The sequence below is a fragment of the Balaenoptera borealis genome, assembly GCF_965194805.1.
Source record: "Balaenoptera borealis genome assembly, chromosome: 2".
Taxonomy (NCBI): Eukaryota; Metazoa; Chordata; class Mammalia; order Artiodactyla; family Balaenopteridae; genus Balaenoptera; species Balaenoptera borealis.
The window spans coordinates 168,081,971-168,190,589 of record NC_138867.1 but is presented as its reverse complement, the minus strand read 5'-3'; the positions used below and the strand labels follow the sequence as shown (position 1 = coordinate 168,190,589).

At 45.5% G+C, this 108,619-nt stretch overlaps 2 protein-coding genes across 9 annotated transcripts; one reads left to right on the top strand and one right to left on the bottom strand.

Annotated features, from left to right (window-relative positions):
• Nucleotides 1–20,266: 20,266 nt before the first annotated feature.
• SNAP47 (synaptosome associated protein 47) lies at nt 20,267–101,394 on the bottom strand. Of its 6 annotated transcripts, none has more exons than XR_014241221.1 (6): nt 101,237–101,394; nt 90,399–90,942; nt 66,145–66,635; nt 41,501–41,667; nt 29,302–29,399; nt 20,267–21,684 (listed from the first exon to the last, which is right to left on the bottom strand). XR_014241221.1 is itself a non-coding variant. In XM_082379465.1 (6 exons), the coding sequence occupies exons 2-5, from the start codon at nt 90,896–90,898 to the stop codon at nt 41,521–41,523; spliced, it is 1,263 nt and encodes a 420-aa protein (XP_082235591.1). In that variant the 5' UTR covers nt 90,899–90,942; nt 101,237–101,394; the 3' UTR covers nt 21,691–29,399; nt 41,501–41,520. The 6 variants fall into 6 exon arrangements, 5 of the variants coding, with proteins under 5 accessions (XP_082235591.1, XP_082235592.1, XP_082235590.1 ...); XM_082379465.1 differs by lacking the exon at nt 20,267–21,684 and adding an exon at nt 58,804–58,928 and having other exon boundaries at nt 21,691–29,399; XM_082379466.1 differs by lacking the exons at nt 20,267–21,684; nt 29,302–29,399 and adding exons at nt 21,691–24,541; nt 58,804–58,928.
• A 208-nt stretch (nt 101,395–101,602) lies between these two features.
• On the top strand, nt 101,603–106,965 carry JMJD4 (jumonji domain containing 4). 3 transcript variants are annotated; one of them, XM_082379461.1, is made up of 6 exons: nt 101,603–102,118; nt 102,377–102,542; nt 104,620–104,745; nt 105,141–105,372; nt 105,952–106,098; nt 106,547–106,965. In XM_082379461.1, the coding sequence occupies exons 1-6, from the start codon at nt 101,854–101,856 to the stop codon at nt 106,847–106,849; spliced, it is 1,239 nt and encodes a 412-aa protein (XP_082235587.1). In that variant the 5' UTR covers nt 101,603–101,853; the 3' UTR covers nt 106,850–106,965. The 3 variants fall into 3 exon arrangements, with proteins under 3 accessions (XP_082235587.1, XP_082235588.1, XP_082235586.1); XM_082379460.1 differs by having other exon boundaries at nt 101,604–102,118; nt 105,105–105,372; XM_082379462.1 differs by lacking the exon at nt 104,620–104,745.
• The last annotated feature ends 1,654 nt before the right edge of the window (nt 106,966–108,619 follow it).

Below are 108,619 nucleotides of genomic sequence, written 5' to 3'. Positions count from 1 at the left end.
TGGAAATGGAAGTGAACGCACTTAACATGCATGTAACCAACACATCCCTTCACAGATGTTAACTATCTCAATAACCCCCTAGTAAAACTCACAGTTTTCCAGTCTTACAGATAATGCCACATTCTTGCACTCTCAACATGTATTCCTGTGGGATGGATTTTCTTTTAAATGCAATTGCTGGTTGGAAGGTCAGCATATTTAAAAGTTGGTGGGCACCATCAAATTCCCCTGAAAAGACTGTACTAGCTTAAACTCCCACCAATACAGTGCCAAGGAGTTTCCTAGGAGAATCTGGGCTGCTTGGCAGCGTTTACCAGCAGTGCACACAGTTGCCCATCTCCACGGCCGGCTGAGTATTGCATATTATTGTGTTTTCATGTTATTATTCTTAAAAGCTTTGCCGTTCTAGCTCAAGTTAACACTCTGGTTTACACCTGCTTTGGGATTGCCTGCCATCTAAGAGTGATTTTATGTTTTTAAATGAATGGGAAAAAAAAGTAAAATATATCATGGCGTGAAAATTATACAAAATTCAAATTTCAGTGTGCATGAATAAGGTCTTATTGAAACCTAGTCATTCTCAATCATTTATGCGTCATCCTGGCTGCTTTTCTGAGACAGCCACAGAGGTAAGGGATGTGACTGTAGGGCCCAGGCCTCTGGCCCTTCAGAGAAAATGTTTGCTGACCCCTGACACAGCTCATGAAAACCATGGGAATTCACTGTTGTTTGTGAGTGTGGGTCCCCACGTAAAGGCTGCTCCTGCCATCCCCCATGTCCCCTACTGCAGCTCCTGACTGTCCTTCCCACAGGCCTGCTTTCCCACCCCTCATGTCTTCTCTTTCCCTTCCCACTAACTGTTCCCCACAGGCCTATTCCTCCCCACCACCCCAAGTCCCCTCCTGCATCCTTCATGTCTCCTTCTGTCCTCCTGGGGCTGTCCTCCCACAGACCTGCTCCTTCTACCCTCATGTCCCCCTCTATACCTCCGACTGTCCCCCACAGGCCTACTCCTTCCATCTTCCGTGTTCCCTCCTGCCCCACCCACTTGTCCCCCATAGACCTGCTCCTTCCACCCCAGGCTGTCCGCTACTAGTACTTCCCACCCCTGCGTTATGGCTCTTCCTCTGTTCATCTTGACCCAGGAGTCCGCTGTGGCCCCACAGATCCTCCTGACTGCGCTTTCCACTTCATGGGCCTGTTTCTGCAGAGCCACGCTGGCCTCCAGCTGGCATGGATGATGCCCCTGGGTGGGAGGACTCAGGCCACCCCTGGGAACCTGCCCTTGTGGGGGGCTTTCTGCTGGGCGACCTCTCCCAGGATCAGTTCTGAGGATTCCCTGCCCCACATGCTGGGCCTCATGGGCCTTAGTCAGAGTCAGTCGGGTGGATGAGCTGCAAGATGGGCTCAGACCAGGCTGCCTCTGATCCCCTGGAGTCGCTATCTGAGGCCAGCGTAGCAGGAAAATACCAGGAACAATACTGGGCTCCTGTCCGGGGACCAGCCCACCCACACCTTGCTTCATGCCCTCAGTGTTCTCTATCCACTCTTCGCCCCCATGAACTCCATGCCAGACAGACCCAGGACATACCTAGGAGGCCAGGAGGGCGAGGCCTGGCCCTGCAATAGGTCCTAAGTGACTGCGAGTGGCATGACGTCCTGGGTCCAGGCATCAGCCCCAGGTGTGGTCATCATTTATCCTCAGGCCTGACATAGGTCTGATCCATGTCCCTGTGCTCAGAGCCTAGACCCAGGGGCTGGGCCAAGTAGCTCCCACCTGCCTCCTGCCTGGGAGCCTCTGCCAGGCCTAAACCAGGCCAGGGGCATCCTCACTCTACCTCTCACCCCACTGCAGTTCCCCACCCCTGTCCCTAGCCCTTTCCAGGAGGGCTCAGCCAAACTGGAAGCCCCAATGAGCTGTAACTCCAGTGCCATCCAGCCTCTGACCCCTGTGGCCCTCCAGACACCTGTGTGAAGACATCATAACCCTCAGCTCCAGCCAGCCACCTGGGAAGCCCATAGAATCATGAGAAATGAGACATATTTGTTGTCCTAAGCCATCAAGTTTGGGAACGGTCTGTTATGCAGCAAAAACAAACTGATACATAGTTAGTAAGAGGTAGTAAGAGCTGAATTTGAGGATGTCTAGGGCTGAAGATCATGTGGTGGGGTAAGATCAGGCAGCTGGGATAAGCCTGGATTCTCCTACTGCCAATGGCAGGCTGCTGGGGTTACACTCCCCACACCATGGCTATCACCCTTCCCAGAAACAACCCTAAGCTGACGGACCTGTGAATTATTCCCAATGTACAAAGCCTGTGTGCTCCCAAGACCTGGTGTGGGAAGAAACGCTCCTCACTCCTGAGTGCCCTAACCTGAGGGGAAGCTGTGAGGGTACTAAAGAGAAGGAAAGCAAACAAGGGCAAGCCAGAACATCCAAGTCTCACCCTGGGGAGCATGGAAACCAGACAGGCAGGTTCTGGTCAAGGAGGGCTGGGTGAGAGGCACACAGACCAGGACCCGGGCCAACCCCTGTTGGGAAGCTTTGCCTGGGCCTGAGGACAGTCCCCCTGGGCAGTGACCTCAAGGAGAAGCCATTTGGAGGCCTGGCTCAAGGATCCCCAGCTGCAGTCTGTGTGGAGGAGCCCTGGACATGGGTCTACTGTGGCCCACCTCCCTGGGCCTCAGTTTCCCCAGCTGCAAAAGAAGGGTTACACCAAGTCTTCCTTGGGAGATGACTTGAGCAGGGTGTACGTGGCCTGTGCTCCTTCCAGACACAGCTTCCCCCTCCCACAGCTGGTTCCCATTAGAACAGGGCTCAGATCCCACTGGTTAAGTGAACTTGTCAAGCAAATGAGGAAACCTGATCCTTCTCTCATTCCACATTCCAGCCTTGGGAGCAGGCGGAGCAGCATGCCCCTGTCTCCTCAACCCTGCCCTCCTGGACCTTTATTCTCAACCGGCTACAGAGGGCAGGCAGGGACTCCCAGGAAGAGGAGCCCTGGATGTGGCCCATTCCAACAAGAGAGCTATTTGGAGAGCCCCCTTCTCGTGGCCTAGCTTCTGGGGCCACTGGCTTTTGGCTTGAGTCCTGTTGACCTAAAACAAATAGACTGCCAGCTATTTCTCCAGCGAATATGGGTTTATTCGGGATCAGCAGAGAATTGAAATTCAGGGTCAGCCACCGTGGCGAGCCATGTGCAAGCTCTTGCACAGCAAGGAAAGGAGGACTCTTTTATAGAGGGGAAAAGAAAGTTGGGAGGGCTACAGTAAACAAGGAGTCTATGGCTTTTCATTGGCTGAGTCCTTGCCAGAAAAAAAGAGGAGTCTTTCTTCTTCCCATTGGGCTGTGTTATTGACACAGGGAGTGAGAGCTCCCCTTTCTAGTGTCCCAACTCTATTTAATTGAGGTTTCTGTTTATTAGTTTTTTACATTTCTCCCTTTTTGATCTCTGAAAGTGTTGCAGATCAAGAGTCAGGTTTTCCGGTTTCAGCAGCTTTTTTTCTCTCAGAGCCAAGAAGGACCTTTCCTGGGTGTAGTGTCCTATGTCGGAGGGTTAGTACACAGATTGGAAACCTACTGAGGTTACATTTGAGTAAAAAGGAGGGGTAGGAGGGAGAACTCTCAGGCACTTTTTATCTAAAGTCCATATGTTATCAAGATCATATCAAGGCTTGGTCTGGATATCTTAGGAAAGTTGTCTCATCAGATGTCATCTGCTTTAATTCTAGGAAATCTTTACTTTCAGGTCACCAGATGATGTGCAGGTCCAGTCAGAGTTTGGTGCTTTCTTTAGGTGTGTCATGTGAATCCAAAGGTTTATTCCCTGGAGATTGGTGGCACAACAGTTGGTTAGAAGTATTTGATGGACACTTTTTAGTGAGGTTGAAGAGAGTCTTTCTGTAGGTATCTTTTCCAATATACAAAGTATCCAGGTTTTAAGGTATGATGTTTAAGGTCTTCATCTCTTGAGAGTGCACTGTGAAAAGATTGTTCTACCAAAACATGGTAATTTTAAATAGAAGCAATTAGGTCTTTGCAATATTGGAGTATCTCTCCTTTTATCAGTAGTGGGTAAAAAGAGACAGGAGGTAAGTACATTGGGCATCCTCTGACTATCTCAGTGGGTGAGAGTTTATGAGTTCTGAAATGCTTTTGGTCAAGATATTTGGAGTCTCTATGAATTTTGCCAATTGAGTGTTAATAGTGCCATTAGTGCATTCGACTAACCAGAGTATTGAGGGTGGTAAGTGCAGTAAAAGAGTCGTAAAACCAGCCAACCTGTAGAGACGTGTTGAAGTACCTGACCAATAAAATGGGTTCCTTGGTCACTATGAATTCAAGAGGAATTCCGCAGATAGGGATAATTTTTTCCAAAAGGGCTTTAGCCGCAAAAGAGGCAGTAGCCTGTCTGCAAGGGAAAGCTTCAGTCTAGTGTGAAAACATGCATACCATGACTAAAACATATTTATATCCACTAGACAGAGAAAGTTGTATGAAATCCATTTGCCAGAACTCAAATGGTCCATTAGGCAGTTTAAAATGTCCAGGAGCAGTACAAGTAGGCCTCCTTGGGTTGTGATTTGGACCAGCAAGGCAAGTGAGGTAGGAACTTTCTGTAGCCTTGTTAATGTTTCCCCATCAATATTGATTCATGAAGGCTATCTTTTTTCAGTAGACCACTGGATTAAGGCATGTACAGTGGTGAGGAGTGGGAATTTTAGAGTCTCCAGTAGGACTGGGCTGTTATTTGGTCTGAACCAAATTATTTGGTCTGAACCAGAGCTTTCTCTTTTTATGGAACCAACAATTCTTGGATTTCCGATCTTATTTTTCCTTTTCTGAGGACAGTTGTTGGGCTTCTCTAGCCAGTTTTTCTAAGTTATCCTTTGGGGGAAATATTCCTTTGGACCACGACAGAGGTTTGGCTGCTGTTGGTTCCTTTAAAGGAAGCATTCCTTGCAGAAATGTCAGCAAGGTGATTTCCCTTAGCTTCCAGAAAGTCAAGTATAGGATGTCCCAGAATCTTAATAATAGCTAAAGCTCAGGTAAAATATCGTATCCAATAATTCCTGAACATAGGGGCCATTTAAAATTTTATTTCTGCTGTAAGTAAGGAAGACATATTGCTTCCACCATATCCCCAAATCATGGGCTATCTGAAAGCATATTTACTATCAACATAAATATTGGTGGTTTTGTCCGTGGCTAAAGGGTAAGCCTATGTAAGAATGTATCAGGCTGAGGTAGCCACAGGTAAAGATGCTGCCTCAACAACATCAAAAGGGGTTGCAATAGCATTCCCAGCACAATATTTACCATTGTTACCTTTTATTTATTTTCTTATAAAAGGCTGCTACATTTTAATCCTGAATTATGTGATTATCCCTAGAAAGGTAAAAGAAAAATACATAAACATGATGACTATCTGGATTATAATATGGTGATATTATTTCTAAGGTGATATTAAACCTAATTTTTTAAATTTTTTAAATTAATTTTTATTGGTGTATAGTTGCTTTACAACGTTGTGTTAGTTTCTGCTGTACAGCAAAGTGAATCAGCTATATGTAAACATATATCCCCTCTTTTCTGAATTTCCTTCAATCTCACTCCTGGACATATACCAGGAGAAAACCATAATTCAAAAAGATACATGTACCCCAATGTTAATTGCAGCACTATTTACAATAGCCAGGACATGGAAGCAACCCCTAAATGTCCATCATCAGAGGAATGGATAAAGAAGATGCAGTACATATATACAATGGAATATTACTCAGCCATAAAAAGGAAAGAAATTGTGCCATTTGCAGAGATGTGGATGGACCTAGAGACTGTCATACAGAGTGAAGTAAATCAGAAAGAGAAAAACAAATATCGTATAATATTGCTTATATGTGGAATCTAGAAAAATGGTACAGGTGAACTTATTTGCAAAGCAGAAATAGAGACACAGATGTAGAGAACAAACGTATGTACACCGGGGGTCGGGGGGGGGGGGTGGGATGAATTGGGAGATTGGGATTGGCATATATACACTACTATGTATAAAATAGATAACTAATGAGAACCTACTCTATAGCACAGGGAACTCTACTCAATGCTCTGTGGTGACCATTGTTACCTTTTAAATAAGAACCATCTGTGAACCATGAGACTCAGCATTACGCAGAGGAGCTTCATCGCAAGGAGTCAGGAGGTGGTCCATCAGCATTAAGCAGTTGAAGAAGAGTAACAGGGTTAAAGTTACCACAATGCAAAAGCATTACATGAGGAACAGTTAACAAAAGGACTTCACAGGAGGTGAGGCAGCTGACTGAGAAATATTGGGTGGGATGAAAGTTCAGGAGAGCTTCTACTGTATGAGGTACAAAAATAGTTAAAGAAGATCCCGTGATTTTCTCGGTGACCTTCACCAAAAAGACAGTGGCACTAATGGCCCTAAGGCAAAGTGGGTTATCCGCATGCCACAGGGCCCAGCTTCTGGTTATAATACTCTGTGGATTGATGGTGGTTCCCTTGTTTTTGGGTGAGTACCCCAAGGGCATTCCCTTTCTTTTCACATACAAAAAAACAAAAATGGAATCTGATAATTATGATGCCCAAGGGCAGGTGAGTTCATCACACTCTCCTTTAAGGCCTTAAAAGTTATATTATTTGGTTCTTCCCATAAAATTGGGTTGGGGTTGTTATTCTTCAGTAAAAAAATACAGAGATTTGGCCATAAGACATAAATTTGGAATCCAATTTCACCAATAACTGACTAACCCAAGAAAACCTTGCAGTTGGCACTTATTCTTGGGTTTTGGGAAACTTGGGTCACAATGAAGCATATCTGGATCTAGATATAGCCCTTGTTCTGATATCAGATGCCCTAAATATCAAACCTGGGTTTGGTCAAACTGCAGTTTTTCTTTAGTGACCTTATATCCCTTTAAGGCTATAAGTTTTAGCAAGAGGAAGGTGCCTTCCTGTGAGGAGGTTTGAGAAGGAGAGCAAAGAAGCAAATTATCCACATACTGCAATAGAGTAGACCCTCTAGGGAACCTAATGTCATCCATATCAGCCTTCAGGATTTGTGAGACTCCCAGTAAAACCCTGAGGCAATACTGTCCAGGTGAATTGTTTTTCTTCCCAAGTGAGGGCAAAAGGTATCGGCTAGCTCTATCAACTGGAGTATGAAGAATGCACTGCACAAATCAATTCCGGTGGGAATGAATGTTAGTACAAGGGTTAGGAACAACAGGGTGTACAATGTTGTTTATTGCTTGGGGGTCCTGGACAAACCTCCACCCTAGGCCCTTAGGTTTTATCACTGATAAAATGGGAGTGCTACAGGGGCTAGTCCAAGGGATAATAAGATCTTGAACTTTGTAATCTTCTATTATGGGCTTTGTGCCTTAAAGGGCTTCTTTACTTATATTACTATATATATACATTCTGGGAAGAGGCTTTGAAGGATATATTTGAATCTTGATGAGAGGTACATGTGAATTTTGCCAAAATCAGTTGGAGATTTTGCCCAAAGGAGGATGGTAGCTAATTCAATATGGACAAATTATCAGTGTTTCCAGAATCAGCTCTGTTATCAGAGACAGAGCAAATAAAAGGTGTCAAAAGGTTATTTAATTCACCTGATTGGTTACTTTGATGACTACTGTCAAATTCTAGAATTATTTCCTCTTTTTTGGAGAAAATTCCAGCATAATACTTCTTTAAGAAATCTTGGCCTAATAAATGGATAGGGGCAGAGGAACTAAAGAGAAAAGGGCATGGATCTCTCAGAGGGCCTAAGAAAGAGGGAATAGGTTCAGAAACAGGAACCTGTTGAGGTTCATTAGAGATCCCCACTATTTAAACGTTTTGGTACTAGAGTGTGGCTCTCTTGTCAGTTAGTACTGGAAGAGACCCATCCCTAATCTGGAGAAGTGTTTCTCCAAGCTGATTAAGAGGGAATATTGGGAAGAGCCTCTGTTGTTCCTTCGAGCCTCGTCATTGAGAACTGGACGGACATTGGAAAAGTTGGTCAAAGGGCTGCAGGTGCCTAAAGCACTTAAATTTGTAACAATCTCTTTTCCAATATCATTGCTTTGCAATAACAGCAGAAACAAGAAGAGTTTTGGTTTCCCTTAGGGGCCTTCATTTGCTGGAGTAGAAGATTAAGCATTTTAGCAGTATTCCTTTTAGGTGACTCATTTAGAAAGTTTGTTTGCCAGATTAACTAAATGTGGAGTAGACACAGTTTCTCATTCTATCCTGGTCCTTTTTACTAGAAAGGTAAGGCCCTGATTCAGTCCATTAATAGGCATAGAGTTAAAAGCTACCTTGGTGGAATCAACATCTGAAGGAAGACCAGAATTTTCTTTAAAAATAATCTGAAGTCAATTATAATAGTCATGAACATGTTCTTCAGATTTTTGTGTGCAAGTCTGACTTTTGTCCCAATCAACAAGCTTTGGAAAAGCCCTAGGAATTGTCCAATGAAGTTGTGTAGTGATTGCCTGAACCTAATCATATAATAAGTTAGCAGGCTGATCTCCTGGTTGTAATACTAGAGACCTTTCAAGGTTTTCCCAGTTATCGGTTTTCATCCAATGCTGGGCCTGGCCTTCAGTGACAAGCATATGAACTAGCTGATGTAAGTCAGAGAAACCAGGTTGATAAGTTTGAATAACTGTATTAAATTCCTCAGAAAATATCTGAGGATCTTTGGTTATTTTGGGAAATTCCTTGACTATGACTCACAGTTCAGCTTTAGTGTAGGGCATATAAGAAATTAAGGATATAGCCTCTGGATCCTTAGAAGACTTAATTTTTTTTTTTTAATTATTTATTTATTTATCTATGGCTGTGTTGGGTCTTCGTTTCTGTGCGAGGGCTTTCTCTAGCTGCGGCAAGCGGGGGCCACTCCTCATCGCGGTGCGCGGGCCTCCCGCCATCGCGGCCTCTCTTGTTGCAGAGCACAGGCTCCAGACGCGCAGGCTCAGCAATTGTGGCTCACGGGCCCAGCCGCTCCGCGGCACGCGGGATCCTCCCAGACCAGGGCCCGAACCCGTGTCCCCTGCATCGGCAGGCAGACTCTCAACCACTGCGCCACCAGGGAAGCCCAGAAGACTTAATTTTAAAGGAACAGATTCTAACAAATTCAGAGGAAAGGGGAGTGGAGAGAGTTTCAGAAAAAAGGGAAATTTGGTGACAGAAATAAGATAGGGGAATTGAGAGTATAGCCTCAAAATACCAATCAAAATAGACATTCCATTCAGTTTGGGAAATTTTAGAGCTATGGTAGTCTAATTTGGTTTTAAGAAAATTAAGTTGGGGGATTTCAAGTTTTCCCATAATGGTAATTAATGTTCTAAATTGCCTTTGGTTAGGTTGGTCCATTTAGTTAGAATTGTGCATGAGGAAGGACTGTGGTTTTTAAACATAAAATCAGCCAAAGTCCCTGTGTCGGGGGGTAACCTCAAAATATTTAGGTAACTAGGATCCCATTTATCAGGGTTTCTTCTCTAGAGTGGAAGAATAATTTTCAAATGGCCTAAACACCTTACAGCTCAAACAGTTTACAGTTTAAACAGTTTAAAGAGCTCAGATAGCTCTGGAGGCCTGCAACTCAAACAGCCTGCAGGCCTAATAGCAGCCAGTTCTAAGGAAACAGCTTGGTCCTGGAGGAGCCAGGCCGAAGGCTCAGCCCAGTTCCCATAGAACAACCCCTATTTCGAAGGAATGGGCCAAAGGCTGAACTGGCACAGCTCCAATAAACCAGCCTCCCCCTCACCCCCCTACCCCATTCCCAAAGGAATGGGTTGAAGACTAGCCACTTCCAGGAGAAAAAGCCCCTGTTCCAAAGGGAATTTGCTGAAGGCTAACACAGAATGCCATATGAGTACTCACATACAGAACAAGGCCTTAACCAGAAAGGATGAAACTTTAAATTGATCCCAAGTAAAACCTGGAGAGCTTCAAAATGCAAAGAGAACATGAGCTCAGATCCAGGAGAAAGATGTACCTTCAAACCCCAGGGTCAGCAAGAAAAGCAGTGAGCGACAGTGGGGTCCCACACCTGTTTGCTTACTAGCTCTGGAGCCTTCTCTGACCCCCATATGGGCCACCAAAATGTTGACCTGAAACAGACTGCCAGTTATTTCTCCAGCAAAAATGTGAAATAACTGGAGACTGCCAGTTATTACTCCAGCAGAGAATTGCATTTTGGGGTTTGCAACCATGGTGAGCCACAGGCAAGTCCCTGTGTGGCTAGGGTAGGAGAACACTTTTATAGAGGGGAAAAGGAAGTTGGGGGGGCTACAGTAAACAAAGAGTCTATGACCTTTCATTGGCTGAGTCCTTGCCAGGAAAGAAGAGGAGTTGCAGGGTGTGAGAGCTCCCCCTTCTGGTCTCCTGACTCCATTTAACCGGGGTTTCTGTTCATTAAATTTTTTTTACAGCCCTGAGAGAGGCTGGGCTGCTTGCCCCACTTCCAGGACCAAACACCACCCTGTCCTCTGATGTGAGAGAGATCCCCTTACCCTGCGAGGGCCTACCCAGTGAGAAGGAAGGAAAGAAGCTGCCCCAGGACCCCCAGAAGCCCACCCTGCTTGTGCCTGTGGAGTCATAACTCTGAGCACTGCACACGTTGTGCTGTGGCCCCACATCTCCACCTGCCCCAGCCTGTCTTCTTTCCCCATTCTGTTCGCCTGGCCTGTGTCTGCCCCCAGCCAGGCCAAGCCACGGGGCATCGTCCCTTGTCCAGGAGACCCAAGCTGGAATGACCAGGGTCCAGTGTCCTTGCTTGCTGCAGAGCTCCCTGCACCACCTGCCTGGAGGTTGCTACGTCCTCCCCACACCACTGCGGGGGCTCCTTGGCCTTGTACAGACGAAGGTTAAAGGGACGGGGAAAGACTGACCCCAGGGAAGCTGGTCCTCAGGACATGCCATGCACGCACAACAGGGACTGCGGCCTTGCTGTGCACATGTGTGGAGCTGTGTGTGGGCGCCATGTGTGGGAACAGGGGTTGTGTCCTGTGCACTTTTCTTGGGGGCACCATGAAGGGGCCATTGGTGCCCCTGGTTCTTAGCTCCCAGCCTGGCCCTGGTGACAGGGGAGATTCACACTGGCATGTCCCTCCAGAGAGCAGAGGCCTCAGCCACTGTCCCTGAGGCCCACGAGGGAAGCTGCCATGAGTCTTCATTCTCTAGAACAGGAAATGAAGCTTGCCCCTGGCCAAACATGCTGCCCCTCTTCTCAGACCTGGTCTTATTCCTGACCCTGTGGCCTCTTGGTGGGGCCTGCTGGGAGAAGGGCAGGTGGAGCAGGGGGCACTGAGCTCCTGTTCTAGGCTGGGCCTCATGCCCAGTGTCCACTTCTCCTTATTCCCCACCTGCCCTGGGGCACATTCCCCTAGGGCTTCTTGACCCCAGGGGCCTCCTGGGGTTGCACTGGTTCTCACTGAGGAGAAAGCTAGAGACTGTTCTAGGTCCTGGGACCCTTTGCCTTCAGGTACCAGGGCTCTTACAGCTGTAGGGGAGGCCCTGAGGCAGCACAGGTTGGGTGGCTGGTGGCCCTGGGAGATCCTGGTCATGGGGCTCAGGACCCTGGGGACAAGTGCCAGCCAGGCTGGGCTGGAGGATGGTCCAAACCTTAGCTGAGACCAACAGGGACTCAGGAGGTGGGGCTGACCCTGCTCCACAGTCTGGGAGCCAGCCAGGACCCGTCCTTGAGAGGGACACTTCAGGCCCATGTCCAACCCGGCCATGGGGTTCTGTGATTCCAGATTACCTGGAATCTGGCAGGACAGGGTCTCTTGCTCCCAAGTCCTGAGACCTCTTGACTCTCAACTGAGGGTCACCACTTCCCTTGGGTACCCACCTATCTGTCCATTTCACTTGTGCTCTGGGCTTATCCCTCTTACTGTTTGGACCATAGCTCTCAGCCTCCATCTGACCCTGGTCCTCACCACCTGGGTTCTAGGAGCCTGTCTGCACCAATCTATAGCAATTCTGCTCCACACCCTAGGAGGCCTCACTGATGCTGCAGGATGTCCACCTGGAGGGTGTTGCTGGAGCCCCTGCCCTTTATCAACCATCTAGGGCATTGGTCCATACTGGACACACAAGCAGGTACTCTGGAATGCACACATGCACACACATACTCATACATATGCACTGTGCACACACACACACACTTGTACTCACACACGGGCAAACATACAAATGAACAGTTGCATATGCATACACATGCACTTGTAGGTGCACTTGCACAACACACTCACACACTTGTATTCACACATGCATGCACTCACACTAGTACACTTGCATGCACGAGCACACTGGCATACATGCAGTCATGTTCACACAATATACACGTACACACATGAGCATTTTCAGACATGCATTCACGTACATGAACACATTGCACACACTCTGGCATGCTTGCACACATGCAATTACATGTATACATTACACCCACACGCATGCAGTCACACACACAAACACTTGCATGTATGCACACTTGTACATATATGCACATATTTGCACATGCACAGGTACACTTGCACACATGTGATGACACTCATAAGAACTCATAAGAATTCAGGTTCACATGTGCTCTGGTCACACCAGCTGTGCCCGCCTTCATACATACAAGCCATCCTCTTCTCTGGACTTTGAGTTTCAGTTGCCCCCCACACCCTCCCTGTCCCCTCTATCGGGTCAGCTTGCGGTCTGCCCTCAGGGTCCAGTTCCTACAGGCTTCCACTCTGCAATGCCAAGCCTCTCAGGTGGTTATCTATAACCCTATACCTGAGCAGTGGTTATCTGTCCCCACATGCCTCTTGAGGGCAGGACTGTTCCAGGAACATAACCCCACCCAGGAAATTCCTGCCTAGTTTAATCAGCAGTGACTCACCCTGGCTGCAGTCTTCCCAGGGGCTCTGAAGGCTCAGGCCCAAGCAGGGGTAGAAAAGATGGGCTCAGCCCCTCACGGCACTAGGTCACTGTCTACTACAGGGTGGGCAGCCAGTCCAGGGTCAGACCATGGATGTGGTCGAGCTGGGAGCTGAGCCCATGGGCGTGGGTGTCAGAACTGGGCCTTTACATGTACATACACAGGCTCACCAACAAGTCCTGAATTCCCAGATCTGGGGCTTCCCCATAGCCCTAGGGTTTTGATGGGACCACACTCCCGACCAGGATGGCTCATGGATGAGGGGTGCTGGACCTCTGCTCTGAGACTTGAACATGGAGCAGGGACCCAGGCCCAGCCCCGCTCAGGAAAGGGCCAACTGCATGGAGGTGGAAGGAGGGGAGGAGGGTGAGAAGTGGGTGAGAAGGACCCACTGCCCTCCTCATTAGTGGGGCACTACCCAGGATGGACACAGGTAACAGTGGTGGAGAAGGGCCAGCACAGATACCCACAGGCCACAGCTGGAGTAGACTTAGTGTGAAGCATGTCTAACCCCCCTTCAGGCAGGGACAGTAAATCAGAGGTAAAGCTGGGAAGAGGCTCAGGACCCAGGTACCCAGGAAGAATGTGAGTCCTGGTGAAGCTGAGGGAACGGTGGTGGTTCAAATGCAAGGCAGGTTGTTGCATAGGGATAGACACAGGACCAATGGGATGGAGCTGGGAGTACAGGGACACATCAAGCATCTATGGCCAGTGGATTTCACCAGGAGTACAAAGACCATTTGGGGAAAGAAGAATCTCATCAACAAATGATGCTGGGACAACTGGATAGCCACACACAAAAGATGGAGTTGGACCCCTACCTCAAATTAACCCCCCACCTCAATTAATCAAAATGGGTCCGAGATGTAAAACTATAAAACTCATAGAAGAAAACACAGGGACAAATCATGATCTGGGATTTGGCAATGAATTCTTAGATATGACACTACAAGCAATAAAAGAAAAATAGACTTCATCAAAATTAAAAACTTTTGTGTATCAGAGGACATTATTAATAAAGTGAAAGACAATGTACAGAAGAAAAATTTTGCAAATCATATATCTGAAAAGAGTTTAGTATACAGAATATATAAGGAATTCTTTCAACTCACCAACAAAAGGACAAACAACCCAGTTAAAATGGGCAAAGGACTAATAGACATTTTAAAGACGATATACAAATGGTCAGCAAGCACATAATAAGATGTTCATTATTATCAGTCATTAGGGTCGTGCAAATTAAAACCACAACAAAATACTACTTTACACATGCTGAGATACAAGAAAAAGGGTGTGTGTGGGGGGAATAACAACTGTCAGCAAGGATGTGTAGAAATTGGAATCTGTGTACACTGCTGGTGAGAATGTAAAGTAGTACATCCACTGTGGAAAACAGAATGATGGTTTCTCAAAAAGTTAAATATAGAATTACCATATGACCCAGCAAGTTCACTGCTAGGTGATGGAGTCCCTAGGACTGAAAACAGGGACTCGAGCAAATACAGGTACACCCATGTTCACAGCAGCACTATTCACAATAGCCAAAAAATGAAAACAGCCCAATATCCACCAATGGATCATTCAGCCATAAAAAGGAATGAAGTACTGACACATGCCACAACATGGATGAATCTCAAGAATATTGTGCTAAGTTAAAGAAGCCAGACACAAAAGACCACATTTTGATTCCATTTATATGAAATGTCCAGAGTAGGCAAATTCACAGAGACAGAAAGCAAGTTGGCGGTTGCTAGGGGCCAGGGGGAAAGGAATGGGGAGAAACTGTTTATTGGCATTTTATTTGGGGGTAACAAAATGTTCTGGAACTAGATAAAGATGGTGGCTTCACAACATTGTGAACGCACCAAACACCACTGAACTTAAAATGGTTACTTAAAAATGGTTACTTGCATGTTATGCAAATTTCACCTCAATAAAAAGTATAAGGGCAGGTGGGGTAGTTGGGGGTGACCAGGACAGGGTGCACAGAGAGAGAGTGCAGTAGGACAGGAGCAGAGACTCTGTCCTGTAGGGATGAGGGGACCACCAGTGGTGTCTTCTCAGAGACTGTTGACAGCCCGCTCAGTGTGGACCGGGGAGTCCCAGGAAGGGTGGGACCTCCCCCATAGCACCTCAGCCTCATCAACACCTCTGCACCTGTGCTGACTCAAGACAGGCGAGGAGCAGGAGGAGAGTCAGACAGGGCCAAGCCACACCTGCCTAGGGTAGATGGCCATGGGGGGTCAGCAAACCTGCCTGTAGTGTTGGCTTCCCCCAGTGGACACCAGATTGCTGCCTGAGGGTGGCGCCCAGGACTTGGAAGCCCCTGGCCCATGTACCCAGCATCATAGCCCACCCTGGGCTGGCAGGGAGCCATCTCCCACCCCAGGCAGGCCAGCTGGTCCATACAAGTTCAGTGATACCTGTCTTAGTGCCTCTGGACCACCCCTCAGGGAAAGCTCAGCGGTGTCCACACTGAGGCTCCCTCCCCTACCAGGGCCCTGGCCACCCTGCGGCCTTCTCAGCAGTCTCCCTTGGCCCCTGTACTGCACCCACAGGCCCTGGGCCACACCCTCCAGACCCTACCACAGGTGAGTCCTCTAGCCTACTCTACCCTAACCCCAGTCATGGAGCCCACGGCCAGGGCACACTGCCATGATGGGTGACCACTCCCTGGTTGTGTGGGTCATGTGGAACAAGGAGTACTTCCGTCGGACATTTTTCAGGGGAAGGGGTCTTAGTAACTGGGTACTATCGCTTCTGGAGAAAGGGGTTCACACGCCACAGGCTTCAGAGTCATTAGGCTGCAAATACAGATCTCTGGGCTCCCTAGGGTTCTGGTCCTGGTCTGTTGTGGGGCCCAGGAATCTGTATTTGTACCTTGAAACCCAGGTGAGGCAGGGAGGGGTCAGAGCCGTACAGACCCTGAAGGAGTGAGCCTCAGGTGCTGGAGGGTGTCACCCCTTCCCCTGCCTCACCTGCATCCCTGAAGCCCCTCCCCTCGGTGACCCAGCAACTCCACTGATGTGCTGGGTGCTACAGCTGAGGCTCCTCCTTCAACTGGCTCTTTGAGGGGAGGACACCCAGAAAACCAACACGGCCCTCAAGAAGCCCACACTCTGGATGCTAAGACAGGCTAACTCCAGAGAAGGAAGCAGAGATCCCAGCCACTCCTGTTTTTGAAGTCTGTCGAGGATGTGTGAAATCAGATGCTCTGAGTACCTCACCGTTCAGGACTTTCCAAAAACTTTCAAGAGACAATGCAGGGCCAGAGGCAGCAGCACTGGGTGAGACCCTGGGCAGCAGCCCACCTCTTTTAGCCCTTCTGAGGGATGAAGCCCTGGGGTCCAGTGGGCCAGGAGGCTAGGTGGAGGAACAGCCTCTGCTGAGCTCTGAGAGAAGGAACTATCCCAGTTCCTTGGGGGTCTTGGCCAAGCTCGTGCAGCAGGAGAGGGCAGGAGCAGGGTGCCGGGAACCGCTGGCAGAGAGAGGTAAGGCCCCTGCCTGGGAGGGAGGGGTCTCTGGGGAGTTGGGGCAGGGCCAGGAGGGGACTGATGAGCTTAGCATCCTTGGTGTGGGGAGTTCAGGCAAGAGTGGGGGGGCAGGGTCTGGATGGGACACGGTGGCCAAGCTGGGGCCGCAAGACCCACTTGGCCTGAGGACCAGCTGCTGAGGGTACCTGGGAGATCCCAGCTCCTAGCCGCCCAGGGCAAGTTCGGGCCTCTCTCCTGCCTGTACAGCTCTCTTTCATGCACCACCCTCTCATTCTTTCAGGAGGTCCATCCCTACTCAGAGAGTGCAGCCAGCCTGGGGTATAGGGACCCCTCCAAGGGCCATAGGGGGCAGGTTAAAGGAGGTGACGTGTATGTCAGTCCCAGCCAACCCAGGGGTTGCCTAAGCACAAGGAAAACCCTGACTGCAGAGCCCAGGCCTGATTGCCCAGGAGAGAGCATATACCTGTGGGCCTAAGACACCAGAAACTCAAGGCTGGGATTGGCTGTGGGCCTTTGGCCCTCCTGTGAGTCATCTTGGTGGCCCCACTGGTCCTGGCCTACCCCAGGGGACAAGAGGGCAGTTCCACCCTTCCTGGAAGCAGCAGGCCAGTCTAGTTCCGGGGATGCCATGAGGATTTTCTAAATTACGTTTCCGGTCCATCACATGGGTCAGAGGCAGCCTTGAGGGATAGGCCAGGAGCTGGTCCCTTCCCTCTCTCCTCCAGACTGCAGCCCAGACATCCCACCCCTACTGTTCTGCCCCACAGAGCCCACCAAGTGCCTCTCCAGCGTCTGGGGACCTGAGTCTAGATTCTGCCAAGAGGAACTGGGATTCAGAGCGGCTTCCTGGACCCTGGGCCTGGCCTCCCCTGCTGTCTCTGACTAGGGAAGTTCCAGCATGTCCTCCTGAGCCAAGGCCCCTCTGCCACCCACTGCAAACCCCGTTACATCCCAGCAGTTTGTCAACACTCCATGGGCACCCAGGGCTGCACGATTTGTGAATCAGAGCACCCCTTGGTCAGCACCCAGAGTCCCACTCTGGTCAGGAGACCCCAGGTGTCCCCTTCCCCACTGCAAAAAACCTGACTGTGAGTGTACACGGAGCTCCCACTCACTGTGGGCCTCTCTACAGTGGTGGGCCCATCCTGTATCCCGTTGTTCAGTCGCCTCCCAGGACATCACAGATAGAATTCATAGGTGGTACCCTCCAAGCACCGCACAGGTAGATGTTAAGTGTCAGTGAGTGGCGGGGACAGGAGCCTGTCTAGAGGGGGAGATTCCTGGCGGGTGGCTGGGGGGCAAGCACAGGGAAGCATTTGGAGTCTCTTGGAGGAGCAGTAAGTGGAGAGGACTGCGGGGATGTGGGGAGGGTGTCTGTTTTAAGATGGTCTTAGAGCGTGAGTGTAAACTGATGAGATGATCTAGGACGGGTTGGTAAACTATGGCCCGTGGGCCAAGTCTGGCTGCCACCTGTTTTATAAGTGAAGTTTTATTGGAACAGCCACACCCTTTTGTTTCTGTATTGTCGCTGGCTGCTTCTACTCTACAATGGCAGAGTTAAGTACCTAGTTGTAACAGAGACCATAATCAGCTAGATTAAAGCCACTGGGGGCCACTGGGGAGGATGGGAAAGATTTACACGATGTGCTCCTGTCCTCATTAAAGGAAACCGCATGGTTGATGAGGCTTGGACAGAAACAACCAAGTATGACAGCTGAGCACCCTTCAAACTGTCCCTTGGGGGGCTATAGCTGTGACTCAACTCCAGCATGCTGTTGCTCAGAGAGTGAAGTACACATGTGCAGGCCTTGGACCGTCTCCTCTCTTGAGGCCTCTGTCTCACTACCTGCTCCACTTCGCCTGGGCTGCTCCACCTCACCCAGGCTGCTCTCTCTCACTCATGCTGCTCCCTCTCATTTGGGCTGCTCCACCTCACCCAGGTTGCTCCCTCTCATTTGGGCTGCTCCACCTCACCCAGGTTGCTCCCTCTCATTTGGGCTGCTCCACCTCACCCAGGCTGCTCCCTCTCACTCATGCTGCTCCCTCTCATTTGGGCTGCTCCACCTCACTCAGGCTGCTCCCTCTCACTCATGCTGCTCCCTCTCATTTGGGCTGCTCCACCTCACCCAGGCTGCTCCCTCTCACTCATGCTGCTCCCTCTCATTTGGGCTGCTCCACCTCACCCAGGCTGCTCCCTCTCACTCATGCTGCTCCCTCTCATTTGGGTTGCTCCACCTCACTCAGGCTGCTCCCTCTCACTCATGCTGTTCCCTCTCATTTGGGCTGCTCCACCTCACCCAGGCTGCTCCCTCTCAATCATGCTGCTCCCTCTCACTCATGCTGCTCCCTCTCATTTGGGATGCTCCACCTCACCCAGGCTGCTCCCTCTCACTCATGCTGCTCCCTCTCATTTGGGCTGCTCCACCTCACTCAGGCTGCTCCCTCTCACTCAGGCTGCTCCCTCTCATTTGGGCTGCTCCCTCTCACTCAGGCTGCTCCCTCTCACTCAGGCTGCTCCCTCTCATTTGGGCTGCTCCACCTCACTCAGGCTGCTCCCTCTCACTGATGCTGCTCCCTCTCATTTGGGCTGCTCCACCTCACCCAGGCTGCTCCCTCTCACTCATGCTGCTCCCTCTCACTCATGCTGCTCCACCTCACCCAGGCTGCTCTCTCTCACTCATGCTGCTCCACCTCACTCAGGCTGCTCCCTCTCACTCATGCTGTTCCCTCTCATTTGGGCTGCTCCACCTCACCCAGGCTGCTCCCTCTCACTCATGCTGCTCCCTCTCATTTGGGCTGCTCCACCTCACCCAGGCTGCTCCCTCTCACTCATGCTGCTCCCTCTCACTCATGCTGCTCCCTCTCATTTGGGCTGCTCCACCTCACTCAGGCTGCCCCCTCTCACTCAGGCTGCTCCCTCTCATTTGGGCTGCTCCACCTCACCCAGGCTGCTCCCTCTCACTCATGCTGCTCCCTCTCATTTGGGTTGCTCCACCTCACTCAGGCTGCTCCCTCTCACTCATGCTGTTCCCTCTCATTTGGGCTGCTCCACCTCACCCAGGCTGCTCCCTCTCAATCATGCTGCTCCCTCTCACTCATGCTGCTCCCTCTCATTTGGGCTGCTCCACCTCACCCAGGCTGCTCCCTCTCACTCATGCTGCTCCCTCTCATTTGGGCTGCTCCACCTCACTCAGGCTGCTCCCTCTCACTCATGCTGCTCCCTCTCATTTGGGCTGCTCCACCTCACCCAGGCTGCTCCCTCTCACTCATGCTGCTCCCTCTCATTTGGGCTGCTCCACCTCACCCAGGCTGCTCCCTCTCACTCATGCTGCTCCCTTTCATTTGGGCTGCTCCACCTCACTCAGGCTGCTCCCTCTCACTCAGGCTGCTCCCTCTCATTTGGGCTGCTCCACCTCACTCAGGCTGCTCCCTCTCACTCATGCTGCTCCCTCTCATTTGGGCTGCTCCACCTCACCCAGGCTGCTCCCTCTCACTCATGCTGCTCCCTTTCATTTGGGCTGCTCCACCTCACTCAGGCTGCTCCCTCTCACTCAGGCTGCTCCCTCTCATTTGGGCTGCTCCACCTCACTCAGGCTGCCAATGAGGCCCGATGGGCACCTGAGATGGAACCTCCAACTCACTCATCAATAATTTTGGATAAAGTCCCAGGTCTTATGGGTCTTACACCGCAGTTGTTGGGTGGGGACCGATAAGGATTTAAGCAAACAGGAGAGCTTCAGACAGTATGAGTGCTGCAAAGACTCTGGCAGGATCCTGATCATGCACCTGCCCCATGAGGATCCTGTTCACTTGGTGGGGTTTTACCTGAGTTCTTGCTTCTCTTCCACTCTAGCTTTTCCAGGCTGCCAGGTGGCATCTATCAGTTGAGGATTTGCACCTGTTTTGTTCTGAGGTCCCGCCTGTGGTTTCTATTCCCATCATGTGAGTGCGGAGTCTAGTCTGACCAGAAAAACAAGTTCATTTAAAGGGCCCGAAGATGGTTTTTCAGAGACACTAGTCTGCCATTTCTCGATCTACCAGCTTTCCAAATAAAGTCGTATTCCTTGCCTCAAAAAATAAATAAAGGGCCCAAGAAGCAGCAGGCCCTTACTGACCAGGTGGCCAAGCTGGAAAGTCCTGGAGAGGGAAGAAAATGCCTGGGACCACATGGCCGCACAGCTGGGACAGGTCTCTTGGCTGCCAATCATTCCTCTGAACAAAAAGGACAGAGATGGTGACACAGGGGGTGTCCAAACATGAGCCACCCCCCACCCCTCCTTAAAATATCTTCTCTGACTCCAAACCGTATTTGGGCCCAAGAGAACAGCCCACAATGCTCCAGCAATGGCCTTTGTAAATGCCAAAGCCACAGCATTCATCTGGGGCATGAGAGATGCCAGACACAGGCTGCGGGAGCAGAGCACACACACAGAGACCTCAGGAGGGAATCCCGTTCTGTCACCAAGAGGCACCGACCTGTGCGAGGCATTGCCTGGTGCTGGTCACAAACGTGGCTCAGAGGGGTTCCTGATGGAGGGTTCCGTGCTTCACATGATGACACCATCAAAAGATGCCCGAAGAGGTGGCTGGACATGCAGCTTCTCACCTGGGAAATGCAGGATAATCACACATGCCTCAGCCCAGGCACATGGTGAGTAATGTAGGAGAGCTAGCTGTCACTGCATTAGCATCGTTATGCTTTCTGTTAGCTTTTATTCCTACCTCCATCTGAAGTCACTATCCTTTTCCCAAATTTTCTTTTTTGTAACTAATCTATTTTCTGAGATATTTTATGCATCCTTTAGAAGCTGCTCTAAAAACTTTTGGAACAAGGTACATTGAGTATATGCTGTGTGTGTGCCTGTCTGCATGTGCCTGCACGTTTCCATGTGTCTGTGTGTCTGCATGTTTCTGTGTGGGACTGCAGGTCTCCTCATATCTGTGTGTCTCCATGAGCATCATGTGCCTGAGTCTGTCTGCACATATGTGTCTGTGTGTGTGTATGCCTCTGTGTGTGCACACACATGCACATATGAATAAATAACTGCATAATTACCTCTGAGTTGGTGAGGGATGAAGTCCCAGAACAGCTCTCCCACATTGGTTTTAGTGGATTAGCACATGCTCCAGGAGCCCATGTGATGGAAGGCTTGCTTCCATGGAGTGGCCACCAAAGGTGATGGAGACACAACCTCCTCCTTCTGGGCCCAGTTCCATGGGAAGGAAGTTTGTGTGACAAAATCCTGAATGTATAGAAACATTGCGTAACATTACAAATGTACCTGACATCATAGGAAGACGTGAAACTTGACAGCAGCTCCTGGTTGGCATTGCTCCTCAGGGCATGCGTGGCCAGAAAGTTCTTCTGATGGCCCTTGGAGCATGGGCTTCCAGAGTCAAACACTCTAGCTGTGTCTGCAAGTCAGAGTTTTACCTGAAAATAACCTCCTTTTCCTTATGTAGATTAAAAAGTAACTAGGGAAGAAAACTATTTTTCCAGCATAAATTTCCCCTCTTCTTTCCTTTCACAAAGAATATCTGCTAAAATAGTTTTGAGTATATCACCACAAGGTGTACTAAAAGGCAAACATCAGTTCTGGAGGGGACGTGCACAGGCTCCCACCCTGCAGGGCACCTGGTGAGAATGTGTCTGCACAGTTACTACTGCAAACAGTTCTTCAGGACCAGTTATTATCATAGGAATTAATGTTTAATGGTCAATCCGTAAATAAGATGAGAATTGCAACTGAAGAACAATCCCAGAGAGGAGATCATGGATTTAAAGCTTGATTTCAAAGCAGTCTAATGATATACTTACTACTACGTGTTTAAACTGTGACTTTTACCATGGTAGTCAAGGAAGAGGCTGTTTTATGGTCAGTCTCAGCTACAATTTATTTTGTTGGTTTTACAGGAAATTTAATGTCTTGTTTTAAGTTTGCCTTGCAATATCAAGACACTGATCCAGAAGCTCCAGGGAAGGAAAACTTGTGTTGCAAAGCTCCACACAGCTGCTTGCATTTTTAATTATAAATTAGAAAAGTCAGTAAAGAAGCACCCAACACTTGCAAGGACCCTGGAGCCATCCCTAATCTATGCAGACATTTAGTTCCAATGTTTGTGGGTCACGGAAGAACCAGGAGGGTTCCAGAACTGCAGCATGCAGTTAGTACCTTAAAGAAGGACCCCAGACAGCTCTGCATGGAAGGTGGTGTGTGGGAAAAACCTATTTCTGCCGTGAACTCTTCAGCTTGCCCACATTCATCCAGAGATATGACAAAAGTAGGTATTCACATGCCCGTTTGGCCTTGGCCTAGCCTCCCGAGGTGACTCCACCCAGTATCCTGGTTTGTTTCCTCCTCCACAAGCCAGAGTTTCCTAAGCTTTTTTCCAGATTTAAGCATTCCATATACATGTTTTTATTTTAAGCCAGCATGATCCTTCCTGAGAGAAAGTAAACACAAACCATTAATTAGTTGACCCTCATTATTTGCAGATTCTGTATTTGTGAATTTTTCTACTTTTTAATTTTGATTTCCTTAAACCTTTTGAAACTCATTTGGCCTCTTTCAGTGAAGACCTGAAAATACAGGACTACAGTTGGGGAGAAACGCCTGACCTCCTGGGCAGGATGGTTCTGCCCAGAGGGTGAACTCAGAGGTTGTCTGCCCTATGCTCCTTCTCAGGGTAAGACTGTTTTTGGCTCTCACCACAGCGGGGCCCTGGGCGGCCTAGGGGATGGTTCACTCTCCTTCTGCAGAGCCTCAGCTTCCCTTCCCTTTGTCAGAGGGTGGGGATTAAACCGGGAGCCTCTCTTCCTCCTAAACCCTCCTCAGCTGCCTCTCCTTGAGCTCTGTGCCGTATCATCCATCACTCAAGGAGAAGATGAGCCAGGCTTAGGAAGGGAGGACGGACAGCAGCCTCCCTTTCCTCAGTGGAAAGTTGGTCCAAAGGCTTCCTTTGGCTGTAACAAGGCACTGCGTATACTGCAGTGGGGAGTGGGACCAACAGCAATTGGGGAGGAACTGACAGCACTCAGGGAGGACGGGGTCCAAGAGATGAGGCCATGAGGGTCCTACTGCCCCTTGGAGTGAGGAGCTGGGTGTGGGCCCACCCGCGGGAGTCACCATCCCTGTCTGGAGCCTGGGCCTAGGTGAGCTGGCGTAGCTGTCTCACTGCACATTTCCTTCTCCCATCCTTGGCTCTCAGCCGGCCAGGAGCCAAAGCCTGGCCAGCTAGGAGTGGCACCCCGCCCTGGGGGGCAGGAGGAGGGGGTGATAGCGGGGAAGATGGTGATAACCATTCTCTGCTGGTCTGCAGAGAACTTGGGGTGCCACAACTCCTGTCCTTCCAAGAGAAATTCTATGTCTGACCCAGCTTCCTCAGCCTTCCCAGAGTCCAGAGCTCGACCCAAGTTTTCCTGGGTGGTGCATTAAGAACAGGGCCCCTGGTGTCCGGTGGGGCATTGGGCCGCTCAAAGCCAGCAGCAGATGGGCCGAAGGGAGCCCCGTGGCTGTGCACATCCTGTGCCCTTCCCAGCTAGTCCTTGGAGTGCTCTGATGAGCATGTGGTCCCTCTCCCATGGAGGGAGGAAGCAGTGGAGGTGGAGATGGGAGAACACAGGAAACTAGTGTAGTATGCCCCCACAAAGGATGTGTGTGCCTTGCTTATTTGAGAAACACACATGGGAGGTTTTAGCGCTGTGAAGCCACTTTGGCTAATGAATTTCTTTACCGCTGTGCCTTTTCAGAGGGACCATGTGGACCCTGCATTCACTAGGGTTCCTCAGGTCCCAGGACAGGGAAGTGACATCCTAGTGTTCATGCCAAAGTCCCACATCCTGGGAAACTCCTCCCTGGGGTGTGAAAGGTCCAGGGTCTGTGACTGAAGCAGAAGACTGGGAGAAGAGTAAAAAGTTCGTATGGTGGCCCCAAAACTTGATGAAAGCAGTACTGTTTGGTGTCCACTGGATAGGGCACAGATTGCTGGTCTTCCGTAGTTACTGGGCACTGTGACCTGTGACTCACACTGGCGGGCCACTCAGATGGAGTGATGTAGTCCAAGGACTGCTGTGCTCTGTGCTGAGGTGGTACTAGTCAACTGTTGCATGGGGAGTGCACAGAGTATGAAAAAGAGAATGATGGTTACTAGTGCCAGTACAACCTGGCTGTCACCAATAGGAAGGCTTCAACGTCAGACGGAAGGACCACACACCTGGATGGGAAGCCAGAGCCCACACAGAGCACGTGTATCACACGCTGGATCTGGAGTGGGCAAGGAGCAAGAGTTGACCACACACATGGAGACCAAACTCAAGTCCCTCTGAGACGACAACACTTCTGCCCCAGACACAGGTTTCCATCTCCCTAAGGGACACCAATGTGCAGCTGACAGTAGTGGCTGCTGAGTATCTTGGGCACGCCACCCAAACGAGCACCATTCCCTCCACCGCCGTGGCTGAGAATACTCACATTTCCTAATTCAGATGTTGCAACTAATGTACTGTGGGTGGTAGAGGGGAAAGTCTGGAGCAGACAGCCTCAGATCCACCCTTGCCCAGGGCTGCACAGCTTCTTTGGGAGCCACTGCCCGACGACAGAACAGAGCATGGCTGACCTCGGTTATTAGGAGGCAGAACTCCTTGTCCTGCCACAGGGCACCCTGGTCCAGGCTCCCAACCCACCCAGACCCTCTCACACACCCATGCACACACACTCACACCCCAAACCCTTCATATGCACATAGGTCCCACACCCAAATCCATGTACATACTCATGCACACATTCATTCATCCACACACTCACACAAATCCTAAAACCACATGCGCACACACTGACACACACCCAAACCCTTGCACACACCATGCACACACACATATACACACACCCATGCACATACACACTAATGCACACTGAAACCCACACACATACCCATGCACACACACCTCTAAATCCACCCACATACCCTCCATCGCACACACCTGACCCCACACCCAATACACACATGCACACACACACACTCACGTACACACACCATTGTCCTGTGATGTGTCTTCACCCAGGCTCAGGAACACACAGCAACAGCACCAAGAGAGCCTGGTGGGCTACAGGTCAGAACACTCTCTCCCACTGGCTCCTCTGCCCTAGAGCCAGGCTAGCCCCCTCTCTTCCACCCCACAAGGCTGTTCCTGCTGCACCCTTGGACACCCCAGGCATGCCTCCCCTGACCAAACCCAGCTCTGGAATCGGGAGGGAGAGAGGCCGGCCCTGGGCAGGGCTCCTGGTTAGTATCCTGTGCAAATCCTGGTGACCAAGGCCTGAGGAGCTGAAGGTTAGGGTTTGAGGAGGCCATGGGTCTGCTCAGAAAGTGGGACCCTAAGGATCTATTGTATAGCACAGGGAATTCTGCTCAATGTTATGTGGCAGCCTGGATGGGAGGGGAGTTTGGGGGAGAATGGATACATGTATACGTGTGGCTGACCTGCCTGGCTGTGCACCTGAAACTATCACAACGCTGTTAATCGGCTATACTCCAATATAAAATAAAAAGTTAAAAAAAAAAAAAAGAAGGTGGGACCCTCATCAAGGAGCAGGGAGCCTCCCGTGGTCTGCTGATGTCTGCCCAAGCTGAGGGTGGCCTACATGCAGACACACTTGTCCGGAAGGCTCCACGGTGTACCACCGTGCAGGTAACACTGTGTCACCTCAGTTACTGTTTTCAGAACACCTGTCAGGGTTTCACCCTGTCTGCCTGTCTAGGCGTGGTGCCTGGAGGGTGTGGGTCCTTTGCTTCCCCCACCCTGATGCTTACCAAAGACCTCCCTCATAAAGAAAAGCAGCTCACAGCCCACCCCTTCCCACCGTCCACACACTCCAGATTCCAGCTGCTGGGAGATGCCACCTGAGCTCTGCACCAGCTGCACCCTGCCCCCTCCGTCGCCTGTCCCCTCCACTTGGATGCCCTCCCCCTGCCCATGTCCAAATTCCCTGCCATCTGACCACTGCCCAGCCCACTTCTGCCTCGCTGTGGCTATAAGCTCACTCTCACATCTTCCCAGGGGTCCGGAGGCGGGGGTCCAGGCAAGCCCACACTCAGAGGTGAGTGTGCTCAACAAATGAATGAGCAAAATACTTCCCGCACAAAATTTTATCTTGATCCTTTAGCACTATACAGATAGCAGGACTGTATTAAAATAGGCCTCAATCTGTATCTCATTTTTATCAGACTCTGAACATAAGGAAAGAATTAAGCTTGAAGGAGGTATCATTTCCAAATCCAAGCAGACTTTTGTTTTGGAACTTTCTCCCTTGAAAATTACTGAAAGCCAATACTGACAGGCATGCTTTACTTCTGAAATTGCAGAGTAATTTATTTATTTATTCAGGCCATGTGCTCGCTGGGATGGCATCTGGAGATAAACATCTGCTTTTGGTGAGAGTCTGCGATTTAGTCATGCCAAGCACACAGCAACTTCAGTCGTACAAATGCACAAAATGTCCGGCCCTCTTTCTAAAATAAGAGACTGGTCAGAGGCGGGTGCCAAGTGTGGAGTCCTTCCACAGGGACCGCCGACACCCTCCTGCAGGACTGTGCTTGTCCCAAGCAATGGGGCCTTCTTCTTTACAGGAAGGGGCCTTAGGAACACCCACCCCTCCCTCTCCCCAGGACACTGCCCAGGCCTTCTGCTTTCTGCTTCCTCACTCCCACCACGCCATGCTCACCACTCCCCTGCTCAGAGACACACCCAAGCTGGAGGCTTGAGGTTTAGGGCAATAAAAATAGCTTTTCCCAGTGGCATCCCCCCTCAGGAGCCCTCCCCCATGCCATCCAACTGGACTTCATGTAGCCATGACCCTAAATGGGGTTTGATGCCAACTGTGTGCCAGGCATGCCCTTATGGGTATAAATGTGCCCACTTCACCCCTGGCAGGCCCCACTGGAAGGGTGGAGGAACCCAGCTGCACGTGGGTATAGCTGATGCACCTAGACCCTAATGGGGGCTCCAGTATCACCTCTGGGCCTGCTTAGGGCTCACCCTGAATACCAGCATGCTGCAGCCACCTGCCCTATCTCCCCAGGGGGAGTGGGGGCCAAAACCAGAGAACACAGACTGGGGCCTTGTCTCTGCTTCCTCTGCCAAGCACCCTCCTACAGGTGGGCCCCTCCCCACGGGGTTCCTGCAGCCCTGGTGCAAAGAGGAGAGAGAAGACGGTAGTCCCGAGGGCCTGCCACCTTGAGAATCTGCATCTCTGTCTCCCAGAGACTCACTCCATGGCAATTTCCAGAAAGGTTCCCAGGCACTGGACAGGTGAGCTTTGCTCCATGCAGTCAGTTGATTCATCACAAGATGTGTCAACGGCACTGAGAACTTCACCCAGAACTTCAGACGCCCTGGCTTGTTCTCCCCGTCCTGTTTCAATCAGAGGGCGCCTCCTAGTGCTCTGGGTGCTATCAGAAGATCTCTGCCCCGTTTTGGGCCTCGGCCCCTCTCTCCATGGATGCTGAGCCCTTCCAAGGCAGGGACTGCCTCTCTTCCCTCCCAGAAGCTGAGGGGTGTTTGTTGAACAAAGTGATGATCTCAGTGCTGGCCGGAAGGGCCAGACTTGTCTCAGGCCCAAACACGAGCAGTTTGAGTTAGGGACCCTCTTGTAACAAGCAGGTAGGAAGGCGGGTTTTTGAACCACAGCATTACCTGATGTTACATGATGGACAGGTCCCTATGGCAGTTTCTCCAAAAAAAGCACAGTCACTGTTTGAGAGTGCCCTGGTTCCTGGAACACCTCCAGTGATAGGAGCTCACCACCTGTGCTCGATGACTGTCAGAAATGCTTGATGTCTACTGCACTGAAATGCTGTGGGAAGGAACTAAACTCAAGGGGATCCTGCTTTCAAACAGACAAGATTCAAGCCCCAGAGGGCAGGGTGCTCTGGACTTGCTCTCCAATCAGGCAGAGCCAGCTCCCCATCAGAAACACTGTCTCGCCAATCCATCCACAGCATGCAGAGCGCTGAGGGACCCCACATGGAGCAGAGTGAGCTCCAAAGAGGCCTCACCCCTCAGGTCTGCATCTCTTCCTGCTGTCCTCTCCCTTTGCACTGCCCCTCTGTTGGCGTGAGCTGCACCCACAAACAGCAGCAAACCATGATGTCCCCTCTCAGACCCTTACTCACACCCCTGATCACTGGCAACTGGGCAGTGCCCTACTCGCTATGTGGGGATCCTGGGCCCACAGTTACCTCCTGTCTGCCCTGACTTTACTGCTGGAAACACTGCACCACAATAGAAACCATTAAACTAAAAACACGCCGAACATGTGGAACAAATAGGAACATTTCTGTGGATGGGGCTGGTGTCCAGCTGGCCATTTTCATTGGAAGTCCCCAGCTGTACCTCCCTGGCCCGCTGCAGGTTCTGGTCTGGCTGTCACCCTGAAAATAGCCTGCTGGAACCATAGCAAGAGGTTCTTTTTGACATGACAAAGGCACCTGGTCACCTCGCTCGCCAGGCCAAGAGGGTGAGGGGGTTTCTTCCCCACAGCTGCAGCCCTCAAGATTGGCTTCACTGTGCTCCTTCCATCTCCTCAAACGTGTGAAAGAGAGGAAGGGGACTTCTCCCAGGCCCTCAGCACTAACAGCCTCCTGGAACAGGAGTGGCTTCATAAAGCCCTTTCTTCACTCTCTCCTAGCTCCTGAAGCCAGTGTGAGGACATCTCACAGCCATCAGGGGTGGGGGTGTCTCACAGATAAACAGAGAGGAAGTAAGCCTGGGCCAGGGGCTCTGCCTGGTTGTGACAGTGGATCTTCAGAATCCACATGTTATAGGTGCAGAAATGAATCTTCAAAGGTGGGAAGTAACTTACTGAAGTCCTACAGACAGCAAGGAGAGCCAGAACTGTGGGTCGATGCGTCTACTCCTTGTGGGTGAGGAGTGAGGGCCGGGCCACAGCTTTCCTGGATGCTGGAAAGAGAGGGGCAGATCCTAAGATACCCTCAAAATTCCTGCCCTGGTGTACACACAGCCTCTCCCAGTTATTTGATCAAACACTAATAAGGTGCTGTTGCAAAGGGATTTTGCAGATATATAGAATCAAAGTCCCAGATCAGTGGACCTTAAGATAGGAAGATATCCAGGTGGGCCTGACCTAATCACATGACTTCCTTTAAAAGTAGTTTTCTCCAACTGGTTGCAAAGGGAGAGTCCTAGGTTCACAGCATGAGAAGGATTTGGCCTCTGCTGCTAGTGTGAAGATGGAGGGGCCATGTGGCAAGGAACATGGGTGACCTCCAGGGGCTCAGAGCAGCCCAGCTGACAGCCAGAAAGGAAATGAGGACCTCAGTCTCACTGCTGCAAGGAGCTGAATTCTGCCAACAACCTGGATGAGCTTGGAGCCCCAGATGAGCCCATATGAGGACGCAGCCCGGCCAACACCCTGATTTCAGAATTCTGGCCTCCGAAACTATGAGAGTAACTTTCTGTTGTTTCAAGCCACCCAGTTCGTAGTACTTTGTTATGGTCCCGGGAAACAAATACAGATTCTATTACCCAGGAGTGGGGTGCCACTGCAACAAATACCTAAAAATAAGGAAGTGGCTTCAGAATTAGGTAATGCCTTGAAAAGTTTTGAGACACGTGATAGAAAAAGCCTAAACTGCCTTGAATAGACTATTAGTAGAAATATGGATGTTAAAAACTCTGCCAGTGAGTGCTCAGAAGGAAATGAGTAACATGTTATTGGAAACTGGAGGAAATTTATTATAAAGTGGCAGAGAACTCAGCTGAACTGTATTCTACTGTTGGGTGGAAAGCATAACTTGTAAATGAACATGAAGAGATAGATTTCTAAGCAAAGTTTTGAAGGTGTAGCCTGGTACCTCCTGGCTGTTTACAGTAACATTTGAGAGGGAAGAGACAAATTGAGGAAGGAACTGTTAAACAGAAATGATGAGCACCTGATGATCTGGGAAATTCTCAGCCTGTTCAGATAGCAAAAGAGGCTAAAATTAGGAGATTCATGGTTGGGAAAGTGTGCACTGGTGAGAAAGCCAACAGTGTGGCTGAAGAGATTAAGGGTGTGACCTCATGGATGCACTCAACCATCTCAGCAGAAGCCAGGAATAGAGATGGGGTTACCCAGGAAGGATCTATGGAGGATCTTCTTGTCTATGGTGTGGATCCCCATGACAAACACGGGAGACCCACAAGTTTTTTGAGAATGTTAATCAGCAGAAACACTGACAGCTTAAACTGAAAGGGATGGAGCGGAAAAAGGGCTGTTGGACTTCTGAAATTCTACAGGCAGGCAACAGGCTGATAGAGCTACTGAGCTGTTGACATGCTCTATCCTTCAAGAAAAAGGAAGAATGACTCCAAGAGTGGAGCTGGGCCCAGAGGGCAAAGCCTTGAATCACAGAGGATTATTCTCAGGTCTTGAAACTGAAGGGACTTTGCTGGATTTTAGTATTGCTTGGGACTGGAGACTGCTTTCATTCCTTCCTTTACCTCCCTCTCTCCTTCCCTCCATTTCCTTTTTTTTTTTTTAAGTAGTCTTTCTTTCTTAGAGCAGTTTTACACAGCAAAATTGAGTGCAAGGTATAGAGAAGGTACTCCTTGTCCCTACATACACAGAGTGTCTCCCACTACCAAAATCCCACAACAGAGGGGTACATGTTATTATCGATAAGCTTACACTGACACATCATTATCACCCGAAGTCCATAGCTTACATTAGGGTTCACTCTTGGTGTTATATTCTATGGGTTTTGACAAATATAACCATTATTATATTTGTATCAAACAGAGTAGTTTCACTGCCCTAAAAACCCTCTGTGCTCTGCCTATCCATCCCTTTCTCCCTGCAATCCCTGGAAACCATTGGTCTTCTTACTGTCTCCATGGTCTTGCCTTTTCCAGAACATCATATAGTTGGAATCGTATAGTATGTAGCCTTCTCATATTGTTTTCTTTCACTTAGTAATACACATTTAAGGTTCTTCCATGTCTTTTCATGACTTGATAGCTCATTTCTTTTTAGTGCTGAGTAACATTCCATTGTCTAGATGCTCCGCAGTTTATTTGTTCATTCAGTCCTTTGGATAACAGTCCTTATCAGGTATGTCTTTTGCAAACATTTTCTCCCATTCTGTGGCTTGACTTATCATTCTCTTGACAGTATCTTTCACAGAGCAGACAATTTAAATTTTAATGAAGTCCAACTTATCAGTTACTTCTTCCATGGATCATGACTTTGGTGTTGTATCTAAAAGGCAACACTATACCCAAGGTCATCTAGGTTTTCTCCTATGTTATCTTCTAGGTATAGTTTCATGTTTTACATTTAGGCCTATGATCCATTTTGAGTTAATTTTTGTGAAGGATGTAAGGTCTGTGTCTAGACTCATATTTTTTATTTTTTGCATGTGGATGTCCAGTTGTTCCAGCACCATTTGTTGAAAAGACTATATTTGCTCCATTGTATTGCCTTTGCGCTTTTGTCAAAGATCCATTGACTATATTCATGTGAGTCTACTTCTGGGCTCTCTATTCTGTTTCACTTATTTATTTGTCTAGTTTTTCACCAATACCACACTGTCTTGATTACTATAGCATTACAGTAATCTTGAAGTCAGGTTATGCTCTGACTCTGTTCTTCTCATTCAATATCAAGTCACCTATTCTGAGTCTTTTGCCTCTCCAGATAAACTTTAGAATCAGTTTGTTGATATCCACACAATGATTTACCGGGATTTTGATTGGAATTGCATTGAATTTATAGATCTAGTTGGGAAATACTGACATCTTGACAATATTGAGTCTTCCTATCCATGAACATAGAATATCTATTTAGCTCTTCTTTGATTTCTTTCATTAGTATTTTGTAGTTTTTCTCATAGAGATCTTGTACATATTTTGTTAGATTTCTACCTAAATATTTCATTTGGAGGGGTGCTAACGTAAATGACATTGTTTTTAATTTCAAATTACACATGTTCATCAACGGAAAGTGACTATATAGGAAATAGGAAAGTGACTTTTGTATATTAACATTGTATCCTACAGATTTGCTATAATTGTTTATCAGTTCCAGCAGGTTGTTTGGGTTTTTTTGGTCAATTGTATCAGATTTTCTACATAGACAATCATATTCTCTGCAAACATAAACAGTTCTATTTTTTCCTTCCCAATCAGTATACTTTTCTTTTTCTTATCTTATTGCATTAGCTTTCAGTACAATGTTGAAAAGGAATGGTGAGAAGGAACACCCTTGTCTTGTTCCTGATCTAGCAGGAAAACTTCTAGTTTTTCACCATTATATTTGCTGTAGATTTTTTTGTAGATGTTCCTTATGAAGTTGAGAAAGCTCCCCTCTGTTCCTAGTTTGCTGTTTTTATCATGAATGAGTATTGGATTTTATCATATGCTTTTTCTACATCTATTGATATGATCATGTGATTTTCCTTCTTTATTCTGTTGATGTGATGGATTATATTGATTGATTTTTGAATGTTGAACTAGCCTTACAAACATGGGATAAATCCCACTTGGTCATTGTGTGTAATCATTTTATGCATTGTTGATTTGGTTTGCTAATATTTTGTTGAGGATTTTTGCATCTATGGTCATGAGAAATATTGGTCTGTAGTTTTCTTGTAATGCCTTTGTCTGGTTTTGTATTAAGGAAATGCTGGTCTCATAGAATGAGTTAGGAAGTTTGCCCTGTGAATTCACTTCTTTAATGGATCCAAGAAGGGTTGTTGATTTTCAGTTTGTTCAGCTTTTAAATTGTTGTTAGGATGGAGTAGCGACTTCCCAGCTCCTCACATGCCAGACAGGAAACAGGAACTCTGGTGACCCTTCCTAACTTCCATTCCCCCTCCCCTCCCCCAACCTTTTGGAGTAGGAACAGTCTATCATGTATCACATGCTTGTCCCACCACTGTATTTTGGAAGCAGATAATTTGTTTTCTGGTTTCACAGATCAGAGATGGAGAGGAATTTTGCCCCAGATGGACCATACCAAGAGTCTCACCAATACTGGATTTAGATGATTCAGATGATGAGATCAGAGCTGATGATATTTAGATGAGATTTTGGATGAAGAGCTGTTATGTAATGGGTTGAGACTTTTGGATATTTGGGATGGAGTGAGTGTATTTTGTATGTGGGATGAATGTGAATTTAGGAGGAACAGCAGGCAGACTATAATAGGCTGAATTGTTGCCCTCAAAAGATATGTCCAATCCTAATTCCAGGAACCTGTAAATATGACCTACTTGGAAAAAGTGTCTCTACATACGCAGTTAAGAATCTTGAGATGAGCAGATCATGCGGGATTACCCGGTGGATGCTAAATCCACTGACAAGTGTCCTTATAGGAAAGAGGCAGTGGGAATTTTGAGACAGACACACAGAAGAGGAAGAGGCAATGCGAAGATGCAGTGGAAATGGAGAGACGTAGCCTCAGAAGGTGGAAAGGCAAAAGAATTCTCCCCTAGAGCCTCTGAGGAGAGCAGGGCCCTGCCGACACCTTGATTTCAGAATTCTGACCTCCAGAATTGTGAGAGCTTAAATTCTGGTGTTTCAAGACACCCAGTTTGTGGTATTTTGTTACAGCAGCCCCAGGAAGATCATACACCTCCATCTGCTCTTTTGTACAGTTTGCAGCCAGGCCAGGTGATGGGGAGACCCTACTCCATGCTGTAAGGTCTGGTAAGAGTGAAGGGCTGGGTGATGGGGAGACCCCACCCATGCTGAGGTCTGTGGACCCTGAGGGCAGAGTAACAGGGAGACCCCACCCATGATGATGTTCCTGTGCTGGGCAGTGTGACAAGGGAGAGCTGAGCAAGCAGGAGTGGGTGGAGCTGTGAGCAGCCTCAGGCTAGCTTATGATGCCAAGAGGGCAGAGGACCCATAGATCAGAGTGGGCTTGAACAAGATGCCATGGTGTCTTTCCTCATGACCGCACACTCCAGCAAGCACACAGAGCGTGTGAGGCTCCAGGTTCAGGCACCTCCTGATTTCGGGTTAAGCTGGAGGGATCAGGACAGTGAGTGTCCCAGAGGGCATCTCACCACCTCCCCAGCTATTGCTTCAACGCCCCCTCTGTGACCCTCCTGCACCAAGGCAATGTCCTACATGAACAAGCGAATTGGTAAGAGAGGTGGTCTGAAAGTTTAGCAGGCGGCTACTGCTTCCGAAAAGAAACCAGTTTTCTATGAGATGGGCCATAAATGGGTGGGTTTGGATCTGTAAGTAACCCTGGCTCATCCAGACCACACCCACGACCTGGGACACTTTCCCTTCTCCCCACAGTCCTTCCTGTGGGTTTGTTCCTGTTGGGCAGTCAGGATCTCAGCAGCCCCCAGAGGATTGAGTGCCGACCCTGGGTGGGAGTTAGGTGTTTGTTTCCTTGCCCATAAGAAAGGTAAACAGAGCTCCCCTCTGGGGAGCTTCTGTAAGCACTCAGAGCAAGGCCAGCACACATGAGCAGACTTGAGTGTTTGATTCACAGATGACCCACGTACTGGGCACTTGGGAATGGGATCCCTGGCCTTGCCCTCTGACCCATCCCTATCATCTTCATTCCCATGCTGTGCATCTCAACGCTGCCATCACATTAGGAAACAAACTGCCCTCTAGAGCGTCATTTCCATTGGAAAATGCAGTGCAAGGTCAAAACAACTACACCCAAGGGACTTCACAAGGCTGTGCATTCTCTGCTTGTCCTCACCTTCCATGGTGTGGGAGCCCAATGGCTGCACCCCACCTCCCACCCCTTTCCAAGGCATCTGCCCTGAGCCTCTAAAAAAGGGCCAGCCTCATTAATCTCTCAGCACCAGCTCCATGGGCCAGGCGTGGGAACAGAACAGCCACTGCTGATGGGTGGAAGCAGCCTAAGAGTGTGGAGGAAGAGGCATCCTGGGACACCTGTGAGGCCCTGACCCTCCTTCATGTACAGCTGGGTTTCTGCACCCTGCCCTTTACTCATTCTAGGAAACATGCCCTAGACCTCCCTAACCCTCCGACCTCCAGAAGGGATAGATGGGGGAAGTAAGTTGCCCATTCCCTAGCTCACACTTGCCTCCCCAGGGTGAGACAAAGGGGCAGAGGTTGTGATACGTGATAAGAGTAAAATCCAGAGGGCTCTGAGGAACAAGTGCTGCTTCACACCTGGTGGGAGAACATGTTGGACAGTTAGTGCGGCACCAGTGTCCCCCAGGACAGTAGCCACTCATGATGGGATGGCCTGGACATGGTTGCCTAACCATCGAGAGCCCAGGACATGAGTCAGGCCCACAGAACACAGCCTTGACCATGGTCCTGCTCATAGCTCCCCACCCCTGCAGCCTGGGTCTCTTCACCTGGACACTGCATGTGGCCCCTGAATGGCTCTCCTGGGCTGGCGAGCAGCTCCTGCTGTCTCTGCATCTATGCCTTCCCCACTCTGCCCACGCCAGTCTGCTTCTCACTGAGGAAGCTGAGGGATGAGACTGAGCAGTCCTTCTGGGAAGCAGGACCACCCTAGCTGAAGGACCAACCCTGTGACTTTTCACTTTCAAAATGAATCAGGGAAAATTACCTCCTGGGCAAACACACTGCTGTTCTAAGTTTCCAGATGGGTGCCAAAAGCTTGAGATATTACGTGGCTGTAGAAATCAGTTGCAAATGTGAAAACTGATTACAATTTTCAAGTGTTTCAAGTTTTATTCAAACCCATAGCTAATAATTAAACTGGGAGCAGTGAGAGGGGAGGGGGCTCCTCACAGGTGAGGCCTGTGGGTCCTTGGAGGCACCTGCTTGTCGTGTGGTCTAATGCCAGGGTTGATGCCCCAATCAATACAACTGTCTCCAAGAGGCCATTTCATCAAACCCAAAACCAAAGCTCCCACCCCAACTGACTGCATATAGTTGAGTTTCCTGTGTTATTTGAAAATGTCTCAAGGATTGACTTTTGTTTTTTCCTCTCTCCTAAAATTTGTGTGTGTGCTGATTTTGGGCCTCCAGAGAAGATCACTTGTGGAAACCAGTACCTGCCATTTCCCATCTCACTCCCCTCTCTCTACTGTTCCCCGTTTCTGCCTTTAAAAGGAACAGGACTGACTTTGTGCCATCAGCGCAGGCTTTGAGGCTCTGAACAGCTGAGCACAGTCAGGAAACAAGGTGGTAGGGGTCTCCCAGCCTATGAACGGTATGTTTGCTGTGAGCATCTTTGCTGCAAGCAGTTTGGTCACACAACTAATTGGCTGTATGGCAATTTTGCCATAAAAGATAAAGTAACTAATTCACAACAGTCTTTGAGAGCATTAATTATCAATTCTTTAGCTAATTTAGATATGGCAGCTTGTTCTCTAACGCTTTCTTTACCAAACTTATGCAATATTAGAAGTCGGAGGGAAAAGAAGAATCTAGGACCTCCTATCCCCCACAAAAATAAATGGTTATGTGATTCCTGATGAGCATAAGTTTCTTGAAAATAGTGAAACTTTTTTGCTATTCGATAGCGGAGTACATGATGTAACCAGAATTTTGGCATTTGGCACAGATCTTGCTTAGATAATTTGGTTAAATGTAAGAACTGGACATGTGATGGAACATTTAAATGTAGTCCAGATATGTACTACCAGTTACACACAAGAAATACATTGATAAGAAATAGCATCCTTCATCTGTTCATTTTACTTCCAGAAAAACCTGAAGAGACAAAAGATTTTTTTATATCGTAAAGAACTTACAACTGACATTAGATCCTGAATCCTTAATGACTGACTTTGAGAAAGGAAGTATCATCACTTCCTCTAAGTTATACCCAAATCCAACTATAACCATGAATCTACACACATTTTAATTGTATTAAAATATTTTTAGTATTTTCATTTTTCCACAATAAAATCTCTGAAAGATTTTGTCATTAATTTTTCATGTTTCATTATGTCATTTTTGTCTTTTTCATTATGCCCTTTTTATCTTTTATGGCAAAGATACCCAGAACCCTCCCAGCCGCAACCCTAGACTCAGCTTTGGCCACCAGCAGCAGTGCCATGTGAAAAGCTAAGGCCATGCTTGAGTTTGGGGCTGAGGAGGGAAGTAAGCTGCCCTCCAGGACAGACAATGCTGGACAACTTTATGTGAAACCTCAAAAGGAACACACCTACCTGGGCAGGTGACTACAAAGCCCTGCCGTCTGTTCTCCTATGGCCTGCAAGCTAAGGACATGTCTGAACTTTCAAATGGTTGAACGAAGAAAATCAAAACAAGAATAACATTTCAGGACACATGACATATATGAAATTCTAATCTCACAGGTAGTCTTACTGGAACATAGCACGGCCATTTGTTCACAACAGACACCATATGGCTTGAAAGATGAAGTATTTTCTACCTGGCCCTTTATAGAAAAAGTCTGCTGACTTCTGCCCTAAACAAACAAAAGGATCAGCCATTTTTGATGAATGTCAAAGCAGTTTCATTTCAGCTCAATATTGGTCTCACAGCTGCATTAGATGTGGGTCTTGTATTCTGCCCACCTTTACAGAGGGTAAAACTGAGCTCAAAGTGTTATATGTTTTAGGAAGTACAAACACCTTACGGGGTGACAACAAACTAACATAATCCCCTCATAATTCCCTCAGTCACAGGCTAAACAGCGGCAAATAGATTTTGGTACTCATGTGGGTGAGCCTGACCCCACACACAAACCCAATGTCAGTGTCAGAGGACACACTCCACATCAGGAAAGTAAAAAACAAAACAGGAGACACAAAAGGCCCTGATCCAAACACCAGCGATGATGATGCCAACAGGCTCAGTGTGCCCTTCCTGCCACTCTCCGGAGGGTCTACTCAGCTGATGGGATCCACTTGGCTCTAGCCATCACGGCACTTACCACCTGGGCTGCCTGAGGATGGCAGGAGAGATCACCAGCCTACCTGCTCATCTCCTTCCCCTGGTACTGCTTCTAGGAGCATCACAACATCTGTCCCCCCTCGTGTCCTTCCCATGTCTAAAGTGTGGAGGCAGAGTCAGTGCACCATAAGTTGAGGGAGCAATGGGAGGTGGAATTAGTGCACCTGGGGTGGGGAATCAGTGTGCTGTGGGAATCAGTGCCTGGTTTTATACGGTTCCTGGCAATTTTGTTTCAGCCTTGGGGGCTAACAGTTTGGCACATGGATTTTCTGCTACTGGAAGGGGTTAAGGTTAAAATAGTTAACTCTGGGGCCAAGGTTAAAAAAAAAAATAGCATAAAATGGCTCTTGATGGCCTTTTTTTTTTTTTTTTTTTTACACTCTAAGTCTCCACATAAACAGACCATAGTCTCTATCAATTTAACTATTCATGCCCAGAGTGTCTGGGCTTTATGCATCCCCAGGTGATGGATTAGGACAGCGTGAGGCCCAGAGAGCTCAGGGCTTGCTCCTGGCGAGGGATCACCAACAGAGTCCTGGCCCCCTGCTTTCCAGAGGCCTGTTAGCAGCCGAGGTGTGTACGGCCCTGATGCCACATGAGTGCTGGGTGGTATGTTTTCAGGACAAGCAGAGGCTGGCTGGCCACTGGAGGCTGCACTGGGAACTCTTGAGCAGTGCCCACCTGGATTCAGAACAGCATCATGAGTGGGACAGATTCGTTTTCATTTCAGCTGTTCAGGGCTCTCTAGAGCTAGTTGTAGAGAGAGAGCAGGTCTGGTGGCAGTAAGTCACCTGGCCTGTGGATCTTCCCCTTCTGCTCATTAGAAACATTTGGGTAATGTATATACCCTCAGAGATTCTGACTGAGGGGCCTGGGGTCAGTGCACGCATGTGTGCGTGTGTGTTTGTATCTTCTGAGTCCCTGGCATGAGCCCAGTGTGTGGCCACGGTGAGAACCACATACTCTACCTCAGGGGAACTCACTCTTCATGGGCTGCTGTGAGAAGCTACAGTATTTGGGCACAGCCTGCACACCTGCACTTGCCCTGTGCCCAGGGCACGAGCTGCCTTTCCTCCAGCGTTCCTCCAAGTTCCCTAGGGACGTGATCCAGCTGCCGCTGCCTCTAGGCATGAGCTCTCAATAACTGTCCTTGTTGACACATCTTCACATCTGCCGTGTCCTCCCCGACCTCCCTGTCATCAAGCACTAGAAGGGGCTGCATGGGGCTCAGACCCCCTGGAATGAGCATGAGCTCCAAGAGCTCCACCACTTGATGTGCCAGGAAAGGTCAAGAGCAACTGCTCACATGCCTGCATTAGCGTGAGAAACCTTGAAAGAACAGGTCCACTTCTCATTTTGGAGGTTAGTAAGTACAAACCAAGTAAGACAAACAGAGACTAGGAATATAATTTACCAAATTGCAAAACAGATAAGAATTGAAAGACCCTTATGAACATTACCTTCTGAAAGTGCTACTTTCCATGTCTTTTTGGAATGGGTCAGCTACGACAAGGCTGGGCATCCCTAGGTGACCCAAAATTCATACTCACTGGGAATCTCAGAATGTGACCTTATCTGGAAATGGGGTCTCTGTAGATGTCATCAAGGTAAGGATCTCAAGATAAGATGACCTTGGATTAGGATGGATCCTTATAAGAGAGAGGAGAGGGAGGTTTGAGACACAAAAACACAGGAAGATGGCCACATGACAATGGAGGCAGAGATTGGGGTGATGTGGCCACAAGCTCAGGGATACATGGAGGTACCAGCAACTAGAAGTGGCAGGAATGATCCTCTCCTAGAGTCTCCAGAAGGAGCACAGCCTGCCTACACCTCGATCCTGGACTTCTGGCCTCCGGAAGTGCATTCCTATTGTTGTAAGCCTCCTGTTTGTGGTACTTTGTTGGGGCAGCCCCAGAAAACTAACGCTGCATCTGTGAATTAATTCTTAAAACGATCCAGGACTTAGTAGGCAAGTGGAGTGGTGCAGCAGGGCAGCACAGGGCTTGCGGGCGCCATCCCAGGAGGGGTGTAGGAAAGGCGCTTCAAAGTAACATCTTTACAAGGTCTAAATGAGCCTCTCCGTGCAAGGTTCTTTGGGATGTTATTTCAAAGCAGTCTGGAGGTGGCTTGTTGTGAGAATGGGAGGAGGTCACCCACTTCTCTACTTTCCTCTTGTCTCCCCATGAGGGGCTCTCCCAGGGACACACTAAGATACCCAAAACCAAGCAAAAAGCAGCATCAATGCACAGCTTCAAAAAATATTCTAAAGCTAGCATTTCTCTTTTGTTTCCGGGTAGAAATGGGGCAAAAAAGCAAAAATTAACACTTCTTAAAATAGGTGCAGTATGTACTATTTTCATGTTTGACTAAAAACTGAGCAGTGAAAGAATATTTCAGATGCTTATAGGATGACCTCGAAGTATACTAGACTCAGCTTTGGTTAGAAATTACAATACAACCAGAAAGAAACTGACCTGTCCCCCAAAGAAAATTGGAACAAAGTGAAGGCAGTGGGGTCTGTGCTGAGGAGCCCATGTAGGAGAGGCAGGCTCAGACCTGAATGTGATCCTGGAGAAGAGATTTTGCTGACATAGGATATGCCTGCAGTGTTCAGATAGGCAGAGGGTTAGAAATAAGTAGATTTCTTTCACAGAGACTTAAACCATCCTTTCTATGCTTATCAAGAATGGAAAAAGGATGAAAATGCAGCTAGTTGTGCCACTGGAGACCTGGGATTGTGGCCAAGCAAAGTGGTCCCTGAGTGCTGGGTGCAGCCCACCCTCAGAATGAAGAGTCGCCTCGCTGTCGTGGCCACCTCAATAGGGCTCAGCCCATGTTTGAATGCGTGTGTGCTCCTGACTCCACAGGCAGCCTGAGAGGGCCTTGGAAGGAAGTGGCTCGCTGTACTTGCAGGCAGAACTCCCCTCCTCCAGCTGCACTTTCAGCTCCCTGCAAGGGAATCCCTTGGTGGCAGCCACAATCACCCCAAGCTAAGCTGCTCACAGCCGTCAACAGCAGCCCTTCAACCTGGGGCAGCTGTGCACCTCCTGGGGCAGGGTGCTTGGAATGACTTCCTGGGGTCTTCATCTCAAAGGAAGCATGCAGGAGTTGAGAACAACGTACTCAGAGAAGTGATTCTCAACAAAAGCAGTCACCTCTATGCTTTCTTGTCCTTCTAGGTCAGTTTTTTCACTCGTCGATTATGCTTGTCAATGGTTAAGGTTGTCCGGTCCACAGCTGCAGTGATGCCATCCAAGGCTTCATCCTGTCTCTCCAGCTCTGTTTCGGCATCCAACGCGAGATCTTTTAGTTTCCTCAGGATCTGCAAGAGAAGCACAAATGATAGGAGGGGTGCCTTTTCTTATACTCTCAAAAACAGACAATATTTCTTTCCCTTATTTTTACAGTACTTAAGAAAATTTGTAAGTCAATGGGAATGAACACTCTGAGCACAGAGCCAGAGCTTGCAGCTCTGACCCTGGGTTTGGGTCTCAGCTCTGCCACTTTCTGGCACTGACCTTCAGCGAGGTAGAGCTGCTGGAACATGACGTATTTGCTCTCTGGCCCTGCTCCAGGCCATAGCAAGGAGACTGACCACACAGCCCCAGGAGATGCACCCCTGCGGCACTGCTGTTCCCAACCCACGGTTTGCTGTTTCACCAACCCTGACAGCCTTGCTGGGAATGTTACCACATCCACGTGGAATTCCTGCAAACAGTAGCGGCACAGGGCAGAACCAGGGATCTGGATCCTACAACTCAGATCTGAGTTCCAGCTCTCACCCAATCATTGTTTTCATTACTTTTCTGCATCCAAGTGCCTAACTGCAGACTGAAGCTGGAAAAACAAAATTTAAGAAGGCAAAACACTTTTTTGTCTATATGTTTGAAATATTTCACATATAAATACAAAAGGCACAGCACAAATAACCCAAGGTGATGAAGCGGTTACACGACATAACCCCGTGGGCCTACTGAGAAAAACTGGGAGACAGCGGGGTTCTGTGGAGAGGCGAAAAAGATATCTGTGGGCGCAGACACGTGGAGGACACTCAGAAATACCATAAACACACAGTGATGCCACAGGGGAGGATGGCGCCCACAGCGTGGAGGGCTGCTCCAGCATGGCTAGACCAAGGGAGCCGACCAGGCTCGATGGCAGCCTCTCGTCCCCATTTCTGTGACTCATGTCATACTTCATATAGTTTCGTAAACTAGTTAAGAGCAGCATTGTATTACAATTCTATTGGGACTAGTTGCATTGTGAAACGTACTTTAATTACATACTTACCGAACCTGGGTTTAAAAATTTAATATCCCCAAGCCGACACAAAAAGAAATGATTTTTAAGAGAAATCTTAATGACCAACTACTTGCAATAAATGTTAATACCTCTCCTCTTTTAGGGGAAGTTTCAGATCATTGGTTAGGTCAAGAAAAAGAACTGCAGAATCTGAATTATTAAGATGAGCCTGTGGTGCCCTGCTTACTAACTCCCAGTGGATTAACCTGCCTACAGATCCATTCAAAGTCCTTTATCACACAGGGATGGATGTCACTAGTGAACAGCCTGGGTGACCACCTCAGAGGACCCCAAGTGCAATCTATTGATAATATATCATACTCCACACTGAAATCCCACCCCCTACCCCCAGAGGTCCCACCAGGTGACACAGGCAAGAAAGCTCTAGGTTCCACAGGTGGCCTGGGGCAATCCTGAGCAGTGCTACTGCCGGGAAAGGAGGTCACACCTCAAGGAGAGTAAACTGTACCCGTGTGGTGTCTCAGAAGGCATAATAGTACCCATGAGGTCAAATGGAAGCAGCTCTGTGCTTAGAATCAAAAGGAATGCCTGACCACCTGGCCCAGCACCCACTGCCTGGGAGAACTGCTTCATCTGATTAACAAGAAACAGAATAAAGGCAGGGAGATGGCCAGGAGGATAATAAGATCAACTCCTGCCCTAAGAATGGTGAGGCTCAAATGAGATCACAAATGTGAACAAGCTGTGAAAACCATAAAGTGCTATGTAAGGTGCCGCCGCCAAGTCTTAGAATGCTCAGACTGAAGGAGCCCAGCAAAGCACCCCAACTTTTGGAGGGGGATGTGGAGTTGAGGCGAGCTGGGGTCATCCGCAGTCATCCGCAAGTTAGTGACAGAGGTGGGATTCACCCCCACATCTCTCTTCAAACATAGCATCATCGCTGGGATCTTCGTCATGAGAAAGAGGAATAAATCCAGATCCAAGTTAGCCGTCTCAGACACCACCTTTCTGCACCTTCTGGGAGCTGGTGGAAACTCCATCAGTTGAGTCACTTGAAAAACTGGACGGAGCTCTGGAAAGTACACTGTGGGGTCAGTCAGCTCTGGAGGGGATGGGCTGGATGACCTAATACAGGAGGTCTTTTCCATCTCTCATTTCTATGATCTCATATGGCTGAGGCCCAGAGAGCATAATAAAAAAGTCACCACTCATCACTATGTTAGGCAGGTCTTCCATGCTGTTCTCTCTGGTCAACTATTCCTTCCTCATTACCTCCATTTTAGTGTGATAATAAGGCTGTTCTACCAGGAACTTGCACAAAATGTCCCCTTTGTCACACACCTGCATCCGATTTGACACCCTTGAGGAGGTCTCTCTCCTACGTTGAGTGATCAGCCCGCACAGACCTTGCGGCTCTCTTTGCTACCTCTACATCCTTGTCAATCACATCAAAATGTGGTCAAGTTTATTTTCAATTGAACTGTCTTTCAGGACCACCAGATTCTGAACTGTAAACAATCACTGTTTGCACGTGCGCTGGTGGCAGGAGATGGGCTTTCAGCAAGGCAGCCACGTATTCCCTTTAGTGCATGCAGATAGTCAACTGTCCTGTTCTGTTCCGATAATAACAGTGCACATAGAAAACCAGGAAACAGAACTTAGAGGAGAAAATAAAATTCCTCCAAAATCCAAATGCAAATTACTGCCTATCACATAAGCACTGCTGATAATATTGTGTGGCCTTTTCATCTTGCTTTCTCATCCCAACATCCGTACACTCTCAGAGAAAAGGAAAACTGGGGATTAAAGTATATATATATACACGGTTTTGTTTTCTGTTTCCTCATCCCCCAGTTATCCTAAATAAGGATAGGAGTTATGAGACCCCTGCAATGTGCCCTAACTATTCCCTGTTAATCTTCGATCTAACTCTGTTTCACAGATGAGGTTGAGAAGGGTGGGCGACTTGCTCAAGCTCTTGGGGTCCAGCTCCCAGTGCGGCCCTGACATGACCGATGCATGGACAATAGATGTCATGGTCATGACTCAGAGGTCACAACATCACCGAGACACTGAAAGAAATTGCATAAGACCCTTAAAAAATGGCAAAAGGGCTCCCACCAGGGATAGGCAGTCCATTCACACACCCCAGAACCTGTGCCAGCTCTTAGAGCCCTGAGCAACTGTGGCAAGATGTCCAGTTAGGGGAGAGCCATAACTGCAATTTCAAATTTTCTAATAAAAAGTAAATAGTATAACTAATTTTAATAATATATTTTATTTAAACCAATCAACCCAAAACATTATCATTTCAACATGAAGTCAATATAAACAATTATTAATGAGATATTTTATATTCTTTTTTTATATGAAGTCCTAGCAAGCTAGTATGAACTTGGACCAACTGCTTTTTTTAATAAATTTATTTATTTATTTTTGGCTGTGTTGGGTCTTCGTTGCTGCGCACGGGCTTTCTCTAGTTATGGCAAGTGGGGGCTACTCTTCATTGTGGTGCGCGGGCTTCTCACTGTGGTCGCTTCTCTCATTGCAGAGCACAGGTTCTAGGCGCGCAGGCTTCAGTAGTTGTGGCAGGCAGGCTCAGTAGTTGTGGCTCGCAGGCTCTAGAGTGCAGGCTCAGTAGTTGTAGTGCATGGGCTTAGTTGCTCCGCGGCATGTGGGATCCTCCCAGACCAGGGCTCAAACCTGTGTCCCCTGCATTAGCAGGCAGATTCTTAACCACTATGCCACCAGGGAAGTCACAGACCAACTGCTTTTTAAGTGCTCAGTAGCCACATGTAGCCAGTGGCTACTGTGCCAGGTAGCACAGGACCACATCACCACATGATAGCACTTCCACCAAGGGCCACTTTGTGTGACTGACCTTATGTGTCCTACGTTTCCATGGCCATCTTTCTCTAGAGGATGAATCAACTGCCTCTTTCCAAAATGAAACAGTGGCAAAAGCAAGAACACCTACATTCCTGAGTCTACACTTAATAAGCACAGTAATAAAAGGCACATACAACTTATTTTGTAAGAACTGCTGACATGCCTACAAAAGTTGAGCATTTTACTGAGTGTACAGTCCAAATAAAGGCTGGTTCCTGTTGAATTTCATTTGGAAAAAGCTTCACTGAGATGGTGGCCTTAAAAATAGCACCCATTCTATGCAGCCTGTTGAGACCCTTGGTTGGTCTGCCAAAACTGCACTTGAAATTAATTAATACCGCAAAAATATAAGCAAGACCTTTACAGCTACTAAGTCTGCAAAGAAAATTACTGAGTAAACTTTCAAACTACTAGTACCTCTGGAATATTGGTCCAGTGTCTTTTTCCTTTAAGAAAGGGACTGAAGTAATTAAATGGCATCGTGTGCATTCCATATAACATGGGATGGAAAGAATGGAGAATATGAAGTCTGGCCAAACCTTAAAAACAGTTGTTACTTCTGCGGCCCAGGATGACAAGCTGTCTAGTCATCAATGTATGATGTTGCCAGCCTCTGGAATATCAACTGGCTTCTCAGATGAGCCTTCGCTGGGCTCTGAGTCAAAGACCAGGGTCAAAATGGACTTTTCCCCAAGTTTCTGCTCCACTAATAAATAAACCCAGCAGCCAGCCATCTTTCCAGCCACATTTGTACCTACACAGAAATTACCTGATTAATAGTACATTGAGTGTTAGGAGAAACTAACTCCAAAGAAATATATAATGCACATAACCACAAGTTAAGACATAAAAACATACATGCCAATACCTCTGGGAGCAGCATCTTGGGAAAAACCCCACAGAAACACTCAGTGCTCTTCAGCTCAGGGGTCACAGGCGCTCAACAAAGCCAGAGCAGGAGGCTTGGTTCCCCACAGGCAGGATGCTGGGCTCACTCACTAGCGTCAGTAACCGGCAAGGGGGATAGCCGAGATGACTCAGGCAGGAAGTGGGAGGCAGCACATGGTCCCCAGGACAGAGCAGAAGTTACTGTCCTCTCTGGAAGAGGAAGACCTTCTGCTTTGGTCACATGCTACAGTGACCTCCATCTCTGCAATACCACAGACCTCAGAAAGGCGGCACAGACACCGTCTGGGTTGATATAAAAGCTGATATGGAGACATTTTAGCCTTCCAACCATTCCCATTTTGTTTATAAAAACAGAAAATAAATTATGGAAAAATAGCTCATCCAGTAGAGGAGGTTCACTTACCAAAACAGATGTATTTAACTGTATGCCTCATGCCAGCTATCAAGGTGTGAAAGTCTGGGAATCAGAGGCCCCAAGCTCTGCTGTAAGCTGTGCCTCCAAGGGGGTCCTGAAACAACCAGGCTTGTGCTTTCACTGTGTAAGGACATGGTACATACAAGTACGGGCCTTAATATTTCTAAAATGTCTACAATATGCTAGTTGTTGCCTCAACTTATAGTCTGAAAAAAAACGTTTTGCTCTACCTCATGATAGAACTCCAGGATTTACAGTATTAGTATATTAATATTAAGCACCTAACGTGAGTTAGTATTAGCTAGACTGTTTGCCTTGATCTTGTTATTAAACTGACCCACTGAAAAACTGAATTTTCTTGCAGTGAGAAACTAGCAACCATTTAAGAATAGAGCTGGGATAAATCAAGCTGTCTGCAATTCTACCAGTTGGGGCTATTAACATGCTGTAGAGAAGGTAAAGAGGGGGAAATTGGCTCCCTCTCAGCCAAATCTCTGGAGGCTGTAAAGAACATTCTAGGCTACAATCTGTCACATTCAGCACTCACAGACCACCCCCGCATCCCACTCTGTCCTCTCTGCTGCATTCCTTGAGGACCTGAGGATGCTCTGTGGATGAACAGGGGCAGCACAGGGTTCTCTCTTAAGGAGCTCCCCCACCACGGTGCTCCCTTCCTCACGACCCCCTCTCAGTGCAGAGGGTGGAGGAGTTGAGCACAAACCTGCCTTAGGCACCATGGCTGCGTCTGTACAGCAAGACTCTGAGAGCTGAGTCTTCAGGGATCTATTAGCCCTCAGTTGAAGTCTGCTGACTGGTCTCCAGTTACAAATGGCCCCAATAGCCCACAGCAAAGATGGCCCCTCTAACTCAAGGTCTGGGCAGGGAAAGCACCTCCCAGGACTAGAGAGGGGTCCTGGGAGCCAAGCTGCTATCAGACCATAAATTGAGCTTCCCATGATGAGAACCACGTTTTTAAGAGAGCAATGGAATCCCTACCAAGTGAAATGCTCAATAAACTGAAGGTTCATCTTACATGCAGAAGTAAATGCCTCAGCAGGGACATTCTCAGAATATGAAACAAACAGAAAATGCATTAAGTTTGGGGCTCTTCAGAGTTGACTGGGTCAAAGGCAGTTGGGGCCCCACTGATACATTTATTTAGAACTCAATATGTGCCAGAATTCTGCTCTATATGGTACAGGCCTCATCCTCACTTCAAACCCATGCAAGCCTCAAGGCAGGACCCTGTTGTGTAAAAAGTGATAGTAGTACTTTTTCAGGGAAATGTGAAGCCTGCTGAAGGCCACATGGCTAACATGGCAAAGGTACTTATTGGCTACCAGAAACCATGTTTCCAACAATCAGTCCCCAGCCCTATGCCAGAGATGGGATGGACAGACATATGCTGCCCAAGGCCACGCAGCCTCCTCAACACTGTGTTCATGCATTCAGTCCAATTTCACATTTAAAAACTGCACAAAACCAACTTCCCAGCCTGAACCAAAAACCATCTAATACTTGTTAACTATTTTTAAAAGTTAATAAAAAGATGTTGGTAATGGATAAGACACCCAGATAGAAGATCAATAAGGAAACAGAAGACTTGAACAACACTACAGACCATCTGCACCCAGCAGACATACACGAAATACTCCATCCGAATCAGTAGAACCCACATTCTTCTCAAGTGCACACAGAACATCCTCCAGGACAGACCACATGGTAGGCCTCAAAATAAACCTCAAACTTAAGATTGAAGTAATAGAAAGTACCTTCACAGTGAAATGAAACTGGAAATCTGCACAACTAAAAAAGTCACAAGTATGTAGAAATCAAACAACACACTCTTAAACAACCAGTGGGTCAAAGAGGGAAATTAGTAAATTCTTTGAGACAAATGAAAACAAAACCACAACATACTAAAATACTAGCAAACTGAATCCAAGTAGGATTTATCTCAGAATACAAGGGTGGTTCACCCTTAGAAAATCAATTAATGCAATATACCACATTATTAGAACAAAGAGAAAAAAACACAATCAACTCAATTGATGGAGAAATGGCAAAGACAAACCCAACATCCTTTCACGATAAAAACTCAGGAAACTAGGACTAGAAGAGAACTTCTTCAACATGATAACAGGCACCGAACCTATCTTTCTGAAACTATTCCAAAAAACTGCAGAGGAAGGAATACTCCGAAACTAATTCTATGAGGCCACCATCACCCTGATACCAAAACCAGACAAAGATACCACAAAAGAAAATTACAGACCAATATCACTAATGAACATAGATGCAAAAATCCTCAACAAAATACTAGCAAACTGAACCCAACAATACATTAAAAGGATCATGCACCATGATCAAGTGGAATTTATCCCAGAGATGCAAGGATTTTTCACTGCCTCAAATCAATCAGTGTGATACACCACATCAACAAATTGAAGAATAAAAACCATATGATCATCTCAATAGATGCAGAAAAAGTTTTTGACAAAATTCAACATGCATTCATGATAAAACTCTCCAGAAAGTGGGCATAGAGGGAACAAACCTCAACATAATAAAGGCTATATATGACAAACCTACAGCTAACATCATACACAACAGTGAAAAGCTGAAAGCATTTTCTCTAAGATCAGGAAAAAGACAAAGATGTCCACTCTCGCCACTCTTATTGAACATAGTTTTGGAAGTCCTAGCCACGGCAATCAAAGAAGAAAAAGAAATAGAAGGAATCCAAATTAGAAAAGAAGAAGTAAAACTGTCACTGTTTGCATATGAGATAATACTATACATAACAAATCCTAAACAGCTACCAGAAAACTACTAGTGCTCATCAATGAATTTGGTAAAGTTTCAGGTTACAAAATTAATACACGGAAATCTCTTGCATTCCTATACACTAACAACGAAAGATCAGAAAGAGAAATTAAGGAAACAATCCCATTTATCATCGCATCAAAAAGAATAAAATACCTAGGAATAAACCTACCTAAGGAGACAAAAGACCTGTACTCTGAAAACTACACGACACTGATGAAAGAAATCAAAGATGATACAAACAGAAAGATATACTATGTTCTTGGATTGGAAGAATCAATATTGTCAAAATGACTATACTACCCCAGGCAACCTGCAGATTCAATGCAATCCCTATCAAATTACCAACGGCATTTTTCACAGAACTAGAACAAAATGTTTTACAATTTGTATGGAAACACAAAAGACCTCGAATAGCCAAAGCAATCCTGAGAAAGAAAAATGAAGTTGGAGGAATAAGGCTCCCTGACTTCAGGCTATACTACAAAGCTACAGTCATCAAAACAGTATGGTACTGGCACAAAAAGAGAAATATAGACCAATGTGTGAACAGGATAGAAAACCCAGAAATAAACCCACGCAGCTATGGTCAATTAATCTATGACAAAGGAAGCAAGACTCTACAATGGAGAGAAGAGAGTCTCTTCAGTAAATGGTGCTGGGAAAACTGGTCAGCTACATGTGAAATTAGAAGATTATTTAACACCATACACAAAAATAAACTCAGAAAACATAGGCAGAACACTCTTTGACATAAATCGCAGCAATATCTTTTTTGAGCCGTCTCCTAGAATGGGAAAAAAAACAAAAATAAACAAATGGGACCTAATGAAACTCAAAAGTTTTTGCACAACAAAGGAAACCATAGACAAAACGAAAAAACCCACAGAATGGGAGAAAATATTTGCAAACAATGTGACTGACAAGGAATTGGTCTCCAAAATTTACAAACAGTTCATGTGGCTCAATATCAAAAAAAAACAAACAACCCAATCCAAAAAATGGACGGAAGACCTAAATAGACATTTCCCAAAGAAGACATACAGATGGCCAAGAGGCACATGAAAAGATGCTCAACATCGCTAATTATTATAGAAATGTAAATCAAAACTACAGTGAGGTATCACCTCACACCAGTCAGAATGGCCATCATCAAAAAATCTACAAACAATAAATGCTGGAGAGTGTGTGGAGAAAAGGGAACCCTCCTACACTGTTAATGGGAACGTAAACTGCTACAACCACTATGGAGAACAGTATGGAGGTTCCTTAAAAAACTAAAAATAGAGCTACCATATGATCCAGCAATCTCACTCCTGGGCATATATATCCGGAGAAAACCATAATTTGAAAAGACACACACACCCCATTCATTGCAGAACTATTTACAATAGCCAGGACGTGGAAGCAACCTAAATGTCCATCGACAGAGGAATGGATAAAGAAGATGTGGTACAATGAAATGAAATATTACTATGAAATAATACAATGAAATATTACTCAGCCATTGAAAAGAATGAAATAATGCCATTTGCAGCAACATGGATGAACCTGGAGATTATCATACTAAGTGAAGTAAGTCAGACAGAGAAGGACAAATATCATATGATATCGCTTATATGCAGAACCCCCCCACCCCAAAATGATAAAATGAACTTATTTACAAAACAGAAACAGACTCACAGACTTAGAGAATGAACTTATAGTTACCAGAGGGGAAGGGTGGGAGGGAGGGAAAGATTGGGAGTTTGGGATTGACATGTACACACTACTATATTTAAAATAGATAACCAACAAACCCCTACTATATAGCACAGGGAACTCTGCTCAATATTCTGTAATAATCTAAATGGGAAAAGAATTTGAAAAAGAATAGATCCATGTATATGTATAACTGAATCACTTTGCTGTACACCTGAGACTAACACAACATTGTTAATCAACTATGCTAAAATATAAAATAAAAATTAAAAAAAAAAGAAAATAGTAGACATGACTTGAATATATGATAGACAGATGGGAATCATAATGAAATGTAAATGGAATACAACAGAGCAGATAAATGAAATGTTGAAAACATTTGTAACGATTAGAAATAGAAAAGCCTGTAATAAAATAAAAACTTAAAACACACACACAAAAAAAGGGACTTATGAAAAATTCAGCTAATAGGATACTCAATGGGGAAAGACTGAAAGCCCTCCCCACCTAAGATCAGGAAAAGACAAGAATGCCTACTTTCACCACTGCTACACAGTACTGCTATGCGCTGGAAGTCCTAGACAGAGCAAATAGGCAAGAAAAAGAAATAAAAGGTATCCAAACTGGAAAAGAAGAAGTAAAACTATCTCTATTTTCATATGACATGACCCTATATATATAGAATATCCCAAAGAATCCACAAGAAAACTAGAAGAATTAACAAATTTAGCAAAGTTACGGGATACAAGAGCAACACACAAAAATCAGTTGTGCTTCTATACAGCAGCAATGAAGAATCAGAAAAAGAAATTAAGAAAATAATCCCATTTATAATAGCACCCAAAAGAATAAAATACCTAGGAAAAAAAAACATGCAGGTGAAAGACTAAAAATTATAAAATCATGCTGAAATAAAGACTATCTAAATAAATAAAAGACATCTTGTGTTCCTGGACTGGAAGACAATATTGGCAAGAGGGCAATACTCCTCAAAGTGATATACAGATTCAATGTAATCCCTATCAAATTTCCAACAGCCCCCCTACTCGGAAATGGAAAAGCTAATCCTCAAATTCATACAGAATTGCAAGGGGCCCTGAATAGTCAAAACAAGTTGAAAAAGAAGAATGAAATTAAACTCACACTTCCCAATTTTCAACCTTACCCAAAGTTATAGTAATAAAAACAGCTTGGTACTGGCATAAGAATAGACTAATGGAATAGAATAAAGATTCCTCAGATCAACAGATTTTTGACAAGGGTGCCAAGTCTACTCAACGGAGAAAGGATAGTCTGTTCAACAAGTGGTGCTGGGACAACTAGACAGCCACATGCCAAAGAATGAAGTTGGACCCTTACCTCCAACCCTTACCTCCTTATCTATTCTATTTGATAGTTAGAACAATTTTAAAATTTTCAAAAAAGAAAATAAGTGTCGGCAGGGATGTGGAAAAACTGGAATCCTCATACATTGCTGGTGAGAGTGTAAAATGGTGTAGCTGCTAAGGAGATAATTTGGCAGCTCATCAAAAAGTTAAACATAGAATTATCCTATAACCAAGCAATTCTACTCTTAGGTGTATGTCCAAAAGAACTGAAAGGTGGAAATAATCCAAGTGTCCATAAGTGATGAATGGATAAACCAAGTATGTTTTAACCATAAAACAGAATATTATTCACCTATAAAAAGGAAAGAAGTACCAATTCATGCTACAAGATGGATCAGCCTTGAAAACATTATGCTAAGTGAAAAAGCCAGATGCAAAAGGATTACACTTATAGGAGGTTCCCAGAATAGGCAAATTCATAAGAGACAGAGAGAAGATTAGAGGTTACCAGGGACTGGGGGGAGGCGAAATGTGGAGTTACTGCTTCATGGTAACAGAGTTTCTGTTGGGGTGATAAAAGAGCTTTGGAAATAAAATAGATAGCGGTGATGGTTGCACAATATTTTGAATGTAATTAATGATATTAAATTATACACTTAAAATAGTTAAAATGGCAAGATTTTATTCTATATATTTTACCACAATAAAAAACACGGTTATAATATATGTAACCTTCCATAGCCAGGCACTCAATAACGATATAATCAAACACTTGATTTTAAGACTTGAGGTTCATTTAAAAGCTGACCAAGAGCACGGGAAAGTGTTCCAAAGGGGGAACAAGTCATCCTCCCAGTCTAAATGCCTGAGCATCTGTTTCTTGCTCCTTGGCATTCTACCTTCTGCACAGCCAAGCAGCTGCTCTAGAATTTGTTCACTGAGATGCTGGTACATTCTGGAATCCTGTCCTTGGCACAGTATCTTAGAGTTCCTTATCTGGCAGCTTCCTCCCCGTCCACAGTTCCCAGGGGCAGTGGAAGGGACAGAATACATCCCCAAGATTCATCTGCATGGGTATTTGGACCCAAAGGGCAGATGCCACCTCCATGCAGCTCAGGTTTACACCATGGCCTCTATGTGAGGGAGGTCCGGTGTGCCCACATAGCCTTCTCTGTCAACTGCAGAGGACACACAGCCACACGCTTTGACAGGTCCTCCCACTCCAAACAACCACTACCACAGACAACATGGGCCTCTGCTAGAGTGGTGACCACATCCAACATAATGGGAGCTCTGAAGGCTGCTGTGGAGAAGAGCTGGTTGTCCCAGGCAATTACAGAAGGCAGCAGTGGGAGGCACATGAAACCACAGCAGGCAGGGCTGGGCTAGCGGTGGGGGCACCGCGTGTCTGTCTCCTGTCTGTCAAACTAATGCTCATCGTTACCAGTGACCTAGTTAACCAACAGAGCAGACAGGAAAACCATGAACGAATATTTAAAAGTAAGGCGTGACATTTTTCTGTAACTCAGCTTTCATTTCATTGCAGTGGATTCTACATTAGACGGTAGATACTGGAATACTCTACGAGTCAGTGCCCTTTTCAGAGGTGGAGACTGAGGCCAGGGAAGCAAACCAGCCTTCCCAGGACTACAGAGCTGACAGCGAGGGCTGGGACAAGTGCCAGGATGCCAGGTTCCTAGACCAGGGCTCATCCTAGGACATATGACCTCTTATTGAAATGTCCACTGTGTGTGGACCTCAAAAGTTACTAGGTATGTTTTCCTGGTTACCAAGGCTCTTCTTATGGTTTAACGTTTAGAAATGACATAGGATATGATATCAGAAACATTTATTAATAATTCACAATTAGAGTAACACATATTTAAATAAACGGCCTAGTTCATTGCTAATATCCAGGCTGGTATCAAAGCCACAAATAAAAACACTAACCATCTAACCGTGCCACATAATTAACGAATGAAATGATACAGTCTGAAAAAGATTCAGAAGGCAGCAGAGGACAATAGGAGAACCTGAGGAGAACGGGTAAAAATCTGAAATTATCTCATGACTCCTTGCTTAAAAATCTTCAATGATTCCAAACTGCTTACGGGACAAAACCCAGACTAAATGAAGGTACTGATAAGAGAGTGGACATGTCCAGCTCTCTGTCCCCAGACCCCTCTACAGAGCCCACTCCAACAAAGGTGTCTGCACACCGTCCCAGCACTGTTCGGTGGTCCTATAGATGGAGTGCATTGCCCTTGCCTTTCTACTTTTGAGGGCCCACCAGTTTAGCCATCCCCTCCTTCTTAAGAAGTATCAGTTCTGGAATCTGCATCCCTGAAGTGTGGTCTAGTCCATTGCCACAACTGATGAGAAGCATCATGGATATCACCCCTTGCTCATTGTCTCATGACTTTGTCCTGACAATTATCCAAGGAAACCCAGATCTGTTGTCTTCTCCAAATAACTCACTGAAGCCATGGCTAAATAATTCACTAAATAATTCATTTAGTTTAGGCTGAAGAACACTTGCTAAACACAATTCTTTTACATAGATTAGGTTATGCAAGAAATGACAGATTTTTTTTTTTTTTTTTTTTCCTGACTAGGAGAGGAGACAGATGAATTGGGACAAATTTAAATAACTGGGAACAAAGTACAGGGGAAAAGACCAGAATGGTGGAGTTACAGAAGATGAAATGTATTCTATAATTTCTAAAAAAAGAAAATAAAATTATTTTATAATAAACCATAATGGAAAAGAACGTGAAAATGAATATATATATTTGTTAAAAAAAAAAAGAAAAGGAGGACATTAATTTCTTAAGATAGTTTCACAGCAAGTAGAGAACCACAGCATCCTTTCCGGCCTAGAATTATTTCAGGAAAGATCCAGTGAACTGCCCGTGCAGATACATGTGGAACTTGGCTCTGCTAAGCAACACAGAGACAAAAGCCCTGGGCCTCACTCATCTCCCCAGCACAGGCATCCGCAGGGCTGTCTTTTCAATAAACTCTTCTCCTCACACCAGCTGACTAGGTTTTCCAGTAAACGAACTTTCTGACTGAACTGAATTAATCACCTCAGTTTTTAATTTTTGTGTTTTGCATTTACTGTTTATAAAGATACCACATACAGTAGGCAGACTAAGTGCCGAATATAATCAAACAGAGAGTTCAAAACTATGACCTAAAAACTTGCCATGAATCCACACTCTGTGCATCCCTCTTTATTGGAAATGATGAGAACATCCAGTGCAAGTCTTCCTTCACTGCTGTTCCCAGTGCCAGGGCTGTTGCAGAGCCTGATAAACCATGAGACCAGACCTGGGTCAGCTTTTCATTCTGATTCCTTCTTGGTGAAAGAGGGAGGCAGGATGAAAAAACACCAAACACAGGACAAGACAGAGAAGTGGAGATTAAGAAGTTATGAAGAAACTTTATGTAAAACTGCAATGTCCTCAGGACAGAGCCACACCGCTTTTTGTTTTATCACTTCCAAATGTTGTATCAAATATATGGTAGCCACAGACTTAGTAACGAAAGAGCAGGAGTTCTGAGGCAGGAAAGGTTAGCACATCAGACATTGGAAATGATTTGAGGGACTCTGTGCCAAACCCATCTGAGGGACTCTGATTCCTCTCCCAGCCTCCTCCACCACGTGCCCTCCCACAGCGGATGGTGGACGGCCACAGCTACGCAGCAGATGGGGCCTAACCGCAGCCCACATGCCCGCTCCAGGGGCCCAGCACAGAGGGAGCTGGCACACTGCACTAAGCACGGCTGCTCCCTGAGGAAATCACGGCAAATCTTCTCTCTAGCACCCCAACTGCAGTTTAAGTCACCAAAACCCATTTCCACGTAATGACTTTAATAGCATCTGCAACAGAAACCACAGATGAATGGAGGGAGATTTTCTTGCATTTTCATTTTCCCCAGAAATTTAACTCATTCCTACCTATGCTTGAGCTTCAACTACACAGTTCAGAATTCTTCTCTAAATATGAAACATGTGTTTTACCTCAAAAGGACAACCTCTTATGAAATTAGGTTCTCCCTGCAGGGAAGGGGAATGAGGCAGCTAACTAGCACAAAGCCCTGCCCCTCCTGTGGGTGGGTCTTCCCAGCCTAACTGCTCAGGGATCACCGTGTCCTCTGCCCCGAAGCCAGCATCCTGATTCATGACCATGGCATCTGCTGTTCCCAGCATGGACGCCACAGGGCTCACTAAGACTTGTTGATGACAGTCAGGACCAACCACATAAGAAACACACTTTCATGGGAAAGAATGGTGACCTCAGTGGTCACTGAGGAATCTTATTCTACTCACAGCTGTTGGTGCACTCATCCTGACCTCTCCCATTCTATCACAGCTTTTAGGGGAAGGGCACACTGTATATACATGGTAGTAGAGATTGGTTATTTGAAATTGCAAGGGCCCTCTCAAACTACATGGCCACCACTAGAATTAACAGATAAAATTCCTACATTTCCCATGAAAAACCCATGTTCTTGCTTCAGCCTCAACACAACTGTGGGACATAGAAGAGCTCATCTCAGCCACAGACACCTTCATTGGAGGGTGGGAGAGGAGGGTCTCAGATCCTACCAGCCTGAGGCCTATATGCACTCTTACCCACTTTCATGAGAACAGGTTAAGTTTGCCTTTATAGTATGAGGGTTTCTTAAGCCCCAAGGCACACAAGATCTGCAGTGTTCTGGAGTCACTAAGCCTATCAAAAGAAGTGATTAGTAACCTGCAGAATCTGCTAGTTGCAGCTAGAAAGCGGCATGTCTCCGTGTCATTACTAAAAGTGATTAAAAGTTAGATCAGAAGGAAAAAGTGACAAATCATATATATTTAAAATATCCCATAGCAAAAGATGAACACTTTTTCCCAAAATGGAAAAGGCTGAGCTTAAAGGAGTCTATGCCTATGTAGACACATAGAATAAAATTATTTAAAAACAGGTTTAAAAGACATACAGTCTCTTGTATGCCTTGACGTAAGTGTGGGTTGCCACCAATGAAACAGTCTCTCCAAAATGGAGCCTGAATCTGATGGAGCCTCTAGAGCTACAAACCGACCTACAGGAGTAGCAGGGCAGAGAGCAGGCAGTTCACCACCTGCTGGGAGCTGGGGAAACCAAGTCAGGAAGATGCAAGCTGCAAAATCTTGACAGAGGAACAATTTAGTTTTTTCATCAAATAAACTGCAAAGGAAAAAGACAAGATGACAGAGGAAAGAAAGCTATGCATTAAAGGCACTTCACTAAATGCAACACACAGGCCGGCCTCATGAGGATCCTGATCTGAATAAACATACAACACATTTTCCTAAATGAGGTAACTATGGAAATTTGAGCACTGGCTTGATGTCTGATGATACCAAGGAATTTACTTTTTACTTTTTGAAGGTGAGTATGGTATTGTGCCGATTTTTTAAAACGGTTCTTATCTTTTAAAGCTACATTCTGAAATATTTATGAATGAAATGATATAACATCTAGGTATTTGTTACATAATTATTAAAAAAGGAAAAAGAAAAGGCCACTGTGTTGTCCAGCATTAACATAGGAAGATAAGTTGCAAGTATTTCTATCAAATATTGTTTAAATTTCAACTTCCTGGACAAAAAGTGGCAAGCCTCCGCAAGAACCTATGTTGAGCACTTGAGAGCAAGCGCCCTCAACTGTACATGCCCAGGCAGTGCACACACATACAGGTGCTGCACACATGTGCACACAGTACACACACCACACATGCATACACGTGCATGTACAGAGCCCACGTGGACACACACATCGTGCACATACACAGCCTACATGTGCATCTGAGCCCACATGTACAGACATATACACACGTACAACAGGCACAGGCAGCTGCCAAGACCACTGTGTGTGCACAGGAATGCTATGTGTGTCTGCATGCCACAAAACGCAAGGACTCAGAATGGGCAACGCCCTTCCTCAAGCTATAGGGAGCTGAGCAAATCAGGTGGATGTCCCAGCATTTCCGTGTAGGTGACAGGCAAGCATAAATCAGTGGAGAGTTGTTTTTAGGCAAGAAAGAGAAGTGAGTTGCCTGCAGGGGAGGACACGACACTACGAATGCATGTTACCTGTCTCAGTTCCTGGCTGTCCCCCTCGGAAATTAACGGTTCGCTCGTCTGTAGCTGAAGTGGCCTCCCTTCCTGGCTCCCTGAGGAGGGCTCACAGTGCATGGCATGGTCCATCAGCCCAGATGCTGAAATGGAAAGTCAAACAAGGTGGCATCTTCTAGAAGGTGTGAACAACGCAAGGGCATTCAGAACTTTACAAAAAGTGGTGTTTAAGACCGTCAGAGCTCTTTGGGTTGACGAAGTGTTTTCCCAGGCATCTACTGGTTTAGAGCTTCTGTGTTTGCGGGAGCGGTGAGTCCACCTCTCTGAACCTCTGCTGAGCTGACTGAATGTGGGACCTGCCTGAGCCTTGCCTTCTACCCCAATCCAGGGCTGCTTCCTTACCCCACACTGATCAGAGTGTGCAATACTGTAAATACTCAGGATCTAGTTCTATAACTGGCTTTTAGAAGAAAGATGCTTTATACAGGAGTGATTTTTTTTTTTGAGAGGACAATAGATAGGAGTATGAAACATAATACTTGTTGAGCCCTGGTGAAATGTACATGAAATACACTACTAGGAACTGCATTACCATCTGATTACCCCACAAAACACTGTGGTTCTAGAGAGCACATGAAATGGTCAACTAGTCAGGTCAAGCAAAGTTGAATGTGGAGCTGTGCTGAGGTAGGGGTGAGCCAGACTGCTGCACGTGGTAAGGCATTGCTCAGGGGTGTTTCCACTCACACATCTATGCCTGGGTAGTCTCGCTAAGAAGCAGAAGAGCAGCTTGGCAAGGAACAGTGATAATCCTTTATTTAAAGCGCTGCCTCCATCTGCAACCCTGGCACTGTAAGGCCCAGATAAGAGCATAGATTAGAGTCTGTCACCTGCTTTTCTCCATAATACAGACCACCTCAGATGTGTCAATATAGCCATGTTTATTTATTAGGATGCTGGAAAGCTGAAAGCATACTGGGGTGAGAACCAGCAGTGTGGATTCCAGCACCAACTCCTTTGAGCAGATTTCTCTGCTTCAGCAAAATGGGAGGGCAAAAGCAGGACACCCCACTTCCTTCCTAGGACCCTAGTGGCAGTCAGCAGAGCTGCCTTTCATCCGAGCAGCCGGGAGCAACTGATAAATGCATTGTTAGGAAAGGAAATCCATCTTGGGGTAAAGCTCTTGCTGGGCCTGAACAGCAGGAACCCAGGTGGTGAATCCAGGACACACCAACTGCACAAGCCCCTCCTCCCCGGGGAGAGACCAGCCACCTCCAACAGGTACACAAACATCCCCTTATTCTTATTTCTCAAAAAATTTCTTACAAATTAACACTCCCTGAGATTACCTAGCTGAGCAAAGAAGACATGATGACAAGAAAGCATGTTTCTTGGCATCCTAGAGAGGAAAAGGGTCTTGGCCAGATGGAGTGAGTTCAGGAACCAGTTGATGCGAAGCAAAACCTGCATGGAGGCAAGACCTGAGGGTTCCACACCGCGGGCCTGAGCCCTCCCCAGGCCCATCTCCACTGGGAAGGAGGCCCTTTGTGAGAGTCTTCATGCCCTTTAACTGTGCGCCACTGTGCGAAGTGCTTCCTACACAGAACTGCTACACCTGTACAAGCACCTTGGAGGTCTGAAAAAGTTTCACAAGACAAAAACCTTAGTACACACCATGTACTCAGATGCGCTTTTCTATTCTATTCTTTATATAAAAGCTGGTTGCAACCAACCAAATTGATTTTACAACCTGTGTCCTGGAATCTCCAAAGTGCCACTACTCCAACATCCTAAGGGCTTATTAATTATCACAGAACTTTCCATAGCATAAAACTCACTGTCGGCTGGTCTTACATGATCTAAATGTCACTAAGATGTTACATAATGAAAAGCACTTTTCTAAAACAGCAATAGGACACCATCAGAGCTAAATTAGACAACAGAGGACATGTTCTACTAGAGATTATTGGCCTAAAGGAAAGGCCAACTAACATACCTGACGTTAAAACGTCATCAGTGATAACATGAGGGCAAAGTGCACTTCACTTGTCTATGTTAACAGTGATTCTATGGCCTAATGGGTGAAAGCAAACTCCTCATCCAGCCTACACCCTCCTCCTTCCCAGTCTGCTCCTTATCCTGCAGACTCCTGCTCCAGCCACCCCGGCACCCTGACCCCAGCATGCTATTCCTGCCCACCATGCCCCTGCTCTGCACATGTCATGCAGACAGATGTCCCCTAGCCCAAGTCTGGAGACATGTTCTCCACTCAGCCCTTCCCTTAGCAGCAATCTTCCCTCATCTGTCCTGGTCCCATTCAGTTTACACACGTTTGACAGTAACTTGCTTGGTACTGCACTGCTATTTATCTTTTTTCAGCATCTTTTCAAACTGGGACCTCCCCAGCTAGCTTCTCTGGGAGCCCAGCCCGTGTCTAATTCACACTTGTGCCCAGCACTGTGCTCCTGCACTGTCACTCTGGTTTCCATTTCAACACCTACAGCTAGATTACAGTTAGAGACATACTATTTTTGAATGTTTAACAAACGGGATTACTTAAACAACCAGAAAACCAAAACTGAGGACTTTTCTTCCTGGAATATACTAATCAGAGATGTTTTTCACAACGAGCTGTGGGATCAGCAGGATCCTGCCTAATACAAAACTCGGCCACCCCCGCGAACTCTGTGTTGAGACTTGGGTTGCTGACTCAGTTACTTCAATGCCTTGAAATATCTTCTGAAAAAATTAATTTAGTTCAGTATAATATGGTTTTTGTCTCAAAAGTCATTAGTTATCTCAGTTAAACAAAATAATCACAAATTGTTCAAGCTACATGTTACCTTACAGATGATTCCACTTTCCAAGAACAAGGAGGCATCGAGGAAAACCCTGAGTAAGGACTGCGCTGGCAGGGGCAGCACTGGGACGCCAGTCTCCTTTGTGCATCAGACATAGACTCCTGACCTCACTGCAAGTTCAGACCAAAGACCACCAGGGCCTGACCTGGGAGCAGGAAAACCGCTCCAAGCCTGTCCAGCCTTGAGCAAATCTTTCTCCCTGTCTCTGGGCCCCAAATGCCCCATTGATGACACAGGAAAATGCCTACTCTACCCAGGGATGGATCCAGCAGCTTATATAACTGGGGTGGGAAGCCCTTTCAGAAAAAAAACACAAAACGCCCCATGTCCTCAATACAACAGGAAGTGTAACAGAGAGAAAGCTGAAATGGAGAGAGACAGCAGTCTCAACTGACCCATGAGTCCTTGGAAGGGATCAAGTGGTTGAGGGCCAAGCAGCTCTCCGGGGGTCTGTCGATAGTCAGGGGGTCACCGTGTCCTGATAAACTAATAACATGGGGCTTGTCTGAAGTCAGTGCAGTGCTTGTGTCCTAGTGACCACATGGAGGCTGTTGGTGGTCAGCATGGTGCTGTGTCCCAGGGTCAGAACTTTACTATTTCAAAAGATGATCTTAAATTAATGACCCTATGCAGAGACTTCAATGCCTCAGAAGTTTATTTATCATTACACAGAGATGCGTGTGCCTTCTGGTTACCTGGGCCTGTCCTGGGTGCTGGAGATGGGGTGAGAAAAGACAGACTTGTGTCTGATTCTGGAGGACACATCCCAGTGTGGGAAGTTGAACAGCAAACCAGAGGGCAAGTGTTAGGCAAGATTTCTACAGGATCAGTGAATGGGAAACTAGTTCTCTTAAATTAGGTGGTCAGAGAAGGCCCCTCTCAGAAGGCGACAGTTCGCATACAGTGAAAACAAAAATCAGTACCAAAAAACTCTTTAAAAATGCTATGCACGGACCTTGCTCTTATATGATAAGAGCTTTGTGGGCTTCCTCCCAAAACCCATCACCGCAGTGGATCATGAGACAACATGACACAAAGTCCAACCAGGGGAGAGTCTACAAAAACCTGACCGCTACTCCTGAAGACCATCAAGATCATCAAAGCAAAGAGAGTCTGAGAAACTGTAACAGTCAAGAAGAGTCCAAGGAGATGAAATGCCGAAATATCATGTGGGATCCTGGATGGGATTCTGGAACAGTAAAACATAAGGAAATCTGAATAAAATATGGACTTTAGTGAATAAAGGTGTATCAATACAGGTTCATTAGTTGTGACAATGAACAATACTAATGTAAGATGACAAGAATAGGGAAAACTGGGTGTGGGAGACATGGGAACTCTCTGTACTATCCTCACAACTTTTTCTCAAGTCTGAAACTATTCTAAAATTTAAAAGATTATTTTAAAGATACTATGCAGAAAAACAGCAATTTGCAACTGCTCTTCCTTAAGGTGGGATCTGCCCACCTGTATCATTAACAGCCCTTGAAGCCCAGGAGACTCTCTTCCTCTCCCAGTCCTGGCCTGGCCACCCCAGGCCCTCAACCTGTCTACTCTATACATTACTACAGAGGTCTCTGGAAAGTTCTTCTAGGACACTGGTTCCTAACACTGGTCCCCTGTTACTAGACTGCCACCTTCTGGCCACACAATTTACCAAAATAGCTCATCGAGGAGAGAAATATGTTTCTGAGATGTCAAAGTCATGGTTTCTACCTCCACTGTTTCTGTAGTTTCCAGTGTAGAACAGTAAAAACAGAGGTGCTGACAGATACAACAACAAGAGAGGTAACAATGAGAAGTAAGTTCTCATTGCTGGGCTTGTGCAGGATTACTGTGAAGTTCCAAGCAAATGAGATACCATCTTGCTTATTGAACTCAGTATGCCGGCTTCTTCCAAACATAACTCCTTGTCACCTGTACCTCTCCAAATCCACAGCTGTAAGGTACACCTGCCTCCCCTACGCAGGGAGGCTTCACCAGGGGAGGATGGCACTTCATGCTCAGTCCAGACTCAGACACATTGTAGAGATCCTACCCACAGGCTAAAGTTAGCACTGAGATGAAAACCCATCTGTCACTGTGGATGTGGCTCAGCTCATTCCATACATATACAATCCGTTACTGTGATGGGTGAGGCCATAGTCCCCAGTTATTCAATCCAACCCTAATCTAGGTGTTACTGGGAAGGTATTTGTAGACGTGGTGAAGGCTCTCAGTCAGTTGACTTTAGTGAAGAGAGCCTGTCCTAGACAATCGGGTGGGCCTGGTTCAATCAGCTGAAAAACGTTAAAAGTAGATCTGTAGCTTCCCTGAGGAGAAAGACGTTCAGCCTCAGGTCAGCAGCCTCAGCTTGTGCACAAGAGGTCCATTTTCCCCTTCCTGATTGGTGGCCCTGCAGAATTTGCACTCACTCAGCTTCCTGCAGTCTGATTATGGCTGCAGAGGCCCTGGCACTCACTCCCTCCTCTCTAGCCCCATCTGCCACCTGTATGCTTGGAGTCAGAGCTTACCATCCCATCTTCCTCGGGACCCACCCTCCATGACAGCAAGGTGCAGCAAGCGTGCACTCTTCTCACTTGTACAGTGTGACTTTCTGTGACACACGTGACATGCTCGCATCTGCCATCTCACGTGTAACATTCTATGCCGTGTTCTCTCTCTGAAACCACCACGCCTAACATAAAACCCACGAATGTGGTAGAGCTCCATAAGAAGGATTGTTTTCAGGACTGTGGGTACCTGGCACCACGCCTGGCACAGGGGGATTCTCCAACAGCACTGTCAGAACCAACAGCCCACGGAGCTCTGCATCTGGAGAGCCAGGGCCTCCTCCCTCCTCTCACTGCTGAGGCTCCTCCCAGAGGAAAACAGCAGTGAGAGGGACTCAGAGACTTGGGGTATCAGAGAGGCTACTTGGCTGAGCTTGCAAACGGCCTTTCCTGAAGGGCCCTTCTGGTCAGGATCTTATGTTGGCTGGTACAGTGTACACTTCTTGGCTCTTTTATGGGCCAGCTTCTGAGTCCTGCCTTGAATGAGGGGCCAAAGAAAAATCTGGAAACGTAAGTTTCTAAATTAAGAAAGTAAGTTTCTAAATTAAGTTTTTACATTAACATTTCCAACATTTTGATACTTATGGGACCAGTCTATTATCAAGTAATTTCTTTTTGAAACTTGAAGTCATCTAGAATAACATCAAAATATTCATATGTTAGGGAAACAGATTACATACTGGAATTGAAATCAGTCACTTAAGAGGAAAAAAGAAAAGGAACTGGAATAGTAACAAACATATCTCTTACTTTAAACAAACTCTAGCAATCGAAGTTAATAAGAAAAGACTATTACTTGTTAGAAAAATCACTATAACATAGAAGTAATGTCACCTATAATGCTAGTATTAGAATATTTTATGACTTTGGGATTTCTTAAGCAGGGCTCAAAAATAAACTTAAGGGGAAAAATGGTAAATCTGACCACAGCAACATTAAAGATTTCTGTAATGGAAGCTGACAGTCTAGGAGAAGTACTGGTAGCTTCTAAAGTCAACAAGGGATGAATATCTAGAATGAATAATGAACTCCTGCAAATCAGAGAGGAAAAAAAAAAGAAGCCCAGTAGGAAAAAAAAAAAAAAAAAATACCAGAACAAGCAACCCACAGAGCAAAATCTGTGGGACCAAAAAACAACTAAAAGGCGTCAGATGCTCCACCTCACAATCAATCAAAAAAATAAAAATACCTTTAAGATACCACTTGACATCCATCAGAATGGCAAAACTGAGAAGTCAGATACCACTAAGTTATTCTATGCTAGGGAGGAGGCTGGGACCTGGGGACATATCCACATGTCCTGCCACCCACACTCGAACCTCAGTCCAAACTCAGCTATACCCTCCATGCCCCACAGAGACCTAAAAGAGGATACTGCAGCCACAATGCCAAGAAAAGCAAGGGTTTCACAACATTTTTGGGATGCTAAAAAAAAAACACACAAAAACTATGCTGCGTAGTTTTCAAAAATTCTGCTATCCAAATGCACATCTGGAAAGTGGGTTGGGAATACCTCAATTAAGTGCCAAGAAAACCGAGTGTGATGCTGGGTTGGGGGAAGGGACTGGAGACACACCAGAGCAGGTGGGGATGATGCTAGTTAAGACCCTAAAGTGTTGGTTCTCAAATCAAACAGGGGAAAGAGGTGAAAACATCTAACTTGGAGCTTTCCTTTGCTCTGAAAGCATCACCAAAACCATTTCTGACCTATTTGAAAAGGCACAGCTCTCAAGTATATGATAAACCTGAGTGATTTGAGATTCAGATGGCAAGTACTAAGGAAAATGGCCTGAAATTATTTTTATTTACAAACAAATAGGTAGTCACTAGTGAGCTGAAACCAGCAGTTGCTCTATGTGATACATCATGGTAACGCACCATGGGTGTGTTGAGTCTGACTGTGACTTTAGAGATCTTGTGCACAGACTGTTTTGATGAGCACTCACCTGCATGCCAGACTGAGTAGCCCTTCTCTGCTAGGGGAGAGGTTCTAGTGCTTCTGAGCATCAAGGCATCTTCTAAAAACTCGATCTTCTTGCTGAATTGCATTTCCAAAATGGGGATAACCTCCGGCATCTTGGCAGATATCAAACGATAAGCTATATCTGGCTTCCCAATGAACCGCTGGCGGATGCTAATTTCATAAGGTGTATGAACCTTGATGTCATCTACTTCTTCTCTTTCAAATCTGTGCATGAGCAAAGAATCTGAGTTGTGGATTTCCAACCCAGAAACAAGGACGGTGAGCCTTCCTGGTTTAACATGAGATTCTGTTTTTTGGGAAATAACAGCAGGAATTTTGATCACTATCCCTTCTTTTCCAAAAGCTTTGGAACTAGCCATTGAGGCGTCCCACTTGGGCTTTGTTTCTGATGGCATCTTCCAAAGCTTGAAGCTAAAGGGCCACCAAGAAGGAGACTCTAGTTCTGTCAGCAACCTAAAAAAGCAAACAAAACACAGAAAGTAGTCAATCAGTTAATTTTTTTTTTTTGAAAACTGCTTTGACTTTTATAAAGAATGTTACCATTTTATAGTTTTCTTTTCCACAAGCACTCCATGAAGCAGAAAAAGCAGGAATTATTATCCCCACATTTTAGAAAAGAAAACTGAGGCTAAGAGCAGTGGGACATTTGCCTACAGATACAAAACTAACCAGAAGTAGACACACAACAAAAACACACATCTTCCGACTAGAATATTGCTCTTTTCACACTTGACCTGGGGTAATTTTGACCAAAATAAATCCTGATCATAATCTCTAGAGAGCTGTCTAATAGAACTTTCTTCAGTAATCTGTATTGCCTAATCCAGTAATGGGGACATGTGGCTACTGGGCACCTGAAATGTAGCTAATGCAATGATGAATTGAATTTTAAACTTAATTTTAATGTGGCTAGTGGCTACTACATTGGACAACTCTAAATTAACCACTAATAATATCAAGAGATATATCTAAAAAGCCAATAAGAGAGGAAAACAGTGGAAGCAGGAAAGGAAAAGCAAAGGAACAAAGATCAAATGGAATAAACAGAAAACAAATAACAAGATGGTGGAATTATCACAACTATATTAGTAATCATACTAAATGTAAGTGGACTAAATTCTCTAATTAAAAGGCAGATTGTCAGCCTTTAAAGGCACATGGTCAGTCTATAACAAGACACAGTTATATCTTGTTGACAAGAAGCAATGTGAAATATAAAGATACAGATACACTGAAAGTAAAGGGATTGGAAAAGTAAAGTAAAATGATATCATGCCAAAAGTAAACTTTAAGACAAGGAGTGTTACTGGGGAAAAAGAGGGACAATGCATAATAATAAGAGGATCAATCCAAAAGAGAAACTTAATGATAGTAAATATGCATGCATCTAATAACAGAACTTCAAAATTCATTAAGCAAAAACTAAAAGAAGAAATAGACAATCATACCTGTAGTTGTAGATTTTAACAAACTGCTCTCCACAATTGATATGGCAAGAAGACAAAAGTAATTAATAAGAATATAGAAATTTTGAACAACACTATTCAACCATCTCAAGCCTGACTGATATTTACAGAAACATCATCCAAATGCTGAATGCACTCTGTTAAGTATATTCAGAATATAAACAATAACAACAAAAAGATTATATATAACAGAGTGGTCAACATGGCAGAGAAGGAACACCTGGAGCTCACCTCCTCCCACAGGTACACCAAAATTACAACTACTTACAGAGGAACTAATGATGAGAAGGACCTGAAGACTAGAAGAAAAAATTTTCCACAACTAAAGTTATCAAGAAGGAACTACAATGAGATGGGTAGGAGGGGTGGAGACACAGTATAGTTAAGACCCAAGTAGGTGACATACAAAAGGGAGGACAATCACAATTGCAGAGGTTCTCCCCAAGGAGTGATGGGTCCAAGCCCCACACTGGGCTCCCCAGCCCAGTATTACACCAGAAGATAAGCCCCCATAACATCTGACTTTGAAGGCCAGTGGGACTTGCATAAGAGAGAGCTAGAGGGCTGTAGGAAACAGAAACTCTGCTCTTAAACAACAGAAGCAAAATCTCACATGCTCTTAGACCCAGCACAGAGGGAGTAATTTGAAAGGAGCCTAGGTCAGTCCCACTTGTTGAACTTGGAGAAGCCTGCCAGAGAGGCAGGAGGCCACCAGCACTCCCCCTTGGGACACAGATGCTGGTGGCAGCCATTTATGGGAGCCATTTAGGTTCTACCATGAGGACACTGGTGCTGGCAAGGGCCATTTTGGTGTCTAGACTATCTGCACCGGGATACGGTCCCACCCACCAGCAGGTCGGCCACAGTCCTGGGACCTCCCACACTGAGCAGCCAGTTACATGAGGAAATGACCCTGACTACCAGCAGGCTGAGACCAGTCCTGGACCCACGGCCCTGTAGTCAGCCACACAAGCACCTGGCACCACCCACCAATGGACTGGAACCAGCCCCGGGACCTCAGGCCCTAAGCTGACCATACTGGGACCCAGCTCTGCCCACAAGCAGGCTGGCACCAGCCCCAGGAGTTTCAAGGCCCTTGCTCCACATACTAGCAAGCTGGTACCAGTACCGGGACTTGCCAGCACCTGCAGACAGCAGTCCAAGGCCCCCCAGGCCCCAAAGTCAACTGCACCGGGACCAGGCACCACCCACCAGCAGGCTGAGATAAGCCTCAGGAAACCCCAGGGCCACTCAGTTGGCCGCTCTGGGACCTAGCCTTGCCCACCAGTGGCCAACAGCCTCTGTATGAGGCAAGGCCTGGCAGCCAACTGGGACAGGGACAGCCCTGCCTACCAACATGCTCACAGGGGCATCCCTAGATCATATAACTCTGGTGCTGCTGGGCACCATAGGATGTCTCCTACACAAGCCTACTTCTCCAAGATCAAAAACATAACCAATCTACCTAATTCATAGAAATGAACACAGAAAATTAGGTAAACAAAAGGAGGTGACAAAGGAGCATGTTCCAAACGAAGGAAAAGATAAACTCCCAGGAGAAGAACTAAGTGAAGTGGAGATAAGCAACCTACCCAGTAAAGAGTTCAAGGTAATGATCATAAAGAAGCTCAACAAACTCAGGGAAAGAATGAATGGCCACAGCGAGAAGCTTAAGAAGAGACAGAAAATATAAAGAAGAACCAAATAGTAACTGAAACTAAAAAATACACTAGAAGGAATCAACAGATTAGATGATACAGAGGAACAGACAGGTGATCTGGAAGACAGAGTAGTTGAAATCACCCAAGTTGAACAGAAAAAAGAAAGAGAAATTTTAAAAAATGAGGACAGTTTAAGATAACTCTGGTCTCATACCACAGTACTATGAGACAAGAAATCAACTATAAGAAAAAAACCGCAAAAAACACAAACACATGGAGGCTAAACAATATGCTAGGAAAACCCAATGCGGTCATGGAAGAAATCAAAGAGGAAATAAAAATATACTTGGAGACAAAAGAAAATGGAAAGATACAATCCAAAATCTGTAAGACACAGCAAAAGCAGTGCTAAGAAAGAAATTTATAGTGATATATGCCTACCTCAGGAAACAAGAAAAATCTCAAATAAACAACCTAACTTTACACCTGAAGGAAGTAGAAAATGATAAACAAACAAAACCCAAAGTTAGAAGGAAAGAAGTCATAAAGATCAGCGTGGAAATTAATGAAATAGAGACTAAAAAAACAATAGAAAAGATCAATGAAACTTAGAGCTGGTTCTTTGAAAAGATAAATCTTTAGCCAGACTCATCAAGGAAAAAAAGAGAGGACCCAAATAAACAAAATCAGAAATGAAAAAGAAGTTACAAATGAGACCTCGGAAATACAGAGGACTGTAAGAGATCACTACAAACAATTACATGCCAATAAGATGGACAATCTAGAAGAACTGGATAAATTCCTAGAAATGTACAACTTCCAAGATTGAGTCAGGAAGAAATACAAAATACAAACAGACTAATTATAATTATTAATTTAAAGACTCCCAACAAACAAAAGTCCAGGACCAGTGGGCTTCACAGGTGAATTCCACAGAACATTTAAAGAGGAGCTAATGCCTATCCTTCTCAAAGTATTCCAAAAAATTAAACAGGAAAGAATGCTTCCCAACTCATTCTACAAGGCCAGCATCACCTTGATACCAAACCAGACAGACACTACAAAAAAAGAAAATTACAGGCAAGTATCACTGATGAACATAGAAGCAAAAATCCTCCACAAAACATCTACAAAGCAAATTCAACAATACATTAAAAGGACCACACACCATGATCAGGTGGGATCTATCCCAGGGATGCAAGAATGGTTCAGTATCTGCATAGCAATCAATGTGATACACCACATTAACAAACTGAAGAATAAGAATTATATGATCTCAAAAGATGCAGAAAAAGCTTCTGATAAAATTCATCATTGATTTATGATAAAAATGTTCAACATTGGGTCTAGAGGGAACATACCTCAACATAATAAACACCACATATGACAAACCTACAGCCAACATCATACTCAACAGTGAAAAGCTGAAAGCATTTTCTTTAAGATCAGGAATAAGACAAAAATGCCCACTCTTGCCACTTTTATGCAAGATAGTATTGGAAGTCCTAGTCATAGCAATTAGACAAGAAAAAGAAATAAAAGGAATCCAGATTGGAAAGGAAAAATTAAAACTGTCACTGTTTGTAAATGCCACGATACTACATGTAGAAAATCCGAAAGATCCACCAAAAAACTACTAGAACTCATCAATGAATTCAGTAAAATTTCAGGATACAAGATTAATATGCAGAAATCTGTTGCATTTCTATACACTAATAACAATCTATCAGAGAAATTAAAAAATAATCCCAATAACAATTACATCAAAAAGAATGAAATACCTAGGAATAAATCTAACTAAGGCAGTAAAAGACCTATATTTGGAAAACTATAAGACACTGATGAAAGAAATCAAAGGTGACACAAACAAATGGAAAGATACCATGCTCATGGATTGGAAGAATTAATATTATTAAAATGACCATACTATCCAAGGCAATCTACAGATTCAATGCAATTCTTATCAAAATACCAATGGCATTTTTCACAAAACTAGAAAAAAAATCCTAAAATTTGTATGGAAACACAAAAGACACAGAATAGCCAAAGCAATCCTGAGAAAGAAGAACAAAGTGGGAGGTATTATGCTCTGATTTCAAACTATACTACAAAGCTACAGTAATCAAAAAAGTAAGGTACTGGCACAAAAACAGACACAAAGATCAATGGAACAGAACAGACAGCCCAGAAATGAAGTCACACTTATATGGTCCATTAATCTACAATAAAGAAGGCAAGAATATACAATCCGGAAAAGACAGCCTCTTCAATAAATAGTGTTGGGAAAACTGGACAGCTACATGCAAAAGAATCAAACTGGACTACTTTCTCACACCATACAGAAAAATAGACTCAAAATGGATTAAAGAGTTAAATTTAAGACCTGAAACCATAAAACTCCTATAAGAAAACATAGGCAGTACGCCCTTTGACATCAGTCTTAGCAATATTTTTTGGATATGTCTCCACAGGCAAGGGAAACATAAGCACAAATAAGACACTTGCAAACAATATACATGTACAGGGTTACTATCTAAAATATACAAAGACCTCATACAACTCAACATCAAAAAAAACTAAACAAACCAATTAAAAAAATGGGCAGAGGACCTGAACAGGCATTTTTTCCAAAGAAGACATACAGATGGCCAACATACACATGAAAAGATGCTCAATATCACTAATTATCAGGGAAATGCAAATCAAAATTACAATGAGATATCACTTCACATCTGTCAGTTGGCTGTTATCAAAAAGACAACAAATAAGAAATGCTGGCAAAGAAATGGATAAAGGGGAACTCTGGAGCACTGTTGGTGGGAATGTAAATTGGTACAGCTACAGAAAACTATAGAAAACATTATGGACATTCCTCAAAAAATTAAAACTAGAACTACCATGCGTTCCAGCAATTCCACTCCTGGGTATTTTTCTGAGGAAAACAAAAACACTAATTCAAAAAGATATATGCACCTCTATTTTCAATGAAGCATTAATCACAATAGCCAAACTACAGAAGCAACCTAAGTGCCCATTGACAGACGAATGCATAAAGAATATGTAGTATATATATACAATGGAAACCATAAAAAAAGATTGAAATCTTGCCATTTGCAACAACATGGACGGACTTGAAGGGTACTATGCAATGTGAAATAAGTCAGAGAAAGACAAATACTGTATGATTTCTCTTATATGTGGAATCTAAAACAAAACAAATGAACAAACATAACAAATCAGAAACAAAGTCAAAGATACAGAGAACAATCAGGTGGTTACCAGAAGGGAGAGGAGGATGAGTAAAACAGGTGAGGAAGATTAAAAGGTACAAAGTTCCAGGCACAAAATAAATTAGTCAAAGGGATGAAATTCAGCATGGGGAATATAGTCAATAATAATGTAATATCTTTGAATGGTGACAAATAGTAACTAGATTTATCGTGGTGATTGTTTTGTAATGTGCAGAAATTTCACAACACTTATGTTGTGCACCTAAAACTAATATAGTGCTGTAGGTAAATTACACTTCAAAAAACAAAGAAACAAACTAATAAAAAAGGAGCTCAGTTTTGTGGTTACTGAAAGTGGAGACTGGGGGAAGGGGAAATTGGATGAAGCTAGTCAAAAGGTACAAACTTCCAATAATAAGATTAAGTACTAGGGATGTAATATATACAACATGATTAATTTAATTAACACTGATGTATGTTATATATGAAAGTTGATAAGAGAGTAAATCCTGAAAGTTCTTATCCCAAGGAAAAAAAATTTTTTCTGTTCTATTTTGTATCTATCGGAGACAATGGATGTTCACTAAACTTACTGTGGTAATCATTTCATAATGTATGTAAGTCAAATCATTATACTGGACCTCAATCTTACACAGTATGGTAGGGCAGTTATATCTCAATAAAACGGGAAGAAAAAAAAAGGGTATAACAAGTCTCAATAAATTTCAAGTATTGAAATTATATAGAGCATATCCTTTGTCATCAAAGAAATGAAACTAGAAATCAATAACAAAAAGTTAACTAGAAAATCCTCAAATATTTGAAAACTAAACACAATTCTAAAATAAAGGAAATTAGAAAATATTTGAAGTGAATGAAACTAAAAACATGATACACAAAAAAACAGGGGGATGCAAATAGAGCAGTCATAAGAGGGAAATTCATATCTCTCAATGCATATATTTGAAAACTCCTTAGGAAGGTTTAAAATCAGTGATCTAAGTCTCTACCTCAAAAAGTTACAGATTATACCCAGAGTAAGTAGAAGAAAGGAAAAGTAGGAATCAAGAAATGGGGGCTTCCCTCGTGGCACAGTGGTTAAGAATCTGCCTGTCAAGGCAGGGGACACGGGTTTGAACCCTGGTCTGGGAAGATCCCACATGCTGCGGAGCAACTAAGCCCACGTGCGTCACAACTACTGAGCCTGCGCTCTGGAGCCCATAAGCCCCAACTATTGAGCCCATGTGCCACAATTACTGAAGCCCATGCACCTAGAGCCCGTGCTCCGCAACAAGACAAGCCACCACAATGAGAAGCCCACACACCACAATGAAGAGTAGCTCCCGTTTGCTGCAACTAGAGAAAGCCTGCGTGCAGCAACAAAGACCCAATGCAGCCAAAAATAAATAAATAAATAAATTTATGTTTTAAAAAATCAATGAAATGGAAAACAGAAAAAATGCAAAATATTAACAAAGCCAGAAGTTGGTTCTTTGAAGTAATTTTTAAAATTAAACCCCTAGCAAGAAATAATAACGAAAAAAATAAAGAAAATGGAAATTACCAATATCAGGAATAAAAAAAGGGGCATCACCACAGATCATTTAGCTTTTGAAAGGTTTATGGGGAATTTTATACTCAACTCTATACCAATAAATTGGACAACTTACATAAACTAGACAAAACACTTGAAAAACCCAAAATTTCAAAACTGAGGCAAGAAATAATTTAATAATAAGAATAGCCTCACAAGGAAACTGAATCTGTAATTTAAAATCTTGCCATAGAGAGAACTGTGGTCCAAGTGGCTTCACTGATGAATTCTGCCTAATATATAGAGAGGAAATCATCATAACTGTATACCAACTCTTTCAAAGAATAGAACAAGAGTGAATGTTTTGCCCATTTAGTTCACAAGACCAATATAACTCCTATACCTAAACCTGATGAGGACATTACAAGGAAATACGTACATAACAATATCCTTCAGTAATGTAGATATAGAGTTCCGTGAAAATATTAAGTCAAATCTAATAATATATAAAAAAGAATATATCATCATGATTAAGTGATATTAATCCTAGGAAACTGAAGTTGGTTTAACATTTGAAAATTAATCAACGCAACTTATTTCATTGGTAGAAAAACAAAAGGAAAACTGTATGATCATCACAAAAGATGCAAAAAAAGATTCTGACGAAATTCAGTACTCATTCATGTTAAAACCCAGCAAGCTAGAAGGAAATTTCTTCAATCTGATAAAGGACATCTATAAAAGCATACATGTATGTATGTATAAAAAACGTACATGTAACAGTATGCTTCATGTTGAAAGAGTCAATGTCTTCTGTCTAAGATCAGAAACAAAGTTAAAAAAATGGGCAGACTTCTAAAGTATCTGAATTTTGAAAGTATTCCCCAAATCTACACAGAGATCCAATGGCAAAGGGTAGAGCCTTGTCAGCACAAGGCACTTAAACATAACCTCTGACTAATCAATGGCTGACCACTAAGCTATGCTGATGCAGGGACAACCACCAGGAACCAAGCCATGTTTAAAAATTAAAACATAAAAAAAACAAAAATAAAAAAGCTGCACATGACAGTGGAAACACACTCCACAGAATTAGTTCAGGCAAGTTACTAAAATGAGTAAACAAATAAAAACAACCACCAACACCACCATCCTGTGGCAAGGAGGGAGATCAGAATCCAGAGTTGCAACAATGTATTATTTAAAATGCCAAGTTTTCTACAAAGAAGTATGAGATATGCAAGGAAACAGAAAAATGTGACTCATACACAGGAGTAGAAAAAAAGTCAACAGAATCCATTTCTGAGAGCACTCATATACTGGACTTAAGAGGTAAAGATGTCAAAGAAGTAATTATAAATGTTCAAGAGTTAAAGAAAACCATGTTAAAAAGAGTAAAGAAACGTATGGTGACAATGGTTCATCAGAAACTATTAAATCAGAGTGAAATTATATAAAAAAGAACCAAATGGAATTTCTCAAATTAAAACGATAGTACGATACATCTTAGTTAAACCACTGAAAGCCAAAGACAGAGAGAAAACTGTGAAAGCAGCAACAGAAAAATGATTTATCATGAATAAGGGAATCATAATAATATTAATGGTTGACCTCTATCATAAACAATGAGCACCAGAAGGTAGTGGGATGACAAAAGCCAAGTTCTGAGAGAAATAAAACTGTCAGTAGAGAATTCTACACCAGCAAAACTATCAGGGAAAATACATTACCAAACACATAAATGCTGAGAAACTTCACTGCTAGCAAGCCTGTTTCCTGAAAAAAAGACTAAAGGATGTTCCTTGGGCTGAAAAGAAATGACACCCCCAGAAGGAAACTCAAATCCACACAAAGAAACAAAAAGCACTGGTAATGAGATCATGCAGGTAATTAGAGAATGTAAGTATTTTATTTACTTTTCCTAACTGATTTAAAAGATAATTGCATAAAATAATAATTTTAAATTATACTGAGGCTTATAACATATAAAGATAGAATATATATGACAAATAATGGCATAAAAGGGGGTTAGGAGTGTGACAACAGATGGTAACTCAAGTCCACAGGTAGAAATGATGTGTACTGAAAGCAGTATTTGGATTAGAATAAAATATTCTATATTTTTCTTTCTTCTCTTAATTTCTTTAAAATATACAAGACTGTACAAAGTAATAATTATAGTACTGTTTTATTGGGTTTAAAATATATATAGATGTACTATATATGACAATGGCACAAAGGTAGGGGGAGGGAATGAAGCTATAATGGAGTACATTAAATTGGTATTAATCTGAAATAGATCATAAGATGTATATTGTAATATCTAACATAACAATTAAGAAAATAATTTTTAAAATACTAATGAAATAATTTAAATAGTACACTAGAAAAAAATCTAATGCACACACAGAGGTGGTAAAGGAGAAACAGGAAGAAAAAAAGCTACAGACATATAGAAAACACATAGCAAAGTCACAGAAGTAAATCCAACCATACCAATAATTAGAATAAATGTAAATGAATAACACTGTAATCAAAAGGCAGAAGTTGTCACTCTGGATTAAAAAAAAAAGATCAGACTATATGTTGTTTATAAGTGACACATTTTAAATTCAAAGATATAGATTGAAAGTAAAAAGAGAAAAGATACACCACACAAACAGTGATCATAAAGGAGGTGTAGAGTTATACTATTGATATTAGACAAAATAAAAAATTTTTAAAAATTAATACAGATGAAGAGAGTCATTTTATAATGATAAAAGGGTCAATTCATTATGAAGAAACAACAATTATGAATATATACACACCTAACAATAGAATCACAAAATACATGATGAAAAAATTGACAGAATTGAAGGAGAAATAGACAATTCAACAATAATAGTTGTAGACGTCAACGCTCTACTCTCAAAATGGACTGAAAAAACCATCAAAGATACAGAACACTTGAACGTTATCAACCAATTCCATCTAACTGGTATCTAAATAACGCTTCATCCAACAACACTGGGATGTACACTCTTCTCAAGTATAAATGGAACATTCTCCCACATAGATGCTATGCTAGACCATGGGTCAGAAAACTTTTTATACAAAGGGCCAAACAATAAATATTTTAGGCTTTGAGGACCAACTGCCTCTGTTACAAATATTCAACTCTTCCATTAGACCAGGAAAACAACCACAAATGAATGGGCATGGCTGTGTCCCAATAAAACTTCATTTGTAAAAATAGGAGGTGGGATGAATTTAGTCTATAGGCTGTCATTTGCCAGCTCCTTACTAAGTCATAAAACAGGTCTCAATAAATTTAAAAATATTTAAATAATGCAAAGTATCTTTGTTCCCTGACCATGATGGAATGAAATAGAAATCAACAGAACGGAATTTCAGAAGACCACAAATATTTGGAAATTAACCCACTTCCAAATAACCAATAGGTTAAAGAAAGAATCCTGAGGACAATTAGAAAATGGTCTGAGCTACATAAAAATAAAAATACTGCATACCAAAATTTATGGGATGCAGCTAAAGCAGTAATTAGAGGGAAATTTATAACCATAAAACCTGTATTACAAAAGAAGATCTCAAATCAAAAACATAAGCTTTCACATTAAGAAACAAGAAAACAGAAGAGCAAATTAAAGAGGGGAGGAAATCAATGAAATGGAAAAGAGAAATATAAAAGAAAAATCACTGAAACCAAAAGTTAATTATTAGAAAATATCAACAAAATTGACAAACTTTTCAGTTGGACCGACCAAGAAGAAAGAACACAAAAATTACTAAAATCGGGACTTCCCTGGTGGTCCAGTAGGTAAGACTCCATGCTCCCAGTGCAGGGGCCCCAGGTTCGACCCCTGGGGAACTAGATCCCACATGCATGCCACAACTAAGAGTTCACATGCCGCAACTAAGAAGCCCTCATGCGGCAACTAAAAGATCCCGCATGCCACAATGAAGATCCTGCGTGCTACAACTAAGACCCAGCACAGCCAAAATAAATAAATAAATAAATAATCTTTTAAAAAATTACTAAAATTGGGAATGAAAGCAGAACATTAATACAGACCTTACATAAATGAAAAGGATTATAAAGGAAGCCACAAGCAACTTTACGCTACATTAGCCAATTTAGATAACATTTAAAAATTCCTAGAACAACACAAACTACTAAACTGACTCAAGAAGAAAAGAAAAATCTGAATATACCTATTCAAGTAAAGAAATGAACTGGTAATTATATTCCACACAAAAAAAAAACTCAGGCCCAGTTGGCATCAGTGGTAAATTCTATTAAGATTTAAAGAAGAAATAATACCAATCCTTCACAAATTTCTCCAGAAACTACAGATGAGGGACAGTATTACCCAAACCAAAGTTAGATAAACACATCACAAGAAAGAGAACTACAGACCAATAAACCTCATGACTACAGACACAAAATCCCCAACAAAGTTACCAAACCAAACCCAAAAGGACTATGTCCCATGACCAAGTGGGACTTATCACAAGAACAAAAATATCTGAAATGTTTAGTATCTGAAAATCAATTAATGTACTACACTGTATTAACAGAATCAAGGACAAAAACCACATGACCATCTCAATAGATGGTGCAAATGCATTTGATAAAACCCAATATTCATTCTTAATAAAAACACTAAATGAACCAGATATAGAAGGGAACTTCCTCAATCTGATATCAGAAACCTACAGGCAACATCAAACTTAACAGTGAAAGACTGAATGCTTTCTCCCCTAACACTGGGAGCAAGTAAAGGATGTCTGCACTCACCACTTCCAGCCAACACTGTATTACAACTTCTAGATAGTACAATTAGGTAAGAAATAGAAATAAAAGGCATCAAGATTAGAAGCAAAAAAGTAAAACAATCTTTATTCACAGAAGACATGATTCTGCAGGTGGAAAATCCTACAGATCCACACAGAAGCCACTAGGACTAATAAACAAATTCAGAAAGTTGGCTGGATACAAGACAAGATCAATTGAAGGCCTTCCAATTCGAGGACTAGATAGAGTAGATACGCTTCTCCCTGTTCTCCCCACTAAATACAGCTTAAAACCCTGGATATTATATATTAAACACACATAAGATTATGGAGAGTGGAGAGAAAAAGTCAGGCTGGCTAGGTCTCAGGACTTCAGAAACTTTGAGGAAGCGAGTTCTCTTTTTATTAACTATATTCTGAACTGAGTCCTGAGGAAGCCAGAAACCTGGATAAACAGACAATAAATAAATAAATAAATAAAAGAAAGCCTGCTCTCCCTACCCTATAGAAAAGGGGAAGCTGTCAAGACAGAGAACTTTCAGTCAATAACATCTCTACTCCAGCCAAACTCCCCAGAAAGAAGTGCAGCCCACTCCCACCCTCATCAGCAAACACATGAGGAGCCTAGACATGGACCCTCTCCTACCTGCACTGAGGGGTACTTCTTCTTAACTGGGGTAGTGTCAGAGAAGGCCATGTGAGGAGCCAGCAGTAATGAGGGAAACCTTACAGGTCAACATAGGCCAGGAGGGGGTAACAAGACAGCCCTCATTCTCCCAGTCAGGGTGGTATTAGCAGAGGCCTGTGGGGAAACCTGAAATTCCACTCCCAGTCAGTAGCAACAGGTGTCCTTTTCCATCCCAAGGCATAAACTAGGGCCAAGAGGAGAATCTGGACGCTCATCCCCACATGGCAGTAAGAAGAATCAGCTTCTTACTCCCCGGGGCAATGTGTCAAAGGAAGATCCGCTAAAACAGAAGATAATGTCCAGAGTCCCATAAGATAATACCCTATACGATACAGAAAGAGAATGGGCTTGAGGCAACTTTCGGGGGTGATGGAAATGTCCTAAAATTGAACTATAGTGATGTTTGTCCAACTCTGTAAATTTACTAAAAATCATTGTTCATATAAAATGAGTGAATTTTGTGGTATGTAAATTAGAAAGCTGTTCTAAAATATCTACAGACACATTGGAGTAAAAAAACATCAGAACATCTAAAATAGGGGAAAAAAAACATTAGCCAGAAAGAAACAGTAAATTCTCTTTAGCAATAATATATGCAAAAAGGACAATGGAAAAACATTTTCAAAATGTTGAGCTAAATTTGGCTCAATTGTGAAGAGCCAAATTATCATTCAGAGTGTCAGTAAAATAAAGGCATTTTCCAACATATAAAGACTGAGACAATACTACTTACTCACAGACCCCAGTGAAAACAGAATCAGACCAATTATTTCACCAAGTAGATTCCAGCACACTGCGATCAAATCTGCGTTACTAACACGTCCTCGTTTCATTTAAAGAGACATGTGTGAACCTGTGTGCTTAACTGAACAGAACAGACTGCCTTTTGGATTTGAACTCCACCTTATGCTGATATAGCAGGAACCAAATTTTACTCTTGTACTGGGCAAAGGCAGATGACTGACCACATGACTGCTGTGGCCACATTTCCAAGATAAAATCTGGACACTCCAACAATAGATTTCCTAGTATCCTATGCAAAGTGCTTAGAAACCCAATGAAACGTAAATTGTAATTATATCTTCCAATCACAATTCTTGACAAACAACTGAGGTAATGGTTCTAAGACACCAAATAAATTCTTTTGTTTATTTTAGCTGTGTCTCTTTTCTCGGTTGACATACATAATACCAAAAAGTAGGAAGTGTCTAATCCAGAATTTTAATATATGTAAATAAACTTTGTTTTCTAAAAATTCACTATGTAGTCCTTATTTTACCACAGAATGTGAGGAAGTGGTAAAGATCTGATTAAAGAATTGCATGGCTGTTGAATGAGCATTAGGGAACCAGGGCTCTTAACTCCCTCCCAAAAGGCAGCTGCAAATAAAGCCTCTGGACGCCAACCTCACTGACAAGACTTGCTCCAGTCACTCTGACGTTCTGCGCCACCACTTGCTTCTGCTCTGTAATGTGGACTTTACCTGGAATTTGTCTGCAGACCATTCACCCAACAGAGTTATATTTAAAGTGTAGAAAATGGTCACAGGAACTGTCCAGGAACCCATGATATTATATAATTTAAGGTTTACAATCCTAGACATTACTCCTTGCTAAATTATTGGATTAAAAATGTCACAACATGCTCAAAGATGGAACAGTTTAAAGTTCAATAAGATACTAACTGCAACGGATTGAAACTCAAATATTTGTAAATCCAGGGATTCAAAAGGATATTAAAAATAATAATTGAACATCTTTTGAAGATGATAAAGAACAAAGTCATTACCTTGAAAACTGCTAAATACAGAAAAACAGCAAACCTCCATGAAATTTGCTCCAGAATGAAATGGTACATGAAGGGCAGCATCTATTCATAAAAGCCATATAGTTAGTGGCAGCAGGGAAGATGGTGGAATAGGAAGCTGCAGGAATCTATCCCTCCAGCAAAATGAAGGAACTGGCAGAACTGTCTGAAGCAACTATTTTGGAACTCTGGGTCAAGGAGAACATCTGCAGCATCCAGCAGTGAGTTTGATGGAGAGACCACTATAATTTCAATCAACTTCTGCTTTCAAGCAGTAGCAGCTACCAACCCCCATCCCACAAATCCATAGCTGGCAGCTGTGGGACAGCCGCAAGTATTCTTAGTATGGCCTGTTGGAGCCAGGGTGGGCAATAAAGACCTTTCCTCCAAAAACTGGGATTGTGAGTCTGATTGGGGCTTTTGATTGCTGAGAGGCTGGCAGAGAGTTTTCTACCACCATGAGCTGAAGTGGCTTCCCAGCCAGGAGGGAATTGAGAGAAACAAAACCTATTTACTTTTTCCTTCTTCAGAACTTCAGTGACCACACTTAACAAGGAATACACGTTTTGCAAAAATAATTTGGAAAAGTCACAAAAAGTCAGTTCCAACCCTCAGCAAGCAAAACCCAGCAACCCCCGAGGCATAGGAGAATTCGATTTCCAGAGTATTATCAGTCAGCTTGGGCTGCCACAGACTGAGTAGCTTAAGCAACAAATATTTATTTCTTCCAGTTCTGGAAGCTGAAAAGTCCAAGATCGGGGTGTCAACAGATTTGGTTTTTAGTGAGCCTCTCTCCCTGGCTTGCAGACAGTCACTTTCTCTCCAGTCTCTTCCTCTTCTACAAGGACACTAATCCCATCATGGGGGCTCCACCCTCATGACCTCATCCAAACTTAATTACCTTCCAAAGGCCCCACCTCCTAACATCATCACATTGGGGGTTTGGACTTAATACACGAATTTCAGGGACACATACATTCGGTCCATAACAGAGTTAGCAAAACATAATCTTCAGAATGTGTAGTTCTAAAAAGAAAATTACAAGACATACAAAGAAAGAGGAAAATATGGCTATTCACAGAAAATAAAGAAAATTTGACAGAAATCATCTTTGAGGAAGCCCTGACATTTGAATTATTAGTCAAAGATATTATACCAACCGTCTTAAATATGTTCAATGAGCTAAAGGAAACTATGGAGAAAGAACTGAAATAAATCAGAAGAATAATGTCTGAACAAAATAAGAATCTCAATAAAAAGATAGAAATTATGAAAGGAAACCAAACAAATTCTAGAGCTGAAAAGTACAATACTGAAATGAAAAACTCACTAGAAGGAGTCAACAGCAGATCTGAGCAGGGAGAAGGAAGGATCAGCAAATTTGAAGGTTATACATTTGAAATTATCCAGTCTGAGGGGAAGAAAGAAAAAAAGAAGGAAGAAAAATGAACAGAACCTGAAGGACTTATGGGACACCATCAAGCAGATCAACACATGTATTACAGGTATTCCAGATGGACAAAAGAAAAAGAGGCAGAAAATATATTTGAAGAAACACTGATTGAAAACTTCCCAAATCTGATGAGTGACATGAACGGACACATCCAAGAAGCTCAACAAACTCCAAGGAGGATAAAAAAGAGACATATTAAAATCAAATTGCTGAAACACAAAAACAAAATTTTGAAAGCAGCAAGAGTGACTTGCCATATACAAAGAATTCACAAGAAAAGTAGTCCACTGTAATCAACCAGCCACCAAGTAGCTGGCTGAACACCCTAGAGAATGGTGCCATGTTGGAGACTCAGTGTTGGATCTCTGCTGCTATCAGACTGGACACACAGCAGTGGCAATAGCCAAGGTGGCCTCAATGAGTAGAAATTCATGTTGCTGAGCCCAAGCATAACCTCCATCCCTGTCATCATGTCCACTTTGTTCATGGGCCCATTGGCGATAACAGGATGGACTGGGGGAACAGGCTGACCGGTATCTAGAGAATGGGTCTTCCTGTCCATTTGGTTTTTATAATTCTCTTCTGCTGAGGAGGTGCTCTGGTGAGCATTCACATGGGACATATCTTCACCTTTTTGCCCACTCAGAGAGATCTCTCCATATAATTCTACCCCAGACCTCTTCGTCATGAAGTTTCCAATCATGTTTCTTCCAGTCCCTGAACCTCCAGCCAAACCACTTGGCCACAGCCAATCAGTACACAATTCAGCCCCTGGCCATTCCTCCTTCCAAGCAATTGTTGACCAGAGTACTGCTCATCGGCCACTAATCCCAGAGGAGGACTCCAAACACGTCTCCCCACAGCGCCCTGGCATTGGAGTCACCACGAAACACAGCACAGTTAAGCACTGGATGGAGTAACGCCTTACTGAGCTTTACTCATATAGAGAAGAAACAGAGCAAGATCAGCTCCAATAGTGGGCATAGGTCCCTCATGGCCAGCAGGTCCCTCCAGCAGTTAATGGAGGGCAACTGGCCCATGCACACCCCTCAGGACCACAGCGGAAGGACCCCTCCCCTACCCCCATGGAGTCTGAAAAACTGAAAGCTGGGGGTGTGCTTGAGGGCCACTGACGTACAGGCTTAAACAGAACAAAAGAAGCACTGGTGGAGACTGTAAAAGGGAAAGCTATTCCCCCACAAGGTAATAAGCCTGGCATAGGCTGTGTGGGCTCTTTATCTCTTGGTAATAAAGTATTCCAGCCCCAAGGCCCATTCTTAAGAGGCCAAGTAGGGATAAAAAAGACTGCATGCACACGACTGCGTTTCCCAACACAAATGAACAACCAGGTGCACTGCTTGCAGTTCTGCCCACTGGGAGGATCTCCCTTCACCACTGTCCTTCAGGATGTCCCAGAGAGGAGCTGTCATGCCACTACTGTCCACTTCTGGGTAGTGCCTACATATTTCTCAAACTCCTCTGTGAACCAGGCCCCAGTGTTTCCTCCTCAGTCAACTGATTGTAGGGCACTCCCCAAGTAAGGAATGCATCGTAGATGCAGGGTGGGAGAGAGAAGGCAGTGTAGCAGGAGTGGGGGGCGGCCATGGCATTCGGGCCAATTCCTCAGGCACCTTAACCTGTGCCTTCAGGGCCTACTTGAGCCCAATCTTTTGTATCCCACTTCCATTTGATGATGGGGTGTTGCTAAGTATGCCCAACTTTGTGGCTTGGTGGGTCAGATAACATCCACTTCATGATGGGCAGCCGAGCTCATATAGCAGCTTGGTGGCCTGTGGTTAAGTGTTCAGTCTCTACTAAGGCCTAGTAGCAGGCCAAGAACTGTTTCTCAAAAGGAAAGTAGTTATCTGCAGAGGATAGCAGGGCTTTGCTCCAAAATCCTAAGGGTGAGCACTGAGATTCCCTATAGAGGTCTGCAAAAGGCTCCAAAGAGCACCCCTATCTGCCACTGACCCATCATACACCACTGGATCATATGGCCCAAGTGGCAGAGCAGCTCTGTGGCAATCTGTCCCTGTTTCAGAGCCTTCTCTTGCTCTAGGCCCTACTCAAAACCGGCAGCTTTCAAGTCACTTGGTAAATGTGCCAGAGTAACGCACCCAAATGAGGACTATGTTGCTTCCGAAACACTAAGAAGCATTGTGCCTCCTTTCTGGTTGTAGGAAGAGCCAGATGCAACAACTTAACCTTCACCATAGAAGAGATACTTCAATGAGCCATACACCACTGGACTTCTAAAAATTTCACTGAAGTAGAAGGCCCTTGAATTTCTGTCAGATTTCCCATCCTCTGATATGCAAATGTCTTATGAGTCTAGAGTAGTTGCTACTTCTTACTCAGTCCAATCAGCATTAATAGCATGCTATCTTGTGGAAGAGAAAGGCATCAAGATCTTTGTGAACTAAATTATGACATAGGGCTGAAAAGTTGGTATACCCTTGAAGTAGGACAGTGAAGGTATATTGCTGACCTTGTCAGCTGACAGAAACTGCTTCTGGTGGTCTTTACTAACAGGAATGGAAAAAAAGCATTTACCAGATCAGGTGCTGCATACCAGGTACCAGAGGATGTGTTAATTTGCTCAAGCAGTAAAACTATACCTGGGGTAGCAACTGGAATTATAGTACTACCTGGTTAAGTTTAAGATAATCCACCGTCCTGAAAGATCCATCTTTTTTCTGCACAAATAGGTGAGCTGAATGGAGATGGGGCAGGACTCACTATCCACGCATCCTTCAAGTCCTTGAAGGTGGTACTAATCTCTATAATCCCTCTAGGAATGCAAAATTGCTTTTGGTATACTATTTTTCTAGGTAGAAGCAGTTCTAGTGACTTTTACTTGGTCTTTCCCACCAGAATCTCTCTCATTCCAGAGGTCAGGGAACCAGTGTGGGGATTCTGCCAGTTACTGAGTATGTCTATTCCTATTATATACTCCAGAACTAGAAAAAATTACCATAGGATGGGTTCAGGGGCCATCTCACTGTGAGATGAACCTGAGCTAAAACTCTACTGATCACTTGACCTCCATAAGCCCCTAGGTGAGCCACAGTGATGTTTTGGGTCTCCTAGAATCAGTGTCAGTTTGGAGCCAGTGTCCAGTAGTCCCTGAAAAATCTGATTTCCTTTTCCCCAATGCATGGTCACTCTGGTAAAATGCCGTATGTCTCTCTGGGGAAGGCTGGGAGAAAGATTAACAGTACAAAATTTGGTAGCATACTGGGGTCCTTCCACAAGGGGACCCACCTTCCCCGTCACTCAAGGGGTTCTGGGTGTGTAAACCGGTTCAAATCTAGAAATCAATTAAGGAGCCGTGACTTTTTTTTTTTTTTTAATTCAGGTTAGATGCTTGTTCACATGACCTAAAACTCTTCTGCTTAACAGATCAAGTAAGAATTGAGCAGACTGGCCAACTATTTCTCTTCTAGGGGCACATGACCAACTAGCCAATGCCATAGGTCTCTGGGAGTCAGACTATTCTGATTGCTGCTTTGACTCTGCTGTCCATTACGGTAACCAACCCCAACTGTCTTTGGTGATTAAGTGCTACCACTTAGCCCTGCCACCCCAGGATCCAATTATCCCTGCTGCATTTAAGGATCCCAGCTCAGTGGCAGCCACTTCTCACTGTAATTTCTGGCCTACAGAGAAGAGCAACCACACAGCTCAAGGATGCTGGGGCTCCCCTTAAAAATTTATTTCTCACAGTCACGGTAAAAAGTGTGTCTTCTTGGACCCTGCCAGGATGGGTGAAGAGATCTCACGTAATAAATCTATTCTACCATTCCAATCTTCCTCAGTCTTGGATCCTTCCTCTGGAGTATACCAAGGCAGTTCTGACATTTCAAACTCCATTTAGTGTAGGCCACTTTTTAGTCCACATCTCAGCCAACCAACCAAACTGTTAGAGCCTTTCTAACTCCTCGAGCCATGGTAACAAATCCAGGATCTCTGCTTAGTGGGTCCATTTCAGTAAAGTCAGCCCCATCCAACTTCATATTCCTCTCACCATCACCCCACACACAAGATATTCATTCTCACACATACCCTCCGGATTTCTGTCTGTATAAACTGGAAAAATCATGCAGTTCTTTCAGAGTGCAGTGCATCTCTTCATGGGCCACACTTTATGCCTCATCTTCTGGGATGTGCTGAGACTTAACTCTAACAATATACCTGGAAGCAAAGGGGGGGGGGGGTGGGTCTTGAAGGAAATCTGCACCGTCTTGCAAAGCAATTATCTCGGGGGAAGCCACTACAGCTTCCTCAGGCAAAGTGTGGTTAATCGCCTCAGATAGGGGAGGAAGGGCTGCTTCTACTGGCAAAGAAGACTCATCAGAATTTAGGGGTTCTGTTTTCTCAGTTTCATCAGGATCTTCCCATATGTCTACATTCCAATTTTCAGGATCCCATTTCTCCCCTATCAATACCCTCAGTTTAACAGCAGACACCATGCAAAGTTGGGATTTCAATTTACATTGTAATTTAGTCACTCACAGGATGACACACACCGGATCTGATTTTCAAAGATCTCAGTGCTGCAGCTACGGGAGCTAAGGTTTTCTTTCAAGGCAGATATAGAAATGTTCAGGTCATTATGGGGCACTCTGAACCCATCCTTTCCTTTCCACACTTTGTCCAGTAGAGTTAGAGCAGCGAGCCAATCTCATTACTCACTAGTCTGACAAAAATGTTGTTAGGTATCAAATACATGGTCACTCAGAGCCTTTTTAAAATATTTGATTACGAGTATCCCATGATGATTATTTTACATATCACCATTGCCACATCATCAGTGCCTTCTATACCACTTGAAATAAGAGTTATTAGTCGCTTTAAATCTAAATTAAATCAGATTAGAGATTCCAAAAACCGTAGAATTCAGAAAACTCACCCTTCACTCTCAGTACAGAAAGAGAAAGAAAGAGGGAGGGGGACAGGGAGATAGAAAGGGAGACAGAGAGGGAAGGAGGGACAGAGGGACAGAGGGACAGAGAGAGAGAGAGAGAAGAGATCACATTTTGTGAAGACTACTGAAAACACTATAACTGCATAAATCTAGGACTGTCATGGGAAGAGAGACCAGATATTCTCAGACCACAGAGCACTGCTCTCAAACACTGTGACCACAGCCCTAGGTGTAACTATGAGATTAAGTCCTACCAGTAATATATGAGCAGAAGTAATATGTGCAACTTTGGGGTCACCTTCTTAAAGACAAGGTTCCCTGGCCTCCCTCTTTGTTCCCCCTTCCCATTGGCTGCAAATGAGTGATACCAGCAACTTTTGATGTAGTGATGGTGCCATGTGATAAGACAGGAGACCTTCTAGACAACATGCAGCTAGAGGTGAAGGCCTAAAGCAGAGCTTTCTATCTGCCTGGGATAACTACCTTCCTTTGGACCATTATATGGAGGTCTAGCTTATTTCAATCACAATATTTTTGGATCTCTGTTATAGTAGCTTCTTAGCCTAAACTCCAGTCAACGGCCTTTACTAACTTTTCTGCTGAATTGCCTTTTTCTCATTTTGCCTTTAACTAGCTGGGTATTAATCCTTTGTTGGGATATGGGTAGGTATCACAAATACTTTCTCCCAGCCTCAGGTTCATCCTTTCACTTTGTTGTTTGTCAAAAGAAGATTTACAAACCACCCAATTGTTCTCCAAAAGGATTATACCAATTGTCATTCCTAATAAGCAGTGTATGAAAATGCTTATTCACTATCCTCAGTTGGTATTGTGTATTCTTACTTCTAATTGTTACTAATTTAATCACTGAAACCAAGATTTCCATTATTTTAGTGTGCATTTCTTTGATTTCCAGTGCAAATGAATATTCTTCTAAATCTCTGGTCTCTATGTCCTGTTATGTATTGAAGATATTTAATAGGTGTCTCAATTTCCTACAGGAATGTTGTGTTAGTCTGCGAGGGCTGACTGCTATAACAAACAACTCCTGAAATCTTAAGGGCCTAGCCCCAACAGAGGATTATTTCTTGTTCACACTGTAGTCCAGTTGAGGGCTGGGGTCAGGGTTCTGCTCTGGGAAGCCATTTGAGGTCCTAAACTCTGTCTAACTAATGCTTCTGTCCTAAGGCCTTCAAGTCCTGGAGGATTCCAGCAGGTAAAGGGGAAAACAGTACTAGAGATTGGGTAGGAGGGCTTTTAGAGACTAGGCCTGCAAGTGACCTACATCACTTCTGCCACAACTCAGTCATATAAACCCCAAACTGCAAGGGAGGATGGAAGAATGTCTAGCCATGTTCCCATGAGGAAAACTCACAAAGGTCTGGTGATCTTACCTCTCAACCACCATAAGCACCCCTCTAAGAATAAGATGCAGGGCCCTGTTCCCTGTAGCTCTAGCACGATACCCTTTACCACACAGTGCTTAGAAATAGCAACAGGTGGTAACTGCAGAGTGGGGTCACTCAGAGGCAAGGGGTCTCACAAACAGCAGCCATGCAGCCCTGGTCTGAGAGACGGGGGGCCCACACTCAGGGCCCATCACTGAGAGGCTGCCACCTCATCCTGAGCTCTCAAGCAACCATTCCAGACATGGGGGAGAGGTTATTCCTACTAGACTCTAAGATCCCTGACTTACTTTATATGTCTTATAGTCAGTGCAGCGCTTCTCAAAGTGTGGTCTTTGAGACCCTCCAAAGGAGTCTGGGAGGTCAAAGTCACCTCATACAATACTACAACCCTATTTGGCTATTTGGCTTTTTACTCTCATTCTCTCATGAGTGTAGAGTGGAGTTCCCAGATACCATGTGACTTGTGATATCACAGCAGACTGACTGCAGAAGCAGGCATGAGAATCCAGCTGTTTTCTGCTAAGCTTTACTTTAAAGAGAGGTACAAAAATCTCAAACAGTGCCAGTCTTCTCACTACACATTTTGCTTTATAAAAGTTATTTTTCATTAAAAAAAATGTTATTTACGTTACTAGGTCATGGATTTATCATTGTACTTTTTAAATAAATAATTATTTAATTTCTTAGTTTTAAAAAAATATGATGCATAGCGGTATATATAACCCACATCAACAAAAGCTCTTTGGGTCCTCAGTTTTTAAGGTGGGTGGGGTGGTCCCCAAGACTGAAGGTTTGAGAGTGGCTAATGCAGTGGCTAAGATGGCAGCTTCTGAAGCCAAAATGCTTTGGCTCAAACCTTGCTGCTCTACAGCTATGGAAAAGAAATTAAGATAAACTACGCTAACAAACTTAGTGTGTGTGATCTTGAACAAATTACCCGGCCTCTCAGCCTCAGTTTCCCCATGGGTAAAATGAAGAACAACACACTCTTCTTGGCTTGTCTGCTGATTCAGTGAGGTAATCCCCCTTCAACACTTAAAACTGTCCTTGGCACATACTGCACACTTAGTGAACGCTGGCCCTCATTACTTGCACGCCCACAGCAGTCAGCCAAGTGTAACTGTCCACAACAGGGGCACAGCTTGTGTTTTCAGAAGGCTGAATGTGTAATAAATACAGGATGATGGAAAAGATACCATACCACAGCCATCCAAAGGTCAGGTTAGGATTACAGTGTTTGTTTACCTGTCAGCCACATCCAGGTCAGATTCCATCTTGTCCAGGCCTCTCGAGATACTGTCAAGCTGCTCGCCCTGATGGTGGAGGACTCTGGCTGTGTCTTCCAGACGCTTCTGGGTACAGGCCATCAGACCAGTCAACTCCTTCCCCTTGGTCATGGGGGAGGATGATTCCTCAACAGCAGCTCCTGACTGGGACAACAGCAACTCTCTCCAGAAATGCTCGATGATGCTGAAAACGACATTTCGACTAGGCTGCAAGGAACTGAACCAGTGCTTGTTGTGGTCCTTTTCCAGGATGGTAATAGAACTGAAGATAAAATGAGAAGCTTCTTTCTTGATCTCAATTATACTAGAAAGGGGAAAGTTGACAAGAATTTCTCTAGTTTTATCAGTCATAAATTTTAGTGAGAGAGAAGTTAATGAAAGTTTTCCAGGGACCCATTGCTTCTCAAGTTCTAAATAATAGGAGCATGGCCAGGTGTGGACGCAGATGTCTCTGCTCATCTGGTTCCTAGGTCAGTTGTACCACGGCCAAGGTCACTCTGCCTCTGAAGGAGAGGGGGACAAATTAGTGGATAGATGAGCCTAAAATAGGACATCACATTTGGACGAGAGACACTAGGACACCGACAGCAACGGTATGGTCTGGATTCCAAGCACACTGGAGACTCCAGCACACGGCCAGGTCCTCACCTAGCAAGGACTCTCACACCACCTGTGATAGGCAGGATAAAGACCTTGCCCTAATCAGCAGAGAGGTAAGGGCTGGGGCCAGACTTGTGCTTGATCCAAAGCATCAAGGTCCCCAGGGGTTCTTCACCCACCAGAGCACCCCCACTGGGACCAGGGTCCACAGCTGATGTGACCGAAAGAAGAAAATCACTGGAAACGACCACCCAAGGATTCTTCATAGGAACACCATCAGCTGTGATTACCCCTATCAACTACACACTCTACAAGTTTCCAAACTAACATTCTCCTTTTGAAATTTTTATAAATTTACTTAGTTTCATATAGAAAATAATCCTACAGACAACCTTTTCCATTCTTGTAATCCCAACTAATTTTACAGGGTTCTACATGATTATATAATTATATGTATATATTTTATATATAGTTTTATATAGTTATACATAACAAAGGTGTACTATTCTTATCTACCATTTGCACTTATCAATGCTTTTTTTTTTTTTTTTGGACGTGCTGTACGGCTTGTGTGATCTTAGTTCCCCAACCAGGGACTGAACCCAGGCCCTCAGCAGTGAGAGCGTGGAGTCCTAACCACTGGACTGCCAGGGAATTCCCTATCGATGCATTTTAAAAAGTCATGAATGACAGATTTGAAACAACCCTTGTAGAACACTTAGTCCAATCTTCTCATTGTACAGATAAACAATATAAGGCCAAGAAAAGATGAGGACTTTGTACAAGGTCAAACCACAAGTTCATGATATTAACATGGCTAGAACTAGGCAGGGTAATGCCTAGTCCAATGCTCTTCCAATTAGAGGTCCACCTGTAATGTGGTATTTCTTCTTTCCTTTCTCTTCCTTCTCTCCTTCTTTCTTTCCTTCCTTCCCTCTTTCTTTCCCTCCTCGTTCTCTCTCTCTTGCATGCATGCACGTGCGTGCGTGCACACACACACACGAGTTTAATTATGACATGATTTCACTTATAAAAATAGGAGAAGACATATTATCTCTAAAAATATTGAAATGTGTGGACTTTCACAGAATGGGTACAGGGATTCTCTGCATTTGGTTAACAAGTTTTAAGCCCCCACCATGCCATGCTGGGCTGCAAGTACAAAAGAAACAACGACACAGTCCTTGGCTCATGGAGCTTAGAGTCCACTGGAATTCTATAAACTTCCTCATTGAGTTATATTCTAAAGACTCAGACTCTTCAATGTAATTACTGTACTAGATGCCACATCAAGCAGCACAAGCCTGGAGAGCAAAAAACAAAAAGGTAGTACCTGCACCTGAAGAACCTGCATTGAATTGAGATTCCTAATTATAAAGAAACAAAGTGGTTTGAGATTAGGCAATGTATCATTAAATATGAAGTATGTTAATGCAAACAAAACCCCAAAGCTCATAGGGTTGTAGGCATGATAAGGAATGTAAGGAAGTCTTAAGTGGACTATAGTGGCAGTCTAATTGGTCTCCTGCCCTTGGTACTCCAAAATACCCCCCCACTGCCACTGCAATCTTCTTTCCAGAGTAAGAGAGGCCCCATCCAGCCCTCGGTCTCTCCCACCCTCTCTCCCTTGTAGGGCTGTATGGAACTTACACACACTTACTGTACCTGTTAAATGGTAGGACGACCACTTGTTATTTGACTGCAAGCTCTCAAAGGGCAATGACCATATTTTATTCATAATCCTAACTCAGGAAATACTTTGTGACTGAATGAATGGAACAGACACTCGTGGTTTATGGTATCTGTCTGTCTGTGACCCTCAGCATAGCTGAGGTCAATGCTCAGGCTGGTCTCATCCTACTGCTTAATTAAATACTGTACATACAAGGTATGGACATTATGGAGGCAATTCTTCATGGAGCTTCTCCACATTTTATGTCAAAAACTAACATAAAATTTTATGTACCAAAAACTGTCCCAGACTATCTTCCTTATAACTGTGGACAGTGTCTCCCTCCTGGTTGAAAGAAGATCTGTTTCCTGACCAGGATAATAGGTCAGTGTCCCCTTGGAGGCAAGTGTTGGGCAGATTTGCTAGCAGTCCCCTCATAAGCTGTGACACAAACCCATGGTATATGCAGCATCCACCTGGGCCCTCAAAATGCAGGGGGCAAGGGGAACAGATGCACACATGAATCCTGCTGTGCCATGCATAACAGGCCCTTTCTCTCCGACAGAGGGCCTCCTCTCTTCTGCCACATCTACAAAACTATGACAGGCTCACTCTTCAACCCGCAATAAAGTCTCAGACCCTTCACAATCCCCAACAGTGATGTGCAACACAAAGATCATTCTACTTTGGGTATGGGTTCTTCATACGAGAATCTCTATTAAGCTAAATATTTAGGAAGCAAACTCTACAAATCAACTCTATCAATTCATAACACCCTAGGATGTTTCTATTTGACTTATGGGAATTAAAACTTTCCCCAAACTTTAATTCATTTTAAAAATAAGTATGAAAAGTTCAGAAACAGGAGTCAGAATGGTGGTTATAACTGGGGAGAAAGGAGGCCTTGACTCTGTGGTGCTGGTAATGTTCTATTTCTTGCCCTGGGTGTATTAATTTTGTGATAATTCAAGATTTGTGCATTTTCTGTTCTCATGATTTGTTCATTTTTCTTCATTAATACTTCAGTGAAGGATTTACTAAATATTTAGTAATAATATAAAATTTTATTAAAAATTAATAATAATAAATGTACATATGAAAGATATACCAAAACTAAATTTCAGGTGGGCATTACAATTTCAAAAACATCTGAAATCACTGCCTTAGGTAGCAGCACAGCTGGAAGACTACAGCACAAACCTCTCATACGGACAATGGCAGGTATTCCCACTCATCTGTGTGTGACCCCTGGCTACTCAGCCCCGCTACCTCCACTTCCTGATCTGTCAATGGGATAATAATTGTACCTATCCCACACTGCAGCTGTAAGGCTTAACTGAACTGATAACGTGAAAGGTGCTTAGAAGAGTACTTGGCACCTAATATATGCTACAGGTGTTATTACAATCATTGTGAATACTACTAAGTATCTACAGAACTAACTCAGCTCATCTATTAGGAATGTGAAGAGTCTACTCTTGATTCCATTTCTTTAACGACTGCTAAAACATCACCATACCCAGAATCTGTCATTTGGTCTCATTAGTTTTCACCAGCTGATCAGAGTTGGCTATAGACAGCACCTGGCCACAAAAACAAACATGACAGTGAAAAAGAGGAGAAAAAAAGAAGGAAGAATATGCCTAGTGTACACAAAACTAAAGTGCCAAACAACTTGATTCCATTATAAGAGAAATAAATTTAACTCCTATGTTAATCAGATTGAAGTACTTCCCAAGTACACTCTAGAACTTCTCTTAATCACAGTAGCAAGGACTGACCCAAACTTCCCAGATATGCATATGTGCCAATCAACCCGTTACTCAGTACTACAAATCAGTCCAGTTTACCAGCTCTGCTAATTACTAATACCTGAAATTAGGACAAACCTAAAAGAAAGCTGCCATATTAAGCATGAGAATTTTGTCATCACAACAAAATGATGTCAGGGCTGGAGGGACCACAGAGATCATCTCCAACTCACTTCATTCAACAAATGAATGAGCACAACTCTATCATGGCAGAAGCTCTAAAAGTCCACTGATAGCTTGGCTAATACTCTTTCAGGAGCATTAGCATCTTCAAGTGTTTTCTCTGAGTGTCAATTCTGAAAAAGTAATAGCCTTAGGACCTACATATTTAAGGACATACAATACAGTGCAGGGACCAGAGGGTACAGGGGTAAGGAGACAGAACATATACAGTTAAAGATAAGCAGCAATAAGACTGCAGATACTTGCACTGAATTGCAAAAACAGTAAGTGGTAAAGAACATTCTAGAAGAGACTACTGCAGATTAAGACTATAAGGAAGGCAAACCTCCTACTTGAAGAATGTAGCAGGGCTGGAGCAGGAAGAAGCAGAGACTTTCCACTCTCAGGTCTGGTGCCACCTTCTTGTGCGTCAGTAGGAATGACCATTCTGAGTCACAGAGGAGCCTGAGGCTTATGGGGTCAGAAACTTCCCCAAGGAGACACAAACCCAAGAATCCATCTTCTTGGGCAACATGATGATGAATGCCAGACCAAGGGGAATCTCAACACTACAAACAAACAATCTCATACTCCCAACTCAGCAGGGCTCTGTAAAGGATCCAGGAAACCCATGCTCTTATGTCACTGGAAAGCTAATGAAGATCTCAGGTGTTTAAAACTCCTGACCTCCTGTACAGAAGACTGGTGTCATCTTCTTTAGGGACTTTACCTGTGAGCTCCCTGCACACAGTGGGATTGTGTGGAAGCTCCCTGCCTGGGGCAGATCAGCTGGGAGGGTGCCTTTCCTCTTTAACAATGGTTCACTCTGGACAAATGGAACTGTAAAGCCAAAGTGTCTTCATCAGACCTTTCTCCCTAGTGAGAAGGACACTCACCTGAGCACTCTGAAACAGACATAAAACAGACTACAGAGTGTCGCTGGACTAGGGCTTCTCACAGGACAGGGAAGCAAGGACGTGTAGACCTTCAGCTTTTATGACTGACACACCTACAGTCCCCCATGAGCTGTGAGGTCCCCGGCGAGCCACCTGCACAACCTGCTAGCACTGTCCTGCCATGAGGCCACTCGGCAGTTATTCAGATGTGAATAATAGAAAAGTTTTTACTCTCAGAATTAGGGACTACTAACCCCATCAACCATGGTTTTCAGTGTTTCCACGTCCAAGACAAATGTCAGAGGCAAGGTACCTCTGGCCTCAGTCAGTGCAACGTGCTCACAGCTCGGGTCAGCCCCTGAAACCAGCTAGACTCTGGTCCTCCTGGCTGAAAAGAGCCTCCTGCCACTTGGCCACCCCCTGTCTGCCATAAACCACCCCCAAGAGAGTCGAGGAGGGGCCATATCTTGTTTACCGCTATTCCCCATACTTTGAGACTATGATTTAGCATGAAAATTGAATTTATATTAACAATTGCCTGACCCGAGCTGTCATTCCTGAATGTGTACTCTGAGAGGTATTCCTTGAGCACTGAGTGAGATTATGCACAAATTCCCCAAAGAATTATTGAGTCTGGCATTGCAGCATCCAAGGAACCATGCTGTAGTTCCAACTCCAGCTCTGCCACAAACTTTATGACTGCGGAAAAGCTATTTCATCTTCTGGGCCTCTGTTTAACCATGAAAATAACTAAAAGACCCAAGGACAATATCAGCTCTATTCTAAAATTCAAAAAGAGATAAAAGTTAGAGGAAAGAAAATTTAAGAGAAGAACAAAAACACTTCTCATGATTGTACTAATACAAGAAATATGAGAAAAGTACTCAGGTTTGACAAATACCAAGGAAAAAGCAAAAGGAAAAACCTGTGGCCACAACTTTTCCTACCACAGATTTCCATGGCAGCTTTCCCAACAGACCAAAATAAATGAGGATTAAGTGGAAGGGCCAAAGTGAGAACAACATTCCCGTGTGCATTAGAATGACCCCACCCACACCCTCCCTTCTCCCTCAGCTGAGGACTCTGATACCACACCTGTCCCTGGGTGTCCTGCCTTTCCTCTGGTCTCCGTATACAGTTTGCGGGAAGCAGTGTCCCCGCTCCCTCCCTCAAAGACCAGATTCTAGTCTGGTCTCCATCCCTTCAACACTAGGAAAGGGCATGCTGTTTTCTTCCTAAGGGCCAGGTAGTAAATATTTCAGGCTTTGTGAGCACATGGTCTCCCTTAAACTATTCTGCCATTGTAGAGTAGAAGCAGCCAGCAACAATACAGAAACAAAGGGGTGTGGCTGTTCCAATAAAACTTCACTTATAAAACAGGTGGCAGCCAGACTTGGCCCATGGGCCATAGTTTACCAACCTGTCCTAGATCATCTCATCAGTTTACACTCTAAGACCATCTTAAAACAGACACCCTCCCCACATCCCCGCAGTCCTCTCCACTTACTTCTCCTCCAAGAGACTCCAAATGCTTCCCTGTGCTTGCCCCCCAGCCACCCGCCAGGGATCTCCCCCTCCAGACAGGCTCTTGTCCCCGCCACTCACTGACACTTCTCTGTCCAGGCCTCCAGGTGGCCAAATCCAATGCCCACATCTGTTCTAACCTCTGTCCAACACACCTGCCCATCTCCTGAGACACATCATGTCTTGGTTTCCTGGACACCATGCTCCCCTGGTCTCCCACCCCCTGGGGCCTGTTTTCAGTCTCCTCTGCTGATTCTTCCTCTTCCACCTGACTGCTAAATGCTGGAATGACCAGGTCACAAACTTGGTCCTCTTAATCAATACTCTCTAAGTCAGTCAACACAGTTTCACAGCATTAAATATCACCTTCCAGCTGTTGCCTGCCCTGCCAAACTTCCCTCTCCAGCCCAGACTCTCTGAGACTTGAGTATTGCCTGGGCATCTCCACCTGACCATCTAACAGGCATCTGCAATTTAGCAAGCCCCTCCATCTGCTCCTGCATTTCAGTGAAGGCACTGACAGGTGAGTTCTCCTGGATCCCCTCTTCCTCATCCCTCTCAATCCGTCAGCAAGTTTTGGCAGTTGTATCTCACATCTGCCCTCTGCACCGCCCCCCATCCCCACAGCCACACGACTATGCAACACTGTCATTACTCTCCTGGACAACTTCCCACCTGACCTCCTTGTTTCACTCTACCCCCCACTACCCGTTCTCTAGCCAGCAGCCAATGTGACAGTCATAAAACAAAATTAGAAAATATCATTCTTCTGCTGAAACCTTTCCCTATGTACCTCGAGCAAACTCCAAAGTCGCCACCCAAGTCACGTAGGCTTTACTAACTACAGCCTCACCGCCCAGCCCGTACCCTCTCTCTACTCTGCTCTGTTCCTGTCTCAGGCTCCCCACCTGCTGCTCCTAGGGCTCTGAACAGCCAACTTTACCTCACTCTCCAGGTCTCTGCTCCAGTGGCATCCTTGCCCCTTCACCAACCACAGCACTCACCAACCACAGTACTCACCATAATTCCAAAAAGCCTGTGAATGTGCTTACATGTTGACCAACTCAGTCAAAACAATGGAGAAGGCAAACATTACAAGGAGGGTGCCTTGTGCATAATGCTGGTGCATCATAGGAACCCATTAAATATGTGTTGAGTGAACCACAAATCGTATGATGTGAAAACATTAACTGTGTCCTCTGTGGACAGTTTTCTTCCCTCTATCTGCTGAACTAGGTCTTCACTCTATGCTAAGTTCACGGAGTTCTTATTCGGTCCTCACCTGCTGTAAACGGGAACCCACATCTCCCAGTGAAAACACAACATGCCTGCTGAATTGGGGAGGGGAGGTCATGGCAAGGTACCTCAAGAGTGTCTGAGACTCATCCACTCAGTGATGCTCCTGGGGAAGAAATGAAGGGTCTCAGGGACTGAACTTATTAACACACTGCAATTAGTATAACGGATCTCTTTTAGCACTTCCATCAGACCTGTGCCCTGGAGTAGACTCAGTATCAAGTAAACATCTTATTTTTAGTTAATTTCCAAAGTAACAGACCAAGCAACATTTTATACACCTTCCAATAACTCCTGACCACAAGAAGGCTTAGAGTCAGAACAGTGGGAGCAGTGTCTCCAGGCACCAGTGGCCAGTCTTTTCCATTACCTTTACCTCCTGCTCCTCAGAGGCTCCCACTTTCAACCGGGGAGGTTTGGGGGTGTTTCACTGCAATAACATAGCCTATTCACATAGTACACGCTATCTTTCTAACCTCTCAGAGCAGAGAACTAGGATTTTATGTTATTCCCACTGCATCTCCCACAAAATGCTAACTTTTAAACTCCCCTCCTGCCATTTTTCTTTCTGGCCCTCCGTGGCTGTGTCACTGAGATGTGACAAGGCTTAGAGCAGTACCCTGCTCCCAGATTCTGAGTCAGGTTCTGGGTGGGGCCCAGGAATCTGCATTTCCCACCAGTTCCCAGGTGATGCCAGGGCTGCCGTCTAGTGGCCTTGGAGGGACACAAACCTGTGTTCCAGTCCCCTGTTCTCCCTAGTTATGTCAGAGCCTCATGCGTATAGCTGTGATAATACTGTCAACACCAGCGAGCCATCATGTGAACTAGGGGAAATACAGGACAAAATGCCTGGCCCAGGGCAAATGCTCAAGAAAGGAGACCTTCTCTCCTACCCTGAGTTACTGGTTCAGTTGCCCCAACAATCCTGGGGAGCATGTGGACCTGCTGGCCTAAAGTGTCCCCTTTCTTGTGAAACTTAGTCTCAACCACAGAGCTTCAGAAGCTGGAATCCTGGGATTCTTCCCAGGCAATGTCTATCTGAGTTTCATATTTCCCCTGTGAGGCAAACTTTGAGCCATATTTCCCAGTTCTTTAGACAATTATGAACATTCTGCTTCCCACACTTTTTCTATTTGCCTTCCATGATCTGCACTCACCACAACTAAAATCAAATAATTAAGGAACATCTGGTCAATATGTGGCAAGAAATTGACATCTGTTAATTTTTTTAAAAAGTTAAAAGCAGCAAAAGCTTACATATATAAACTTACATACATATAAAATAGAAAGAGAGACGTGTGTGTGTGTGTGTGTGTGCGCAGGGAGGGACAAAGAGAAAAAAAATGAATGAGTGCATGCCTGGAAGGATAACTCTATATCAAGAAACAAAAAAATGCTCATCTCTGGATGGAATTAAGGGTGACTCTTTTTCTCCATTTTAACTTCCCAGCGCATTCTAACTTTCTGCCCAACACTGGCCCAATGAAGAATTCCACAGCTTGACCATGTGAGGTACAATGAGACAGACTGGGAAGGGAGTACAGTGCACGCAGAATCACACAACCCCTCACACTGCTCTGCTTGCAACGAACTCTCCACTGTCCCATCTTGCCCATGTTCTCAGCTCCCACTTTAGACCCCTCCTCTACCTGGACTTCAGACTCTCCCTAACTCACTTTCTTCCTAGTCCTCCCCTTCTCTGCCTTTCCCCACTTCCGGTCCTCGCTGTTCACCTTCTGCATAAGCTTCATACCCCTTGGAAAGAGTCCCCCCTCAAGCCCCGCTCCAAAGCTCAGAGCCCTCATATCCCCAGAATCTCACTTATGCCATCTATAAGGGTAGATAAACAAGATTACATCTTCATTGTTTAATAAAGGGGAAGAAGTTGCCCCTTCCCTGCCCTTTGAGTGTTTCCTTTCGTCAGGAATGAAACAAATTCAGTGTTCAGATTTTACAGGGCAGTCACCACCTGCTGACTCAGAGCGGTAAACACGGACCTCCAGAACTGAGGCAGGAGTCTCTCATCAGCCGCAGACTACACAGGTGCATCTATTTTTCCCTCAAGGAGATGAGAGAGGTCTTAATAGTTCATTCTTCTGCTTCCTTGTGTGTAAAATGTGTGACGTTCTGCCCAGCTCTGTACTCTCTTGAAGATGCCTTACATGCACGTAATCTGCTCATACAGTAATGAAACTGTTTTCTTCCTTTCCATATTGATATGGGTAGGAAGGACATCTATTTCTCCAATATGCTGAGACCCTGACGTGTCACCCCCACCCAAGTCCCTCTTTGATGTCCCCCATTTCAGGTCTGCTGGTGTGCACAGCCTCATATCCCCACCCTTGATCCCCCACACCTTCACTTCAGACCCACCCTATTCCCCCAGCATCCCCTCCAGGTCCCCACCGTCGCCCTAGTCCCCCAGCATGCCTCCAGGTCCCCACCATGCCCTTCAGGCCCCACCATCCTCTCTTAGTCCACAGCATTTTCTCCGGGTCCCCAGCATCGCCCTAGGCCCGCAGCACCTCCCTAGTCCCCCAGCATCCCCACCAGGTCCCACCATCACCGGCAAGTTACAGCATTCCTTCCAAGTCCCCATCATCCCCCTAGGCCTCCACCATCGCCCTAGTCCCCCAGCATCCCCTCCAGGTCCCCAGCACCCCTCAAGACCCCACCTTTGGCCCTTGTGCCTCTCTGTTAGCCCAGCCCACATCCCACCACCTTCCGTAGTCCTTGGAACGTTGGAAAGAGGAGGAGTCCTCACTTCGGCGGTCGCGTTAGGAGGGACCCTGACGGAAGGGCACAGACCCAGCTGCAGACTGGAGACACACCTTACCTGAGTCGCGGGGGAGGCGCGAAGTCGACAGGACTCGAGGCCGACACCGTTCAACAATCTCTGAAGCCGCGGAGGGCGGGGCACCCGGAGCTGGGAGGATGGCGCTGGGGGCCGCTCCCGTACCTGCGCCGGGTGAGGGCGGTAGCATGCAGCGAGCATGCGCCCAAGAACTGGCTCTCTGTGTTTCAGGCTCCGGCAGGAACTTAGACCGCGGGCTCTTGGTTCCGCTCGACTGCTCCGGTACGACTGCGGCCTATGAGTGTCTGTACCTCGCCGGTTTCGTTCTGGCCGGCTGGGGGCTGTGAGCCGCGGGTGCTCAGAGCGTGTACTCCGGAAGTAGGTTTAGCAAATACTTCCTTTTTCACCTCCCTGTTTAAAGAGCAGAGAAGTGGGAATCCGGAAGCCGCATTCTGGACCTCCACGAGCACTCGCTCTGTCCCCAGCAGCCCCTCCCGACTCCGCGCAGCCCCTGTGACCGCCCCGCAGCCCTCCTTGTGCCCGGCAGCTCCTCCGACCCCCCCTCCGAGCCCCGCCCTGTTCCCGGCAGCCCTCCAGATCCCCCCGGCGGACTCCCACCCCACGCACCCCGCACGCCAGGACGCCGAACCTGGCCGGGGATGGACAGGGAGGCGCGCGTGTTCGCCGAGAGCCACTTCCGAGGCCTCGAGGGGTGTCTCCCCCGCAGGGTCTGCCCGAAACTTGACCGTGTGGACTTCATCGAGAAGCCGGACTCCTTTTCCTACGCCGACTTCTTCAAGGGTTACCTGCTTCCTAACTTACCGTGTGTTTTCTCCAGCGCCTTCACTGAGGGCTGGGGCAGCAGGAGGCTCTGGGTGACACCCAGCGGAAAGCCCAACTTCGATTATCTGCTTCAGAACTATGGTAAGGACTGAGCGTGAGTGCCCTGGGCAAGAACAGCATGGAGTGCAAACACAGGACTAGACTCTTAGGTCGGACTGTGAGGGAGGGCGCAAATGAGGACAGCCACAGAGGGCTTGAGGGAGGCAAGGCATGAGTCACTCCCCAGAAGAATTCACCTGGAGGCGGTGTAGCAATGAGTTGGAGGGCGGACAGGGTCAGGGAGGATTGACAGGCTGGAGAACTCTCAGAAAAGTCTTGTCCCTGACCCTTTCCTTTCAGGAGACGTGGTTGTACCTGTTGCAAATTGTGGGGTCCGGGAATACAACTCCAACCCCAAAGAACACATGCCCCTCAGAGACTACATCAGCTACTGGAAAGAGTACATTCAGGGAAACTACTCCTCTTCACGGGGCTGTCTCTATCTCAAAGACTGGCATCTGTGCAGGTAAAGGAGCCTGGAGCACTGGCCACAGCACTGCTTTTCAGTTCTGAGTGAGCCCTGGCTGCACACGGAGGAACTCATCTTTTCCCCAGTTCGGAATTTAACCCGCTTTCCTCGGCGTGGTTGGAAGTGTCATTCTCTCCAATCATGGCCATCTCACCATGCCTGCACAGGCTTGGTTGCTTTGAGGAATGTGGGCCTGGCAGAGGCACAGATGGGCTGTGGTACCCACCTCTTCTTTGTCACATTTGCCCAGAACCATGCTTGTCAGCTTCACCTCCATCTAACTGGCAGCATCCAGTCTTTGCCTGTCCTCTCAGATGCCCCTGGGACCAGCCTCCCCTGTCCAGACCTACTTCTCCAAGTCAGGCCTGTTATCATCCACCTTGGCTGTTGCCAGTCTCCAGACTAGCTGCCCCGCCTCAAGTCCTGCACCCCGCTGCTAAAGTCCAAGTGAGCTTTCCAGCAGGACTGTGCCCCACCCATTTAAAAATCTCCATCACTAACAAGCAATGCCAACTCCTTAACAAGGCCTTCCGAGATCTGTTGCCACTCACCACATGCTTCTTCCACCTGGGGAGCTCAAAGGATGTGCTCTGAGAAACGCCTCGCTCTTGTGGTCAGCCCCACCCCTTCTGCTGGCCTTCCCACTCTCGGAGATGGTCCTCAGGTTTTGTAGCCATTTCCCCTGCCAGGGGTGTGCTTTTCACAAGCAGAGAGTAGGTCCTAGTCAGACCCCCGCCATCTAGCACAGGGCCCTGGCACAGATCAGGTGCTCATTTAATGAATGAGTGAACAGTCGAATTCTTGTTTTGCTGATGCAGGAACTAAGACTCAAAAAAAAAAAAAAAAAAATTCAGGCCCTTGTGATTCCCAAGAGAAATCCAAGAGTACATGAAGGGCACCAGCATCCTGCTCAAAGCTTGCCCTTGGTACTATCTGCCACACAGCTTCTTACTTGTCAGAGAGACCTGGCCCAGCAGACAGTCACTAGGATGCAACCAGACTCTGGTCCTAGACTTAACGGACTCCTGTTCCAACAGCACAGATGGGGACTCCTAGATTCAGACACTCGTGCACTGTGAATTTGTGCTTCAGATAAGCAACGAGTAGTTTTTTGGGTATAAGTATGTCCCAGGTATTACAAGGGGCATACTTATCCTAGAAACTTGTTCACTGTTTATTTGAAATTCAGTCTTGAGGAAGTGTCTTGCGTTTTCCTTGGCAACCCAAAAATAAAAAGAACAAAGGAAGGCCTGGATCAGGCATGCAGGGGTAGCCACAGGGGAGGTGATATCTGAGCAGGGTTTTGAACGATAAGCAGGAGTCTGTCACTGTACAAAGGCATGGCAGCGGAGGGACCTGCATGGTGTTTTGGGGAACTACTGGTAGTTTGGTACTACTAAGGCTCTCCCCTGTCAGGCCTCTGACCGAGAGTGTTGTGTGACCATGTTGTTGGTAGAACTGCACTCTCCCTTGGGCTGGTTTAGAATGCTCCTCTGTTTGGGAGCCCATTGGTTGGGTTGTAGGGATGGATCCAGGGGAGTGAGGGGTTGAAAAGGACCTCCGTGTACCTGGGCTGTCCTCATGCCTGGGCCTGTGGCTTTGAATCTGCTCGGCAGAATCAAGGTCACTGGTGTGGTTAAAAAAGTGGAGGAGGCCCCCAAATTCGGGAAACCAGCATGATGCAGATGATGCATTTAAACCCCAGCTCAGCCAGAAGCTGAAATCCTGGAATGGGTGTGGGAGCAGCCCGGAACATCTAGGTCACTGCCTGTACAAGTTGTCTAGGCTGTGTCACAGCACCCCCAAAAGCCATTTCATCTGCTTACAACTCTGGTTCAGTCGTTTGGGCAGGGATCAGCTAGGGCCACTTGGGGCCGTGGTCATCTGGTGGCTGGACCATGGCTGAGTGGTCTGAGGTGGCCCCACTTCTGGCGGTTGGTGCTGACTCCAGAAGGCAGGTCAGGGTCATTCACATAATTTCAAAGCTCTCATGATATTTCATGCACTCAGGACGTGGGTGCCGGGAGGTTGGCTTGTAGCCACTTCTGCTGTAGCTTCATGCCACTTTCTAAAGGGACTCCTCGGCGGAGGGCGTGTTCACCCTGCCCATATACTTCTCATCTGACTGGCTCAACGAGTACTGGGATGCCCTGGACGTGGATGACTACCGCTTCATCTACATGGGGCCCACCGGCACCTGGTAACCGCCTGTCTGCTCCCACCCACCATCCTACACCCCGTCCCTGGTCACTCTCCTGAACCTTCCTGCTGGTGTGTCAGCTCTTGCCCAGAGCCTCTCAGAGATTCCTGTTAGCCAGGTCATGGAGTTGGCTGCCACGTCTGGCATTTCTAAGCCCACTTACCGTCTTTCCTCTGTGGAAAGAGCTCATGCACCTCCTGTGTGATGTTCTGGGGTGGGGGAGGTTTGGTCCTCCCACCTGGCTCACAGGCCAGGTGTGAGAGCTGGCGACCACTGAGGCCTCTGAGCCTGGCCAGTCTATTCAGAAGAAGCAAAGCCCACATCCAAGCCACACAGCACCAACAGAAGCTCTTGCACAGGTCGCCGTTCCATGCTGACATTTTCCGCTCCTTCAGCTGGTCCGTCAACATCTGCGGGAGGAAAAAGTGGTTCTTCTTCCCACCGGGGCAAGAAGAAGCCCTGCGGGATTGCCACGGTAGCCTGCCCTACGATGTGACCTCCCCCACACTCCTGGATAGCCGCCTACACCCCATGCGAGATCACTGTAGCCCACCACTGGAGGTCACACAGGAGGCAGGCGAGATGGTGTTTGTGCCCAGTGGGTGGCACCATCAAGTCCACAACCTGGTATGCTGGGCACTCCCTACCCCATGTGCCGTGGCCCAGACGGGTCAGGGAGACAGGCCACAGGGCTCACTGGGCTGACTCTTACCCCTGTTCACCTGTGCCCCTTGGCCTGCTCGGCAGCTCTCCTTGCCCTCGGCACCTTCCTAAATGCGTTCCTGCAGAGAGAGGGCCGAGCCCACCCACCCTGATCCCATAGAGTGGGTAGGCTGTCCCTCTGGGAGAGCCTGGGTATGGGATGGGGCAGGCCATGCGCAAGGATGTTACTGCATGTGGCTGTGTTGGTTCCCTGCATGCAGCACTGCTGAGGGCCCCCAGCCTCTTTCCCTCCCTCCCATGTTGCTTTCCTGGGCAACAATGGGCAAGGGGTCCATACACTGTGGGGTTGTCCCAGCCCTTAGGGAGCCCCATTCTGGGCTAATGGTGGATTCAAATGATCCCAGCTCCCTCTTCTCTGCTGGCTCCCATTGGGAGATGGAAGCAGCTCCTCCCAGCTGAGGAAGGCTGAGAGGACCTCAGGATGGGGAGGGGACGGTGCCCCCTGTGGGCTCACGGGGACAGCCTGTGCCCTACCCCTTCCAGGAGGACACCATCTCCATCAACCACAACTGGGTCAACGGCTGTAACCTGGCCAACATGTGGCACTTCCTGCAGCAGGAGCTCTGTGCCGTGCAGCAGGAGATCATTGATTGGAGGGACAGCATGCCCGACTGGCACCACCACTGCCAGGTGGGACAACTGGTCTGAGCAGGAGGGGGGCACAGGATGAGGCTCACCAGGGCTATAGTGGGGGGATTGGTAGGGGGCTCACCTGAACCAGGACCACAGTCAAGGGCAAGAGTGTGCTCACCTGGCCCAGGGCGTCAGTGGGGGGAGGGTATGGAAAAGCCCCCAGGACAGCCTGCAGTCTTAAGGGAGGGTGTGGTCTCTAAGGTCAGATCTGTAGTCTTGGGGGCCTGGTGGCAACCAGGCCTACCTATGTGAGTGAGGGTTCTGGGGCTTCCAGGCTGCAGGACTCAGACCCATGTGGTCACCGGCTGGCACCCAGGTGTCTCCATCCTCGAGGTCTGGACCGTGTCTCAGGGCCCTTTGTAGCCTAGACTCGATGCAGGGTCAGCAGAACTTGCCGAGAGCTGTGAGTGAGCAGCAGCTCACTGGTTGTTCCTTTCTGGCCCAGGTCATCATGAAGTCCTGCTCCGGGATTAATTTCGAGGAATTTTATCACTTCCTCAAGGTCGTTGCTGAAAGGAGGCTTCTCCTCCTGGCGAAGGGGATGGGTCCTGGCAAGGTGGAGGGTGGCAAGGGCACCAGGCTGGGCCCCGAGCAGGCCGCTTTTGACATTGGCCGCATAGCTGAGGTGCTGGAGTCCGTGGTGGCCCACCCTGACTTCCAGAAAGTGGACACCAGTGCATTCTCACCACGGCCAGAGGAGCTCCTACAGCAGCTGGAGGAGGCTGTGGCCGCCACCACATCCCTTTAGTGCATGCTGCAAGGATCGGGTGCAGCACATCCTTGGGGGACCCTGGAGGCACCAGTGTGGAAGGCAGTCACCCTGTGCTAGGGTCCCTTCTGGAAATAAAGCTCTGTCCTCCTGTGTGGCCTGGGATGTGTCACTTCCCTGTTGAACTGTCACCTCGGCGTCCCAGGCACAATTCCTGCTCTTTGGGGTCTGACATGCCCTGGCTGTCTGTTGGCATCCCTGGGGCCCCGATGCCTGTCCAGAGGGTCCAGGCTCCTTGTCCTCGTGAGTCCCAGCCAGGACTGGGAACTGGATCCGGTGAGGGGGGGTGCATGGGGAGGTGTTGGCCATTTGGACCCACGGCAAGGAGGCTGGGAATGTGCTGGGGACTCAGGAGTGGGGGTGGCATGTGGCTAGGTTTTCTTCTCCCCCACCCCACCCCCAGCCTTCCCTCAGCAAAGGCCAGCATCCAAGCTGACAGGCCTCCCATCCTCAGCAGTGCAGGGCAGCTGGCTCGTCTGGCAGGGCCCCCTGTGCAGTAGCACCACATCCCTGCATGAGTCCACACATCTCCCACTGGAGCAAGACCCTCAGTGTAGGGTGGAGACACTGGGGCCCAAGGCAGCCCCAAGACCAAAGGCCTGTGTCTCTATCCCACACTAGAACCACCTGTGCCCCCCTCCTCCCCAGCACTGAGCCAAAGATGTCTGTTGGTCAGGGCTCTAGGGCTCATGTGCTGTCCTTCATGCAAGCCCCCCAAGTGTCATAGGTACATCATTGACGTGCCACCTGGGCCCTGCTGGCAGTGGGGCAAGGCAAAGCACCAGTGAGTTTATCCCCCTCCTGCTTGCTACAGCACCACCTTTCCCCTTCAGAGACTCTAAGCCCGCCCTAGCAGCTGCATACCCAGTGAGGGAGAGGGCCTTGCCCAAGGTCTCCCTGCAGGCCAGGTAGGGCCCAAAAGGCCAGCTGGAACCTGGGCCTCTTCCACACTTCATACACCTGTTCTGCACCATACTACTTCAACTCATTGAACACCCACTATCCGCCATCTAAAGTCACTTTGCAAACAGTGTTTGATTCAGCAACCACTCTTTGTGCACTCATTCTGCCCTGTCCAGAATTTTTTGTCATTGCAGACTCTTTACACGTGTATGTACCATCCAGTTTCCACTTCTTGCACACCTATATTACACTCAATAGAGTTTCAGGATTCTCCAGAGAAATGGAACCAATAGGATATGTGTAGAAAGAGGTGTTAAGGGCTGTTGATTGTTAAATCTGCAGGATAGGCTGGAGACCCAGGGAAGAGTTGACCTTGCGGTCTTGAGTCTGAAGGCTGGAAACTCAGGCAGGGTTTCTGTGTTGCAGTCTAGAGGCAGAAGTGCTTCTTTGGGAAACCTAGGTCCTTTGCTCTTAAGATCTTCAACTGATTCAGTGAGGCCCACCCACATTATGGAAGGTAATCTGCTTAAAGTCTGTTGAGTTCACAGCAACATCCAGACACTGGCATTTAGCCAAACAACTGTGCACCATGACCTGACCACACTGGCACGTAAAATGGACCATTGTAATCACTCCCCGCATATTCACTGGTCACTCTGCTTCATCCAGTGCCCACTTCTTATGACATTGACCAGTGTCTCCTTGCTCACTCACTGTGCAATTCAAAAGCCAATGACTGTCATTTCCATTTGACTTCACACTTTGCACACCTCTTTGCCATTCAGTCACTGTTTACACACTCGCCATGTGCAGTTCAACAGCCAATCTATGCGTGTGCATCCCACT

Bases quoted from the DNA above. Each gene is read 5' to 3' on its own strand.
- SNAP47 (XM_082379465.1), bottom strand. From the start codon at position 90,898: ATGAGCAGAGACATCTGCGTCCACACCTGGCCATGCTCCTATTATTTA. The intron at 58,929-66,144 runs GTGAGTGCTCAT...TTTCCATTTCAG, and splicing joins CTACTCAGTCTGGCATGCAG to CATCTGGGCTGATGGACCAT. The intron at 41,668-58,803 runs GTAACATGCATT...CTTCTCTTGCAG, and splicing joins ACAGCCAGGAACTGAGACAG to ATCCTGAGGAAACTAAAAGA.
- JMJD4 (XM_082379460.1), top strand. From the start codon at position 101,854: ATGGACAGGGAGGCGCGCGTGTTCGCCGAGAGCCACTTCCGAGGCCTC. The intron at 102,119-102,376 runs GTAAGGACTGAG...CTTTCCTTTCAG, and splicing joins TTATCTGCTTCAGAACTATG to GAGACGTGGTTGTACCTGTT. The intron at 105,373-105,951 runs GTATGCTGGGCA...TACCCCTTCCAG, and splicing joins ACCATCAAGTCCACAACCTG to GAGGACACCATCTCCATCAA.